The sequence below is a fragment of the Papaver somniferum genome, chromosome 1 (assembly GCF_003573695.1).
Source record: "Papaver somniferum cultivar HN1 chromosome 1, ASM357369v1, whole genome shotgun sequence".
Classification (NCBI taxonomy): Eukaryota; Viridiplantae; Streptophyta; class Magnoliopsida; order Ranunculales; family Papaveraceae; genus Papaver; species Papaver somniferum.
In genome coordinates this window covers 231,394,860-231,539,038 of record NC_039358.1, presented here as the reverse complement: position 1 = coordinate 231,539,038, position 144,179 = coordinate 231,394,860, and the positions used below count along the sequence as shown (strand labels likewise).

The window sequence follows — 144,179 nt, the reverse complement described above, 5'->3', positions numbered from 1 at the left end:
ACTTTTTTCTCTCCTTCCTTTCTCTTTATATAGGATGCTACCTAGTGGATGACAGCTCATATACAGCTAAGATTTCCCCTAATTTCGGATCTGACTTGCGATGATATCGCAAGCTTACAAATGTTAATTTCGCAGATCTTCTAATGTTCGCAAAGTTATTACATTTTTCTTATTTTTAAGCTAGTATCACCTATTGTATCGTTTTTCAAAGTGCTCTGCGACATATTTGTAATACGTTGTTAAGAATTTTGCGAGCGTATCGTTGTCGCGAAATTCTGATTCTACAGAAAGTACAAATATTTTTAGCAGAAAAGAGTCTCTAGGGATGGAGTTCTAGCTGATGCTATACATGCTTGCAAAGTTTGGAGTAATGGCTAGCTAAAATGTTTCGAATGAGATGCAGGGAAAAAAGAAAGGAGAACAGTCTCTGGTAATATTCCACCCCATGGAGAAAGCAATTTACCAATGATAACAGTTTGGTGATAACTGAGTTTAAATAAGCGAGTTAGTAGAGGTAGGAAGGGAGGTAATATAGTTGTTCGACAAAATTTTAGTGGAGTAATTAGATTAAATATGGTCAATATGAATATGAGTAACAAAATTTACCATCACGTATCAATAAGCTTTATCTTTTGGAAGATCAAGTAGAGTGGGAATCCGGAAAATATTTATCTTTTAAAGTTATAGCCCAAAAATAATCCAGTTGTTAGTGTAGTCGGCTTCCCAATTCGGATGTAACAACCATATTAAAAGCATGGAGATTATTGATACCTATACCCCCTCTCAAATTTGTCTTACAGATCGCCTCCAATGCTATAACTTAGTTTATATAAGTTTCTTTACTAGATAATTTCGATTTTTATTGCACCGAGAGAATCACCTTAAATTTTATCGCAGTTTTCGCAGTAGATTTTTGAAAACTAAACATTGTATTTGGGGAACATATTTGAGAAGAACAGTAATTTTGAAAGTGAAGATAAGCTATAACATAGTTTATACAAGTAAATTTTTTTTTAATAAAGTCTAGTGCAAGTAAAATTTTGATAGTGGAGTTCGGTCTCGATATCGCTATAACTAATTATTTATTTTTATCATTTCATTTTCTCTTCTTCTTTTTCTTTTTCCTGATAATTTGATCATCTTGAAATTCTTATCTAAATAAATGATTTTTCCAATAAGTACAACAAACGTTTACATGTTATTGAAGTATCAATCCTGATAATCCATGACATTCAATCATGGACCCATGACTGGACCAATATATGGTTAAAATTGTATATCATTATCTTGACAAATGGGTTATAGCTAAAACACACAAGTGGTCTGCATCCTGGAACGTACGATTTATTCAGATTGGTGGATAATACAACTTTTTAAGATTTCTTTAGTGAGCAGCGAGTCAGTGACTAGTGTGAGTTTTTCCTTGTCAAAGGTTTTAACTATGCGAGTTCAATTCTGCTCCAAGCCTTCTTAATATTGTATTCTTTTCCCTTAATTCAAGTTTTAACACTCTAGATTTTCCTGACGAGGTTTTAACGAGGCAATTAACTTAGACTCACTGGTCTTTGAAGAGCGTAGTACATGTGAAGAACTACACCAAGGTTTTTCCCCTCAGGGTTTTCCTAGCAAAGTCTTAATGAGACAACTGACTTAAATGCGGTGGTCATCGAGGAGAGAACTACATTTGAAGGATTATATGTGAAGCACTACATATGAAGCACTATTGGAGCGCACAAGGTGGAGCGTTGTAGGGCATTGGGCCCCATGTATGTGCGGCCTATATAGAAGTCTTTTAGTTTTCCCCTTATGTATTTTGGTTTTCTCTTTTCATAGTATAATATATAAAGGATACTATGTACTACTGTGAAAACCTATCAATAAAAAACTCTTCTCTTTCTCTGTCTCTGTCTCTTTACCCTTCATTACAGTTTCACTGTAACAGTAAAATAATTCTTCATTTGAATTTTGACAGCTTAACAGCTTACGCTTAGTCTGAACCCATCATAGGCTCAAAACAAAATCGACAGAATGGTTACTGCTAGATTGTAATTGCGAATACGATCCGTAATCCTGGTTTTCGAGTCTCGGCCTCTCTACTTAGTTGCAGACTTGTAAACTCAATATTTTTATAATTGGTCAAAAGGATAATTCATTGAAAATAAGGTACTTTGTGATACCTCAATCCAAGAAATATAATTGATGCAAACTTCATTACTGGACAATTTTCAACAATATAACCAAATTAACATCAACACCGCCAAAATACTAACACTTCAAAAATATTAACGCTTAAGCTATAAAGAGGCAAAAGATTCTTCAAAAAAACGAAAAAAATCTATGGACTGTCCATTAAAACCACTCAAAACAGCCTCTGGCATGTAATATTTTTATTGGGTCTTATATATAACATCCGGTTTAGGGTCCATCGTTTCTTGAAAAGATTCACCATTCTCTTTTCAGAATGTTAGGTCTACTCATCTACATAATTTCTTTCTGAAGGGTTTATCTAGATCCACCGAAGTTATGTTGGCTGGTTCAAACTACCAGGTAGCACTATGAACTAGGGCTGCACAAGACCCGCCCACGATACCCATACCCAGCCGTACCCGCTAAACCCGTGGGTTTTTAGTCCATACCCGTCCGTTGTGGGTGCGAGGTTGGTTATGAAAAAAAATACCCGCTGTCCGTGGGTGCGAGGTTGGTTTTAGCTCATACCCGCCCATACCCGCCCGAAAATTAATCCTAGCCGTCCGATCCATTATGAAACCCTAATCCTAATAAACTCTCATTCACTTTCAGACTCTGTTCGACCTCTCGGCCCTCTCCCCTTCTTCCTCCTCGGTCTTCTTCCTCACCTACGATTCGCTACGAAAACAACAGTACTAACTTGTCTTCATCAACAGTTCAACAACAACAACTACAACTTCGAATCTTCACCAGCAATCGAAAAAATCAACAGATTCAACACCTAATCTGCATATGTGAACTTCCTAGGTATGAAATTTTTTGGGGTTTTGGTTTTTCTTCACTGAGTTAATGTTCATCTGTGATTCTGTAAATTCTAATTATAATTTTGATTTGTTTCAATTTGATTTTATAATTTTGATTTGTTTTTCAATTTGATTTTATAATTTTGTTTTGATTTTATAATTTTGATTTGTTTCAATTTGATTTTTTGGAATCAGAACAAAAATCTGATCAATGATTCGAATGAATGAAACAATCAGTGTTTGTGTAGACTAATTCCTGAATAATATGTTGTTTGATTAGTCTTTCTACTTAGTGAAATTATTAGGAAGTTCAATTTGATGCTGTTACATGTAATGTTTTATTCTTGTAAGTTGTAACGAAATTGATTTCATTTGTATCTAGGTATGAAATATAATTGGTGTTCAATGTTTTTTAGTCAGGTTAATGGAAGAAGGTTCATCATATCAACCTTTGGCTTTGGCTATGGATACTTCCATCCAAATTTCAAGTGCAGCACCAGCCTCGACAACACCTCAATCTGAAACTAGTGGGACACCTCAATCTGTACCTGATGTCTCTGAAAATGAAGTTACAACCCCATGTGAAGGTAACAAGAAGTCAAAACAGTATTCTGATGTATGGGTGAAAGATTTTACTAGGTTAAATCCTCTTCAAGCAAGATGCAATCATTGTAAAAATACTTTTGATGCAAAGGTTAGGAATGGGACAACTAGTTTGAAGAATCATGCGCTAGATGTCCTAAGAATGATAGGAAGAAGGGACAACAGAGTATTGTTTTATTACCCCCAAAGCCAGGTGTTAGTGCTAAACTAGCTGCTTCCTCTTATAGTTATGATAGGTGCAGAAGGCGTTTAGTGGAGTTTATAATTAAGCTAGAGTTGCCGTTTAGAATTGTTGAAGCAGAGGGTTTAAGGTCTTTGCTTCAAGAGTTTGAGCCTAGATTTCCTGTCCCAAGTCGTATGACAATTTACAGAGACATTTTAGAAATGTATATTGATGAGAAGAAACTGTTGAAAGCATATTTCAAGGCGAACAAACAAAGAGTATCTCTAACAACAGATACATGGACATCGCCGAATAATTTCAATTATATGTGTGTAACTGTTCATTATGTAGATGATAAATGGAAGTTGCAAAAGAGAATTATCATGTTTTGCTTAGTGAAAGGTCATACAGGTAAAGCCATTGGTATCATGCTAGAAAATTGTTTGGTGGATTGGGGACTCGAAGATGTTTTTGCTGTGACTCTTGACAATGTTAATGCTAATACTGTGGCTATTGATTACTTGAAGACGAGTGTAATTGGTTGGACAGGTGCAGTTGAAAGAGCTGCGTACTTACATGTAAGAAAGTTATATTTATTATTATTACAAATGACGATTTAATTTCTGATTCAACCAATGCAATTTCTAAGTTTATCTTGTTTTTGTTCTTATCAGGTCAGATGTGCTGCACATGTCCTTGCTCTGGTTATAAGAGATGCAATACTTAAATATAACGCGTCGATTAAGAGGATCAGGTCAGTTGTGAAGTTTGTTACTTCTTCTCCTACTAGGTTGGCTACATTTAAAGAGTATTGTACAAAAGAAAGGATTGACTCCAAGAAAGGTTTGATTTTAGATGTTAAAACCCGTTGGAATAGCACATATTTGATGTTAGAGGCAGCTGAAAAGTACGAAAGAGTTTTTAATAGGTTAGCAAGGAATGACAAAGACTTCCAAAAGAAGTATATTTTCCCTGAAGATGAATCGTTTGCTTTACCTAATATTCAAGATATACTTTCTGATATTGATAATTCTGACCTTGGAGAGTTTCTTCTGACTCTTCATCTAGTTCTGAATCTGACAGTGAAAGTGTGAATGCTAATCCAAGAGGCAGGAAGCTATTACTGAAAAAGAAAAAGAAGAAAAAGCCTAAGCAGCATGCTCCTTATGCCAAAGATTGGGATTATGCCAGAGGCCTTGTGAAGTGTTTTAAGGTATTCTTTGACTGTACTGCTAAGTTTTCTGCTTCAACAAAGGTTACATCACATATATTCTTATGGCAAAGCAATCATCCATGAACAATTAATTGCTTTTAGAGATACCAGAAATCCAGATCCTTATATTTCAAGTTTGGCAACTCTTATGATTGGCAAGTACAATAAGTACTGGGATAGGTATGAAGATATGAATTCAGCATTATTTTTTGCCCGAATACTTGATCCAAGAGAGAAAGAAGGTGGGTTAGAGTTTGTGCTCAGTGTTTGTATGAGAGCGATGAATACAGGGTTGAAAGTATTATGAAAAAGGTAAAGGAAGAACTTGTGAGACTCTTTGAAGAGTATAAGTGTATGTTTTCAACAGTGGAGGAAGGGTCATCTAGTGTTGCTGCTGTGTGGATGTAACTCCTGATATTATGGTAGATGATTCGATTGAGGCTATTCTTGAGTCAAGGAAGAAAAAGCGTAGAAAAAACCCAGTTATTGATGCAAACTCAGAGTTAGATAAGTATTTGATGGATGATTGTGTTCCAATGATCCCGATTTTGATATATTGGCTTGGTGGAAAGAAAATAGCACCAAGTATAAAATACTCTCACATATGGCGAAGGATATATTAGCTATACCTGTCTCTTCAGTTGCGTCTGAATCTGCATTTAGTACATGGAAGCGTGTTCTTAGCCAATGGAGAAGCTCTTTGTATGCGAGGACAGTTGAGGCGTTACTCTGTACGCAGAGTTGGTTACAAAAGCCTGTCGATCTTGATTTTCTAATGGAGTATGTACCAGATGATTCCTCTAGCATTGAGGAAGGTAATCTTCAAAATATTCTTCTTCTTTGTTTTCTATTTTATGTATATGTCAGTAAAGAGTAAAGACCTTAAAAGAAGCTAACATAATTTTCAATTTGGTTGCAGATTTATTTAAGAAGACCGTGTCGGAAGTCCTTGATCCTTGAGGATGCTAGGATGAGAGACTTGAGTCACTTGAATATGAATCATATGATAGTCTGGAAACTTTTATTGTTTAGGTTTTAAACTTGTTTTAGCTTTCAAACCATGTTTTAGCTTAGCAATGTCATGCTTTTGGCACCATGACTGAGATCTGATTGCAACCTTCTGTTGTTTTATTTGTACTGTTTAAACTTGTTTTTGCTTAGCAATGTTATGTTTATGGTTTGTTTTTTTTAAGTTATACAAGAACTTAAGTAAGTAGTTTATTTAAATTTTAAAAAACAGATGTGTGTGAATGATTATTGAATATAAAGCGGGTTAAACCCACTTAAACCCATACCCGCCCAACCCGCAGCGGGCGGGTATTAACACCCGCCCGCTGTTTGTGGGTGCGGGGTTGGTTATAAAAAAAAAACCCGCATCCTAAGGGTGCGAGGTTGGTTTTAACTTATACCCGTCCATACCCGCCCATGTGCAGCCCTACTATGAAGTGGTCTCATGGTTTTCAAGTTTCCACCCGTAGAGGAAGACGAGGATGGCATAAAATTTTAGGTTAGTATACATAGGCCTAGATCTAGGGACCTGTGTTCTATGTAATAAAATAAAGCAAAAAACCAACAAAACCTAGGGTTAGTGTTAGGGACCATAATTATGTGCAATAGAAGAAAACATAAATAATAGAAGGTAATTAATCGGTACAAAACAAGGGGAAGGGCTACCTATAAATCCCACAGTAATCGTGCCTATAAAAAATGATTGCTGTTTGCATCTTAAGTAATTCACCTTGGAAGATGAGTTGGAGAGGAAAGCATATTTAGAAGAGAAGAGTTTCTAGATGATGTTATGCATGTTTGTAGGATTAGGAGTAATGGCTAGCCTGAATGTTTGGAATTAGATGCAGGGAAAAACGGGGAGAACGGTCCGGTAACATTCCACTATGTGGAGAAAGTAATTTACCAACGATAATTTCATTGACAACATAATTTACCAAGGATTTCCAAAGAAAATTATTATTTTAGTGAAGTTTTAAATTTATCGAATTAAAATTTAGCTTATACATATCTAATTGCGTCTAAAGAATTTTATTATTTTGGCGAAGTAATTAATTTATCGGGATTAATTTATTGAAGTTCTACTATATTTGCTACGATTAATGAACATATTTGAGAAGAACAGTACGGCTTGTGGGCTATCTGAGATAGGAGTTTTAAGTTATTTGGTTAGAATTAAATTTCAGCAGCTAGCCAAATGGGCTAGCCAAAAGTTACCCAAATGAACCGTGGCCATCGCATCGCATCACCAAACACAAACGGTTTGCACCCTAGAACGTACGCTATTCATTCGGATCGGTGAATAATACACCTTTTTAAGATTTCATTATTACTGAGCAGTGAGTCTGTGACTAGTGAGTTGTAAGAGAGCGAAAGTAAATTGGGGATTTTTTTTCAAAGTTTTACAGCAGAATGAAAAGACCTAATAATTCCAGAATAGCAGAACAAGAATCATCTGCAATGTCGATCTTTATTCCAGAAGAGATCATATTTGACATTTTAACAAGATTACCAGCAAAATCTCTCTCAAGATTCAGGTGTGTATCCAAATCTTGGAACAATCTTATTAAAAACCCTCGTTTTGTCAAACTCCAAATTAACCATTCTTTGAAATATGGTGAACCTGGTATCATATATACATATACTCGCGAGAGAAAGATCTGTTGTGTTGATTACGATTCATCATCTTCGAGATTAAGTAATTCTGTTGCTCAATTTGATTGCCCTTCAGAACTTAAAATGGGACGCATTATAGATTCTTGCAATGGGTTAGTTTGTTATCTTTCATCTCTGAGAGAAATTGTGATTTGCAATCCGTATATTAAAGATTACAGGAAGTTACCATCGCCATCCGAACCAGATGTTACGAATCCAAGATATGAATATGACAATTATACCTATTGTAAGTATGGGTTCGGCTATGATTCGAAAACAGATGATTATAAGTTTGCATGTATGTCAAAGTATCCAGGAATGTCTACTGAAATCATTGTATATTCATTGATATTCGATTCATGGAAGATATGGCAAGACATCCCTTATGAATTAGCTGATGATGATCTAGTGCTTTTTGAAGGAATTTTTTACTGGGTGGAAGATAGATCAGAATATGCCGAGACAGATGAAGACATCGGTAAAGTGATTTCCTCTTTGGATAGTGGTGTGGACTCATTCACAAGATATGCACTACCACAACACTTCAAAAAGTGTATCGGCCGGATATATGTTTGTGTTTTGGGAGGTTGTCTTCACATTATTGGTAATCATCACAGGGGGTCTTTTAGTGAGGTTTGGGTGATGAAAGATTTTGGTTGGACAAAACTGTTCACTATTGATAAAACAAGTAGTGGCCTTAGATGCTTTGCGTGTTTGAATCTGAAGCATTCCTTCAAGAATGGTGAGATTTTGGTACAGGCGAATAGCGCTTTCTCTTATTTGTATGATCTCAAACGTAAAAGGTTCGAAAAACTTGTGTTCAATGACTGTGAAGTGTTCAACTCATGCGCTTTTCTGGGGACCTTCGTTTCACCTAATAACTTGGGTACTTCTTTGGGGAATGCAGCAGGTCACAACAAGCGGCAGAAGGTAAATTTCTTTTCCAAATCCTTGTTTTTGTAACTTATTGGTAATAGTATGGATCCTCTCTAATTTGTTTAAGGTCGTTCGCATTTGGTTTTAGGAACCTCGCTCTCTATGCGACTTTTGACATACATATCTTCTATTGGGACTTGCCGTATTAGACTTTTAGTTCATCTGTCCTAGAATTTCAGCTAACTTAAATGTCATTGCAGTTAGTCCTTGAGGTTCTTTATATTGTCTGTCTGCGGTTGTTGTTTCTAGCGATTTTATTTCCATTTTCCTTAGTTTTTTTGTTAGATTCCACCACACACACACCGGCACACCCCAGAAACCAATCTCACATTATTTTAGGATTTTGGCGAAGTTGGTTTAAAATCCCCATTTGTAATGTGGTTCCTCACTGTTTACTTTTCATGTGTCTGGGTTAAAACCTTATGTTTTTGTACTTATTGCAAATGGTTCTTAATTTGGTTCCCACCCTTGGAATTTATGTTGGATTCCTTTATTTTTTCTTCTTTATTACATTATTGTTTTACAATCATCTAAGTTGTATATTGTTGGTTGGTGGAAAGATTTTATTCAGAAAGAAGAATAAAAAGAACACCTAGTATCAGGCAAAGAAAACAAACCCCATTGTATTTTTTGTCCATTACAGCTTCTTAGGTTGTACATTGTTGGTTAGAAATCAGGCATTTTTCTTTCTGTGTGCACATCAAAGTTAGTAAGAAGTTTTGAATTCACTTGCAAATGACGTTTAATTATGAGTCAGTTTGGTGCAAGTATGACTTTTCAGATTCATTACTCTTGTCTTCTATTTAATCGGCAGATACGTTACTCTTTTCTTCTATTTAATCGGTTATTTATATCTTAGTTAAATACGAAAATTAAAAACCTATTTTCTCTGTTCACTTCTCAAATCATTTGTAGCTGTTCACAAAAAACAGTATGCTTTTTATCTATTGTTTGCCTAATCTAGATTGAATTATGTTCTGTGTGCCATTGATATGTATGTGAGTTGCATTCGCGTGCACATAACTAGGACAATTTATCGTCCTGCCCAGTCTAATTCGCACGTCCTTGTGATGCTTGTGTTTCCAATTAGACCTTATCAATTTTTGTAAAATGCACTTGCTTATAAATTTTTTATGTCTCTCTGCAGGTTTCACATGTAAAGAAGATGAAAGATTAGTCTGTGTGGTTTTCATCCAATAGCAAACATGCTTGCTTGATCTTAGCTCAGTGGAAGAATGCACATGAATTCAGCGTACCTGTACAATGCAAATTTGTAAAGTAAACAAGGTTTGTTCTTATGACAAGTTAGAGAAGAAGAGTTTATATCTTTGCCTTAAATTTCAGATACGCGTTAAAGATTGTAGGAAGTCTGACTTTTTGGATGCTTGATGTGATGTAGGATGACCTTTAGGTAATCAAAGTTGTACATTTTTGTATTAAACAATTGATCACAGTTTGGTTATTTTCTGCAATGCTAGTCCTTTAGAGAGGAAGGATAAGCATTGTGACAGGAAGTTTTCTTTCCATATACTAAAGCATGAAGCGGATCTGCAAGTTATTAACAAAAGATCCTCTTAGACTGATTCTTTTTTTCTCTGTATTCATATAAGCATATTTCAGCTTTTTTCTCTGTATCCTCTTAGATTGACTCACAATCTCAGAGCTTTGAAGTCTAAATTTAGCTCTGAAGTCTAAATCTAACTGTCTGCTATCCTATTTAACTAGTCTCATTAGTTTATGCTCCCAAGTCCCAATTAATTTGCTATGGTAAGTTTCTGGATGTCAAGTCCTTTGGGAGAACGTCTGGAGACTCAGGACTGCTCCTTTTGACTACAAAATAGACTGAACTGTTCGAAAGCTGGATCTCCTTGTAAGCATCTAAGCACACGAATTCCTTTCGTGGTAAATGTTATTGCCTTATTGCAAACGGAACCACTTTGTACACGGAAATTATGCAAACTTGTTCCAAAATGCGTCGGTGAATTGATGGCCTTGACGGAATGGTTGACGGAATTAGAGGGTGCTGGGGTGTGCTCTAAATTCATAGTTTTACAGTCCCAGGCCCAATTTCCAACATTTGTTACGCCATGACTCATGAGCGCACTCAGTCCTTTGAAAGAATGATTTTTTAGGGACCATGATTTTATTAGGCCACCTACCATATAGTGATAAGGGGTGTCCTAAAATGTTGAAATGACTAACTTATCCTTAACCTAATTTAATTTAAAATCAACTTAATAACCACCTATATATAACCACCACCTCCTCCCACCACCACCGCCCACCACCACCACCACCACCTCCGATTATCACCACCACCAACCACAATTTTTTAATTATTCTCATAGAGTCTTTATGACTTGTAGAGACAAAAAAAACGAGATTCATAAAGAATCTATGTGATTTATAGAGACAAAAAATGTATAATGTCCAACATCTACCGATTATTTTATTATGCACATTACAATATTAATAAAAGTACCATGAATATGATCTAGTAAAATATTTGTTCGTTGTCTGATAAATCTCAATGTTTTCCTATGCCTAAGTTTTCTGTCATCCCATATTTTTTTTATTTGTTATATTATCTCATCACTGGTTATATATTTGTATCTTTTCGTTTTTCATCTGAGGAGATGTCCTTTGAAGTGGAAAAGAGGAAGCTCGGTCGGCATACACGAGGGGAAAGCAGAAGAGAGAGGAGATGTCCAATATATTCAAATGAGGTCGGCTGTATTACTGTGGAAGTGGCTCGTTGCTTAGTCATCAACTCAAACAAACAAAAAAAGAAAAATATTGGTCATACTCTCAAAAACAAAATTTCCCTAAATTAAGTCTCCCTAAATATCACCTCTTGAGTAGAGTTTTCTACCATGCCTATTTTCATAAAAGAGTCTCCCCAAATCTCTGAAAATTACAAATCGGTTCTCATTCGAATAATATGTTTGTTGGAGTGACTCTTACAAAATCATAATCCAATAACATGGAGTTCCAGAGAATTTAATCGATTTAAAGAAAGTATCTAACCAATAACAAGAGACATTATAAGACTCTCCAAAATTTTCTATGCACTAGTATATTTTGGAACGTTAAACATTACATTTGATATGATTGAAGAACATATTGGATAAAAACTGTACTGACTTGCAGTCTGTCTGAGATAGGAGTTTGGTCTCGAAACTAGCGGCCCGCATGAAACTAGAATTTATTTTTGATATATATATCTCTCCTCCAAAAAAAAGAAAACAAGAAATTATCATCTTGAGTTTCTTGTATGTTTGATAATTTCATCGTCTAAAAATTTAAAAATAAAAAAAATGATTTTTTTAGCAATATAATAGTGCTCATATGTTACGTACAAAAATACTAGTCTATCACTTTCAATCCAGGACCCATCCCTAAGGCTACAGAGGAATCGTACTGGAACCGGTGAACCGCACCAGAACAGGAAAAGAAGAACCGGAACCGAAACAACAAGTACGTGGAATAGAGAAAGGAACCGGTGTATGACCAGTACAGGTACTCGGTTCCTAATGATTCCCGGCCTGTACCAGACCATATATCTCTGTCATTATCAGTTGTTAGATTTTTGATTAGTTTTTAATTGTGGTCGTCCACCCTATGCATTTGAGTGATATTATCTATCGATTCATCATTTTTCTTCTTCATTTTCTTTTTCTCGGTATGCTTGGCGTCAAAGATGGGGGTGTTTACTGAAGAGGAGATGACGGCTCATTGAAGAGGAGAAATTGTTGTTGTTGAATAAAATTAGAGGTGGTGTTTGTTCTCTGTTGAAGATGGAGATTAAATGAAGATGATTATGCTGATGAAGGAAAATAGTTCAAGGATCTAAAATTGGTGAAAGTAACGGAAATTTAGGGTTTGTAAAGGAAGAAAAAAGCTGGTTGTTTATCTCAATCGATTAATGGGTTGGTGACGAATTGAAGATGAAGCTAAGAAATCAGAGAACAAGAATTGACGGTTCTGCCAAAGAGATGTTTGTTGCTTCCATTGAAGAATTGATTGCCATCGCTATTTTCTCTTCCTAAACTTCTCTTTGTTCAACAATTAAATTTCTCTTTTCACAAGGCCTGTCAATGGTAACTATCGAAACAGATACGACCTCTACCATATCTGTTACCGATAAGATTATCAGATATCCGATATCCGATAATATCCGACGGATATTCAAAAATATTTATGTTATCCGTTCCGATAATAATGTTGGTTATCCGATAATATCCGGTAATATCTGATAGTTATTCATTATAATAAAATAATTTAAGTTCTTTTTCAGTCTTTCTCTAATTTCATAAATTACAAAAAAAAATCAAAGGAACCCTGAGGAAATTCGACTAAACAAAACCAAATACCTTGATCAAATGCACAAATTTGACTTTAAAATTATTATATTAAATTAGATTTAAACAAAACTCAAATCTTCTCCATTAATATTGAAAAATTCTCCGCTTTTCTCATAACCAATAAAACCAGTTCGGTTTTTGTTCTTCAATAAAAAAAAATTCTACCACTCTTCACATACTATACCAAGCTAACAACTAAATATATTACTCAAAAAAAACATAAAAAAATTTGCATATGCATTTTTTAACGGATATCGGATATTATCCTATAGGATAATGCCTTTTCCGTATCCGTTTCGTTAAAGTAAGAATATCCGTTAAGGTATCCGTATCCGATATCCGTTATCCGAAATTTCGGATAATATCCTAACGATTCGGACGGGCTCGGACGAATATCGAATATTCGGTTATCCATTGACAGCCCTACTTTTTACATTTTCAATTCTGATAATGAAAAGGAAGCAAAACATTCATCACCACCACTAAGAGGTGTTCAATCTGTTATCAATTGTCTTTTTTGAATGAAGAAACTGTTAGAGAAGTGCTCAGTCAAACTTGCAAGCGTTGCTATCTCAAGCTTGTTTGTCAAGTTTAGTTGCCAAAACTATGAGTCTTGATTTCTAGTCTACTTATAGCTAAGTCTCGGACTAGGATAGAAAGTGTAGTTGAGCTTTAGACTCCACGGCGTTCATCACACAAAGACGAAGAACTACTCAAGGAACTGGTGGAAATTCATTGACTAAAAGGTATGTGGAGACTTGAACTTATCTATCACTCAAAAGTATATCTATTATATCTCTTATCTTGAGACAAAAGTCGTATTGTTATATAGACTTCGATTATACACATTTGCTATTTCGAGCCGAGTTTTGCTCGCTTATCTATTTCTCGAAATATGTGTTGGTAAGCTTTCTTTTTGGCCAAGTTCATCTTTACAAGTGACGAAAGTCATGTTGATTGTTTCAATCTCTTGAAAATTGCTTTGATGAAAATGGAACCTCTATATAACATCCTCTAAGAATGTTTCAACGATAGAAACGAGAGTTTAGAATATGTAACCGTCTTTGGATATAAGCATATAGTATGTTCGCACATTAGTGCATAAGTCCAAAACCGGGAACCAAATATATGCATACTTGTGTGTGTTCTAAATGGTTGATGGAGCGGGTAAGTATGCGTACCCGTACGCATACTGCCGGAAGTTCACGACCGTGAATTTCTGCTGAGTTTGGAATTCAAAACCAACTCAATCCGGTTACTTAAGTATGCGTACAGAAAGTTCACGTCCGTGAATTTCTGCTGAGTTTGAAAACCAAAAAAAACTCAAATCCAGTTACTTAAGTACGCATACCCGTACGGATACTTAAGTGTGTTACTTTCTAAAATTGGTTTGTTCATGAACTAAAACATTTATATAATAAGGAATGCAATTTGCAAACCGTGGCTATAATGTTCATGAATCGATTTGAGTGAATCAAAACCGATTTTGCTTCGATTGTGTCTTGTATACTTTATAAGATCTAAGCAATTGAACAACTCTCTAACTAGTTCTTTTGAGTCATTTGAACTAGTTATGGTGAAGATGAATATGGTTGATATGAAAGAGCTCATATGGCTAATCATTTGGTTAACTACTGTTGAACCAACCAGGTGTACACGTTTAGGTACGGTTACACAAACCTAAATAAACGTGTATTTCATTTGTGTATAACAAGATAAGATTCGATCTAACGCTTGAAAGATATTAGCTTGAATTTAATCAGGTTTTCATCTAACGGTGAATATTGAATGCTTTGTTACCAAGGTAGCACTGATTGAAATCCTGATTTGAAGACTATATAAAGGAGAACTCTAACAACTGGGAAACCTAATCCGCACAACTCCTGTGTGATACTAGTTGTATAAGCTAGAGTCGATTCTCCTTTAACCTTGGGTTTCTATCGAGACCCTGTAGGTTAACGACTTGCAGACTTCATTGGGATTGTGAAGCCAGTCCCAACTGTGTTATTTGTAGTTGCGTGATCTGATCTTGCTGTTTCTATCGTATATATTTTGTAAAATTGTCTCGAGATTAATTTCTAAGATAGGCAAGATACAAAAGTAGTCACAAACATCTTCGTCTCATTGTTTGTGATTCCGTAATATCTTGTTTCGCTAGTCGATTAATATTATTGTGAGGTGATTGATATTTCTAGGCTATTCTTCGGGAATATAAATCTAGTATATCAATTGGTTCCAATTCACCTTGATTTATCAAAAGACGAAGCAAAACTCGTAGGTATTTTCTGTGGGATATAGAATTATCTATTAATGTAGACTTTTCTGTGTGATACAAATTTGTTTATTAAAGTCTTTGACTTTGGGTCGTAGCAACTCTTAGTTATGGGTGATATTAGCTAAGGGAATCAAGTGCCTAGTATCTTACTGGGATCAGAGACGTAAAGAGCGCAACTGTACGTTGGATCAGTGTGAGATTGATTGGGGTTCAACTACAGTCCAGACCGAAGTTAGTTTGTAGTAGGCTAGTGTATGTAGCAGCTTAATACAGTGTGTTCAATCTGGACTAGGTCCCGGGGTTTTTCTGCATTGCGGTTTCCTCATTAACAAAACTTCTGGTGTCTGTGTTATTTCTTTTCCGCATTATATTTTGTTATAAAATTGAAATATCACAGGTTGTGTATTGAATCGATCAATTGGTAAATCCAACCTTTGGTTGTTGATTGAAATTGATTGATACTTGAACATTGGTCTTTGGTACCGTTCAAGTTAATTTCTCTTGTATTCAATTAGACTCGCATATTTCTATTTGCTTGAGTAAGAATTGAATTGAGAAATTGAGATATAACTCCTTGATATACTTTTCTTAAGATTGAGTCTGACTGTCTAGTTGATTCTCTTGAAAGTATATTGGAGTTAGTCCATACAGACTGCTAAGAGAAATATTGGGTGAGGTTGTTAGACCCCCACTTTTTCAATTGGTATCAGAACAGGCAAACACATTAAAGACCTTATAAGTCTGTGTTTGTAGTGACCTGATTAAGGACGAGTCTATCTCTAATAACGTACCAAGCCAGAAATTACCAGATGTTTTTCAAAGCTTTGATTCACCTGAGATAATTGTCACATCTGTGTCAATATATAAACATTCTTTTAATGTAAAAATTGTTGATAACTGGGAAACAATCCTAAAAGAACAGTTGGATGAACTTTCTGATGAAGCTGATTCAGATATTGATAAAGAGGTTGATGAGGAAGTCTCAGAGTATGCTAAGGTTTTGAATTCGTTGGAAAAGAAGAAGATGAAAACTTCTCATGTCACACCTCTTTTGACTCCTCTCTGTCGAAAAAACAAGCAGTTGAGAAGATGTTATGCAGGTGTTTTTGTTTCAAATCGTTCTAAAGAATCTATCCTCAAGGATTCTGAGGAAAACCTACGTATGAAGTCACTTGAAAGTGATTATCTTTTCAAAAGTAGTTTTCGTTGGAAGATAAACTTAAATAATATGAAGCAAGGATTAACTCTCAACAAGTTAGTTTTGATGACAGAGAAAGAGCTTTTCTCGCTCTAGAAAAACGTCTTGAGACTGATTTAGCTGCTGCTCTTGATAAAATCAAGATGTTGGAAGATGACTTGAAAAAGTTCAATACTAGTTCAAGCAAGTTAACCACTATGCTAGGAGCAAGTAAAAATCATCGTGATACACGAGGATTGAGCTATAAGGGAATAAATGCTCCAAGTATTAGCAAAGAGGTAAAATTTGTCAAGGCTAGTGATCCTTCTCAACAAAAGGTTTCCACTAATGGAAAAAGTGAAATACCTTCACCTGCAGTTAAGGTTCAAAAATCAAAGTATATCAACCTCCAAAGTCAACACACACAGATCGAGGTAAGAACATTCCTTATGTTTGCCACTATTGCGGAAATAAAGCTCACCTGGAAAGGATATGTCGTTTTAGTATAAGGAATGAGAAACTTCGTGATGTTCTCGTTTAGGCATCACAAGAACTTTTGAAACCAAGATCATATGTTAAGACTAATCCCCTTAACGCTATAGGTTGTAACTGTCAAACCTTTTGGCAAAGGAATCAGTGCTGTGATAAATCTAGATTTGCATATAAACGTCATACGAATCCTTTTCACAATCATAATGGTTATCAAAAGGATAACTTCGTAAAGACTAAGAAAAGATCCGATGCTCCCAATTGGAGAAAGACTAACTTGCAAAAGAATAGTCAATCCATTCTCTTCCGAAAAATCTTGAAGAGAATAATGGGAAGAAGGTTCCGGTTGTTCCCAAACGCACTCAGAAGTGGGTACCAAAGAAATCCAATGATGCTTTGAGCGTAAAAAGGAATGATCTTCCAAAAAATTCAATGACTATGTAGAAGGAAGTATCCATGATGTTGGAACTTAACAAATTTTTTGGAAAAATGGAATTGGATGTGAAAGGTTCTAAAAGCGATCTCTTTCATGATAGTCCAAAGGTAACTTATGGTGAAAAAGACATTGTTCACCCCAACACAACTTGATTGTGTTGTAAATGCATCCTCACCAAGAAATGCCCTGCTATGTGTACGGTGAGGGAAGCACAAGAATTGGGGCACACAGATTTATTCGGTAAGGCTGTGGAATTCAATTGGATTCTTCTAAAAAGGTATGTCTATAAACTTGAGCAAGATTTGTGTTTTTATTTTCTTAGAATACTTATAATGATCCATGTACCTTTCTTGTCGTTCATGTCTACCTAACTTGATCTGTGTTTAAGGTTCTTAAATATTTAGGTTTGAAAATAGTAGTTCAGGATGTTTGGACTTCATGGTACACATACCAAGAATGCATACCATCATTTAAAATCAAAATCCAGGGATTTTAGTATGCATACCCGTTTGCATATTGCCCCAGGTCATGAAAATTCGTTTGCAAACCAGCATGCATACTTTCCTGTAGACGTCGATTTTCGGTAAACTTGTTTTGGCCGTAAATTCTTCGTACGAACTCGGGTTGACCTCATTCTTTTTGAATTCTCTTCAAGATGGAGATGATAACCTAGAATTTGGATGAATTAAGATTGGCATTTGTCATGTCTCTTATTTTTGAGTGTTTTGCTCCGGTTCGTGGCACTTGTTCCACTTTTCTTGGAATTGGGCATTTGGATTCTTGGAGTACTACTCTTCTAAGATTATTTGTAGCTTATACAAGAATGTTGTTGGTGAATCAGAAAGAAGGAAGTTCAAGAATGGGAAGTAGTACGCTTTACTATGGGATTCTTGAATGTTCACAATCATTTTATGCGATCTATGGTGCAAGGTCGTTAATGACTTTGTATGTTCTTCTTTGTTAAGAAAATATTTTTATACGCCTTTGGTATCTATTCTTGGTAAAAATACGAGCGAAAAAGATTGATTTTATCCTCTAAGGACAAATCATCTTATATGTGCATTACGAGTTTGTATTGATGCCTAGGAAACTTTTTATGAGAATTTATTCTTGTTTTTGAGAAGGATTACTAGAGTTTGGAATAGCCATTATTGTGAGTACACATATCTATTTTCAATGTTTTCATCTTCAATGTTTTTAGATTTATTTATTTGAATTCTAAGTTATTTTGGATGTTGATTTTTGCAATTTTAATCTTTATGATTTTGTATATTGCAAATTGTTATGGGATATGTTATTTACGTCCGTGAACCTGTGACTGTCCTATACTTGTTCAGAATTTATCTATATTATGTCGGTATGAAAGTATTGATAAAAGATAGAATGAACTTTTGACTTACAAAAGTTAAAGCCTTTTATGTCATTATTTGATGAAAAAAGGATAAAACTTTTGTTTACAAGGATTATGTCTATTGTATGTCATTGTGTAAATAGTGATGGAAAATAGAATGAACCCTTGTGTATTCCGCAGTATTGGTCGATCTCCGATCCACATTTTTTGTGCATATACTGTGTTGCTCCGTAAGTTCTCTTATGTCGAGCATGACCAATTGAGTTGATCATTTTTGTGGTTGATTTAATTGAGATTTTTGGATACAAATTCATGTTTTCATGTGATTTGGTTATGTCCAAAGAAATCCTTTTTTTCTTGTAAAAGAAAGGTCGCCTTTGTTGTTCTTTCGGGAATGACATTTTATGGGGGAGAGTTCATAATTGAACTTATGCTTAATTGCCAAATCTTTGTGGGGAGTGCGGCTGTGGAATATTGCAGGAGTTATCTTGTATCTTTATAAACTCCTTGATAAATGCATTTAGTTTCGGCTATATGATTGCATCTAAAAAGTTGATATGTTCTTTCCTTTGGTTATGAAATGTCTCTATTGAAATTTCATTAAGATACCACTAGCTTTCGTACCTTTACCAATTTTATTGACAAAAAGGGGGAGAATTAATGTGTAGTTCACACTACAAATACATATGGTTTTCGGATCATTATGTAAGGGGGAGTGGTTTCCATGTGAGATGGAGTATTGACTAAGGGGAGTGATACATATCACCATAGTATCGTTGTCGAAGTTGTGATACAATTGAACTTTGATGTTGTGTAATGATACTATGACACTTTGTAACAATGATTGAGAGCTTTTGTTTTCTCATTGTTATGGCTAAGGATCTTCAACAATGATCATGCTGCATTGAATATATTTGGAATCATTGGAGTACTTGGAAGTGAAGAATATTTCGAGTAATGTTGAAGAACCAAGGAGATCATGCATGTGGAAGAAAAGCTGCAAAGTTTATTTATTTTGTATTCCATATGTATTGATAGTTTTGTCACTAAAATTGACAAAGGGGGAGATTGTTAGAGCACTACTCGGTTGAACTCGCAAGCGTTGATATCTAAAGCTTGTTTTTCAAGTTTAGTTGCCAAAACTATAAGTATTGATTTCTAGTCTACTTATAGGTAAGTCTCGAACTAGGATAGAAAGTATAGTTGATCTATACACTCCATGACGTTCATCATACAGAGACGAAGAACTGCTCAAGGAACTGGTGGAACTTCATCGAATAAAAGGTATGTGGAGACTTGAACTTATCTATCACTCAAAAGTCTATCTACTCTATCTCCTATCTTGAAACAAAAGTCGTATTGCTATATAGACTTCGATTATACACATTTGCTATTTCGAGCCGAGTTTATCTCGCTTATCTATTTGTTAAAATATGTGTTGGTAAGCTTTCGCTTTGGCCAAGTTTATCTTTACAAGTGACGAAAGTCATGTTGATTGTTTCAATCTCTTGAAAATCGCTTTGATGAAAAATGGAGTGTGAATAACCTCTATATAACATCCTCAAAGAATGTTTCAATGATTGAAATGAGATTTTAGAATATGTAACCATCTTTGGATATAAGCATATAGTGTGTTCACATATTAGTTTATAAGTCCAAAACGGGGAACCAAATGTATGCATACTTGTGTATGTACTAAATGGTTGATGGAGACCGGGTAAGTATGCTTACCCATACGCATACTGACGGAAGTTCACGAATGTGAATTTCTTCTGAGTTTGGAACTCAAAACCAACTCAATTCGGTTACCTAAGTATGCGTCCCGTACACATACTGGCGGAAAGTTCACGTCCGTGAATTTCTGCTGAGTTTGAAAACCAAAACAAACTCAAATCCGGTTACTTAAGTACGCCTACCCGTACGTATACTTTCTAAAATTGGTTTGTTCATGAACTAAAACATTTATTTAATAAGGAATGCAATTTGCAAACCGTGGCTATAATGTTCATGAATCGGTTTGAGTGAATCAAAACCGGTTTTGCTTCGATTGTGTCTTGTATACTTCTATAAGATCTAAGCAATTGAAAAACTCTTTAACTAGTTCTTTTGAGTCATTTGAACTAGTTATGGTAAAGATGACTATGTTTATATGAAAGTGCTCATATATCTAACCATTTGGTTAACTACTGTTGAACCAAGTAGGTGTACACATTTAGGTACAGTTACACAAACCTAAATGAACTTGCATTTCATTTGTGTATAACAAGCTAAGATTAAATCTAACGGTTGAAAGATATTAGCTTGAATCTATTCTGGTTTTCATCTAACGGTGAATATTGAATGCTTTGTTACCAAGGTAGCATTGATTATAAACCCTGATTTGAAGACTATATAAAGGAGAACTCTAGCAACTGGGAACCTAATCCCCAGACCTCCTGTGTGATACTAGTTGTATAAGCTAGAGTCGATTCTCCTTTAACCTTAGGTTTCTATCGAGACCCTATATGTTAACGACCTGAAGACTTCACTGGGATTGTGAAGCCAGACCCAACTATTTTCTCTGTAGTTGCATGATCTGATCTTGTTGTTTCTATCGATTTAGTACAATTGTAAAATTGGCTCGAGATTAATTTCTCCGACAGGAAAGATAGAAAAGTAGTCACAAACATCTTTGTATCATCGTTTGTGATTCCGCAATATCTTCTTTCCCTATTCGATTAAGATTATTGTGAGGTGATTGATATTTCTAGGTTGTTCTTCGGGAATATAAGTACTGTATATCAATTGGTTCATGTTTACCTTTATTTATCAAAAGATGGAACAAAACTCGTAGGTATTTCTGTGGGAGATATATTTATCTATTCATGTAGACTTTTCTGTGTGATACAGATTTGTTTATTAAAGTCTTCGACTTTGGGTAGTAACAACTCTTGGTTATCGGTGAGATCAACTAAGGGAATCAAGTGCGTAGTATCCTGCTGGGATCAGAGACGTAAGGAGCGCAACTGTACCATGAATCAGTGTGAGATTGATTGGGGTTCAACTACAGTCCAAACCAAAGTTAGTTTGTAGTAGGCTAGTATCTGTAGCGGCTTAATACAGTGTGTGTTCAATATGGACTAGATCCTTAGGTTTTTCTGCATTTGCGGTTTCCTCGTTAACAAAACTTCTAGTGTCTGTGTTATTTCTTTTCCGCATTATATTTTGTTATATAATTGAAATATCACAGGTTGTGCGTTGAATCTATTAATTGGTAAATCCAACCTTTGGTTTTTGATTGAAATTGATTGATATTTGAACATTGGTCTTTGGTACCGTTCAAGTTGATTTTCTCTTGTATTCAATTAGCCTCGCAGATTGCTATTTGCATGAGTAAGAATTGAATTGAGAAATAGAGATACAACTCCTTGATATACTTTTCATAAGATTGAGTCTGACTGTCTAGTTGGTTCTCTTGAGAGTATATTGGAGTTAGTCCATACAAATTGCTAAGCGAAATATTGGGTGAGGTTGTTAGACCCCCACTTTTTCAGAAATATAAGAACCTACCTTGGTAGCTCATCTTTATCGATTTTGTTAATTGTTTCTACGGATTATTTATTGTGGAATTGGGGTTCCGAATGCCAAAATATAAACCCTAGTTGATTTGTTTTATTGTTGGTTGGCTGATTGAAGTGTTTCATTTGTGTTTTCATGCTGAATTTGGAGCTTGTAGTTTTTGTATGCAATTAGTGGTGGATAATGGATAGTGATGATGTTAATCAATTTGTAAAAATATGGGTAAAAACCCGGTACTGGTCTTGAACCGGACTGGTCTTACAGGTATAAGTACAAGTCCAGGTCTAGGTACCGGTCTTCAAAATGAGGTACCGGTCAACTCTAGGTACAGGTACCGGGTTCATAAGGAACCCGAACCGTACCGACCTATGTGCAGCCTTACCCATCCCCGAACCAAAAATTTACCATTCATATCCGGGGTTTCAATGGTGAAATTGAATTCAGTAGCTAGCCAAACGAGAACCAGAGTTTCAATGGTTGAAATTGAATTAAGTAGCTAGCCAAAGGGCGTCTCGGCTACGATGTGGACGGGCCACATCCATTTTATATGTGGCCCCTCTTCATTTTTTGACACCTATTTAACTAAAAAGTCTTCCCCCTCAAATCCCATGGTTCACTTTTCTTTTTCTTTTCTTTTTGAATGTTCAGAATTGCTCTTTCAGGGCTTTGTTGTTTCTTTTCTTTGATGATTTTTTTTCTTGGTTTCCTTCCTTCTGCCTTCTTGGTAACATACTTGTTTTAATGAATATTGTCATTTTCTCACCAAAAACGAATACATAACTAGGAAGAAGTTCATGCAAAAATAAATTAAAAACTATGTCTCATAGAATTTCAAAAATACAAACCACGGTAAAAATAAACTTACTTCAACATAAAATTATGGAAATTTTATTTATTTTCAGGAAATTAAGAATTAAAATATACTAAAGATCCATAATTTTATTTTGATTTCAATAGTAAAATAAAATTAGTTTTACAACAATAAGACATTTATGAATATTTTTTTATTCTCAAGAATTTTATAAGGGCCAACAAATTTTGTTCAAAACTGCAAATTGTAAAGAATACATACAAGTATTATTGATCTCAAAATTCTATTAGGGTCTGCGACCCCATATGATCCGCTTTGAATTCACTCATGTTCGCGGTATTCCTCCTGCACATGAATCTCCTACCCTCAAAGTGAAAATAATTCATAGAAAGACAGATATACCAATATGAGCCAACAAACATGGTCAGTTTAGCTCAGAATTCAAAATCTTCTAGCCACATGTTATTTTAACCATATGAGTCCTAATAACTTCACTCCCTTTTCTTAGAGAAAATATAAAATCTTATAGGAAACAAAGAGATGCCAATGGAATCATGTCTGTTGCTCCTTATTGGTCACCACTCCGCGCTCCTTCAAACCACACAAGAATTTTTAAATAGTCATGGACTAGCAGGGTCAGTTGATCCTTGCCCCACACTACCAATATATGATCAACAAAACTGTTATCCAAAGTTTTTCTTATTTTATACGACACGTAATCATTTAAAGGGAGGCCACATCGTAGTCGGCTATCCAGAAGGTTGTTTAAGATACTCAAATGAGCTGTGGCCATCTTGTCAAAATCTCTCTCAAGATTTAAGGTGTGTATCCAATCAATTTTTCTTACGTATTTGATGTTTATTTTGAGTTTTATTCTTCCATCCATTGCATATTACTTAAGCAAATCAGGCTTGCCAACTAACCGGCAATATTAGCTAGCCCTATCCTAGAAGAAATTCTGGGTCCGTCCCTGCTTTATACGACATGTCATCATTTAAAGAGGGACCACGACCACATCGTAGCCGCCTATCCAGAAGGTTGTTAAAGATACTCAAATGAGTTGTGGCCACCAGACAGAGCCAAGGGTTGATTAATCCTGGTTCTAGCCCCCCTAAAATCTTGATAATCCTATAGAAACCCCTAAAATTCTTATTATATTTTGCATTTAGCCCACCTTGTGTTTAGTATTTAGTCCACTAAGTCCAATTTTTTTGTAAAATTTTAATCCAGTCCCCCTAAATCTTAAACTCTGGCTCCGCCAATGCACCGCACCACATCTCCTGATTTAATCAGATCGGTGGTTAATATAGTAGAAATTGACGTTTAGTCCCAAAGTTAGTGGGCTTTGGACAGTCTAGTCCTCTCATTTCAGGCCTGATACTGTCTAGTCCAAAATTCTCCCGGCCTGGGCAATCTAGTCCAAAACTTATACGAGTCAATCCTTTTTACACCGATCCATAAAAATATGATTTTTTATATTACCCGAAATATTCCTGAACTATATTATATTGGTTTTGGAGGAGAGAAAAATCAAATCGGAAAGAGTGAAGAGAAAGAAAGAGAGAGGGAAGAAGAGAGGCGATATCGAATTAGAGATCTAGAAACAGTTGATCAAACGAGATTTATTTTAAAACAAGCAAGAAGAAGCTATAAATCATCATCAACAATGGTTATTCTTTGAAGATTTTTTTTTTGTGATTTTTTAATTGAGATTATGAGTGACATTTTTGTTTAATTGCAGAAAGATCCTTCAGTGTCGAGGAATCAACTAGCGACGTTACTTTTATCTGTATCTCAAGGTGGTGTTCATTCTGATTCTCATACTTTTTATACGCCTTTTGATTTTGATTTTGTATTTTTTATTTTCACTTTTTAGATATGGATTTTATATAAATTGGAGGGAAATTTCGATGTGTAACCTAATTCTAATTCTTTTCGGAATTTTGTGTTCTTTTGTTATGATTTCAATCTTGTTAGTGTTTGAACCGGATTTGGGTGAAATTTTGTTTTTTGATTAGTGAACTGCTGAAAATGTGAATTTTGTTGATTGTATGTAGAAAATGAGGTTTCTCCTAGCAGTGACAAGGAAATTACGAGAAGCTCATACATGAGGTTTTTGTTCTGCACTTTATTGCTTGATTTTTTTTTCCATCTCTAATTGATTTATGGACTTATTTTCTTCCACATTATTGAAGAAGTGTATTGTCTTGGTTGAATACATTTTTAGCAAATAATATATATGCAAACATATATAGTCTCCTTCTTTTCTATACTTTCCAATACCAACCATACTAGACATGACACCGATACAAGTTTCTGGATCGATGTCACACAGTGGGAAATCCTATGATAACGAGGCTTTGAATGAAATTTAAATGCCCAAATCATATGTAACTAATGTCTCTAAACATAAGAACGATATGATTCAATAAATATAAGAACGGAAAACACGTACGTACATTGAGCCTCCTCTTTTTAACTTGTATAGAGCTGTAGGACGACCATAGTGACCATTTTCGCTTTGATCCAGTAGTTTCAGTTCAAGCCATGCCCTAACTTCTGCAGGATTTTTAACTCAACACTCACAGATACGTAGTCCTGGGATTCCATAAATTCCATAGATTTTTTATCCGAGGTTTTTTTTTTTAGGATTCTAACGCCTTGCATTAACCTTTTGAACGCCACTTGCTTCCCTATACAAGTTGGTGCATACTATTAATCCACCGTCACCATCAAAAACCCATTTTTGTTTTCGCAAGATTAATCTTGTCTCCTCTCTAGCCACGGGAAACAAGGTAAGCCATCAAAATAGACTTGCTAAGTAAGCTTGCAGTTTCTACAATATAAATGTATTTTCATGTACACCATCTATATGCAGTGTACATAGAAGTGCACTTTTGTTTCCTTATTACAAGAGGTGTATATGCTTGTACATCACTTATATGATTTCTTGTATATTCCACGTGGACTATTTTTAGTTTTACATATGAAAAACTTGGCCTTCCTCGTGATGAAATAGGTATCATAACGATCTTTATGACTTCTTGCAGATATACTACCTCATGTTATTGTATGCTTGTATTAATTAATTGGGATAAATAAGGGTATATTCATTCGTCCATTTGTCTTTGTTTTTTTTTTCTCCAGAAATGGACTTAATAGAAGTTACAGATCAGGTTCACCCCTACATTTTGAAATAGTAATAGATTTTCTTCCTCTGAGAATTTCTAGACATTGGTTAGTATTTATTATAAACCGCAAATCAGAGCATTGGCTACAAAATAGTTTTGGGGTCGATATAAATGTTGAGAAGCAAACTGTCTATATTTAGAAAAAATAACAAAAATCATATCGCTGTTAGTATCTCAAGTTCTCAACCTTTTTATTTATCCCAATTGCAGGTGTAGTGAAGGTCAAAGATGATAAAGATGAGTCCCCAACTTATGTTTCTATGCTTGCAGCCCAAGATGAATCAACACGGTGCAAGGTATTTGTTCTAGTTGTATACTTTAGTTCCATTGATGATTCCTACCTTAATATTGGTCCTAACTGATAACATGATTGTGTGCTTTAGTCTTTCTTAGTTGAATTTGATAAGTACAACCTTCATTTAATGAAAATAACATATTGATTCTTAATGTGTACATAATTGTACACATGTAGATAGCTAATGTGTATATATTTGTACACTTGTTGATTGTTATTTGTTAATATGAATGATTGGTGTTGTGCATGTTTTACAGGGGTGTACATATTGGTGCACATGTGTAAATATTATGAAAAAATACGTATCCCTTGTTTTACAATGGTGTACATATTGGTGCACCTGTGGGAAGTAACTCCCATTAAAAAATAGGTTTGTGTGGGGTTGTGAATGATTAGCTTTATGCATGTTTTGAAGCGGTGTACGTATTGGTGCACCTCTGTAATTCTCATGTAAAAGTAGGTTTGTGAGTGGTTATGAATGATCGTTTTTCTGCATATTTTGCAGGGGTGTACACATTGGTGCACCTGTATGATTCCCATGAAAAAGTGTGTCCGAGTGTGAATATGAATGATCGATTTTATGCATGTTTTGCAGGGGTGTACACATTGGTGCACCGTTGTATTTTCAATGAAAAAGAAGGATCAGTTTTAGGAATGTTTCACAGGGATGCATATATTGATGCACCAATATACTTCTCATGAAAAAGTAGGTCTGGGTGTGAGTATGATTGATCTGTTGTGCATCTTAGTAATCTCTTTTTTGGTAAAGTGCAATGAATCACTGTACTAGTATGTTTCGAAGCCATATTAAGTTTGTGTAGTAATGCCCACATGAATTGTGTCTCTGACCATAAACTGAGTAACTTTTTTTTTTGATCGTTTTCTTGCTTTGTTTTCTTATGCGAATGTTGGTGAAAGGATAATCACTTTCTTTTCAAGCCGCGATTTCTTATGTTCATTGGTTTATCCTCGATGCAGGTTATCTGCTAAACTTACCTCTGCAAATCTGAATGTGATCCAACTGGAGTTTGGCTTGATTGGTATTTGTCTCCGTCTGTGTGGATTAGGGTGCAGTTTGGCTATCATGGATTCTGGATTTTTTGGATCTTTGCAGCGTTATACATAATTGTACACACCAATGTAAATTAAAAAAATTAAAAATGAAAATTATATAGTCATATGGGTACTCTTTTTGTAGCTCTCGGAAAATACTTTCCAAATATGTAAAGTTTGTCGATTTTGGACGAGCGGTTCAAAAGATAAATTATTTTTTATATTATTCAAAATTGCTGACATCACCATGAGTCAGTGTGGACTAAATTGCAAATACTTGGACTAAATAATAATAATAAGGGTTATTAGTGTATTTCCCATATTTTTGGACTAATCTGTACCTAGTTGACTCGGACTGGACTAAACTGTATCTCTGGATTAATTTTTGGGCTAAACTGTATTTTTCCCGTTAATATATCTTTAGTGAGCAGTGACCAGTAGGGCTGTCAACGGGTCCGGGTCCTCCCGGGTAGTACATGGCCCAGAACCGGACCCGACATATTAGCGTCGGTTTCGGGTCCTAACGGTTCCGGGTCCGGTTCCATAATGTGTTGGCCCAGAACCGGACCCAGTAAAGGTCACGGGTAATCACCGGGTCCGGGTACCCATCGGGTAAAAAAACAAACTTATATGACTTCCCAATTTATGGCTCCTGAGTACTGAAAAAGGATTATTCAACACCTGAAAAGTGACCATCTTTAACATACATACAAAAGTAGAGTAAACTTGAGCTTAGAATCCTTAGATTAGGAAAATCAAAGTTACTTTCCTAGCTATAAGTAAGAATCTTCCATTATATATGATAAATATTAAATACAAAAGTTGGCAGACATGTTTTTATCCGATAACTGCTCCATCAGTAGATTCAGTACCTTCCCTAATGGCTAATATAGTCTGTCGTATTAAAACCACAAAAGTTGACAGACATATCATTCTATAAAGTGTAGAAGCCCCAAAAGATAAATGCGTTTCCTTCACAAGTACATATACAAAAAAGAAGGATGTAGTTCGCACTTCGCATGTTCTTTGGCTATGCCTATATAATATATATATACCAAAAAGAAGTTCCAACCAGTTCACTAAAGATTTCACCATCATATTTCCAATTGTTCCTGCAAGAGAAACAAAAACAGTTGATCATATTCCCAATTGACCAAAAAGGAGTAACCATATCACAATCAAAGACCTTGCCTGTGATGAAGCAAGAGTTGATTCCGTGATTGCACTCACCAAATATACAACTAGCTAGGGCCAGGACCACAAGCAAACATTAAAATTCCCAAATATACAACTAGCTAGGACAAATATTGTGTAGACAGACACAAGTCAAACTTTCTTACGAATGTATTTCCTTATACTGTACTACTACTTATCACATTTCGACAAAGTTTAAGGAAATAAAAATTTGTGCATTCCAAGGTTAGCTGGTTATTTTACCTTAAATTGATAGTCAATCAGTTAGACAATGTGTGATGTTGCATCATCATCGTCTGACTCGAGCTCCTCCATTGCCTCCAAAAGAGTCTGAAGTGAAGTACTACCTAACCCAAATCCCTCATCTAACATAATAAAATAGTTAGTTGACGTAAAAGAACCATAGTAAATGAATCACTAACTAAAATTGATATAATATCAAACATGAATTGAATATGTTACTTACTCTTCAGCGCACTTCTTATCCAATCTTGTGTGCATATCAGAGCTTCAATTGTTTCTGGAAGCATTGAAGAACGAAATTTATCTACAACTCTACCACTGGTGCTGAAAAAAGATTCAGAAGCCACCGATGACGTAGGAATTGCTAATATATCACGAGCTATCACTGCTACAATTGTATACATTGGTCCATGAAATTTCCACCACCCCAAAACATCAAAACTAGAATCATTCAGATCAATACCACTTCCTTTTCTAATAGGGTGAACATCAGCTAATAGGTATTGCTCTAGATCTGCGCGAACAACGTCATGTTGTGAACTTTCTTCCAGAAATGCCGTCAAACCTTTCCTTCTAGAAGTAAAAGAACTTTGAGAAGATGAAGTACTACCACTACTACCAACTGAATCTTCCAAATTCACTTGATTTGTCGAAATGTTTGCTGAGTATACATGAGTTTAAGAAGCATAATGTGTTGCATATTCATTATACAATCTTTTCAAGACTTCCATAACTTCTAACTTCTTCTCCTCGCTGTTACCAGGATATATTAATGGGAAATAGTAATCCAATAATTTCATTTTAAACCGAGGATCTAAAATGGAAGCTATTGCAAATGTTTTACTAGTAAGTTGCCAATATATTTCAAACTTTTTCATCATATTCACTGCCATTTTTGAGATTAATGCATCATCGGAATCACACCACTCACGAAGTTCTAAATACAAAGAACAAGCAGTATCAAAATAACGATTAACTGTCATGTATGACGTACCTGAAAAGAGAATGGTGACTTCATAAAAGACCTTCAAGCAAATTGAAAGACTACTTGCATTCTTCCAGTCTTCACTCGTTGGAGCAACATTAAGAAAATCAGGTTCAATCTTCCCGAACCGGTTAAATGCTTCCCGAAATAGAAGTGCTGTTTCAAGCATCAGATAGGTAGAATTCCACCTTGTATCAACGTCTTGAATCAACTTTTTATCAGGAGCATTGACTTGCAAGCAAACTTCTTTAAATTTTTGTTGTCTTTGTGGTGAACCTCTAATAAATTTCACTGAATTTCTAATTTTCTGTATTTCTTCTTTAATTTGCAGCATCCCATGATCAACAATAATGGCAACTACATGAGCAGAACATCAAACATGGAATAATTCCCCATCCAAAAGTAATCCATTATCTGGTTTTAGCTGAGCAAGAAGTTCACTTATCACGACTTTGTTAGTTGAAGCATTATCAAGCGTAATTGAAGCTATCTTCCTATCTATATTCCACTTGTAAAACTGCTCCATCAGTACCTTTGCAATGTTAACTCCAGTGTGTTGCACATCCACAGCGTTAAAAGATAAAATTATCTTCTGAATCTTCCATTCTTCATCAACATAGTGAGCTGTCAAAGCCATATAACCTCTATTCTGAGTGGTACAAGTCCACATATCAGTAATAAGGCTTATGCGACTCTGTACCTTACTAAAAATCTCGTACAAATGCTTCTTTTCCATTTGATAAATCTTTATACAGTCTGACTTCGTAGTGTTCCGCTTCACAAGTTTAATATTGGGTTGTAATGAAGTCAGCACCCTTCTAAAACCAATGTACTCTACAAATGAGAAAGGGAGTTCATGCAAGATAATCATTCTTGCAATACAATCACGAGTTACTTCTTGATTAAACTTAAAGTTGTAAGAAGCTACTGACCCATCTTGTGTTTCACTAGCTTTCAAGAACATTTGGTTAATTTGCTGTTGTGCTCCTTTGTACGCCATACAACTATTTAGATGTTTCCTCAAACTGCTTGTCCCATTTTTGCTCTCCGCACCAATATTCCTCTTGCAGTGCTTGCACTCTCCGTGTGTTTTCCCTTTTATAAATACCTCTTGAAATTCAGCCCAATACTTTGAGGTTCTTTTGCGTTTACGTGTAGGTGACGGAACCACATCTGTTGTTGCCGCTTCTATATGATCAGAATCAGAATCACCAGAATCACTTGACTCACTGGCTACAGTTTCTAATTCTTTCAGCTCTGCTGAGTTTACAACTTTACTCTTCTTTGCAGCCTTCGAAACGGCAGCTTTAGGAGGCGACATACACGGGGATTTCGAAACGGTAACTTTAGTCTTCTTTACAGGAACACAATGATCACCAACACTACTTCCTGTTTGACTTTTCATGTTGCCTCTGCAAGGAAAACCCAACAAACATCTGTATCAGCCTATCAGGTGTCATAAAGTATAAACGATAATAAATTAAACAAGCATATACAGTAAGAAAAAGACAAATGTTCCAAGCATATACTCATAAACAACATACGCATCAACCACACACAAGGAATTAGTAGTTTATGACTTAATTTCCAAAATGGCAGTAGAAGACTTGCTCTTGTGCATGTTTGCTGCAAGCTACTGAAAACACCCAACCTTCGAGCTATCATTGATTTCTCACAAAAACAACAATAGAGTTCACATATCATTGAGATTTGAGATTACAGGGATACCCATTCAAGCATAATAAGTTTGCCTTGTCTGTGTAAGAGAAATCATCAAGAACAAGGAAAAAAAAATTAACATATGCAATATAACAAAGCTTAAAAAATCATAACAAATTTTCAGAATCATAAAAAATTGCCCATTCACCAGTAATTCAAAATCACTAAAGTAACACCCAATACTGCAAATTAAAAAGTTCTTTCCTCTTGAGTAAGAAGAAACAAAAGGGGTAAATTCAAAACATCCATTCACCATTCACAGATTCAATAATAACATAAACAAACAAATTAAAACCTAAAATATCCAATTTCATAGACAAAATTTTACCATAATCATCATCATAATAATCCATGTTTTCAAAATCTCCAAATTCATGAAACCCTAAAACGAAAACATAACTCATAACAAAGAAACCCTAAACACAAGATAATAATAACCTGAAGAGAGGATCAATGAACCACCAATCAATCAATCAACGTTCTGCATAACATCATCAGTAGTAAACTTGGTACCCTTATCTTTATCAGCAGAAGCTCTACCTTTGGCCTTACGATCCAAGAGCGACTTCCTATCCTTATCAAGTCTGAGCTTCGTAATAACACACTTTGATAGATTAACGCCAACATTAACAGTAGATCGGAATGGGTGGTGAGCTTAGTAATAACTACTTCTGTAGGCAGAGGCAGGAGAAGAAAGTAGATCGGAATGGGTGGTGAGCTTCTCATCCTTTCCTTTATATATGACCTAATTTTCGCTGGGAATTTTATACAATTAGCCTTTATGAAATACCCGAATACCCGCGGGTACCCGACGGGTAGGATCCGGATGGACGCGTTCATAAACGGGTATATATGGGTAATTACCCGTCGGGTCCAAAGTGGTTAATGGGTCCAATTTAAGGACCCGGAACCGGACCCGAATCCATCGGTTCCGGTTCCGGACCCGGGTAATGGGTACCCATTGACAGCCCTAGTACTGACCAGTGAGTTATAAGAGAGCGAAAGTAAATTGGGGATTTTTCCAAAGTCTTACAGCAGAAAGAAAAAACCTAATTCCAGAATAGCAGAACAAGAATCATCTGCAATGTCGAGCTTTATTCCAGAAGAGATCATGTTTGACATTCTAACAAGATTACCAGCAAAATCTCTCTCAAGATTAAGGTGTGTATCCAAATCTTGGAACAATCTTATTAAAAACCCTCATTTTCTCAAACTGCAACTTAATCATTCATTGAAATACGGTGAACATGGAATCGTATATAATTGTGAATCTTGTGATGGAAAGATTTGTTGTGTTGATTACGATTCATCATCTTCAAGATTGAGTAATTCGGTTGTTCATATTGATTACCCATTGGATCATAAAACGGGAAATCGCATTATAGATTCTTGTAATGGATTAGTTTGTTATCTTTCATCTCAGAAAGAAATTATGATTTGGAATCCGTTTACAAAAGATTACAGGAAATTATCAACACCACCCAAACCAGATTTGGATCCAAGTTATGTATATGACTTCTATTCCTATTCTAAGTATGGGTTCGGTTATGATTCGAAAACAGATGATTATAAGTTTGCAAGGATGGTGAAATGTCCGGGAAGTTCTACTGAAATCAGTGTCTATTCACTGAAACTAAATTTGTGGAAGACATATCGAGACATCCCTTTTCTATTGCCTTTTAATGGTGGCCTAGTGCTTTTTCAAGGAATTTTTCATTGGGTGGGAGACAGATCAAGAAATATTGAGATATCTCGCGACTTCCCTCGGGGGTTTAAACTCCCTAAAATCATTGGCTGTTTGGATACTGGTAGCGAGACATTCAAAGAAATTCCACTACCACAACATTTTGCAGAGTTATTTGGGATATTTGTTTGTGTTTTGGGAGGTTTCCTTTACATAATTGGTTTTCGGTATGTGAACATTGGTAGCGAGGCGTGGATGATGAAAGATTATGGTGTGCACGAGTCTTGGACAAAAATGTTCAATATCCGTGAAACAAGTAGTAACCTTGTTGGAGCTGGGTGTTTGAATCTGAAGCATTACTTCAAGAGTGGTGTGATTTTGGTACAGGTGGATAACGGTCGTTGTTTATTGTGATCTCAAAAATAAAAAGCTTACGAAACTTGAGATCAGTGACCATACAATGTTCTACACATGGGCTTTTTTGGGGAGTTTAGTTTCACCTAATAATTTGGATACATGTTTGGGGATGCAGTAGGTTACAACAAGCTTAAGAAGGTAAATATCGAGTCAAATCCTTAATTTTATGATATTTATAACTTAATCATAATAGCATGTATCCTATCTAATTTGTTTTCTTCATTTTCATTTGGTTGCCAGATCCTCTCTATGCTATTTTTGACATATTTCTCCTATTGGGACTGACCGTATTAGACTTTTAGTTCATCTGTCAAAGAATTTTGGTTAACTTAAATGTTTTTGCAACGAGTTCTTGAGATTCTTTATGTTGTCTGCTTGTGGCTGTTGTTTCTAGCTATTTTATTAGCATTTTCCTTTGTTTGTTAGATCCCACCACACACTCACACATGCATAGACAACGGCACACCCCAGAAACCAATCTCACATTATTTAAGGATTTTGGAGAAGTTGGATTAAAAGCCCCATTTGAAATGCGGTTGCTCACTGTTTGCTTTTCATGTGTCTGGGTTACAACCTTATGTTTTTGTACTTACTGCAAATGGTTTTTAATTTCGTTCCCACCCTTGTAAATTATGTTTGATTCCTTTATTTTTATTCTTTTACAACCATCTAAGTTGTTGTACATTGTTGGTTGTTTTTTTTAAGAGGAAAAGATTAAGGTTTTATTCAGAACGAGAATAAAAAGAACACCAAGTATCTGGCAAAGAAAGCAAACCCCACTGTGTTTTATGTCCATTACAGCTTCCCAGGTTGTACATTGCTGGTTAGAACCAGACATATTTCTTTCTTTGTTAAACACACCACAAAAGCTAGATGGACCCAACTTACTACTAATAATGCTGTTTGTCCATACTGTTTCTGTTTTCCTTGGTCTTTTTGGGTTTCGACTCATCCCTGTGTGCACCTCAAAGTTAGTAAGAAGTTTTGAAATCACTTGCAAATGACGTATAATTATGAGTAAGTTTGGTGCAAGTATCACTTTTCAGATTCATTACTCTTTTCTTCTATTTATATCTTGACAAATACGAAAATTAAAATCTATTTTCTCTGATCACTTCTCTTAATCATATGTAACTGCTGAGAATAACAGTATGCTTTTTATATGTCTGTCGTTCGCCTAAACTAGATTGAATTGTGTTCTGTGTGCCATTAATATGTATGCCAGTTGCATTCTTGTCCACATAACTAGGATCACATTATCGTCCTGTGCAGTCTAATTAGCATGTCTTTGCGGTGCTTATGTTACTAATTAGACCTTATCATTTTTTGTAAAATGCACTTGCTTATAAAATTCTACGTCTCCCTGCAGGTTTTACATGTATAGGTATTTACACTGTAAAGCGGATGAAAGATTAGTCTGTGTAGTTTTCGTCCAATAGCAAACATGCTTGCTTGATCTTAGCTCAGTGGACGAATGCACATGAATTCAACGTACCTGTAAAGTCTCGTGTCATAACCTGTTAAGTAAACAAGGTTTGTTCTTATGACAAGTTACAGAAGAAGAGTTTATATCTTTGCCTTCAATTTCAGATACATGTTACAAATTGTGGGAAGTCTGACTTTTTGAATGCTTGAAGTAATGTAGGATGACCTTTAGGTAATGAAAGTTGCGCTCTTTTGTATAAACCATTGATCGCAGTTTGGCATTGTGACAGGAAATTTTCTTTTGCAATACTAAATCATGAATCTGATCTGCAAGTTATTAACGAAAACTTCTCTTAGATTGATTCGGGTTTTCTCTGTATTCTATGACTGCATATTTCAGTTTGTTTGCAATATGTTCCTTCCTAGTCTCAATCAATCAAACTGTCAGGAGACTCAGGACTACTCCAATGACTACAAAATAGACTGAACTGTTCCAAAGCTGGATCTCCCTCCCTGTAATGGAACTACTTCCTACACTGGGATATTATGCAAACTTCTTTCAAAATGCGTCGTTCAATTGATGGCCTTTGACGGAATTAGAGGGTTGCTGGGGTGTGCTCCAAATGCGTATTTTTAGAGGCCCAGGCCCAATTTACACTTTGTTTTTAGCAGAAACTAGTGTTTTGATAAAGAACGATTTTTTAGGGACCATGTTTTTTTTGAGGGGACGATGGTTTTATTAGGCCACCTTTCCTATAGTTATAAGGGGTGTCCTAAAGCATTGAAATGACTAACCTATCCTTAATCTAATTTAATTTAAAACCAACCCAATAACCACCTATATATATATATATATAACCACCACCTCCTCCCACCACCACCTCCCACCATCGCCGATTACCACCACCACCACCTCCCATTATCACCATCACCAACCACCGATTACCACCACCACCGCCGATTACCACCAACCACCGATTACCATCACCACCTCCGATTACCACCACCACCACCACCACTATATATATATATATATATATATATCTTAATTTAAAACATTAACAAAGATATTCTCACAAACCCATTACTTGTCATTCGTTTTTGGTTGAATAAATGCGAAGTAATCATTAAAATGAGTTGAAAATGGAAGTTGCAGAGAGGTTTAATGGAGGGTTTTTTTCAGAGAAAGGTTCGGTTATCACGAATTAATTTTTTCTTAACCGAACTCAGAGTTCGGTTGATTCGCAAAAAAATACGTTTAACCGAAATCCTTGTATTAGAACAACACAAGTCCATAAGTTCGGTTCCTTCGCAAAATAAGGATATCACCAAACTTTAGTTTACAAAAATAATGAGAAGTCCACAAGTTCGGTTCGTTCGCAAAAATGTTATGTTTTCTTTGTAACTGAACTCTACCTTTGAAACTTCGTAACCGACTCTACCTAATTCGCCAAGAAATAAATTTCGTAGTAACCGAACATTTGCCTAATTGCATATATGCATATATAAGACCAGTTCGATTGACTCGCAAAATATGTTGAAGTTTGCGAACCAACCGAACTTCTAAAACTAGTTACTTTTAACTTGCAGTTCGGTTGGGAACTTGGTTGCGTTGAAGTTTGCGAACTAACCGAACACACAAGATGTACCCAAATAAATTGTTAAGTTCAAAGTTCGGTTACCTACCATTTCATCCTAGGTAACCGAACATTACATTGTATGACCAAAACCTCCATTAACGAGCGAGTTCGGTAACCTGTTTTTTTTGGAAAATGTAACCGAGTTGTATGTTCTTGACATATGGTAACCGAACTGGCCCAAATCTACATAAAAAATTTCATTTTTTTGAAAGTTTGGAGCAATTCAACCAACATTATCTAAGTTTGAAGCATACTTGGGTACCCAAATACCCTTCCTCCGGTTGTGGTTGGTAAAATCCACCATTTTTCATGTTTTCCTTCTTCATCTTCTCTAACTTTACTCTCTCAATAATTCTACTTCTTTAAAAAAATAAACCATCTGATTTTTTAATCTCACTAATTATCTTTAACTTAATCATCTCACTAATTATTACACTAACTATTATTAACATTAACTAATCATCACCCAAATTAATTAGGAGGGTAATTTAGATATTAATATAAATATCTAGATAAGGGGTGACTATCCAACGAGCATTCCTTATATTGCATTCTTCAATCAATATGAAATCGTTTTCTTCGTCTCTTTTCCCTCCCCAGGCTGCTACATGGAGTTATCATCTGGTGGATCCAACGAATTTTTTTTTTATTTCATATGGATTTGGAAACCTCCAAGGGAATGGGTAACCTCTGTGCTAGTTGTGTTGAAACTTTAAATTGGTAAACTTGGACTTACAAGTCTTATCTTATCCCAACCCCAGATTTGGTAATGTTAGAGCATCTTAAATGGATGCCATAATAGCTAAATATAGCTTTGTTTTGGAGCACATGCCAAGTAGGTAAATTTCGCAGTTAATATGAAATTTTCAAGATTTGGTCGGGCAACTTTTACATCTGCTCCTGGTGATGGTTGCAATTTTAACTTGAGCTTGATAAAAGAGGGAGATTAAAGTGAACCCACAAACATACTAGTTGTGTAAGGCTTAGCATTTTTGCCAAAATTTAACTTCCACCATGGATGCCCAATGAGTTGCGCAAGACGACCCTTACTTAATTGCAAGTCAAATCAAGGTAGGAATAGCTGTATCGCGGACAAAGTCGCACTTATCCGGAACATTTTTTTAAAATTCTCAAAGTCTTCGCAGAACATTTCGTTCCATCAAAAAGAAGAAGCAGCACATAACGTTTAAGTAGTTTTTCTCTCTCTGAAAATCTTGTGTTTTCTTCTCTGAGTTTGATTTATGTTGGTCAGTGAAATTAATCTAATATGTGATTAACATGCTGCAAAACACAAGGACCTCGTCCTGAACACAAGGATCAGCTGCAATGTCGATCTTTATTCCAGAAGATATCATCATCAACATCCTAACAAGGTTATCAGTAAAATATCTTTCAAGATTCAGGTGTGTATGCAAATCTTGGTACAATCTTATCAAAAACCCTCATTTTGCTAATCTTCAACTTAATCATTCTATGAAATATGGTGGTGATCATGGTATCATATATTATAATTGTGAATCTTATGATGAAAAGATTTGTTTTTGTGTTGATTACGACTCATCATCTTCATCATTAAGTAATTCGGTTGTTCAAATTGATTATCCATCAGAACATGGAATGGTAGATATTATAGGTTCTTGCAATGGCTTGATTTGTTATAGATCATATGAGAAAGACCTTATCCTTTGGAATCCGTATACTAAAGACTACAAGAAAATATCACCACCACCAACAGAAGCGGATTTAATCCGAGGTTCATTTAACTTTTATTTCTATTGTAAATATGGGTTCGGTTACGATTCCAAAACAGATGATTATAAGTTTGCACGGATGGCGAAATGTCAAGGGAGTTCTATTGAAATCAGTGTCTACTCTTTAAAATTAAATTTATGGAAGACGTATCGGGACATACCATTTATATTCCCGTTTCATGATGATCTAGTGTTTTTTGAAGGAAGTTTTCACTGGGTGCAATTTCCCGCTTGGGATTCTGATCTTCCTATAATGATTGCGTCTTTCGAAATTGGTACTGAGACATTCAAAGACATTCCGCTACCACAACATTTTTCAAACAAGTTCAACAAGATATATGTTCGTCTTTTGAGAGGTTGTCTTTGTCTAATTGGTGGTCGGTACAAGATGGCATTTAGTGAGGTATGGATGATGAAAGATTATGGTGTACACGAGTCCTGGACAAAAATGTTCACTATCCCTGAACCAAGTGGCGGTGACCTTGTTAGCTTTGGGTGTTTGAATCTGAAGCATTCCTTCAGGAATAATGTGACTTTAGTACAGGTAGATAGGACTCGCTCTTACTTATATGATCTTCAACATAAGAAGTTTAGAAAACTTGAGATTAACGACCATACAGTGTTCCACACATGGGCTTTTTCGGGAAGTTTGGTTTCACCTAATAATTTGGGTACTTGGATACAGTAGGTCACGACAAGCAGCTTAATAAGGTGAATATATCTGCAGATCTTTATTTTCATAGCAAGACATGAGCGGATACACAAAGAAGGGGTACTTGGATACAGTATGTTTTCTCTAGTTTGTGCAAGTCGTTAGCATTTGGTTGCGAAAACCTTTCTATGCTAGCTACTTTTGACTTCTAGGGTATCTGTCTTCAAATTCTGGATAACTTAAATGTCTACGGCGAGTCCTTTAAAATCCTTGGATCGAGTGTTTGTGGCTGTTGTTTCTTGCTATTTTTGGTTTTATTTACCTTTATCTGATTCGCCGTTTGTAAAACAAAGATACTTATAAATTTCTTATGCCTGTCTGCAGGTTTTACAGGTATAGGTATTTACATTTTAAATGCGATGAAAGTTTAGTCTCTGTGGCTTTCACGCCTCTGTGTGGTTTTGACATTGTAATAAAAATCAAACATGCTTGCTTGACGTAGCTCAATAGGTGAATGCGCGTAAATTCAATGCACTCGTATCGTGCATATTTGTAAACTAAAGAAAGGTTTGCATGCATGTTATCTTGTTCTTATGTTGTTAAAGATCGTAAGAAGCCTTATTTTTCGAATGCTTGATGTAATAGTAGGATTACCTTTGTTTAATAAAAGGTGTGCGTCTCTTTGTTCTCATTTTTGGCTTGGCTTAACCATCGATAACAATTTGGTTAGTTTCGGCTAATGCATGTGGCGAACCCATCATAGACGCGACGAGATTGAATGCAGTAAAAGCCTGAGCCCTGGCTATGTATTCGTGAAAGTCGGGCAGATCCATAGCGGACTGTAGGCGCCATGAGCTAGCTTTCTCAGTCTCAGGACACCGAACACTTTGCGTTTTCTCACCTGTAAGCCGTAGTACACCATACACCCATGTTAAACATCGTGTATATTAAGTTTAGAGAGAGACTAATTCTAAGAAACCCTAACTGGCCAAACTCTTACATGCGATAACCTTTCAAGAACAAGGATCAGCTGCAATGATGAGGTCTTCCCCCGAAGACATCATCATTGACATCCTAACAAGATTACCAGTTAAGCCGATCTTAAGATTCAGGTGTGTATGCAAGTCTTGGTGCAATCTAATCAAAAACCCTAATTTTGTTAAACTCCAACTTAATCATTCTTTGCAATATGGAGATGATCATGGTATCGTATACGTCAATGCTGAGAAGATTTGTTGTGATGAGTACGACTTATCATCCTCAACATTAAGTAATACGGTTTTTCATATTAGTTACCAGTTGGAACATACGCTGAGACGTATATTAGGTTCTTGTAATGGCTTACTTTGTTATGAATCTAACCGAAAAGACATTATCCTTTGGAATCCTTATACTAATGACTACAAGAAAATACTGACAGAATTTGTCATGGTATATTGGATTAAGGTAAAAGGGTACAAACGAATTATACATGTGCCTGGTCTTATATACAAGAACCAGAGATAAAACATGAAGGAATTAACTTGGTGTACAAGCCAAGTAATGTACAAATATAACAGATATGCTAGAATAACAGATTGTACATCTGCATAACAGATTGTACATCTGCATAATATATCTGGATATATCTCATAATACCCCCCCTAAAACTCAACATGGGATAGAGCACATGTTGAGTTTGGAAATTAAGAGCTTAAGGCGTGCAGAAGACAACGCCTTAGTAAAAAGATCAGGAGGTTGCAGCTCAGAAGAAACAAAGGATAAGTTGATGATCCGTTTCTTGTACTGATGACGTACAAAATGACAGTCAATTTCAATGTGCTTTGTAAGTTCATGGAAAACATCATTATGAGCAATGTGAATAGCAGCCTTGTTGTCACAGTAAAATGGGGTTGGTTCTGACAGAGTAACTCCCATATCTCCTAGAAGCCATCGCAGCCAAACAATTTCTGAGGTTGAGTGTGCAAGAGCTCTATACTCTGCTTCAGCACTAGAGCGGGAAACTACGTTTTGCTTCTTGCTGCGCCACGATATTAATGAACTGCCTAAAAATATGCAATAGTCTGTAGTTGAGCGTCTGTCTGTAATATCTCCTGCCCAATCTGAATTTGAATATGCACGAAGGAAGAGAGCAGAAGTGGATGAAAACGTAACTCCTTGATACAATGTCCCTTTGGTATAACATAAGATTCTGAGTACAGCTGCATAGTGAGTGGATCGCGGAGCTTCCATGAACTAACTAACTATATGCACTGCATGACTGACGTCTGGTCGAGTAATAGTTAAGTATTTTAGACTTCCCACAAGCTGACGGTACAAGGTAGGATTAGAAATAAGTTTTCTATCAGAAGGACTAAGCTTGCTGTTCAATTCAAGAGGTGTGGCTGCAGTTTTATTATCCGTTAATCCTGCACGTTGAAGAATGTCTGATGCATATTTTACTTGAGAGATGAAACAATCATCAGATGAGTGATCAACTTCTAAACCAAGAAAGTAACGTAAGGAGCCTAGATCCTTCATTTCAAAACATGAACTAAGATGTGTTTTAAGAGTATCAATGCCTTTCATGTCATCACCTGTAATAACCATATCATCTACGTAGAGAAGTAGAATAACCATACCCCTTGTTGTTGAACGCGTAAACATGGCTGAATCATATGCACTTTGAGTGAACCCAAATCGTAGAAAAGCATTGGAAAACTTTTCAAACCAAGCACGAGGTGCTTGTTTGAGTCCATAGAGAGGTTTACGGAGCCTACATACTTGATTAGGTGAGTAAGACATTCCAGGTGGAGGTCACATATACACTTCTTCTTGAAGATCTCCATGAAGAAAGGAGTTTTTCACATCCATTTGATGTAGATTCCATTTTCGAGCAACAACAACAGCAAGAAGAGTACGAACTGTAGTCATACGGGCAACAGGGGCAAATGTTTCTTCATAGTCTATACCATACTCCTGAGTGTATCCTTGAGCAACTAGACGGGATTTGTATCTAACTATCTTGCCGTCTGAGTCAGTTTTAACTTTATATACCCATTTACTTCCAATTACAGACTTTCCTGGAGGTAGTACAACCATATCCCAAGTATGAGCTTCTTTGTGGGCAACTAATTCTTCATCCATAGAGTGTTGCCAGACTGGTAGTACAAATGCTTCCCTGTAAGAAGTTGGTGCATGCACAGATAAAATCGATGATAATGAGCAATGATAGTCTGCAAACCTGACTGGTGGTCGACGATTTCTTGTTGGTAAAGTAACTTTGTCAGATATAGGATCCCCTTCTGGAGAAGCTGCGTCAGGACTAACCCATAGAGTGCTCTTGTATTGCTTCACTAGATTCAAGAAGAGTAACATCTGTGGAGGGAAGCTGAATGGATGTTGATGGAGAATTGGACTGAGGCATATCTTCAAAAGGATCTAGATAAGAGAATTGTTCTAGGTTGGGAGATTTACTAGTGGGAAGAGACCAAAAGGGTATATTCTCCCAGAATGTAACATGTCTGGAAACATGTAATCTTTGACTCTCTGGATCATAGCACCGATAACCTTTTTGTTCTATGCCATAGCCTAGGAATACACATATAGAAGTCTTTTTGCTAAGTTTGGTTCTTTCTCTCAGTAAGAAGAACGAAGCAGGTTGACCCAAAAACACGAAGCTCAGAGTAATCTGGTTTCTTGTTGTATAACCGTTCATATGGAGACATTCCTTCTGTAACTATGGACGGAATACGGTTTATGTTGTAGACTGCAGTCAGGACTGATTCACCCCAAAAGTTAGAAGGGACTGACGCTGACAAGAGTTGTGTTCTAGCTGTCTCTATGATATGGCGGTGTTTTCTCTCTGCAACACCATTTTGCTGTGGAGTTTCAGTGCAAGATAATTGGAGAAGGGTACCTTCTGTTGCAAGGAATTCTATGAAAGGGGTTGTTATATACTCTCCCCCTTGATCAGCTCTGAATGTTTTGATGGTTTTTCCGAATTGGGTCTTGATCATTCTAGAAAAGGTTGTGTAAATTTTTAAAAAATCTGATATAGAACTGAAAATATATATCCAGGTAAAACGGGAGAAATCATCAATGAAAGTAACATAATATAGTGCTCCTCCCTTAGAGATAATAGGAGATTTTACCCATACATCTGAGTGGATGAGATCAAAAGGTTTGACAGAATGAGTTATACTATTACTGAAAGGAAGAGCAGTTTGTTTTCCTAATTTGCATGAGATGCAATAAGGTTCTTTATCAACCTGAATAATTCCTAACAATCCACTATTTATCATATGAGTGAGACGAGAGAAGGACACATGTCCTAACTTAGAATGCCATGACATAAAAGGAGACACAGACTGAGAAAAGGAATTTGCAGTTGCGGCAAGCTCACTCTTTGACAGCCTAGGAGAAATCAGTCTTTCGAGAAGATACAATCTTCCTACTCTACGGCCTATCCCACCAAGCTTCTCTGTCTTAGGATCCTGTATCACACAGCCAGAATAAAAGAAGTGAATGTTAAATCCCTGATTACATAATTGTCCAATTGATATAAGGTTCATTCTTATTTTTGGAACAAGCAACACATCAGATATATGTATCTTGTCAGAGATTTTAATCTGACCAATATGACTGGCAGCCAGTTCAGATCCATCTGCAGTTTGGATTGTAGGTATAGTAATAGGACTTTTCTGCTCAAATATGCTAGAATCAAAAGTCATATGGTTAGAGGCACCTGAGTCAAGAAACCAACCATTTGAAAAGCTACTTGTGGAAGTAGATAGTGCAGATGCTGCTGTAGAGTTATTGTTACCCATTGAGAGTGCTTGCTTGAGCATCTCTTGTATGTCAGCTAGATTGGTTGGTGTGGATGCAGCTGCATAACTGGATGGTGATGCAGCTGCATAACTGGATGGTGCAGATGTGTATCCAGTTCCATTAAACTTTCTTCGTTCTCTCATATTTCTGGAAGTAGGGGATGTACAGTTTCCTACTGTATGCCCTGGTTCCTTGCAGTAGTTGCACTGGATTGGGAAGCTTGATCCTTGCTGGATTGTTTGTGTGTTTGAGATTTGTGATCCACTTTGCACTGATGGCACGGTGCAGTTCTTGGCTAGGTGGCCTGGTTTCTTACAGTTGTAGCACTGGATTTGTGAGAAATCACGATGAGTTTTCTGAGAGTTGAGATGAGTGTTAAAGTTTTCACGTGAATTGGCTGCAAACACTGCTGGTATGTCTGGTTTGATTCTTTTCCGAGTTTCTTCAGTGATGAGTTCTGACAATGCGGATTCGACAGACGGAAGAGGTGATCGATGGAGGATTAGGATCTCACAGTCTCAAAGTCATCTCTTAATGCCATTAAGAGCTGAACTAATCGAGACTCTTCTCTATAATTTTTCCATAACTCTATATCAGTTGTCCAGTCGGTCCCATTTGTGCTAACTGGTTCCATATGATTGACATCTCAGAGTGAAAATCTGAGACAGATTGTTCCATCTGTTGTTTCATAGATCGAATATCCTGTTCTAACTTATAACGTTGAGCAAAGTTTATCTGGGTATACCTTTTTGAGAGAAACTCCCATGCATCTTTGGCAGTCTCAAAGCTTGTAAGTTGCATGCTTATAGATGTTACTACTGTGTTGCTTATCCAGGTTAATATTTTGTGATTATTGATCTCCCAGCTCTCTGCAGTTTCTTCTCCTGTATCTTTTTCTTTGTCAGTGATAACGACTCCGTTTGCAGGCTTCTTAGCTTTGGCGTCAATATTTCCACATGGCTTTTCCCTTGAGGAAACTTCTCATTAAGAAAGACCAATGATTGTAGTTTGTTTCCTCAAACTTCACAGTAATGGGTTGATAATCTTCACGTGACATGTTGGGCTGTGATGAAGAAGATATGACACTAGGGTTTTGAGTTTTATGATTCTGATACTGGTTACTGGTTATCGTTTGTTTGTTGCAGCGGAAACACGATTTGATTTAGATCTTGACTGGCTCTGATACCATGACAGAATTTGTCATGGTATATTGGATTAAGGTAAAAGGGTACAAACGAATTATATATATGCCTGGTCTTATATACAAGAACCAGAGATAAAACAGGAAGAAAATAACTTGGTGTACAAGCCAAGTAATGTACAAATACAACAGATATGCTAGAATAACAAATATGGTACATCTGCATAACAGATATGGTACATCTGCATAACAGATTATGCATCTGCATAATATATATGGATATATCTCGTAATAAATACCAACACCAACAGAAACAGAATTAACAGGAGGAGGAGGTTATGTCTCATATTGGTATGGGTTCGGTTACGACTTGAAAACAGACGATTTTAAAGTTGCACGAATGGCAAATAATGGGGGAAACTACAGTGAGATCGCTGTGTATTCATTAAAATTAAATCTGTGGAAGACATATCGGTACACTGCTTTTCTATATCTGGAGGAACGACTAGTGTTTTTTCAAGGAATTTTTCACTGGATGCAATTTTTAGAAGATGATGACCACCCTAGAATGATTGGCTCTTTTGATATTGATAGCAAAGCATTCAAATTAATGCCATTACCGCAACATATATCAAACAAGGACGATAGCGGCATATATATTCGTCTTTTGGGAGGCTGTTTGTACCTAATTGAAAGTATGGGCATGTCATGTTGTGAGGTATGGATGATGAGTGATCATGGTATACCCGAGTCCTGGACTAAAATGTTCAGTATCGATGAAATCCTTGGTGGTGGATATTTGCTTCCGCAGCAATCCTTCAAGAATGATGTGATATTTATACAGGCAAAGAACAAATCTTATTTGTATGATCTCAGATATAAAAAGATTCGAAAATCTCAGATCAGTTTCATTCCGCAACATACCTTCACATGGCCTATTTTGGGAACCTTGGTTTCACCTAATCTGTGTACTTCTTTGAGGGATGCAGTAAGTCACAAGAAGCTTAATAAGAAGGCAAAGGTAAGTAGGTATTCTGTATAGTTTGTGCATGTCATTAGTATTTGGTTTGAGTACCTCTTTATGCTTCTTTTGACTGGCATAAATATCTCTAATAGAATTTTTGTTAACTTAATGTGTCTCGCAGCGAGTCAGAAACTTTCTATTATATAAGCAGTCTATATGATGAAAATTGGACCATTGGTATCTGCTCAACTGTTTCTGGAATATTGTTTCTAATCCTAATATCCTTGCATAGATAACTCAGCCTGTCAGGAACTGGCTTAATTTCCTTTCTATATCTATTTTAACATTCGGTTACGTACACAAGTCACAAAGTTAGCAAATCCTCTCCCACTGCGGCGCACCTCAGGAACCAATGTCACATCATTAATATTTATCTTGGCTATTTTAGCATCAATATGGTCTATTAAGATCACCAACTACAGATTACATCTTAAGCTAATTCCGTTATTCTCCCAATCATATATGACCACATGTTTTATTTTGCAATATTTCTTCTTCATTACTCAAACCCAGAGCTGAGCTCCAAAGTCTTAATATGAACCTATTGAATTCCTAAAATTTTGCTTGCCTTTCTCTATATGGAAACAAATTTGGAAGGAAAGGAACGAAAGAATCTTCTGTAACAAAGAAGAATCAGTGGAGCGGGTTATCCTTCAAGTGAAAGCTTCTCTATTCAGTTGGGCAAGTGTTCATATTTCCTTTAAGTAATTCAAGTTTGCAGATTTCATCCATGATTGGCGGGCTTTTAAACGATACTAGGTGGTATCTTGTAATAGGGAAAAGCTTTCGTGTATTTTTATAGTTTCTGGCATGTTTTTGTTGCAAGTTTTAAGTGCTTTCTCAGCACTATCTTGAATGAATTTTATCTTTTCCAAGTTTTTGTTGCAAGTTTTAGCTGTGGATGGTGACTTCATTAGTATAGGCTTCCAATTAGATCTGCTTTAAACATGTGTGAACTTTGTTTACCAGGACCTCTATTTATAAGATCCTGCAGACATACTCCCATTTCTAAGGTTAATTTCTAACTAATCCATCATTGTAAGAACCAACTTTAATGAAATTGGTCTCTTTAAAATAAAAACTATAAAAGCAATGCAAAGATTGCAAACTGAAATGCAGATCCAACCAAAATCATTGTGGAAGTGGCTAAAAGTTCAAATAAGAATTGAACCTACCGGAGGAATCTAAGCAGACCTTTTAATCGGCAAAAAGTAATAATATTGCAGTCAATCTTACATATGCTGGAAATAATCTTGCAGACCTTTTAATATTTTTAAATAATTATGGACCAAATGGAAAAGGTGATTTCTAAAAGGACTAAACATACATGGAACCACCTATAAAAGGACCGATATTTTTCCCAATTACAAAACCAAAACTTAAATACCCAAAACAAAAAAACATATATATTCTCGTATAATCTTTCCAAATTCCATAAACCATAATTGTTTTTATTTATTTTTTGATCTTCACGTCCAACGATCTCCGTTCCAACAAACAAAAGGTAAATCTCCATCAACCCAAAATCGAGTTATTAATCTGAAAATCAAATTATCTTATTTACCAAAAATCAGTTTATGTAGATCCGTATCAACCAATTATGGGTTTTGTTTTTCGTTCCATGAAGAGCATGCATAGAAATCGGTTTATAGGTTAATTAGCATTGACCGACTCAGTATAAAAATCAGAATATAAAGAGACATCACTAGAATCGGTATATAAGTGCATTAGCATAATCGGATACTGGGTAGAATTTATTTTGAACTCTGTGCTCCTACCACCGGTTTTTATGTACGTGGTTAATGTATCGATTAAGGAAATTGTCTCTTCAGATTCCATATAATAATCTATTTCTATATATGTGTCATTTAAACCGATTCCTGATGTTTCAGTTTCCTATGTATTTGTGTTGTTTAGAATCGGTTTGAATTTACGGTAAAACAATTTTATGCATGCTTCAAGCTCTGTTTTGCAATTACAGGAAAACAATCGGGCTATATGACTGCACCTATAAACTGATTGTTGAAGCTTCGTTAGGAAATCGGTTTATGTGGGTATCAATATAATTTGATTCTTCATGCCTCAGAAATGTCTGGTTTCTATATCTTTTTCTAGTCAGAATCGGATTACATGTGCAAATATACAAACCGATTATTATTGGTGGGAAGTTCTTTTTTTTTTTCCAAATATAAAGACTGATTATAATGGGCATGAAAACATAATCGGTTTTTATGGATTCGATAAGACCGATTGTGCTAAATTATTTCACTTTTTTTTTTCGAAAAAACTAGCCATTGGAGTCTTTCTCTATATAAAGAGACCTCCCAGACTCAATTTACCTCAAACTTGCTCATTTTATCCGCTCATACTCCATATACTCTACAACTACTCATTTCATACGTCCACACGATTTTGTTTGAGTCCGCCGAAAATTTGGAAATCATCAAAGCAATGATATGCCGAAAGTCAAGATGTAGATCACTCCCCCATTAGGACAGAATCTGAAACCTTTTGGGAAAAGATATATCACAAGTTTAAGCAAGATTATGGCAATATGAAGATAAGAAGTCTTCAAAAAATCCATGATAGGCACCAAGCCATCAAAAATGCGATAGTTGCTCTTATAGCTATACAACAACAGATTTTGCACGTGTCCCTTCAATAATTTGTAAGTATTTTTATGCTTTATTCTATATAATCTAATTTTATCAATTCTTAATGAACAAATTAAGTTTGTGTCGTGTTTTTTTAGCATAAAGATGTGAAAGAGCGTTACGTGGAGGAAAATGGGGAAGCATTCACATTTGATGAAAGTTATCACTTCATGGTATACCAAATTCTAGAATATTCCCTGGTCTTTATGGTGGGTGAATTGGACTCAAATTCATTCGATGAAGATTGATAGTTTAAGTTGTTTATATTAGATTTTGACTATAACTCGTCCACTAGGATCTTCTAGGGGTTCAAAGGCTTGATGCACGTGTTAAATGCATCCGTGATTCCTACGAAAATGAGAATATTTAAAATGAATGAAAGTATGAATGAATTATTTTTTTTCTTACGGAAATCAAACAATCGATTTATGTATGACGCCAAAAAACCCAATCGATTTATTACAAGTATTTTTTATTTGTAAATACTTTAACGGATCCTTGATTTCGTTTGTTTTTTTTCTTACTACCCAGAATCGGTTTTCGAGTGCATAAACTTAAATCAATTCTGGATAGTGTTTCGGAAAAAAAAAGAGAATAAAACTTCAATTATTGTTTGATGTTTTGAAAATAGATTTACTTTAGTTGATCTCACATCTAACACAGTTAATTAACAACCAAAACAACTAATTAATATTAATTAACTAATCAGAGGTAAAATAGACACTATGAAAAAAGTTGGCTAAGGGGTTTCGGAAAACATTACTTCATAATGATCTTTTTGTCTTTTATAAAAGCCTCTATTTAGGAAGGTGTTTTTTTTGTAACAGAGGGAGGGAGCCTTGGACTAGTTCACAAAAGGCCTTCGGATAGGGACCGGAGCCCGCCCTTACTCGGCCTCTGAATATATCGCTAAAGTCAAGATCGAGGTAATTTTGAAAAGAACTAATTTCGGAGTTTCCCAAGTCTTCGCAGAGAACTTCTTTTTGATCAAAAAGAACCGCCACGGATCTTCTGGATAATCTTGTTTGTTTGATTTTGATTGTTTAGTTCTCCTAGTAATTGAAGGTGTTTGAGAAAGTTTCTTTAAAATTATAATCTTTGATTCATTATCAGAGATCAGAAGTATTGGTTAATTTATATTTGGAAGTTTCGTGAAGATCAGAATTGAAGGGTAAGTGTGTAGATCAGAATAAAAATCAAATCAGAAGATATGGGAACTCGGAAATTAGTTAACCGGAATAGAAATCGGGATAATACAAGATCATCATCATCGACTCCAGATTTTGTATTAACATGGGGAAAACGTAAACGAGTTCGAGCTAAAAGCACATCATCTTCACAGCCTCCACCATCAAGAGGACAGACTGAGCCAATAAAATCATCATCGTTTGTACTACAATGGGGAAGAAAAAAAAGACTTCGTTGCAGGTAAACTACCATTCTTTTGCTTTTTTAATTTATGTCTTGGAAATTTCTGAATTAAGTGAAATTCTTTGGTTTTGGTTTACAGAAAAGTGGCAACAGCAACAGAACATGTGACAGCTGCAATATTGAGCTTTATTCCAGATGACATCATCCTTGACATCCTAACAAGGTTACCAGTAAAATCACTCTTAAGATTCAGGTGTGTATGCAAGTTTTGGTATGAGTTACTCAAAACCTCGAATTTTGCTGAATTGCACCTTAATCTTTCTTTGAAATATGGATACGATGGTATCGTTTATAACCATGTTGGGAAGATTTCTTGTGTTGATTACGACTCATTAGTATCATCGACGACGTTGGCCTCAACGTTAAGCAATATGGTTGCTCATATTGATTACCCATTGGAGCATAGAATGGAACGTATTTTAGGTACTTGTAATGGCTTGGTTTGTTATCTTACGTCTCAGAAAGACATCATCATTTGGAATCCGTGTACTAAAGACTACAAGCAAATACCAACACCACCGGAAATAATCAACACAAAATCAAGAGGTATTCATGTCTTATATAAGTACGGGTTCGGTTATGATTTAAAAACAGAAGATTATAAAGTTGCCCGAATAGCAAACATCAGGGATAAGTATAGCGAAATCGCTGTTTATTCATTAAAATTAAATTTGTGGAAGATGTATGGGGACATCCCTGTTCGATCTCCATACGAAGATTTAGTGCTTTTTGAAGGAATTTTTCACTGGGTGGAATTGCCCCCCTCGGGGTCTCAACGTCCTAGAATGATTTTCTCTTTTGATACTGGTAGCCAGATACTCAATAGAATTCCACTGCCACAGCATTTCTCAGACAAGTTTAACATGATACATGTGCGTCTTTTGGGAGGTTGTCTTTACCTAATTGGTAGTCTGTATATGACATGTAGCGAGGCATGGATGATGAGGGATTATGGTGTACACGAGTCTTGGACTAAAATGTTTTCTATAGACAATACTAAGTACACTGGACTTACCCATCTGGACATAAGGCAATATTACAGGAATGGTCTGATCTTGGTACACGAAGCTCACTTCTATACTTATTTATACAATCTCAATCATGACGAAGCTATAAAACTTAAGGTCGTGGATGGTATTCCATTAGGTTTCCAATCATGGCCATTCTTGGGGAGCTTAGTTTCTCCTAATTTGGGTATTGATTCAAGCAGTAGAATACAAGAATCTTAGAAAGGGGAGGCCATACGAGGTAAACGCATGTTATTTCGAATCTTTGTATCTATCAATTTTATTAATCGCATATGCCATATAGTGATGAGCAGTCTGTTAATCCTTATTGTTTTTAGTATGAACACTGATGAATTTAAAATCACTGCATGTTTTTAGAATTATATCATACTTTTCTGGTGTTATACCACAAGGTATTGAGCATGTTTATTTAGTAGAGAACACTTGCAATTTGCATGTTAAACAGCGGACCATTGTCACAAGTTCAGCATTTTAGTTAGCAGTGTTGTTTCATAAGCCTGAATTAGTTGCAGAAATAGCTTCATCAGATGGAAACTTAAGAAACATTTATACTCGGCTAAGAAATTTATTTTTCCCTCTGTTGGATGCTCCTCATTTCAGTTATTGTTGTTCGTGAATGTGTACAAACAGATTAACTAAATTAGAATCTTTAATGGAAGTGTAGTGGTCATGCTTCTATACTGAAATTTCAGTCCATTACCTTTTATCCTCCCGTCAATATTGCACATACGCTATTGAAATGCCAAAAAGTATAACCTAGTAACTCTGTGTGCTGAGACATTTCCAATGATTCTTATTTCTTCTTATTTGTTTCATAGATTCCACTGCAGCAACCACAAAATATTTCTTATTCTTATTTACCCACAAAGATATAAACCAGTCCCACACTATTCAGATTCGTTCTTAATTTTCATGATCCATTATTAAATTCATTAAGAAGTTCAGTTGCAAGTGACATAAGTTATGAGTATTATCGCGTTGAAATGTTGTTTGTTCACATCACACATTTAAAAGTTCACAGTAATAATGTCGCTTATCTTCTTCTTTTCTTTTCGATGTCAAGGTGCCAAGGACCTTGTGGTTATATCAGTTCCATCGCTGGTTCATGTCCTGCTGTGCAATCTACTTGTGCTTTCCATGCTTGAATCTGAACTCTAGATTTACGGGTTGGATTTAGCTTTCGGGTGAAAGTGACCAGTTTTGGGTTCACCTTTTTGATCAATAGTTGACTCACAGAAGTGAATCTCACAATCCATCATTCTTCTAACTATACCGAACGGCTTTTGAACCTACTTTTCTTCCCAATGAATATTGTAAAAGCATCTCCAATTCTCTTCTTCTTTTCATGGGTCAAAGACTCAAACAAGAAGAGAAACAAAAGATGAGAGATGTTGATCTATTGTTGTCGATTTGTTGCACGTGTATTTAGCTACTAGCTAGATTTCTCCTATCTACCGAGTTCATGAATCTAAGGTTTGTAGAGATTCAAATTTTTTAGTCAAAGTTACAATACATTTAAGGTTTGACTTGAAAATAGTTGGTGTATCTCACGGATGGCTCAGCACCATCGCTTAATTGGGGCCCTGGGAAATAATTAGGGGCCCCTAGCTACAGTACAAAAAAAAAAGGTCATGGAATAGTAATTGGTGGTTATCTCTTATCCCAAATTTTTTAAAATGGCTAAAATATCCCCAAATTTATTAGTGGTGATTAAGTTAATTAAATGTTAATTAGTTTAGTTAAATTAATTTAATCAGTGTGGCTAGATCAAAACAAGATTTTGGAGATGTCGTCAAGTAATTGATACCGTCATTGACGACTCAAATCTGCAATTTTTTCAGGTTATGAAAAATCGTCATGGTAATATGATAAATCCTGACGATTCTAACAAGGGTCGTCACCCGAAAATTTTACACATAAACCACACTCAAATTCTAAATGACGACTCCTTTCATTTTTAGTTTTAGAAAGAAGGTTATTATTGGGGCGTCACATTCCACTAGAGGGACGTCATATAATAGGACAAAAATGGGTCACCCATAAATAATATCAAAAAACCTTTATCTCAAATAATTTTGTAATGACTAAACAACCGTTATTTAGTTAATTTTAATTTAATTTAATTAGATAAAAATTAAATTAATGAATTTTGTTGTATACTTGGTGAATTCTGGGGCAAAGCTTTTGTGGGAAGAAAAATTGGCTGTAAAATAAACTTCTACGGCTGGAAATAATCCAAATCTAGACGTAAAATCACTTTTACGGTTGGAAATATTCCAAACCTGGACGTAAAAATCACTTCTACGGTTGGAATTAAAAGAAAACTGGACATAAAATCAGATTCTACGGTTGGAATTAAAAGAAACCTAGACGTGAAATGAGCTTCTACGGTTGGAACTAATTCAAACCTGGACGTAAAACTACATGCAAATAAAATTCTATGGTTGGAATTAATCCAAAGCTGGACGAACTGGACGTAAAATCGGATTCTACAGTTGGAATTAAAAGAAACCTGGACGTAAAAGGAGCTTCTAATTAAAGGATAATCTAGACATTTTATATATATGTTAGGGTATCCCATAACCACTTTTTTGGACATTAAAAATCCAAATGAAGTCTTTCTATTGGAGTGTGACGCCTCGATAATAACCTTTTTAAAAAAATTGACGATTCCACATAGTAACTTTTATTTTTTGGGAAAGTTGACGACCCCTTTCATTATAAATGCACAGCCATCTCAACATCTTCTAACACAACGACTCTAGTCCGAACTATGAATGATCGTTCAAAGTTCATTCAAACTACTTAAATGGGACCCTCTCTTTTAATTCGCTCTAGCAATTCCTTATTTGCTTGTTCTCTCAAGTAGTTATAAGCCATGTATGGGTGGTGGGTGGAGGAGAGTAAGTTGACGACCCATTTCAGTTTTGGAAACTTTTTTTTAGAAATATTTCATTAGTAAGTTGACGACCCCTTTCATATTTGGGACAGAGAAGTTGTTCATTTTTAATATAGAGTCGTTAACTTTTAAAAAGTGGTCATTCGCAACGAATCGTCATATGTTTTTATATTACAGTAACGACTCTAATCTAAAATAAAAAAAATGAAAAACCAGAGTTTGGGTCGTTATCTCCTTCCTCTTATATCCTAACGATTTTTCAAAATCTCTACATTCATATGAAAAATCGTTAGGCTTTAGGATTTTCGGGTTGACGACCCTTCAATTATAACTGATTTTTTTCTTCGTGTTGTTGATGGAAGAGAAGAAAGTTGAAAGAGAGGGAGAGGGGAGAAGAAGAGACTCCGATTTTTATTGTTAGAAGATGAAAATGAAATGGAAGCTTAGGATTAGAATAAATAGAATTTTAAATTTTATTATTAATGAAGAGAAAAATAGTATTTTTATTACATTTTGGAACCACTAAAATAAATGGAGTGGGTATAAATTTGACGAGACCCCCAATTATTTTTCGGGGCCCCTAATTAAGCGTTGCTCAGCACCTTGCCTCGCTTTCCATCTAAACTGCGCAGGAAAAGCCCGAAGCCAATCCCAGGGAACAGTTAAAGAACATTATAGTTATGTCGTCCGTTCACCGGATCTTTGGTCACATTATACTGTAAAAATGAGACGCAGACAGTTGAGAAATCCTTTTAAAAATCAAAATTAACAAAAGGATGGATAATTCATCAAATGTTTCTCCACAAGGGCCTTGTTGGTGCGCCTTTAATCTTTTCAATTAAAAAAGAAAAAGAGCTCTATATATAAATCTTCTAATTCTTGTATTTTAATCTGAAATATTTCTTTGGTTATTTTTAATCTGACAGAATTCATGATCGACCGACATGCATGCTTGGATACAATGTTGTCTCCATGAGTTCAGATCATAACAGTTGAAGGATAATTTTTTAAATCAAAATTGATTTTTTTTAATAATAATTAGTGTATCTTTAATTATCAATCAGTTTTGATTCTTCTTGATTACTCTTGTATTAGTATTCTACCAAACGTATTCATGGTGATGTTGGTCGAATATTCCTGATAATGACTATGCTAATTTAATTAAAAGTAGGTCCAAAAGGAATGAATAAACAACCAACCTGCCCCAGAAATCTGACAAATTAAAATTGGTGATTAATGATGCGAAAGAAAAGTGAAATGATGTTAGATTTTACTTGTCTTTTAAGGATGCACTTTGTCATGGGTTTGCTTGCTAATGTTTTCTATTAATCTAGATTCCACAATTTCGTGTAATTCGTAAGCTCGGTTTCAAGATATCTGGTACAAGTGATCTGAGTTCAAAACTCCTTATCATCCAATTTTTTATCTATTAAAATAAAAAAACCGAAAAAAAAACATATATTTAATAAAGTACTTTGTGGAAAAACCCGAAAAACCACCTAAACATCACCTGAGCAAAATCTCACCGATTATCGAGGATATCTTTGAAAAATCGTAATGATATCGATGATGTTCAAAACTTGTTAACACCAGATTCTTTAAGTGACGGGCGTGCTGAGACAGGATTCAAACATCGTGTTAGGTCATATATATCTAAGAAATATTATTCGTTCATCACTTCTAATTTTAATTTTTTAATTTTAAAATGTTTTAAAGATAGGATATTAATTTTTTTTGGTAATATTTTTCCACCAAAATGTATTATTTTAGTAACGGATTTCTGCATCTGTCATAACGGAAATGCTTTTATTCACATGACAGTTGAGTCGAGGAATAAAAATCAAAATTAAAATACTAATAATTCAGCTAAATTAGTGGATATAATGAGCCTAAAAATTATTAATTAAATTATGTTTGCTTAATCTCAATTAGTGCTTCTTGATAACTCACTCAACGTTTGTTATTTTCTAGTATGTCTGTGTGTACCCCACCAAGCACTGTTTTTTACTCTTAGATGGTGATACTGATAATGGTCGCCACTGCCTTTTTATCATCTATAATAGGAATTTATGATTAACACATGTTTGGTTACATTTTTTATTTTCTCTTTTTCCTTATACTTTAAGCTTTTATGATGTTGATCATGGATTGATGGTGGTAGAGGAGCATCTTCATTAAAGAAGCAGAAGAAGGTGAGATTTTGTTGATTTCTACTTGTTTTTTAAGGAAAATTTTATATGGGTTTTTTTCTTTCTTTCTGTATTTGACTAGATTCTAGTTGACAATCTAAGTTCTTCTTGAATCTATGTTGGTTTGTATAAATTAAGGATTAAGGTCATTAGATTCAGTTGGATTTGCTCAATTTAAGGTTTGGATAGTTTAAGGTCTTTAGATTCAGTTAGTTCATGGTTTATTTAGGTTCTGGTAAGAAAATTGATGAAAAGTTAGGATTTTTAGGGGTAATTTTGAGCTGAAATTTGGATTATCTTTGTTAAAGATCAGAGATGAGTAAAGGGTCTTGTTTGAATTTGAGGAATTGAATCAATTGATAACATTTTTTTGGTTTCCAATTTGTAGAAGGAAGTGGGGCTTTTGATTTTGTGGGGTGAATTAGGGTGTGATCATGGAGAAGCAAAAGAGTTTTCGCCGAGGAATGGAGAAACAGAAGAGTTTCCGTGGGGTAATGGAGAAACAATCGAGTTTCCGCGGTGTAATGGAGAGACAAAAGAGCATTAGAGTAGCGTTGGAGAAGCAGTTGAGTTTTAGAGACAAGAAAAAGGTCAAGGAGTCGCCGGGGAAGAGAGGTGATACACCACTTCATTTGGCTTGTAGGGGAGGGAATTTGATTAAGGTTAAAGAGATTTTGCAAGATTGTGATAGTTTAAAAGATGTGTTGACGAAGCAGAACAGGGATGGAGAGACTGCGTTATATGCAGCGTCGGAGTATGGTAATGCTATAATTGTTAGTGAGCTTTTGAAGCATATGGATTCCGAATCTGCTTCAATCCCGGCAAAGAATGGTTATGATTCATTTCATGTTGCAGCAAAGCAAGGCCATCTAGGTAATTTATTTGATCTATTTTGTTTGTCTTCCTTAAGCATACAAATTTCAATTTCCTATAGTACCTTCAGAAATAATGTTAGAAGCATTTTTATTTAGAAATTAAAGCTATTGCTATAAATTCATCGGATGCAAGCATCCGACTTATTTCTAGTTATCCGTTTGTAGTTGAACCTTGAATGTATGGTCTGGAAAGGTATCTCATTTCCCATTGATGTTTATACCTTGACACTTCGGGGCGTCAAAGTGTCCTCTGTTATGTTTTTCTGGGTCTGTTGTGTTACCTTATTTTAATCCAGTTTATTGTTATGGTTTATCGCAGAGGTTTTGAAGGAGCTTCTGCGCTCTTTGCCTGATCTGGCGCTTACGGCAGATTCGTCGAACTCTACTGCACTGCATACAGCTGCAATGCAAGGTCATATTGATGTTGTCAATCTTCTTTTGGAGACCAATGTTGACCTAGCTAAAATTGCACGAAGCAATGGTAAGACTGTACTTCACTCTGCGGCAAGGATGGGACATTTGGAAGTGGTGAAATCCATATTACGTAAGGATCCAGGTGTTGGTTTTAGAAAAGATAACAAGGGACAAGCAGCATTGCATATGGCAGTGAAAGGGCATAATGTAGAAATTGTGCTTGAAATGGTTAAACCTGATAAATCAGTTATCAACTTGGAAGATAAGAATGGAAATACTGCATTGCATATTGCAACGAAGAAGGGCCGAACTCAAGTTAGTCTCCCTTCTTCTATTTAAACTTGTTGCTTTAAATTTGTTTCTTGTTTGTTATTTTCTTGGTCTGGTCTGGTTTGGGTTAGAGTTAGTGTTTGCCTAATTAGTGATGACTGAGGATTACGTCTTTTCCATCAAATCTAAGTATCTTCAAAAATTCTGTATCTGCTGGTAATCTTTTTGGGAACCAGATTTCAGACTAGTTGGTCAAGTACAAATTTTTTGATGGCACATAAAGTAAACTATCAGCAGTGAAGTCGTCACAATTCAATATCAGCTGCCTACTATGATAAACTGATGCTCAATTCAATTTGAAAGTAAAGTGGAGATTCAGATTTTAGAGTGGTTATCTTTATCTTCTTTTAAGATACTTCTGTTCTGTGCTGAAATGGATTCATAAATTGTAGGTGATGCGCGGTTTGTTATCAATTGAAGGCATCAACATCAACGCTATAAACAGAGCAGGTGAAACGGCACTTGACATTGCCGCAAAGTCAGAAAATCCTGAAATCGCTCTCATTTTAAAAGAAGTTGGTGCTGTCAGTGCTAAAGACTCTGCAAACCCTCCTAATCCAGCAAAGCAACTAAAGCAAACTGTTAGCGACATAAAACATGATGTTGAGTCTCAACTTCATCAGACCCATCAAACGGGAGTTAGGGTACAGAAAATTGCAAAGAGGCTCAAGAAACTGCACATCAGTGGTCTCAATAATGCCATAAACTCAGCCACTGTTGTTGCTGTTCTTATAGCAACCATTGCCTTTGCTGCCATTTTCACAGTACCTGGCCAGTATGTTGAGGTTAAATCAGATGGTTTCACACTTGGACAAGCCTATATTGCGAAGAATGCAGCGTTTATCATTTTTTTCGTGTTTGATTCTCTGGCTCTGTTCATTTCCTTGGCCGTGGTCGTGGTTCAAACATCGGTGGTTGTGATTGAGCAAAAAGCAAAGAAGCAACTCATGTTTGTAATAAACAAACTCATGTGGCTGGCTTGCCTGTTTATATCAATCTCCTTCATTTCGCTCTCTTACATCGTAGTGGGCCGCCATGCACGGTGGCTAGCCATTTATGTGACAGTGATCGGTGCCTTGATAATGCTGACTACCCTTGGTGCGATGTGTTATTGTGTTGTCATGCATAGAATGGAGGAATCAAGTATGAGGAATATAAGAAGAGCCTCTGGGAGTCATTCTCGTTCTTTCTCTGTTTCGGGAATTTCAGATACTGAGATACTGAACAACGAGTATAAGAGGATGTATGCAGTGTAACTTGACTGACGGTATCAAGTTAATCAGGGTTTCTTCCTACTTGCGCGAGCGCGAGATGCAGAGCTGAAGAATCTAATATGTATAAGATTCTATTATCTGTGATACTAAATAATGAATAATATAAGAGGATGTATGCAGTTCAAGTTGGTTGATGGTATCAAGACAGACAGGGGTTATTCCTACTATCCCGAACACGAGATGCAGAGCAGAATGCCCATAAACACCATCTGAAATAAGTGGGTGAAATAGCACTTAATTTTGTACAATTGCGCATTTGCAAGCTCTGGTTCGCAGAAAGGTACTCCGATCTTGTCTCCCTTTCATATTGTTCTATAGTGTCTAATAACCTTATTACCTTAAACCGGATTCTATGTTATGTACCAGTAGAGTCTTTGATCGCTCTCACGGTTAGAAGCATATACAGCAGCACTATGGATACTAGAAATTTCTGCAATAACTTGTATGTGTGTGTCAGGCACACAATTACTTATTGTACTCGTCAAATTTCAAATAACATATAATGTTAATATCACTTTCTTATCTGTCCTTGTCAATGATCTTCTTTTTCCTTTTCCTTATAGTTGGTTAGACTTGCGATTTTTTATTCAAAATAAGGTCAGAGTTGAAAAACCACATTGCTAGAACTATCAGTCTGAACTAGGAGTTCATCTTTTGATTCAACAACAGAAAAACAAACAATACAAGTAGTCTGAACTTAGATAGGCAAGTCGTGAGACAAATAAAAATTTATCCAAGTTTCTGCTCAATAGAAGATCAATAGAGATAATGCTAAAAACATTTATAAACAGCTAGGCGGATCAATTTCACCATGTGCAACTCCAAGTATGTTGTTACAGACAGATTCTGCAGGTTGATGCTGGTAAGTAAGTTTTATGTCTCTCAAACGAATTCCTTTGCACGGAGAGATCGGACTGCAATCGAATTTCACTGCAACTTGAGATGCAGAAGTTCCTTTAATGTCTGTATACGTTACGTGACTGATTTTTACACCAGAGTGCTGCAAGAAACCGAAAACAAATGTTACTCAGGGTCATTCTTGTTTTTAAAAGTAGTCGAGAGTAACCGTTAATTCGGATGGAGTATTATAAAGAGTACCTGGCTAGGGCAACCTTCATCCCAGGGACAGTAATTCTGATCAATAACAATCGGATTTTCAACGTTATTCATCAGAACTCGTTTGAAAAAGACGTCTCTAACAAACCCATTACTCGGCCTTCCCCATGATTTGATTCTTAAACCATTTGTTGTTCCAGTAAACACAGCATTTGTTACTGTCACATTTGAAACTCCCTCTTCTTCCAATCCTTTCCCTAAGCTCCCAATACTGTCACACAAAATTGACAAATAAACCGTGATTAGTCCAAAGAATTTCCTGCACTAGAATCTTTGAAACTATTCAAGGGATATAGAAATTTTTCTTACCTTATTCCATGTCCAGGTCCGCAAGCAATTCGATTAATCCGCAAGTTTCTAGTGCCTGGACCGACTGAAATGCAATCATCTCCAGTTTTAATAGCCGTTCTTAGAACATGAACATTCAGTGCATTTTGCACATGTATGCCATCAGTATTTGGACTATCAGATGGAGCATAAATTTTAACCCCCTCAATCTTGATATTCTCACAGGAATGAATGACAACGTGATATAACTTAGCATCAACCGACGTTAAATTTCTGATCACGACGTTTTTCGAACCGTAAACCGAAAGCGACTGCAAAAGTAAAAATAAAAATAAAAGTGAGCTCAAAAACTTCCATTAAACCTAAACAGAGAACAGAGTTTTATTTTACCGTCGCTCCAGGTGGACATTTTTGCGAATTCTCTTTACACCACCATAATTGTTTCCCCCGGCCATCAAGATATCCTCCGACAATCGCCAACCCGTTGACATCTACAAACCTTATCCAATCTTCCTGAAACCCCATTTCTAAATATTGTGGAGAAACAAGAATACTTCCATCTAAATGAACCATGATGCTTGAGCCTCTACAAGGTCCTTGAAAATCAACGGAACGAAGAAAAAACCTCTTCCGTGGTACGTAAATCGTAGTGTGAACATCTGAACACTGACATGCTTTACCCCATGCTCTCAAAAACGCCGGACTGGCATCGGTTTTTCCGTCCCCGATTGCTCCAAAATCTTCAACATTGAATTGTTTTCTGGCTTTGCGTAATGATGATGCTGACAATGATGTTGAAGAAAGGAACAAGATGAAGAAAATCAAGAGCAGATGAGAAGTAGTTCCTGCCATTAGAGTAGTGATCGTGGAAAGCAATGAAAAATATGGGAGGAGGAGCTTCTGAATGAGAAGTTATAACGGCTTCTCTTCTTCTGGTATGAATTTCCGAAAATACCCTTATATTAGTTGTAAGAATAAAGCTTATTCAAGGGTAGTGATGTCTTGTCAGACAGTCAGAGTAGTTTTCCCACGTCCCTTAATTTTCTCACATTATCAAAAAACTGTTGACTTCCCACTAGAAAAAAAACTGTCCAAAAAGTCATTAATTGAACCAGAAATTTGACCAAAACCATCACTAAGTTGACCCATCTCGAGAAAAAATTGTCCCAACACTAATAAAAGTGTTGCAAATAATAATTATTTTTATGAATGTGAACATTTTGGGATCGGGAATATTAATATTTCACTAGTTTCATGTTTAGGGAGTGCAATTTACGGCGAGGTTGAACGTTAGTTGAGAGGTTTAATGAGTGAGTTTTGAAAAAAGTATTTAAAGAAATGCTGCAAAGACAGTAGGTTCTTCCGATTAGCATTATTTTTATTGGGCAAACTCCACTCCAACAAATGTTCAACGTTCATGATTTAGATCACTAATCTAAGTTGCATTGATCATGCGTCGAAGGGAAAACCCCAAAGTTCCATTGTTTAATGATGCAAAATCTGGCCGGTGGCTACGTGGAAATCGAGTAGATGATTGGAGGACGCTTACTTTCGTTTATTACTCGGCCGAGCCTAAAATGTGAACAACTTTCTTCTCTTGGATCCCAAAGTTCATTGATGAAAAAATAGTATAATACGCCTATGGCTCCATTGCTAACACAACTTAATACTGACCCGTTTTTTCTTTTTTTGATTCTGTCTGATCATATCTTCTTTTTACAGCTAATTTGCATTGATCATGTCTAAATTATAGAAGCTACTAAATTGTCCCTAGAGTTCCATTGTTTATTGATGCACAATCTGGATAATGAAAGGTAGGAAAAAGTTAATTTTCAAACTAATCACAAATGAGAAGATGGAGAAGGCTGTGTTGTAGGTTTGGCAAAAATAAAAAAAATGGCCCATGCAGGTCTCGAACCTGCGACCTTCGCGTTATTAGCACGACGCTCTAACCAACTGAGCTAATGGGCCAACTTGACATGATTCAACATTTAACTAATTACAGTAGAAACTCTATAAATTAATGCTGTCCGGACCATTAAAATTTATTAATTAAGCTAGATATTAATTAACCGATAAATTAATAATTATTAATTTATATATTAATGGCTGCAAGAAAAGATATTCTGATTGTGTATAATTGCCCTGCTCATCCAAAAACTATTGAAGGACCGTAAAATGTTGAATTATTTTTTTGCCACCAAATACAACTTTAAAAATTCAACCTTGTGACGTAGGGATTATACGAGCTTTTAAAATGCATTATCGTCGTCAATTTTATAGAGGTCTTTTGAAAGGCTATGAATTAGGGCCGTCAAATCCATAAAAAAATAAATGTGTTAGATGCAATGAATTTTGCAATTTCAGCATGGACTATTGGTGTTCGTACAAGTACACTTGCAAACTCCTTTCGTCATTGTTGAGCTATGAGAAAACAACACCAAAAATTCTTACAATTATTAGAAAAATTAGAGATGAAATTCAATGCGATATTGATTTTAGCAAAAAACTGAAGACAATTAAACCATTTTGCAAAAAGTCTTCGTAAATCATTAATGTATTGAGTATATATAATACATTATTAATTTATATTTCATATGGGGTCTACATAGGTAATCAAAAATGTATTATCTTATAATTTTAGCGAATTATTAATTTGGCACGTTGTCCCCGATTCGGGACCGGCCAAAAATATTATTTAAGAGAGTTTATTAAATAATCGAGTATTAATTAAAAGAGTTTCGACCGTATTTTGATCGTAATTTTATAAATAATTTTGGCACCAACACACAGAAAGATTGCAACGTCAATGTCGTGTATTTTCATTTCATTTAACTTCATTGTTTGTCAATGCACAATCTACATGATATACATTCACTATTAATTCGTTTAACTCTCATCAATCCTTTTCTTTTTTATAAAAGAAACAAAAATGGAAGGTTTGGAAGTACTCAGAAAATGAGACATTGGAGAAAACTATTTAGCGAACATTTAATCTCATGTGGCCCATGGAGGTCTCAAACCAGCAACTGTTGTTTAAAAATGCTTTTTTGTATTTTCGATCATTTTAGAAATGCATTGTTTGATTTTAGGTTTAGGTAATTTGTATCATTTCTTCTTTTGACGGTTTGTATATTGATTTCCAGCTTTCGTATTTTAAAGACAATTTGTATGGGATTTCAATTTTTTTAATTGAATTTTTATCAATAGTTTTTTATTTTTTTTTTGCGGAAAACATATCTGACTGAGAAATTATAAGATTTTTATCTTCATCTAGACTAGATTTGGGGGGTTTTGGGTTTATAAAAAAAAGAAAAAGAAATTGATGGTAAAATATGAGTATTACTAGTTCAAAGTTAGGGTCACGGAGATACGGAGACGAAGACAATCATAATTCGAGACAGTTTTGGGGTTTATTAGCTCTTAAATTTGAATTTTTGGATCTATAAGAGAAACAAAATATGACTACGACTCAAATAATCATGAATCAAATCCTATGGTCCTAATATCCTTGGTGGATATTTCACCCAACCTTTATAACTTTCAAGCATGTCGTCACGATAGTTGATCGTTTTAAAAATGCTTCTTTATATTTTCGATCACTTTAGAAATGCTTCATTATATTTTCTTCGTAGGTAATTTTTTTGGACACTCTGAGACAAATTTGTATGTGATTTCAAATTTTTTAACGGATCTTCTCATCAATGAGATTCTTGCAATTCTTCTTTCTTTTGTTTTTGATAATAAGAAATAGAGGTGTAAAACGGCACAGCCCGGTATACGAAATCGCGTGCTTCACATGCCATGTGTCGTGTTGTGTTGTGCCAACGATTTTACCGTGATGTGTTTTACTAGTCAAAAGCTAGGCACGGCGCAGCACACGAATAAACGTGATGTGTTGTGTTGTGCCGTGCTGGCACACGTGCTATAAATAATTTGAAATCACTTAATGGTGTACATTAAGTTGGACATTATCACGAGAATCAAAATAGACAACATATCATTTGAAATTATTTCAAGTAAAATTAACAAGTTTATTCAATAAAAAGAAATAGCCCATCAAACATAAAATTGGATTATTGTCATGTAACTTAATTTTCTAGTCAAATATAGGTCATGACATTATAACAACAGTATTGAAATATATTTTCCAAATATTTAGGTATTATATGTGTTGTTACAAAAAAACATCAGCATAAAATGTCAAAAATTAGCTAGAATAGTGACTCTTTTGTGAAATATACACAAAATGTGATGTATTATGCCTTGTTATATGGTGTTCTAGTACATGCTATTACGTGCTTTCTTAACGTGTAGTGCTGGGCTGTGCCGCGTGCTTGTCCGTGCTGCGTGTTGTGCTACTATGCCGATTAGGCTAACCTAGCACAACCCACAAATTAACGTGCTGGACCGTGCTGGGCTAAATCACGTGCTGGGCTGGGCTGGACTCAGATTTTAGCATGTTGTGTTGGGCTGTGCTCGTGCTGGCACAACCCAATTTACACCTCTAATAAGAAATACTTGTATTAAGAGTTGGAAAACACAACAAAATTTATGTCAGCTTGTAATTGCTGATACAATAAAAAATGGTTGATGTGAAATCCAGCTTCTAGTTCTAATAGTATGAGAATGCCTAGCCATCTTATCAGGCTTATTACACTTCCTAATTAATAAACTTGCAAGTTCATATATGATGCTTGCCCAAAATAATCAATAACACTCAAAATAAGTGTTTGATGTTCTCATTTTATTTTCTGATAGTATCCATTTGCTACTACTGCTATAATTTGTGCACCCAACTCAAAGCAAACTTGCTACAAACTTGCAAGTTCAATAATGGGCCTTTTTGAGAGACATTTTGACATTGTTTTTCACACCACTACGAAGAAGATTGCAGCGCCAATGTTGTGTATCCTCATTTAGCTAACTTTTTGTACTTGGGCGGAGTTTCAACTTCAATGTTTATCAATGCACAATCTACATGATACACATTCACCATTAATTTATTAAACTCTCATCGTCCCTTTTCAATATTTATACTGGTTTCTTTCTGATTATCGCTCTAAATTTTAAAGAAACACAAATAGAAGGTTTGAAAGTACTTGTAAAACGAGATATTGGGGAAAACTATTTGACAAAAATTTTAATTCCCGTGATTCATCCATGTCTAGAACCAGGTAGCTACATACTATTGATTGGAAGCCTCGTTCGACACAATATAGTCGACCATTTTACAAGTGCTTCTTTTGGTCTCTTTAGTTTATGTAATTTTTGTCATATTGAGTTTTATTTTTTGTAATAATTTGTATTATGATTTTAAATATTTACTAAACATTTTATCTATAAAATTCATGTAAATCTTTTCGCTTAGAGCACATTTTGACTGGAAAATTATAACATTTTGATCTTCGTGGATAATAGATTTGGGGGTTTATTTTTTTTTTAAGAAAAAGATTGACGGCAAAATATGAGTATGTAGTACTCCCTCAATTTTTTAAGCCAAATTGAAACGGTAATGCTTACACTGTTATAAAAATCGATGGAGTATTACTAGTTGAAAAGTTCGGGGGGTCATGGAGATAAAAGAGAGGAAGTTAGTAATAATTTGAGAACGGACATAAAAAGAATGGGGGGTGTATGTTCAGAGTACTGCCAAAATGAAAAGGTTAATAATTTCGAGGAGATGTTCGACTGATAAATTTTTCTTTTTCGGAATTCATGATAGTTTTCTGCATTGATCATGTGAAATTGTAAGTCAAATGTATTTGCATTAGAAATGTATGGTTCTTATCTCTGGAAAAATTTATGGAGGAGAAGAAGATTCAGTAAAAAATTTACGCAGAAAAAGAGTTTTCTCAAAAAAAAAAAACCTTGTATGTTTACATGCTCAACATGTATGCGACCAGGTGCACATATGAATCGTCCTTGTTCCAATGCACCTGCAGAATTATGAAAGATTAATAGACCCATTCTTGTATGATTTTCGTTCAAAATAATCTTAAGGGTGCATCACAACATATAATGTAAGTATAAGGATTAAGAGGTATCCATGTGATCTGAAAACACTGAGGGTATACCAAAATATATTACCAACTTTTTCGTAGGCAATCTGTATGGAAAAACTCAACACAACTCCGAGAGTAAAACCTCAATCAAGGAAAGTGTCTAGAATTATATCTCTATCTCTCTTGTGATTAGAACGTTTACAAAATTGAATCCGTGAACCTAATTACAGAGTTCTTAGACGGTACAAAAGATCAATATCTAAGGATCAATCAATTCTTATCCAACAAATAAGGTCAGACCTATATACTTTGATTGATCAACGTACCTGTGATATTTCAGTTATAAAGATAAACAATATAATGCGGAAAAAAAATAACACAAACACCAGAAATTTTGTTAACGAGGAAACCGCAAATGCAAAAAAACCTCCGGACCTAGTCCAGATTGAACATCAAACTCTATTAAGCCGCTACATACACTAGCCTACTACCAATTAACTTCGGTCCGGAATGTAGTTGAGTCCTAAAAGGTATCCCATCGGTTAAGGTATAGTAGCGCTCATTACGCCTCTTGAATCTCAGCAAGACTTTGTGCAATTGATTCCCTTAGATGATGTCACACCAACTAAGAGTTGCTTCAACTCAATTGAAGATTTTAAACCAAATCTGCCTCCCATAGATTAAACCTATAATTGATTTCCTGATTTACGATAGAAACGGAAGATCAGGTCAAACGTATGATCAAGGTGATGGAAATCGATAACAACTTGACAAAGTATGTCTATCCTCAGAATCCGGACTTATGCAACCTGAAGTGCAGCCTAGATTATTATTCACCTTACAAGTATAAAACTTGCGGAATAACAAAGGTTGAGATGAAGAGAACTCTGTTATTTCTATCATCTTGTTCAATTGATAAATCAACATCAGGATACTCAAGTTATCAAGATAAAATACAACTTGACCTGGCTTCACGAATCCTAATGAAGACTTTGATATTCGTTAATCCTAAAATGGTTTCTGGAGAGGATAACTCTAGATACAACTAGGACACACCAAAACATAGTGACAGGATTCAAAGATCCCAGTTGCCAAGAGTTCCCTCTATATAGACATTAAAAGCATATGTTTCTTTAGGTTTAAGATAAGATAGCTTTGGAACCAAACAAACAATATTCACCGTTAGATGAAAAGTTGGATCTTATTCATATAAACAAGATATACATTCTGGTTAGGTAAACCCTAACCGAACCGTATACAAAAACTATGTCCAACATAGGTAGCCGAAACTATCCGGTTTGAACTTAAAAGCTTAACACTCATTTTCATGAACACAAAGAAAATGTTTCTTGAGTCACAATCATGTGATCAAATAAGTCTAGTGTATTGTAGAGATTGATCAAATGCAAATTATCTTAGAGAAATAAATTAATCGCAATTAACTCATAATCGACAAAGTTGGTAAATGCACAAAGTACAAAAACTTGAGTTCCGAAGTTGGCAGAACTTTTTCAGTTCACGTACCGGTTTGCAAACTTAGGTGCAACACTAAGTTCCAGAGTTGACAGTAATTTTTCAGTTTAAGTACCGGTTTGCAAAATTAAGACCTTCACCGGTTCCTGAGTTCACAGAACATTTTCAGTTTGCGTACCGGTTTGGGTACTAAACTGGTTCTATAACATAAAACTGTATTGGTTTGCATACTAGTTTGAATACTTTAACCCGATTCCCTTACCACAATTCAAAAATGGTTTGCATAGGAATATGCATACCTCTCCGGATCACAAAACACACATATTTTCCCATGATGTGCATACGAATATGCGTATCAAACAAATCTGAAAGTCGATATATAGATACTCTGCTAAGTGTACAAGTACATGTAATACGACTTCAGACATAAAAAAGTTTTCTCAGTTTGTACGACTAATAACACTGTCTTGTATTCCGAATATAGTAGTTATATATTTCTCTAAATCAATTCGAAATGTTCCTGAATAACATTAGTGGGACATATCATTGTTCCAGGCTATTTCCGAATGATAAACTTGAATCAATATTTGGTTCCGAACAATAAATTGTTCTTCACCGAAGTTGATCAAGTATGAAAAAATGTTCATTAAGCTTAATCATTATAGTTCGAGAAATTTGTAAACTAAATAATTAGTTCTCGATGCGAAATTCTTGTTTATGCAATCTAGTCTACTTAGTTACGCGACAAACATCTCAAGGATAAGAAAAGTGAATATAACTTGAGAAATAGGTGGTTCAGTCTTCACTTACCTTTTGTTGACGAAGTTCTCCAAAAGCTTCGGTTGATCTTCGCCTTCAAACAGTAGAACGCAAATGATGACTGGTTTGTTTCTCAACTACACTATCCTAGACCGAGGCTTAACTAACTGTAGACTAGAAATCAAGATATAGTTTTGGCAACTAAATTTGACAACAAGATTGATATAGAAACAATTGTGAGTTAAACCGAGCAATACTCTAACATGATCTGTGTAGAAGTGCTCAAACTAGTGTTATCCCACTCAGATTTTGAGGTACATTGCTAATCATGTCATACTATTGAGGTATTATATGGTGTGAAACATATTTGACTGAGAAATTATAAGATTTTGATCTTCATCAATACAAGATTTGGTGGATTTTGGTTTTTTAAAAAATAAAATAAAAATTGACGGCACAATATGAGAATCACTGGTTGAAACTTCGGGTCACGGGGGTACATAGATGAAGTTAATCATAGTAGTAGGGATAAAATCGGTGTGGACTTGAAATCCATTCTCTCTCATAAAATTGCTCTGTATACCCATTTTTTCTCTTCCTAAAACTTCTCCTCAGACCAAATCTTCAATTTTTGATTTTCAAATCCAAATATATTAAACTATCTGATTTATTCAGATTTTCTAGACGGATGTGAATGCAATAAGCAAATAATAAGACTATAGTTTAAATAAAATAATCTCTATCATTAGCGAGTTGCTGGTTTCTGTAGGTAAGACGATTAGATCATCTCACATTCGAATTTAAAAAAGCATTTCGCACCATCACATTGAAGATTGCAGCATCAAAGTCGTGTATTTTCTTCATTTTATTTTTAAATGTTTGTGCTTCCGCCAGAATCTTAACTTCATTGTTTATCAATGCCTAATCTATGCGCATTCTCCATTTATTCGTTTAATTCTCATCATCCCCTTTCCAGTATTTATATCAGTTTCTTTCAATCATCACTCTGAATTTACAAAGAAACAAAAATAGAAAGTTTGGAAGTACTCATAAAATGAGCTATCGGAGAAACTATTTGACAAAAATTTAATTTCACGCGGCCCATGCAAGTCTCAAACCAGCAACTTTTATATATTAACCGAAAGGTTGTTTGACACAATATTCAATGATTTTACATTTGCTTTCTTGTATTTTCACTTTACAGGATTTCTGCCTTTCGAGTTTTTGTGAAAATTTATATATGATATCAAATCTTTTTACTGATTTTTTTTTATATATAAATTCATGTAATACTTTTTGAGCAAACCATATTTGACAAGAAAAATTATAAGAATTTGATATTGATCAATGATAGATTTGCGGGGGTTTGGTTTAGCCAAAAAAAAATAAAAAAAATTGACGAAACAACATGAGTATAATATTACTATTTTGATGGGGAAAAGGCGTCTTTCCAATGGGAAACAGAGCTAGGAGGACACAACATTGAATTCCAGAGTGATTCAGAATCAATCCAACTGTCGGTAGTTGGAATATATGCCAAAGCTCGAGAAGATATATTCAAAAACAACTCTTTATTTGGGAATCGAAACAACAAAGTTCCTAATTTTAGAGCAATGTCTTTTAATTTAATCTAGAATACAAAACAAAGCTTGGCTAAGTTAGGCTAGATAAAGAGCGACCGAGATTTGTCTAGGAGGGATAAATCTACGGCCGTGGTTTTTTCAACTAACCATTATAAATACTTGATTAATTAGTGTCCTATTGATTGCTCATGATGAATGGTTAATTAATTTTTCATGATAAATGTTCATTTAATGAGTCTCATAAATACATATTGTTATTAATAAATAAATATATTAGAAAATATATATATATATATATATATAATAAATAAATATATTAATATATATATAATAAATAAATATATTAATATATATATATATATTGATCGGTAAATAATTTGGTGAGTTTCGAACTCAAGTAACTGGTATCATCACCCAATGACTTTACCATTGTACTACAGTGATCCCGGTTAAAAATTATATTAATAATTTTTTAATGGTGGTAGTGAAAGAAGCGGTTGGTGGTGGAAACTGTGGTGGGTATTTGTGAGTGGTGGAGGTGGTGACATTACTGACGGTGGAAAAAGAATAGTGGGTGTGGCTGGTTTTTATGTACGGTGGTGGATGTTAGTGAAAAGTAGTGGACAATAATAGTTTTGAATCCTTACAAAATGGGCAACATTTTATTGTGATAGATGTAGTTGCCTGTTTTTAGCACAACTGGAAAGAACAAAACACAAATATTTTCAGGAGGGTACTAAATCATATAAGGCAGTCTGATCATGACCGCTGGATCATCCATGGGATCCTAGCTATTTATAGTACCCGATCGAATAAATCACGGTTTTTGGTATTAAAATAAAATTGATTACATTTCCAGAATACAAAACAAAGTTTGGACAAGTTAGTCTAGATAAAGAATGATCAAATTGATACTTGCAGAACATAAATCCACTGTTATAAATGATCACGTTTAATTAAAATTTAATAATAAATGTTCAATAGATATTTCATAATAAATGTTTCTTTAATTAATCAAATGAATATATTTTTGTTGATACATAACTTAATTATTGATATCAACCATATCAGTAAGCATTAATGGTGGTTGTGATGGTGGGCAGTAGTGGGTATTGGTGAGACTGGTGGAGTGGTGGCGATAATGTGGCGGTGGAAGAAGTAGTGGTAATAGGGTGAGAAAAGGGGTCCTAAGATAGGTAAATTAAGCACTAATGGTTGTTGTGATGGTGGACGGTGGTGGTGGATCGGCGGTGGGGATAATGGTGGTGGGTATTGGTGAGACTGGAGGAGTGGTGACGATAATGTCGTGGTGGAAGGAGTAGTGGTAGTAGGGTGAGAAAAGGTGTTCTAAGATATGTAAACTATTTAGTCATCCTTGGTTAATTTTTCTTTGTGTTGTTTTAATTTGATTCTAGTTTTCCAATTACTTTTTTTTTATTTTTTAAAATTAAAACAATTTTTAAATGCCAAATTTTTCCAAAAAAAGAAGAAGTTGTGATTTTAAGATTTGCTGGGCAAGGGGGCAGGAAGAAAAATAAAACCCATAAAAAAATTGAGCAAACACAAGGCTACACGCGAATTAATTGTAATCGGTTCAGTTTCTCACATCTCTCTTTATTTCCCTTTTTTGTCACGGTTTGTGATTCTGTCATTATTTTTCCCCTACTTCATGGGATTATGCAAGGCTACGCGTGAGTTAATTGTAATCGATTCAGTTTCTCACATCTCTCTTTATTCCCCTTTTTTGTCATGATTTATGTTTTTGTCATTTCTCCCCAACTTCGTGTAATTATGCATGCTTGAGAAATAGTTCATGATAATAGGTAAAGAGACAAGAAAAGAAATGATCAAGAATTAAATATTATTATAAATTTTAGGAAAATGAAATAAACACAAATCTATGTAAATTGGGAACCCAACAACTTATATCAAAGAGAAGAATTAAATTCTAATGCTAATAGATTTTTCAAAATTAATCTAATTGATTTTAAAGTAACTTTAGGTGTTTTTAGTTTTGTTACAAGTTTTGTGAATGACCTTTGACGATATCTTTCTGAAGTAGTGAACGAAGTAATGTTGTACTGCCCATAAAATTTGCTATACCGATTAACTATGTTTGTCCCAAAGGGTTTTATGACTTACATACACAATATTAAAAGATTCGAGGATAAGGACATGTTTATTAACCAACACCTCAAAACATTTAGACCTGGATCGATCGGTTCGATTCTTCTTAGATAATTACAACATGTATGAATCGATGGATACATTTGAAACACATAACCTTACCCGTGCCGTTACGGCACGGGTTGAGACCTAGTCACTAGACAAAACAATGCTCCAACAACAAATTTAGAGCTTTTTGTAACAGATCTAAATCCAAAGCCTTTTCTAGTAGCCAGTACCGGGTCGACTAGAGAATATCTCCTTAGAGTCGAACATAGGTTTTACGCCGGCCTGCCCGAGCCTCGCACAACTTGCACTATGGCAAGCAAAAAATACTTGACGCTACCGGCGTCGCGATTGTTTTTGTCTTTGGACCAGATGGACAGTAATCACCGTGTTAATGGGATTACGAATTCTCAACCATTAATGCGGATATACTTACACCATGTCCCGGTTGCAGAAGCTACGGGGTATTTCCCCTTCACAATCCTGCCAACTGCAGCGCTACAGGGGGATTCCCCTCCTTCACAAACTGCAGGGTGGCCTTTACGTGTTCGCTGATTGAGTTGTACATAAATTTATAGGAAATAAAGGGGCAATAAAGGGACAATAAATAAGGGGGAGAGTTGTTAGTCTACATACCTGAAACCCACCTCTTCCATGCGTATTGCCTCCCTCCATGTCTGTCTGTCTAACACCTGCTCTGGTGAAAGATTTCGGTTGCTCAGGTCGTTCTTTACGAACTCGTCCCAAGTTAGCTTCGGTCGGCCTCTTAGTTGCGTCCTTCCTTCAGCGCGCCTGATGCGACCTACTCGCACTAGGGCATCAGGCAGTCTTCGCTGGAGATGCCCAAACCAGCACAGCCGATACTATGCGAGCATCTCCTTGATTGGTGCTACCTTACGTACGTACTCATTCCTGATACGGTCATGCCTCGTATGTCCGCATGCCCACCTCAGCATCCGCATCTCGGTACTCTTCAGTCTCAAAGTGTCCGGAATGTTAATCGTCCAACATTCCACACCGTACAACATGGCAGGCCTGATCGCGGATTTGTAAAACTTACCTTTAAGCTTTAGCGACACTTTATGGTCACAAAGGATGCCATACGCCATTTACCTTTTTATAACAGATCTATCACAGATAAATGGAAAAAAGAACAACTCCAAATCCTAATGAATCATCTCAATATAATAGAAGATACTATCAACGGTTCAAACTATCATCACTATTCTCATTGAGAGAAGTTTTATGCATCAAATTTTCTTATTAAAAAGAAATGGTGATAAAAGAGATGAAATTGGGGATAAAATCATAAAAAGAAAGTTTTACTACCTCCATTTTAAAATAATAGGCAGGTTGGTATAGAAATTTACACAAAAACATGCATATTATTTTGAAATGGAGGGAGTATATGTTATGTTTTGGTGGTTGAGGGTAATAAAAAATCCTCGTTTCAAAGTAATGCCAAAATGAGAATGTTAAAAATTTCGAGCAGATTTTCGACTGATGAAATTCTTTTTCCCAACATACCATAAAAAAAAAAAATTCTTTTTCCAGCATCCATGATAGTTCTGTGTATTGATCATGTGAAATGGAAAGTCAAATATATTTGCATTTACAAAAGCTAGGTTCTTATCAGGGACGGGCCTATGAGAGGGCGAAGTGGGGCTCTGGACCGTCCCTGAATCTGCCCAAAACAAAATTAGCTATGTATAATTCATGTAAAGTTTATGTTAGCCCACTGATAACCATGACAAGCCCATTTAATTTCTAACCCATGCAATGAAAGTGATAAACTTTTAGGCAAAAAACATGACATCTTCATGAACTTACCAATTTTTACCCAAGAAGAACTTCTTATTTACAACATCCATACTTCAAACATCTATAGTTTTTGAGAAATTCGCTCTCACAAATCAATTTCTCTTATTATGTCCGTTGTTTACTTTAAGTTTTATTTTTCTATGTATTGCATATTAAGCAAATCAGGCTTGCCAAGAAAATAACACACTCAAGCAAAATATAATCTAGTGCGGCCTTCGGCCGCAAAGCCGACAATATTAGCCAGCCCCACCCTGAAATTTTTTTTGGGTCCGTCCCTGGTTCTTATATCATTCTCCACCAATGAAAAAGGTTTGTATTTCGTTGTCTACAAAGGCAATTTTCATGATTTAACTCACCAATATTTCGTTTAAGCTCGTCCGTTTATAGTACTTATGTCTCTCTAATTTTATCGTGTCCACTCTTTGTGGAGAAACCAAAATGAAGTCGAAAAAAGTTAAATTTCAAACTAATCGAATGAGGAGTTTGAGAAAACTAAAACTTTTTTTGTGTTTTCCCTATAGTTTGTACATGTTGGTCAACACGAATAAAGTATAACAAATTCGGATTTCTATATATTTTTTTTTGAGTTTTTTTAACTTAAGGTAAGATGATTAGGGAATTTGTTACATTAGAACCCTCCCTATATCCATGCACCTTCACTATTACACCCACCATTTTTATTGACGAAAAAAACCAGACGCCTCTAGTCAAGAAGGTTTGTGAACTAATAACTAATGTGAGAAATTAGGATCAGTCCAGAAAGATAATCTCTGATCAAATTTATCAATCAGTACATCCCATAATTGTTTTGAGTGTGTTACCACTTTGCGTCGAAATAACATGATTGTCTTAAACATTTAACCAAACCATTCTGCTGAACTCTTAGAAGCCACTACTAGCATAGGCTCTCATGGCAATGTCAAAGGGCATACTGCATAGGGGACAAAGTTGAAATGCAAAAGAAAATCCAAATCCGCCGCATCCGACCAAATTCATTACTTATAGTATTGAGTCTAAGCATGCCCAGCTTGATTCGTCTTGAGTTTTTGCCTTTGAGTCGTGAGATTTTTTGTCTTTCAATCTTTGATCTACAGGTTCATATTCCTTTTCAAAGTTATAAATCTGCATTCATTTACAACAAAAATTTCATTCTTCCTTTGGCAAGCTATGCTAAACATTTGGTTTGCTTATATAGGGATTAATTCTGATGACATTGATCAAAAAAACTAAAAATTTGGCCCATGCAGGTCTCGAACCTGCGACCTTCGCGTTATTAGCACGACGCTCTAACCAACTGAGCTAATGGGCCTTTGTCGGTAGCATTCAACTTTAATCATATTAATTCACTGTATCAGAGCCTGTGCAGCTTAACTTCGTTTTACTCAACTTTTTGTCCTTCAGCAGTAATGTTTTACAGGGACAATAATCTACATGATATACATTCATCAATAATTTGTTTAATTCTCAACGGTTTTCCGTATTTATACCACTTTCTCTTCTTACCATTTCAAATTTATTGAGAAACAAAAATGAAAGGCTTGAATGTACAAATAAAATGAGATGCTGGAGAGAACTATCTGGCAAAATGTTGATATCCAGTGGCTCAATATAATAACAAAGGGGTTGGACACGATAGATGTTATTGTACGTTGATAAATCTTTGTATCCAGATTTTAATTTAGGTGATTTTTGTACTTAAAAGAATTCTATTGTTTGTGAGAATTTTATATGAATTCAAATCTTTTAACTGGACATTTTATTTACCAAATTCATGTAAGTTCTTTTTTTGCGAAAACATATTTAACTAAGAATAGATTTGGGAGGTTTTGGTTTAACAAACAAAAAAAGAAAAGAAACTGGCAGCAAGATGTCCTACCCATTTTGAGGGCTACCCAAAATAACTTGGGGTTACGTAATAAAACAAGGTAGGATCATTTTGAAGTAATCTTACTGGTTAGCAAGTTCGAGTCATAGAGATAAAAAGATGAGGCTCAGGGATAAAATCCTAAAAAGAAATTTTACAGATTACATTAGGTGGATGAGGATAAGAAAGACGCTTGTTTAAAATGGGGTTTAAACGGATCATTGCACATGGATAAAAAGAAAAATAGAGGTCAAGGATGAGATTTGATTCTTTACAAATATCCACCTTTGACTTTACTCAATAACCGATTTATTCCGTTAGTTAATTAGGATTTACACTTATAAATTGCCCGTTGTTTAATAGCAGGAGGATTATTTTCATATTCTTGTAATTACATCGTTAAAATGTTCATTGTAATGCCAAAATGAGAATGTTTCAAACTTTGAGTGGATTTGCGACTGATAAAAATCGTTTTTCAGCGTTCATGATATAGTTCTCTGCATTGGTCATGTGAAACTAAAAGTGAAGTGTATTTGCATTTTGAAATGTTTGGTTCTTATTTCATTCTCCACAAATGAGAAAGGTTTTTATTTCATTATCTACAAATACAATGTTCATGATTTAACACCCCAATATTTTCATTTAAGCTCGTCCTTTTATAGGATTTTATGTCTCTTTAATTGTTTCAACTCTATTGAGAAGCAACAAAAATGAAGAGTCGACAAAAGTTAAATTTCGAACTAATCTAACGAGGAGTTGGAGAAAACTGTGGTTTTTTGTGTTTTTCCCATAGTTTGCACATTTTGGTTAAAATGGACATGGAACAGGAAATTCGGATTTGTGTATGTCTTTTAAGGTTTTTTAACTCAAGGCAATATGCTTAGGGAATTTGGTACTTTAATGCATGTGGAAGCTAATCATGTACAGTACTCACTCCATCTTGAGTACATACAAAAGACTAATGGGTTAGTGGAGAAAAAAAATATCTTATGGCCTTGGAGAAAACAGCTTGGTAAATCCCAATCATTAGGAATCATGCATCCAATAAAACCCTCTTTGTATTCATACACCTTCATTATTACACCCATTCTTGAAAAGTGTCAGACGCCTCCGGTCAAGAAGGTTAGTGAACTGAACCAATGTGAGATATTAGGATCAATCCAAAAAAGATATTCTTCAATCTATCGATCTGTTCATCCCATAAATGTATTAAGAGTGTTTGGCATCCAATGGAAGTCGAAGATACGAGATGGGAAATTTATTAATAGCACATTTGAGTCGACTAGCTTGTTGATTCAATTCCGGTACATCACTAATACCGACTAACCTAGTGTTGTTAATTATTTTCATACCAGAAATAGCCTCGAAACATCTTAAAGCGGTGAAGAGATTGTGATATTGTTCATACTTTGCATCCAAATAACATGATTGGTTAAAATTAACCATTCAGCTGAACTCTAAGAAGCAACTGGCAGAGGCCCTCATAGCAACATCGAAGAGAAAAGGGAACAAAGAATCTTTTTTCCTAAATCCCGTATGACTTTTAATGTTACCATATGAGAAACTTATAGTTGAAATGCAAAAGAAAATCCCATCAATGAAACTGTCATCGCCTCTACTAAACTTATAGTATTTTGTTATTAGTCTTCGTACTCTTTCGTTTTCCTTGCTATGTATCTGGATCTTTGTAACCTCTTGTATTAAGTATTCACTATAAATACCAATCAATGAAACTGTCATGCTAAGGATTCATATATCCCTCCATCTAGTCCTTATTACGTCCTCTGCTGATAACCATGTCACTGTCATATTTATCCGTTTGCTCACGAGTGACAAATATTGCACCTGGGTAAGAGGAATGACTAAAGACCTAAGTGTGTTACTGTAACACCCGAGTTCCGGACCAGGATCAAATCCATATGCAGATCCGAACTCGAAGCGTTACGGGTCGGAAAGAGACTATAACCAATTTTTTATTTAAAATTTTATAATTCTATCACCAAGCACAATTAACATTTAAATACATAAATTGGTTATAGTCTCTTTCCGACCTGTAACACTTCGAGTTCGGATCTCCATATAGTTTTGACCCTGCTCCGGAACTCGGGGTGTTACAAGTTGGTATCAGAGCCGACGACGGTTTACCTGCCGAGGGTGGGAAGGCACGCTGGCGGGATTGGTCCAGGTGCTTCTCATGAGGGGCATAGAACGTCGGAGATCTGGGCTTGAAAGTATACTCCAGAGCCGAGGACGGCTCCAATTTAAGGTGGTGGTATTGTAATACCCCGATATTCAGCAGTGGTTGGTCGAATGAAATATAAGTAATGATTCGTCCTTTACTAACACCGAGGCCTTTTCAGCACAATTGGCTCCAGAGTTGGCCGACAACTCTGCAGTTAAGCGTGCTCGGGCGGGAGTAATCCAGGGATGGGTGACCATCCGGGAAGTTTTTGTTGGATTACCGCAGCGATGCCCGTTGAAAACCCCACACTGCCGGATAGCCGCAGTGGATAAGTGGGGACAATATCGGTGGAGATGACTCGTCATTACCAATGGTATCAGAGCCGACGACGGTTCACCTACTGAGGGTCGGAAGGTACGCTGGCGGGATTGGTCTAGGTGCTTCTCATGAGGGGCAGGGAACGTCAGAGATTTGGGCTTGAAAGTATATTCCAGAGCCGAGGACGACTCCAATTTAAGGTGGTGGTATTGTAATACCCCGATATTCGGCAGTGGTTGGTCGAATGGAATATAAGTAATGATTCTTCATTTACTAACACTGAGGTGTTTTCAGCACAATTGGCTCCATAATTGGCCGAAAACTCTGCAGTTAAGCGTGCTCGGGCGTGAGTAATCCAGGGATGGGTGACCATCCGGGAAGTTTCTATGGGATTACCGCAGCGATGCCCGTTGAAAACCCCACACTGCGGGATAGCCGCAGTGGCTAAGTGGGGACAGTATCTGTGGAGGGACGGGTCATTACAAATGGTATCAGAACCGATGACGGGTAACCTGTCGAGGGTGGGAAGGTATGCTGGACAGGGTTGGTCCAGGTGCTTCTCATGAGGGGTAGGGAATCTGGGCTTGCGAATATATATACTGAGCCTAGGACGGCTCCAATTTAAGGTAGTGGTATTGTAATACCTCGATATTCGGCAGTGGTTGGCCAAATGAAATATAAGTAATGACCCGTCCTCCACCGATACTGTATATGGTTATAGTCTTTCCGACCAGTAACGCTTAACTTTTAAATACATAAATTGGTTATAGTCTTTTTCCGACCCGTAACGCTTCGAGTTCGGATCTCCATATGGGTTTGACCCTGGTCCGGAACTCGGGGTGTCACAAGTTGGTATCAGAGCCGACGACGGTTCACCTGCCGAGGGTGGGAAGGTACGCTGGCGGGTTGGTCCAGGTGCTTCTCATGAGGGGCAGGGAATGTCGGAGATCTGGGATTGAAAGTATATATTCCGGAGCCGAGGAAGGCTCCAATTTAAGGTGGTGGTATTGTAATACTCCGATATTCGGCAGTGGTTGGTCGAATGGAATATAAGTAATAATTCGTCCTTTACTAACACCGAGGCCTTTTCAACACAATTGGCTCCAGAGTTGGCCGAAACTCTGCAGTAAAGCATGCTCGGGCGGGAGTAATCCAGGGCTGGGTGACCATCCGGGAAGTTTCTGTTGGATTACCGCAAGGATGCCCGTTGAAAACCCCACACTGTCGGATAGCCGCACTGGCTAAGTGGGGACAATATCGGTGGAGGGACGGGTCATTACAAATGGTATCAGAGCGGACGACGGTTCACCTGTCGAGGGTCGGAAGGTACGCTGGCGGGATTGGTCCAGGTGCTTCTCATGAGGGGCAGTGAGCGTCGGAGATCTGGGCTTGAAAGTATATTCCAGAGCCGAGGACGGATCCAATTTAAGGTGGTGGTATTGTATTACCTTGATATTCGGCAGTGGTTGGTCGAATGGAATATAAGTAATGACTCGTCCTTTACTAACACCGAGGCCTTTTCCGCACAATTGGCTCCAGAGTTGACCGAAAACTCTGCAGTTAAGCGTGCTCGGGCGGGAGTAATCCAGGGATGGGTGACCATTTGGGAAGTTTCTGTTGGATTACCGCAGCGATGCCCGTTGAAAATCCCACACTGTCGGATAGCCGCAGTGGCTAAGTGGGGACAATATCGGTGGAGGGACGGGTCATTACAGTTACGACATTGGTTTACATTTATTCGGGCATGGAGTTGATCTTTTTCGTGAGTGCCGGTAGTGCTCATGTTTTATCCAGGAACAACGTAGGGAGTACTGGCATTGTCAATAGTTGTTGTTCACTGCCGACATGCTGTGTTTGCCAAATTACTATGCCGGTTGTGGTCCCAGAATGTTTTTTTTTCGTAAACCTGTGTTGGTATTAAGACTGAATGTGAGTTGTCTTATATTCATTTCGTGTTTCTTTTGATATAGGGCTAGAGACAAGGAAGCTAACAAAGGAAAAACTAAAGATGCTTTTGATGAGCACGAAAGCGCGACACATTTTCACCCATAAATACATTAGCTGGGACTCATTTTATCACTAATAAAATTGTTTGTAGGTGTTTTTGTGAAATAAGCTCTTATGGAGAAAGTTGCTCGAAAAGTGGTTTTTGTACCCGGAGGACGCATGTTATTCGGACTCTCATCGCTGGTTAAGGGGCACCTCAATTACTAAGGGGTAACCCAATTACTATTCGCACCCAAAAAATTACTAAATATACCCCAAATAGATAAAGGTACGCTGGATCTGGATAAGGGGCAGTCATCTTCTTCGTTTGAATTTTGAATTTTGGCGGGAAAATGGCTGCAGAATTAGGGTTGAAGATTTGAAGGCGTTAGGAAGAGACTAAAGCGCTGAAATCAAATGGGTTTGTTCCTAGGGACTAAATAGAGGTGGTAATGTGCTTTGTTTAAGTTACATTTGGTTGAATAATCAACGATTGATGGAAATAACAAGAACAGTTTTGGCGGGAAATTATGGCAGTGAAGAACAGAATTTAGGGTTTGATTTTTGGGCATTCTAGGGAGAGATTCAATCGCTGATTTATTTGTGATAACTTTATTAGACCCAAACAGGGTTGGTAAGGTCTTTGGATTGGATTAACTTGGGTTATATCGTCGGAGAGAAGAAAACAGGGAAGGCTTAAAAACCCGAAAGTTTCTGTGAAGGATTGTGGGGAGTTCGAGAGAGACTAAATCTCGGATTTGGATTGAAACCAGTTTGTTTCTACTAAACAGGGATGGTATGGTCGATAGTTTCAATCAGTTTGGGACGGATATCGAACTTGAAGATAAAACAGGGAAAACGATGTGTCACCTGCAATATTCCCTGTATAGATTTTATGAAGATTGTGGAGAAGCTCAGTGAAGATTTAATCGCTGAAATCAGTTTAAAATATCATGTTTGACTAAAACATGACTGGTATATGAGTTGGAATCGAGAAAATTGTGATGGTTAGGTGGATTGGTGAAAACAGAGCATGAGAGTTTCATGGGGTTCTGTTAAGAAGATTACGTGGATATACCATGCTTGCACGAGTTTTACTCTACCTTGGAGTTGTATTCAGCGTGTAAGGAGTGTGCTGAGTTGTAGAAGACGTGTGAGAAGATAAGAAACAAGAAGAATGAAAATAAAATATCGTAACCATGCAGCAAAGTAAAGAAAGAATATATGGAGTTACTACAAAGATTTTCTCGACCTGTGGAGTATAAATAGAGTGGCTGGGAGCAGAGAAAGGACATCGAGAGTTTGGGGGGGACTGAGTGTAAAATAGGAGGTTGCAGAGCGAATCATCACCTGCAGGAAGAATAAGCCACGAAGAAAAAAAGACTGCAAACTACAGTCGTTATTTCTAGTGTCTTAAATTTTGTAACAGTCCATTGTAACAAGTAGCTTCAGCTTGCAACAAATATTGTAACAGTGATTTCTGTAACGCCTATACAGTGTTGTAGATTCATTATTTTATTAATAAAAACACCATTTGAGCTATAAATCATATTTTTTGAGTGTGTTTTTATCATGAGAAGCTAGACCCAAACACTGGGTCGACAGAGGAAGCCGGACTTCATACATGGGTGAAATTATTTTATTTTCTATTTGATTTTTTCACTTAATTAAAATAGAATTATGATTTGAAAAAATTAGTTATTATTTTATTAGATGGGTCATGCTTGCTTAGATGTTTGATGTCCCATGCTTACGATTTATAACTAATGTTTAGAGAATCTACCTTGGCAAGAATAAGAGTCGATGTTGTTTTATTTGTCGAGCGATAATTGTTTGAGAATGAATAATTGAACCTATTGATATGAGTTTGGCCGAATCCTAGACCCAGTAAATCTCTATTTTATTCCTTTAAAATTAATCTTAACAAGTCTTAGAGTTCGAATCCTATTTACTAAAAATACATTAACAATCAAAAATCTGAACCAGCTTTGATTAAGAGAAGAATGAAGGACGGTCTTGATACTCCTCAGTATCTGCCTCCTCGAGGGAAAGATCAAGGTCGCAAAAAGCGTTTGGGGGCTGATACAAGAGGGATAATTTGGAAGAGTGGTGGTAACCGTAGACTACTCGTAATCCGTGAACCTAGTGGAACACCTGAGGACGATGAGCATGACGAAGAGGAAACTTAGGAGGAAGATAATGAGGTTCTTCCAAGTCAATTAGCAAGCCAAAGTGAAGTTGGTGGACCAAGTCAACAACCGATACAAGGAAAAGTCAAAGGCAATTGCAAAGTAAAAGTTAAAGGTCCGCACCTTCCTCACATTGATGACATGATACCTAACCTTGATCGTGGTAGAATTTGGGGTGAAGCTCACGATCCAACACATCTATTTGCCTACAAGGACTCGTGGGATCGTACGATCTATCAAACCTATGTAAGAATTTTTTTATCTTGAGCCTTTCGCGAATATCTTCGAAGACATCGTCTGGAATCTCGGTGTCAAGGACCATCTTCATTGGTTCATCTGCTCTTTCAACACATTCCTTTCCCTTAATATAACACTCATCACACCCATCAATAGGCTTGCATTGGCCCTTGTGGTTTTCTCTTGCTTCGGCTAGTGCAACAGCTTTGTCAAACCATTGAAACTCTTCGCACTTTGGGTGATTCAAAGACCTCAGAAACATTCTTCCATTTTCAGCATCATCAGTTTTTGCAATTCAAAACTGGCGTGTCCCATCACAGTTTCTACACTTCGAATAAATAAAGGACATTCCATGGCTAGATGACAAGGTGACTTGCAAATTTGACAGCTGCAATGATGACTCTGTAAGAGAACATTATATTAGTGATTTGTCCTAGTAGAGAAGATTATAACTTTCCAATCCATCGTTAGTAATGTTGAATCTACTTAGTTTGCAGGTAGAGGTTGATAGTAGTTTTCAAATAGAGCTTGTTGATGAATCTCCCATCGCTTGTGAACCTTGAAACGTGCTTGCTTGATCTATTTTTTGAGGCTTGCGTTCTTGAGAGAAGGATAGTTGTTATTTAATATGTACTTTGTGTACATTTTTGCAAAGTAATGGGGGGGTTTTATATAGATTGAAGCTCCAACGGTCTTATTTTTTAAAAAACTAGCCGTTTTTTTTAAATTCACATGTACCGGCATTGTCGCAGAAACAAAATCACTGTCGGTAGTCTCTGCTGGCATTGTACGCTGTCGTTAAAACTACTCCGGTACCATCTGCATAGTCCACAGAATCTCTACGTAAGAAAATACGTTACCAGCATGGACGTTTAACGGTGATTCATACCGGAAGTTGGTACCGGCGTACCTCTTCATATTAACTACAATCCCGGCACAGGTGATTTCAAAAAAACTATCCGTTGAGATTTTTCTCTATATAAAGAGAGCTAATACTTGGACCAAATTACCCAAAACTCGTATGTTCTTTAGTATATCCTTCAGACTCTAAACTTATAAAACCCTAAGCCCTAAAAGATTCATCTATAGATAGTTTAGTATAAAACCTACTCCCACATACAACAAACGGCATCGTTTGACTCCGATGAAGATTTAGCAATCACCAAAGCATGGTATTCTGAAACTCTTCCTTCAACTATAGATAACAGTTCGCTTGATTCCATGTGCCTAAAGATTTTTAACAAATTTACTCACGATTATGGTAACCCGAAGAGAAAAACTGCTCAACAAATCGAGCAACGGCACGACATCATCCTAGATGCGGTGGTTGAGTATTTAAAAATGAAACACCAGATCACGCAGGCTATCCACAATACATTGTCCCCTCAACAACTCGTAAGTATCTTTATGATTAATTCGACACAATCCACTATTTTCAATTTTTATATAACAAACTAAGTTTGTGTGTTGTTTTTGTAGCATGAAGCCGTGAAAGCGCGTTACTTACAGGAAAAGGGGGAAGCATTCATGTTTGAAGAAAACGTGAACCACATCGTAACCAAAGTCACAGAGTACCACCAGCTGGGTGACTCGGAGACGGCTTCTTCTTGAAAAGATTCATAGGTTTAGTGCTTTTTGGTTAGGTTTTTAGGGTAGTTTTTGGTAAGGTTTTGTGGGTAGATCTCTATGTAAACCCTCACGAGACTATAACTCGTCCACTTGGGTCTCCAAGTGGTTTAAAGGATTGATGCATGTGCTAAGTGCATCCGTGCTTCCTGCGACAAGGACTACATTTGAAATACTCAAATGCATGTTTACATAATTCCACTCCGGTAGTATTTGCCGGCGTAGATCTTATATATATATATTCCTATACCGGGATATAATGTCAAAATTTTATGGTTTCTGTGTAAATAAACCTTATTCCGGCATTGGTTTTATAGATGACACAATGCCGGAAACCTTATTCCGGCATATCGATTATCCTTATTACCATGCCGGAAAGCTTAAAATTCAAAATTTTGCAAGTACAACTTCATTTTTGGAGTACAATAGCGGCCAAATTTGGGAATTATCCTACAAAGACACCAGTTCTCCCTACAAAACAACACACACCTTGTTCCATATACTCTCCAAAGCTCATACCATTATATACTCTTTCTAACTCTCCCAATACCTCTACACACAAAACAATGGTATCATTTGATTCAAATGAAGATTTGGCAATCACCAAAGCTTGGTACGCGGAAACTCGAGTTAGAAGGAAGTCCTCCGTAAGGGTGGATTCCATAACAAATATAGGAAAAAGTTTGGGAATCCCAATGGAAGAAGTGTTCAACAAATTCATGATAGGCACCTAGTCATCGAAAATGCGATACTTGCTTATTTAGCTATCCAAAAACAAATTTTCAATGCTCCCCACTTTAACTTTTCCATTGAAAAATTTGTAAGTATTTTTTTGGTTTATTTTACGTGGTCCATGTTGTTTGATCTTCCTACTAAACACCACTAACAAAGTAAGTTTGTGTTATGTTTTTGTAGCATGAAGTCGTAAAAGCGCACTACTTGGAGGGAAAGGAGGAAACATTCATATTCGATGCAACCTATCAATTCATGGAATCCAAAATCCCGGAGTATGCCCCGGAGATGATGGACGGTGTATCGTCCTCGGACGAAAATTGATGGCTTTAGAAGTTTTAGTGTAGGTTTTGTGGGTAGATCTCTATGTAAACCATCACTAGACTATAACTCGTCCACTAGGGTCGCCTAGGGGTTCAAAGGCTTAATGCACAAGCTAAGTGCATTCGTTGTTCCGTTGACAAGGATTACATTCGAAATAAATTATAGTTCCGGCATATTATGTTAACATATTTCTTTGGGGTATTTGTGCCAGCGTGGATTATAGTATATAACTTTATGCCAGGATAGAGTGTCAATTTTTTTTTTGTTTCTGTCTACAATAAACCTTATTCCGGCATTGAATCTTAATAAACCTCTACGCCGGTAGTAGGTGCCGGCAACATCGTTAACCATAGTTCAGTGCCGTATTTTAACATTCAATGCCCAATGGCTATTTTTTCAAAATATATACCATTAAAGGGGACTGTCGGCATGGAGTTTCGGTTACTGACAATGCCGATACAATAAAGTGGTGTTGATGGTGGATTTTCAACAAAGGACTAAACCGTAAAATCATGATACTGCATGTCGACTTCAGGCATGTGACGATTCATATTTTACGAAGCCATGATGAACATGTTCTCGAAAGGCCTCCACAGATGAGAGTTTGACACCTGGCATTTCATCATGGCCTCTATGTAGAATAACATAATTGGGCGGTTATCCGTAAGATTGAGAGCAATAATGCCTTCAGGACGTCGGTGAAACTCATTGTTCCCTGACTACATGAGAGAGACCCACCTCTACATAGAAGAACGATTGGGTAGTTCTCCGTAAGATTGAGAGCAATAACGCCTTCAGGACGCCGGTGACACTCACTTTTCCCTGACTATGTAGAGAGACCGTGCATAGATCCAGATGGTTCTCCGTAGATTGAGAGCAATAACGTCTTCAAGACTTCAGCAACACTCGTTGTCTCCTGACTATGCACCTTCAGAACGGATATGACGCTTTAACTGGCTAATATCCCTTCTGTAATAGATTAATTCTACCGTGACATTCACCACTGAATTCCTAGAAGATAATATACTTTATCTCATTACTCCGATTTCATGATCGTATCCACGGCTGATCTCATGGAATGCTAATGGATAATCTCATTACTTCGATTTCAGGATCGAATCCACGGCTGATCTCATGAAATGGTAATAATCTTATTACTCCGATTTCATGATCGAATCCACAGCTGATCTCATGGAATGGTAATATTTAATTACTCCGATTCTATGGTCGAATCCACGATCCCATGGAATGATAATATTTGACTCTGTTATTCCAAATTCATGGTCGAATCCACGGCTGATCCTATGGATTGATAATAAACAACTACTCACTTTTATTACTCAGTTTCATGAATCATTCTCCACTGAATTTCATAAATTAGTAATAAATACTCAACAATCGGGCATCTGGATCATCACTGAGTAAGCCCCACAAAAATGGTGCAAATGTACTCGACAATGATGCACGACTGAGCACCCGGATGCACAAACGAGTATTCAAAAATATGGACAGATGAGGAATCCTACGCAAAACAGGAGAAAACTATAAATAATAATAAAATAATAAGAGGCGACATGGGCCGGGCCCACCGGCTGGCTGGCCGTGCCGTAGCCGTGGCCGGGCCCATGCCTCTTCCATTATTTTTCCCTATTTTTGTTATTTTCATGAACTCATGAAAACGCCTTGATTTTAGCTACTTTCCTTGTTTGAGCAAAACTCATGGATTCTCCATAATATCACGGTTTCATGAAAAGTAATAATATAAAATTAGGGAAAGTGTTGAGGGATCGGGCAACATAGCCGGTCGGCCATGCCCTAGCCGTGGACGATACCACACCTTGCAATCCCTAGTCTTTTATAATTATTGTTTTCCTCAATTCATGAAACTTCTTGGTTTGAGCAAAAATCATGATTTCGTCATAATTTCTCAAATTTTGCTCGAATCATGAAAAACCAAAAGCCAACATGGTCACGTGACCGGCTAGTTTCTCACGGAAATATTGAATGTTAAAATATCCTTATTCAAATGTTTACAAAATATTAACCAATTGAGCACATACATGCTCATTCCTGCAAAAATCAAGAATTTTAGTCAAGAAGAAACTCTTCTGAAAATTCACAATGTTGCTCAAACGCACATCAGAAAATAATGAAACTCTCAGTACGGAAACACGGACACCATGGTAACACGTGCATTCCTGCTTGACCGACCAGGGTCATCCTTAGGGCTTGCACAAAGCCGGTCCGACACGTTTTCATAATTCTGACCTAATTTTCTCAATTGCTCATATTGGGCCCAAATTCTCTCCAACCAACCTGGGGATTGCTCAAACGACCAACAGCTGGTCCCATGACCACCAAGAACCGGTTTCGTGCCCTCTTGGTCGGTCCCCATCTTCCATTCGTAGGTATTATCACCTAATGCTAAATCCAACAATATTTCAATAAATGATGAAACCAACATTCTTTCACCAATCCTCCAACTGAGGACCCTGGTACATGCTCGCTCGAGCACTGGGAACCACATGGACGCCCATTATTTCATGTGGTCGGTCCCTTTATCACTCATGACCTATTTACAACGATTCATCAATTAACAGATAATTGATCTGAAATTAGGATTTCGAATAAATGCTCCACGAATCATCATTATGAGCAAGATTCAAACACTAATGAATTTATGTTGATTCAGCAATCAACATATGAATTAATCATATAATATTTGGTAATCTACCAATATTTTAATATTTTATTGGTTGCGTCACCAATAAATAATTCGTCGAATTGAGCAATACTTGCTCAGTTGCTCGAATATTGATCCAGCTATCAATATTTAGTAATTTATCAGTAATTTGTCGAATTGAGCAATAATTTCTCAATTGCACGTCAAATTATCAATAATCATTCATTTGTCAAATTGAACAATACTTGCTCAGTTGCTCGTCAAATTCTCAATATTCAGTAATTCGCCGAATTGAGCAATACTTGCTCAGTCGCTCAAATATTGGTCAATAGTTCATCACTGAATCTACAATATTGACATCATTTCATAGAACTACATGTTCTATCCATGAATCGCTGAGCATTCATCACTCATGCTCGATTCAACAAAACCTAGACTCACTGTCTAATCAGTCAACAACTGACTAATTAATACACGTATGTCATGCAGACTCCACGATTCGAGAGACATCAATCACGTCAAATTGGGGGATATCAATTAGGGTTTTGGTCTGGCGACCTACAACACGTGGATTCATCCACAACGAAAAATGTGAGTAAGTCGTGTTAATGGTTGAAGGAGTTAGTAAAGTAGTGGGTAAATGATCAACCAAGTCTCCGCACAATCTTGAACTGTTTTCACCACAATCTCCCACTTTCCCACTATTTCACTCAAGAAACCGTCACACTTACATGGATCAAGGTGTTCACAACTCTGACAATATAATAAGTCTCTGAATCTATGATTGAAGACAACGAATGATCACTAGCTATCATCAATTATCGAATTTCTCGAGTAACTACTCTCAAGAATTCATCAATCTATCAGAACTTATTCGAACCCATCAGTTCACCAAAAATTGCAGAAACCTTCAACAGATCCACAATCCTTGATCATCACTGATACCACACAATTCTCATCTTCCCTCCTACAGATCAACCCATCTCCCTCTCTACGATCGAATTGACTCTGGAATGGCCATTGACTTGGTTTAGGTCGGAGTCCTACAGATTGATCTCTCGAGTCTAAGCACTCACTTTGAAGTGCATCTGTGTGAGGTTCAGTAGCTTGCTCGGTCGAGGAGTCTCGATAACACACTCGACTCTTCACGTCCCCATCCACAAGTGGAAAAAGAGCCATTGGGTCCTCGTCTATTTAGAGGAATTGATACACCCATTGCACTTGATACCTAAAAAAAAGAGTTTTCTCCAACACATATCTCCAATGGAAAATCCATCATCAACTAATGATTTCATCATTGCCATGGAAAAAGAAAAACTTAAGAAGAACAAACTATCGACTCCGATAGGAAATCAATATCATCCACCACCAACTCAATTGCCATTATACAAGAAAATATTAGAAGGAAGGAAACCACCACCAAGTCAATTTCCGCAATGGAAGAAGAGATACTTAGAAGGAAAAGATAAAAAGAAGAGGCAGCAAAAGAAGCAAAATATCGCAAAGAAAAAAAGAAAATATAAGAACGTGTAAAACAAGCGAAGATAAAAGCGGATGTTGTTGAAGAAACCGAATGGATTAAAAATTTCTACATAGTATCGGATTTCCCGGAAGATCACCGCCCTTTGAATCTTTTTTTTAATCTTGTCAGTAGTGGTCCTTATATGCCCAAGTTGGAGGATGGTAAGTGCAAGAAACGCAAATAGATTACGGGGATGAGTTTGTAGCGCATCGAACAACTGCCCTCATAAAATTATGTCGCAAATACAACGAGTTTCTCGCAAGACAGAGGGAATAAGTATCAAGCTCAGGACGCATACACCAAGTGGATAAAGGAGCCTTTTAGGCATTTCAAAGCTGCTTTGTTTGTTGAATCTCGTTCCAAGAAATGATGTTAGTTGCAATTAGCTTGAGATCTTTCATTTTATGTGTAATGTTGTTTATGTGGTTAATGTTTTTAAGTTTATTTCCTTAAGATTAATATGAAAGCCAGTTTGGGTTAGTGTTTTTATAAGTTAATTTCCTTAAGATTATGTGGTTAATGTTGTTTATTTCATTAAATCTATTTACAATGCCGACATTAAAAAATAACCAAATACTATACCATTACACGTGTCGGAACTGAAATGTGATCAACATTCAATGCCGTATTATGGTTACAATTTAAACTGATTGTCAGAATGTCGGCGTTGGATTGTACCATCTTTGAATGCCAGCATTCTGACGGTTACAAACTCAAGTTATGTGGTAGTTAAAAAATCCTTAACTCCACTTATGTGACGGTTACAAACTATTTCATCCCACTTATTTGACGGTTACAAATTCCTTAATACCATTTATGCGTCGGTTACAAACTCCTTGATTCTATTTAAGTGACGGTTATAGAAAGGAAATTATTCAATCTCTAGTTGTATTCAATCTCGCTTTTTGTTTCATATTCTATACCAAAGATAATGGGTCGTCGCAAACCTCTTGGAAACCCCAAACCCAATCTTGAAGAATCTGTTGATGATGGTGGTAAACCGAAATCAAAAGTGCCTGAAGTGTCTGTTGGTGAGGCGGAAATAACTAATTTGATGCGGTAAGTGATGTCTATGTTAGTCTTTCCTTATTGAAGTATTTTATTTTTAGGGTTTATCCCATACAAGAAAACACAAAGTGAAACTTGCTTGTTTAGTCTTTCTACTACACTAAAAGAAAATTTTGAAATTGCAATATAGTCAATTGAAATTCAGTTACATGTTTGATTCGCGGTAGAAATCAATTTGAAAATCATGCCTGATTATATGTCTTGTATCCCTATTTTATTGCATGAACCTGCCGACATATAAAATTAATTGAATACTATGCCGGTTTTGTGTGCCGACTTTGTATATTTGGGAATACCATGCCGTCTTTAATTTGCCTCTTCTGTTGAAAACTCTGTACAAAATTCCCTTATTTCCATAATAGAAAATATCTATCTTACCATGCCGGCACCTCTGCCGGAAGTGTCGATATGTTAACATACCATGCCTATTGTCTTTCCCTTAAATTGTTAAATCTCTATATAAAATTCAAGAAAATCGGAATTGAGTTTTAATTATTAAGCACGCCGGCACATATTCCGGCACTGATGTTATGTTCAATATCCAAGCCGGCTTCCAGTATATAACTCAATTTACATATTGGAACATAGGTCTAGAGCAGCACAAATGAACAAAGGAAAGGGCAAAGCTGTTGAAAAACCTAAGTCTTCTTGGGATCGACGTAGTCGTTCTGATCCGGATCGTGCTAAGGTCGTTATTCGGGATCAACCTATAAGTGACACAACTAGCAGTGATGATGATAATGAGTGGGAAAAATCTCTTGAACCGGCCCGAGAAGGTGGATCATCCTCACAAGCTGGTGGCTTAGGACAACCTGATGTCGGAGTTGAAGCCCCTAAGAAAAAGGAAAAAGGACTCCCATTCCACCTTCCTACAAGATATGACATGATTCCAGACCGCTATAATGGAAGATAGTGGGGTGAACCGATAAATCATCAACTCTTATTTGACTACAAGAACTCTTGGGCTCGTTGGATCTATCAAACTAATGTAAGACGTTTGCATCTTGTTATTATATTATTTATCTGTGATCATGTGAATTTAATTTAGTTTGGTGTGTTTTTATAAGACCACAAGAAAGCCTACCGTGTTACCCGCCATCAATCAAGTGATATATGGCCTTTGGATTTAGAGTGTCCCGAAGTTCAAGCAATAGTCAGAGCATCTAAGTTGTATTCCGCAGTAGAAAATTATGTATCCACTGATCCCATCATGGTGAACTCCTTTTGGAGAGGTTTTTTGGTGAAACTGATACCATGCATTTTCATTTTGGAAAGATGACCATTATCCCTGAAGATGTCCAAAGAATGCTAGGTCTAGAGGTTCTTGGGAAAGCCGTTAAGGAAGGAGATGACTGTAAGGACCTAGGATGGGACAAGATCTATGAGCTGACTAAAACGTTGTTTGGGTGGGACAAGAAAATAACTATGGCAAATATGTACAAGACAGACCATTCCCGGAAAAACACTATCACATTCGTCAATCTCATTCAATTGTTTGGGGATACGAAGAACAAGCAAATGAACCCCGAACAAGTTCGGCAAACTGCGGCTACTTATCTGTTCCTTTGTTTTCTCCTTGCCGTTTTACATTGTGGTCTACCGGGAGGATCTCCCTTTGTTGTATCTTCACTTTCTGCTATCCATGGCCGTGTAATTAGACTTGGTTGGCTCAATAAAACTTGCCGGATAGCTGAGTTGCCACGTGAGTAAGCTTCGTAGAATTCCTTTGATTCGTTCGTATCCCATGGTGATTATCCGGGAGCTTCCGTAGGTGGAGGGGTGAAAGATAGTTGCTTCCAATACGGATCAATAACTTCAATATGTATCGCTTCTTAATACTTCACAAGCATATGACGACATGGGAGCCCTAATGAAGACATGTCGGGACAAATACACACATCACCCGGTTTGCCGTAGTTTATCTCCATTTGCATTTCTCTCATCATATGTTTTATTGCCCAATGAGAGACGTTGAACTTTATTCCTTGGAGCAACTTCCCATATTGAAGAAATTGAGTCATCCTATCGATATCACTCCTAAAGTATTACTTCATTGCCTCGGTGACCGTAACCACGTTTCCTTGGCCGGACTGGATGAGATCTTTAAATCTCCCATGAGCGGACTCCGCTACACTAGTTTCTTCATTCTTGTAGTGTCTATACCGGTTTTTCAATGCACGCATAAATTTTTCCTTGAACTTATCCAACCATTGAGTCCGACAATACCAGACGACAGTTGGATAAACTTCGTTTCAATCGGAAATAAACTTGTCCAATCTCTTTTCGTACATATCTTCGGTAAGAGACCAATAAACTTCCTCCCAATCTCTTAGAAATTCCAACCAATTTTTATGATTTTCCGAATGTTCTTTTTCCACTCGCTCTTATATCTTGCCTCTCTCATCTTCTTCTTCTTCGGGTGATAGTTTGTTCTTGCTAACATCTTCCTCTAGTTGAACAATCATTCTCTTCTTAATATCCGCCTTAGTGGGTTCAAACAAGGCATGTCAAGTTTATTTTGACGTATATGATATGTACATAGGAAATTTTGTACGTCCGGGAAAACGTCGGATATTTCAATCATTAATGTAGTTGCAGGAAATCCTACCCAACACCCCTCATATGATTTCATTATTACTCAACTCATTTTTAGGTTTGCACTCTTAATTTTATTGATCAATCTTTGAATGTTCTTACAAGAAAAGATAAAGGAATCAAGAATGACCTCTGCTCTAGACTTTCTCTCTCCTATTTACTTGTTTCTTACTCAAAAAGATCTCTCCCTTTTCTTTACAACGGAACGATTATTTATAGGGAAATACATAGTGGATGACAGCTAATCTGTCCCTTTTTTTTCGGAAATGACTTGCGATATTCTCGCAACCTTACAAATCTTAATCTCGCAAACTCTCTAATTTTCGCAGGACCATCACATCTTTCTCATGATTTTAGCTGACGTCGTTTATTATATCATTTCTGAAATTGTTCTGCGACGCTGTTGTGTTATATTGTTGATAATTTCTCTAAGATATATTGTTGCGAGATTCTGATCCTACATCTTGCCTCTTCTCATATATTTTCTGCGAACTAGATAATGATTTGAGAAATGTCGCAGCTGTTCGTCTCTTCATATTCTGCATTTATCACACGTAATCTTTCTTCCATCTGTTTCTTGACACGTCTTCTGTAACCGCTGCTTTTCAACCGCTCACGTCTTTTCGTCTTAATGGTGTTTATTTCTTCGAGTAAAAAATATCTCCTTTATATGCTCTTCTTACTCTTCTTTCCACTTTCTTTTTACTTTAGCTTCTCTTTTTATTCTCTCATCTCTGCAACTCTGTTATTCTTCTGCAAATTCTGCTACCGTAATTCTTCCCCCTCCAATCTTCTTACTTTTTATTCATTCCCGTACTCTATATTCAAATATGGATCCAAGTGGTCATAGACATGAGAAGAATTTAAAAGATGTCCAAAAAGATCTTGCTAATACAGGTTTCACACTCTCTACCATTCCTGGTGAAAATGCCAAATCAATTCTTTCTGTCAAACTTTTCTCTGATCAGTATTGTGATGATCAATCAATCATAATTTCGCTAGGTCAGATTCTCGCCAGTATCCTTATTCCTCTTTATGACCCAGATCTTCCTTTATTCTATGAAATTCTCGCAAACTCGGGATTTTCGCTAGCTATCTTCCAACTGAGTGGGGACTGCATTCGTCTGATGCTAGAGTTCGCTAACCGTGGTGCTGGTAAAGGATCTCTGTATTCCAAAGAACTTAGGGATCCTAAATTCGCAGACCTAGAGATAATTGCTGAGAAATACACGTTAGCGAGTTTCTTTGAGAACTATGAACTTATCTCCATGAAGAAAGAGAATACTCGCTGGGGTATTTGCTTAAAAAGGAAAGATAACATTGATGAAGCTAAAATTCTCATGCAAGATATTGACTGGCACTCTGGTAAAATCACAACTCCTCGCCAATCCAAAGATGATAAATGGTGTGTCTTTCCTTTAATGCTAAAAGGACCTTACTGGTAGGCTATTAAGAGTGTAAAATAAGAGCAACAGGAGAAGCCTACAGTTAACTGCAAGTGCACAGTTGTTGTTGTAGCTTGTGCAAGAACAGGTCGAATCCACAGAGACTAGGGTGTATAGTTGAAGTTTTTAAGTTAGTTATCTAAATTAACAAGGCAGTAACTAAAGCAATGAGGTAACAGTGACAGAGAACAAAGAAACAGTGAAACAAAGACAAACAAACCAAGGCTGTGAGCCAAGGGCAGTGATGGAAGCTAAGGGATAAGGTGAGAACTAAGGCTTCAATTCCACCCCTAGCTGCATATAATTCTCTAAGATGATATACTAGTCTTCTCCTATCACAGCGATGCCTTAATCTCAGCTATCATATGTCAATCCCCTAGCATTACTTGTCTTTCTAAGGTACAAGCAATCTAAGATTATACTACATTCAGTTCATATAGCCTTTTCGGAAATTAAAACATGCTTGTCGTCAAACTGTCATGGAAAAGAAGTGCTCATACAATAGGGTTATATTTATCTAGAGTTTCATCTCTGCCTTAGTAGTAGAATTAAAACATGATGAAGTTCTTAAACATGTTGTTTGCCAGACAACAATGTATAAAACTATCCTACTGATTCTAACATAAGAAAATAACATGAACATGAGCTTAATGAAAATTGTAACAATCACACAATCACATTCAAAACATGTTGGAGTTCTGAACAACAAATATTTAACAGTGCATTTGAAGTGAAAATTGTGGAACTGAAAGATTGACAAACCCTAAAACTAACAGTTCATGGAAATGTAAATTACAAAATAAAACCTAAACTATTCCTATTGATGCTCTGGCTAATCCAGGCATACCTTCTACAACACCCACACATCCCTATTTATAGTTTACATGAGTTTCCCCCAAATACCTAATTTCACAGAATTTAGGGTTTCAAAAAAGTTGAAATTAAACTTTACCTAAACACTGATAGCAATCAAATTCGTCGACCCATGCTTTTATTCGTCTTCTACTGCTCTTCCCATACTCTTGTGATGTGAGATGTAGTGTCAAATCATCCATACTCAATTCCTACTCCACTGTCTTCGACCTAATCGTTCACAGCGCTAGAGAACAACGGATTAGGTTGATAAAAGTGGAGATAGGGATGATTGTGATGATGGGTTCTCGGATTTGTTAGAGAAAGTGGTTGGGAAAGGTGGTGGTGATGATGGCGGACATGGGTTCTGCAGACGGAGAGGGGAAGAAGGTGGAGTCGATGGTTTTGGGAGAAGGGTGTGTTTGGTTCGATTAGGTGAAGGTGGGTTTGGTGTTGTAGTGTTAGGCGGGTGTAGCAAATGTTGATGAACAGCGAGGATAAGCGTTGGATTGTCACTTCTGAAATGGATCTAACGGCAAGATGGAAGCAGGCTTGGAGCGACCGTTGGATGTATGATACATCAAAACTGACGGCTTAGATTGGAGTTAGGTACTATGCTGTTTGACAGGAACTTCAGAGTTTGATGCACGATGATGAGGCGACCGTAGGATGATGTGATGGATCCAATATGACGGTTCTCATGGAAATGGGTATGGATATTGGAAATGGATTTGGGTAAGGGTTTTGGGCCAAGGGTATGCCAATCCCATATCTTCTTTAAGAATAATTCTTCCTCTTCAATCCCACTTCTAGTTTATCCGGCTCTTGCAAACATCATTCTTCGCGGCTTCCTTGCGTGATTCCTATCGGCTTCCACCACTTTTCTGCTCTTTTCGCTCTGCAATTTCATCCAAGCTTTATTTAGAACCTAAAAATACAAAATTAATTAAGAAAAGTATTTATTCTTGAAAACAATGAAAATACAGAATATGGGATAAAATGATGAATTAGAGCACAAAAGATGAGTTAAATGCCAAGAAAATATATAGAAATATGCATTTTTTAACACTCATCAAATACCCCCAAACCTGAATTTTACTTGTCCTCAAGTAAAACAAAACTAAGGAAATCCTACCTATACCACTGTCGCTGGTCTCTCGAATGCATTTAGCGTATGCACTGAGCCTTTTAAACCACTAAGTGTCCCTAGTGGACGAGTTGAAGTCTCGTGAAGGTTTGCTTAGAACGTACCTACAAAGTTCTAGGACAAAATATAAGCTCAGATTCCATGAAATGTGACATGTGCAAGACAGTAGAAGCTCACAGCAAAATGGAGATGTCAATCTACCTATCAAAGGCACAATCCTAACACTGATAACAACTAAAGACACGTGATAAGAGTGTAAAGTGTATCTACACATGTTTCTAGAATGACCTGAAGTTATGACTACTAATCACCAAGAGATAATTTTTAGGCTAAGAACCGAATTCGAAGCCAAGCTAGCTGTCCGGCTTTACAAGAATTGTGAATGTTCACCCAATGAGTTGGTGATATTTCAGTTTACCCGCGTTATACATCGATGGATGCACCCTCCTTGCTTATTACAAAACTATTTACAACAAAAAGATGACTCTTTACATGACTCTTATTTACATTGATTACTCTCTTTTATTTTTGGAACAAGAGAGAACTATTGTCTTTAACATGACAAAACATGGAATAAATAAATACTTGATATTTTTTTTTCTGATATATTTTTTTGATTTTTCTGAATTTTCCTTTTTTTTTTTTCCTTTTTTTTAAGAAATAACTTTGATCTTTACAACATAGTGACACTTTTGATACATGAACAAAAAGAAAAACATAATTACATGACTCTTAGCAAGAGGTGGCCCTTATCGAATGCATCCGGTCAAATTCTTTAGTTGCTTTTCTTAACATATCCTCCAACTTCTATCCCAGCCAACCAAAGAACAAGCTAGTCAAGTCTCATTCGGTATTCTAAAGTGATTGGCAGTCTAACTTCCTATCAAACACCTTGAAGATCGAGGCTATACATGTATTGGTAGATTGTGCGTGTGCAAGTTTCTTATCACATGTGAATTGTGCTAGAATCAGGGTGCCTAAATATCTAGACTAAGAATCCTTATGTTTACATACATGCACAAGAGTCAACATTTCAAGGTAAATGAGCTCCATTTTTATGATTTTTTTCATTTTTATATTTGTTTTTATTTTCATTCTGATTTTTTTTCAAAAAGAAGGAGTTTAGTTTTCAATTATGGCATATTATCATGGTATCTACTCTATACCCCCAAACCTAAACTAAACATTGTCCTCAATGTTTCAAAAGATGAGAAGAATTATAATACAACATACGAAGAGGATTATGCTGAGTAGAGAAAAAGGAAAGAGAATACCCGATTTGAAGGCGAAAGCAAAATTAGAACTCCGTTATTCAAGGAAAAAATCCAACATATTTCAGTTAAGAGTCACATTGGATTAGCAAAATATGTACAAAAGAAACAAAAGATTTAACTAAGAAACTATCTACTAGATTCTATACAAGAAAATTTGGTTTTTAATGGGATTGGACTTTTTGGAAAAAAATCGGTTTTGTCGGGAGACATTTGGTTTTGAAGGGAAAAAGAAAAATTTTGGTCTTTAGGGAAAAAGGGAGGGTTTGCAGTTTGTTTGAGGCCCAAAGTTCAGTTTAAAAAGTTGGCCTAGATTTTGGTTTTCAGAGTTACAATTACAGGCCCACAGTAAATTCAAACAAGCCCAAAACAGTTTTAAACAAACTCAAAAACAAATTAATCAAGCCCACAAACTGGGTTCAGGAGCCCAGTTGTGTTTGAAGGTTTGAATTCGTTCTGGCCCAGTTGGTTAAGGCCCAAAGTTCGCTGAAAAACTAAGCCCACTTGGGCTTGAAGATGTTTTGAAAATTTTAGCTTGGGTTACAACCCAGAGTTCAGAAACAGAAAATTATTGCAAGCCCACAAATTAAACACAATTACACAGCCCAGTTGGGCTTTTAGTTTAGGCTTACGATTTGATTAGGGGAGCTCAGTTGGGTTTTAAAACTTTAAAACATTTTTCAAATTTTTGGTCTGGGTCTAAGCTCACAATGTAGGGGTTTAAAGTTCAGTTGAGTCTAAGCCCACGAATGGTTGGAGCCCACAGTTTAAACAAATTTCAGTTTGAGGCCCAAAATGTAACTAAGTCAACAGTCCAATTCACAAGCCCATAATCACTTTTAGAATTCACACATCCCAAAAAGAAGTACAACTGGGTTTGAAAATGGTTGTCAACTTTTGTTTGGGTCAAGCCCACAGTTCAGGCTTATTCTTGTAGCACAGCCCAGCTGTTCTGTTTTAGTTGCACAGCCCAGTTGGGCTTGGTTCACAGCAACAACAACTTCAGCAAGAGCACCAGAGGCTCATCATCAACAACAACAAGAAGAAGAAGCAGCAGCAGTAGGAGGCAGCAAAACAGCAGCAACAACAACACAGAAAACAGCAGCAGCACCAGAGGCTGACTGTAGCAGCACCTGTTGGCTCAAAAGAGAAGATCAGTCTCTTTGAAGCAAATGGGTGAGGCCAATAAGCAATGAGGAAAAAACACAAGCAGCACAGCAAGAAAATAACAAGTAAGCTCAGGCAGCAAGTTTCAGACAATGTAATGCTATAGGTGCTAGGCCACAGGGCAATGCTGCAGATGAAGCAAGGCTGCAGAGCATCATGCTTACAGGGCATGGCAAAGCTACATGCAATGAGCAAAGCTGAAGAGCAAGGATGCAAACACATATGGAAATTCAAGATGCAGATATGGAGAAGATGCAGGCATGCAATGATATGCAAGTGACAGATGCAAGTTATGATGACAATATGCAAACTAGAGATGATGCAGGTACGAAGATATGGATGTAATGGATGCAATGCTTACAGCTAAGATGAAGATGCTAAATGATGCAGATATGGATGCAGGAGATGCAGAACTACAGTTACAGCTAAAGCTAAGTTACAGTAAGAGCTACACTAAGTTACAGATGCAGTTATACTAATATAGCTAAGTTATACTAAAACTATTACACTAATATAGTTATACTAAGTTACAAAAGCAAAACACTAAGTTACAACTACAACAGGCTAAGTTACACTAAGACAGGTACACTATTTTTTCTTTTTCTTTTTTTTTTCTTTTCAACTACACACCACCAGTCTCCGGCAACGGCGCCAAAAACTTGGTAGGCTTTTAAGAGTGTAAAATAAGAGCAAGAGGAGAAGCCTACAGTTAACTGCAAGTGCACAGTTGTTGTTGTAGCTTGTGCAAGAACAGGTCGAATCCACAGAGGCTAGGGTGTATAGTTGAAGTTTTTAAGTTAGTTATCTAAATTAACAAGGCAGTAACTAAAGCAATGAGGTAACAGTGACAGAGAACAAAGAAACAGTGAAACAAAGACAAACAAACCAAGGCTGTGAGCCAAGGGCAGTGATGGAAGCTAAGGGATAAGGTGAGAACTAAGGCTTCAATTCTACCCCTAGCTGCATATAATTCTCTAAGATGATATACTAGTTTTCTCCTATCACAGCGATGCCTTAATCTCAGCTATCATATGTCAATCCCCTAGCATTACTTGTCTTTCTAAGGTACAAGCAATCTAAGATTATACTACATTCAGTTCATATAGCCTTTTTGGAAATTAAAACATGCTTGTCATCAAACTGTCATGGAAAAGAAGTGCTCATACAATAGGGTTATATTTATCTAGAGTTTTATCTCTGCCTTAGTAGTAGAATTAAAACATGATGAAGTTCTTAAACATGTTGTTTGCCAGACAACAATGTATAAAACTATCCTACTGATTCTAACATAAGAAAATAACATGAACATGAGCTTAATGAAAATTGTAACAATCACACAATCACATTCAAAACATGTTGGAGTTCTGAACAACAAATATTTAACAGTGCATTTGAAGTGAAAATTGTGGAACTGAAAGATTGACAAACCCTAAAACTAACAGTTCATGGAAATGTAAATTACAAAATAAAACCTAAACTATTCCTATTGATGCTCTGGCTAATCCAGGCATACCTTCTACAACACCCACACATCCCTATTTATAGTTTACATGAGTTTCCCCCAAATACCTAATTTCACAGAATTTAGGGTTTCAAAAAAGTTGAAATTAAACTTTACCTAAACACTGATAGCAATAAAATTCGTCGACCCATGCTTCTTATTCTTCTTCTACTGCTCTTCCCATGCTCTTTTGATGTGAGATGTAGTGTCAAATCATCCATACTCAATTCCTACTCCACTGTCTTCGACCTAATCGTTCACAGCGCTAGAGAACAACGAATTAGGTTGATAAAAGTGGAGATAGGGATGATTGTGATGATGGGTTCTCGGATTTGTTAGAGAAAGTGGTTGGGAAAGGTGGTGGTGATGATGGCGGACATGGGTTCTGCAGACGGAGAGGGGAAGAAGGTGGAGTCGATGGTTTTGGGAGAAGGGTGTGTTTGGTTCGATTAGGTGAAGGTGGGTTTGGTGTTGTAGTGTTAGGCGGGTGTAGCAAATGTTGATGAACAGCGAGGATAAGCGTTGGATTGTCACTTCTGAAATGGATCTAACGGCAAGATGGAAGCAGGCTTGGAGCGACCGTTGGATGTATGATACATCAAAACTGACGGCTTAGATTGGAGTTAGGTACTATGATGTTTGACAGGAACTTCAGAGTTTGATGCACGATGATGAGGCGACCGTAGGATGATGTGATGGATCCAATCTGACGGTTCTCATGGAAATGGGTATGGATATTGGAAATGGATTTGGGTAAGGGTTTTGGGCCTTGGGTATGCCAAGCCCATATCTTCTTTAAGAATAATTCTTCCTCTTCAAGCCCACTTCTAGTTTATCCGGCTCTTGCAAACATCATTCTTCGCGGCTTCCTTGCGTGATTCCTATCGGCTTCCACCACTTTTCTGCTCTTTTCGCTCTGCAATTCCATCCAAGCTTTATTTAGAACCTAAAAATACAAAATTAATTAAGAAAAGTATTTATTCTTGAAAACAATGAAAATACAGAATATGGGATAAAATGAAGAATTAGAGCACAAAAGATGAGTTAAATGCCAAGAAAAATATATAGAAATATGCATTTTTAACACTCATCAAATACCCCCAAACCTGAATTTTACTTGTCCTCAAATAAAACAAAACTAAGGAAATCCTACCTATACCACTGTCGCTGGTCTCTCGAATGCATTTAGCGTATGCACTGAGCGTTTTAAACCACTAAGTGTCCCTAGTGGACGAGTTGAAGTCTCGTGAAGGTTTGCTTAGAACGTACCTACAAAGTTCTAGGACAAAATATAAGCTCAGATTCCATGAAATGTGACATGTGCAAGACAGTAGAAGCTCACAGCAAAATGGAGATGTCAATCTACCTATCAAAGGCACAATCCTAGCACTGATAACAACTAAAGACACGTGATAAGAGTGTAAAGTGTATCTACACATGTTTCTAGAATGACCTGAAGTTATGACTACTAATCACCAAGAGATAGTTTTTAGGCTAAGAACCGAATTCGAAGCCAAGCTAGCTGTCCGGCTTTACGAGAATTGTGAATGTTCACCCAATGAGTTGGTGATATTTCAGTTTACCCGCGTTATACATCGATGGCTGCACCCTCCTTGCTTATTACAAGACTATTTACAACAAAAAGATGACTCTTTACATGACTCTTATTTACATTGATTACTCTCTTTTATTTTTGGAACAAGAGAGAACTATTGTCTTTAACATGACAAAACATGGAATAAATAAATACTTGATTTTTTTTTTCTGATATTTTTTTGATTTTTCTGAATTTTCCTTTTTTTTTTTTCCTTTTTTTTAAGAAATAACTTTGATCTTTACAACATAGTGACACTTTTGATACATGAACAAAAATAAAAACATAATTACATGACTCTTAGCAAGAGGTGGCCCTTATCGAATGCATCCGGTCAAATTCTATGGTTGCTTTTCTTAACGTATCCTCCAACTTCTATCCCAGCCAACCAAAGAACAAGCTAGTCAAGTCTCATTCGGTATTCTAAAGTGATTGGCAATCTAACTTCCTATCAAACACCTTGAAGATCGAGGCTATACATGTATTGGTAGATTGTGCGTGTGCAAGTTTCTTATCACATGTGAATTGTGGTAGAATCAGGGTGCCTAAATATCTAGACTAAGAATCCTTATGTTTACATACATGCACAAGAGTCAACATTTCAAGGTAAATGAGCTCCATTTTTATGATTTTTTTCATTTTTATATTTGTTTTTATTTTCATTCTGATTTTTTTTCAAAAAGAAAGAGTTTAGTTTTCAATTATGGCATATTATCATGGTATCTACTCTATACCCCCAAACCTAAACTAAACATTGTCCTCAATGTTTCAAAAGATGAAAAGAATTATAATACAACATACGAAGAGGATTATGCTGAGTAGAGAAAAAGGAAAGAGAATACCCGATTTGAAGGCGAAAGCAAAATTAGAACTCCGTTATTCAAGGAAAAAATCCAACATATTTCAGTTAAGAGTCACATTGGATTAGCAAAATATGTACAAAAGAAACAAAAGATTTAACTAAGAAACTATCTACTAGATTCTATACAAGAAAATTTGGTTTTTAATGGGATTGGACTTTTTGGAAAAAAATCGGTTTTGTCGAGAGACATTTGGTTTTGAAGGGAAAAAGAAAAATTTTGGTCTTTAGGGAAAAAGGGAGGGTTTGCAGTTTGTTTGAGGCCCAAAGTTCAGTTTAAAAAGTTGGCCTAGATTTTGGTTTTCAGAGTTACAATTACAGGCCCACAGTAAATTCAAACAAGCCCAAAACAGTTTTAAACAAACTCAAAAACAAATTAATCAAGCCCACAAACTGGGTTCAGGAGCCCAGTTGTGTTTGAAGGTTTGAATTCGTTCTGGCCCAGTTGGTTAAGGCCCAAAGTTCGCTGAAAAACTAAGCCCACTTGGGCTTGAAGATGTTTTGAAAATTTTAGCTTGGGTTACAACCCAGAGTTCAGAAACAGAAAATTATTGCAAGCCCACAAATTAAACACAATTACACAGCCCAGTTGGGCTTTTAGTTTAGGCTTACGATTTGATTAGGGGAGCTCAGTTGGGTTTTAAAACTTTAAAACATTTTTCAAATTTTTGGTCTGGGTCTAAGCTCACAATGTAGGGGTTTAAAGTTCAGTTGAGTCTAAGCCCACGAATGGTTGGAGCCCACAGTTTAAACAAATTTCAGTTTGAGGCCCAAAATGTAACTAAGTCCACAGTCCAATTCACAAGCCCATAATCACTTTTAGAATTCACACAGCCCAAAAAGAAGTGCAACTGGGTTTGAAAATGGTTGTCAACTTTTGTTTGGGTCAAGCCCACAGTTCAGGCTTACTCTTGTAGCACAGCCCAGCTGTTCTGTTTTAGTTGCACAGCCCAGTTGGGCTTGGTTCACAGCAACAACAACTTCAGCAAGAGCACCAGAGGCTCATCATCAACAACAACAAGAAGAAGAAGCAGCAGCAGTAGGAGGCAGCAAAACAGCAGCAACAACAACACAGAAAACAGCAGCAGCACCAGAGGCTGACTGTAGCAGCACCTGTTGGCTCAAAAGAGAAGATCAGTCTCTTTGAAGCAAATGGGTGAGGCCAAGAAGCAATGAGGAAAAAGCGCAAGCAGCACAGCAAGAAAATAACAAGTAAGCTCAGGCAGCAAGTTTCAGACAAGGTAATGCTATAGGTTCTAGGCCACAGGGCAATGCTGCAGATGAAGCAAGGCTGCAGAGCATCATGCTTACAGGGCATGGCAAAGCTACATGCAATGAGCAAATCTGAAGAGCAAGGATGCAAACACAGATAGAAATTCAAGATGCAGATATGGAGAAGATGCAGGCATGCAATGATATGCAAGTGACAGATGCAAGTTATGATGACAATATGCAAACTAGAGATGATGCAGGTACGCAGATATGGATGTAATGGATGCAATGCTTACAACTAAGATGAAGATGCTAAATGATGCAGATATGGATGCAGGAGATGCAGAACTACAGTTACAGCTAAAGCTAAGTTACAGTAAGAGCTACACTAAGTTACAGATGCAGTTATACTAATATAGCTAAGTTATACTAAAACTATTACACTAATATAGTTATACTAAGTTACAACAGCAAAACACTAAGTTACAACTACAACAGGTACACTATTTTTTCTTTTTTTTTTTCTTTTCAACTACACAGCACCAGTCCCCGGCAACGGCGCCAAAAACTTGGTAGGCTTTTAAGAGTGTAAAATAAGAGCAAGAGGAGAAGCCTACAGTTAACTGCAAGTGCACAGTTGTTGTTATAGCTTGTGCAAGAACAGGTCGAATCCACAGAGACTAGGGTGTATAGTTGAAGTTTTTAAGCTAGTTATCTAAATTAACAAGGCAATAACTAAAGCAATGAGGTAACAGTGACAGAGAACAAAGAAACAGTGAAACAAAGACAAACAAACCAAGGCTATGACCCAAGGGCAGTGATGGAAGCTAAGGGATAAGGTGAGAACTAAGGCTTCAATTCCACCCCTAGCTGCATATAATTCTCTAAGATGATATACTAGTCTTCTCCTATCACAGCGATGCCTTAATCTCAGCTATCATATGTCAATCCCCTAGCATTACTTGTCTTTCTAAGGTACAAGCAATCTAAGATTATACTACATTCAGTTCATATAGCCTTTTTGGAAATTAAAACATGCTTGTCATCAAACTGTCATGGAAAAGAAGTGCTCATACAATAGGGTTATATTTATCTAGAGTTTCATCTCTGCCTTAGTAGTAGAATTAAAACATGATGAAGTTCTTAAACATGTTGTTTGCCAGACAACAATGTATAAAACTATCCTACTGATTCTAACATAAGAAAATAACATGAACATGAGCTTAATGAAAATTGTAACAATCACACAATCACATTCAAAACATGTTGGAGTTCTGAACAACAAATATTTAACAGTGCATTTGAAGTGAAAATTGTGGAACTGAAAGATTGACAAACCCTAAAACTAACAGTTCATGGAAATGTAAATTACAAAATAAAACCTAAACTATTCCTATTGATGCTCTGGCTAATCCAGGCATACCTTCTACAACACCCACACATCCCTATTTATAGTTTACATGAGTTTCCCCCAAATACCTAATTTCACAGAATTTAGGGTTTCAAAAAAGTTGAAATTAAACTTTACCTAAACACTGATAGCAATAAAATTCGTCGACCCATGCTTCTTATTCTTCTTCTACTGCTCTTCCCATGCTCTTTTGATGTGAGATGTAGTTTCAAATCATCCATACTCAATTCCTACTCCACTGTCTTCGACCTAATCGTTCACAGCGCTAGAGAACAACGGATTAGGTTGATAAAAGTGGAGATAGGGATGATTGTGATGATGGGTTCTCGGATTTGTTAGAGAAAGTGGTTGGGAAAGGTGGTGGTGATGATGGCGGACATGGGTTCTGCAGACAGAGAGGGGAAGAAGGTGGAGTCGATGGTTTTGGGAGAAGGGTGTGTTTGGTTCGATTAGGTGAAGGTGGGTTTGGTGTTGTAGTGTTAGGAGGGTGTAGCAAATGTTGATGAACAGCGAGGATAAGCGTTGGATTGTCACTTCTGAAATGGATCTAACGGTAAGATGGAAGCAGGCTTGGAGCGACCGTTGGATGTATGATACATCAAAACTGACGGCTTAGATTGGAGTTAGGTACTATGATTTTTGACAGGAACTTCAGAGTTTGATGCACGATGATGAGGCGACCGTAGGATGATGTGATGGATCCAATCTGACGGTTCTCATGGAAATGGGTATGGATATTGGAAATGGATTTGGGTAAGGGTTTTGGGCCTTGGGTATGCCAAGCCCATATCTTCTTTAAGAATAATTCTTCCTCTTCAACCCACTTCTAGTTTATCCGGCTCTTGCAAACATCATTCTTCGCGGCTTCCTTGCGTGATTCCTATCGGCTTCCACCACTTTTCTGCTCTTTTCGCTCTCCAATTCCATCCAAGCTTTATTTAGAACCTAAAAATACAAAATTAATTAAGAAAAGTATTTATTCTTGAAAACAATGAAAATACAGAATATGGGATAAAATGGAGAATTAGAGCACAAAAGATGAGTTAAATGCCAAGAAAAATATATAGAAATATGCACTTTTTAACACTCATAAAATACCCCCAAACCTGAATTTTACTTGTCCTCAAGTAAAACAAAACTAAGGAAATCCTACCTATACCACTGTCGCTGGTCTCTCGAATGCATTTAGCGTATGCACTGAGCCTTTTAAACCACTAAGTGTCCCTAGTGGACGATTATTGCTGAAATAGAAGAACCTGCTAATGTTGCGAAGACTGGTGATAAAGGTAAAGGTGCTCTTCGCAGAGAAAAATCAACTGTTCCTCCTTCAAAGAAAAGGAAAGTCCGTTCTTCTTCCCCTTTAAATATTCCTCCTCAAGAAAATTCCGAAAGTGACAAGGATGATGAGGACAATGATGATCTTGCCGCAAGTGAAGATTTTCCACCTGAATCTTCTATGGATAAGATCTCTGGCCTCTAGTCTAATTCTCTGCAAGGAATGGGAGATAGCCAATTCGCTAACACCTGCAAGTCTCTCGCTACAATTTGCGATGTCCCTTTGCTGGATGGTGATAGTTCTCTTCGTGGAGTTTCCAGATCAGTGACTCCCGACTTCTTGCATTCCCTCAATAGTTTGGTATATTTTTATCCTTTTATTTCTTCATTGTCATAACTCAAAATTTCTTTCTATATTAATATTTTTATATTTTCTCGCAGGCTGGAAAAGCTTCTTTCGTTTGCCTCGATCTAGAGAGGAGACGCGAAAATCTTGAAAAGAAGAATCTTCAATTTCGCACAAAGAATGAAGAATTGGAAGCTGAAGTTAAAGGTCTTCGCGAGAAAAATAGACAACTAGAAATTGATTCTTCTTCGTATAAGAACAAAATCTCTAGTCTTCAGCAAGCTAATAATCAGCTTTACGGTATGTTACTTTTCTCTTTTCCCTTCATTTTCATCCTGTTGTTTTTTATTTAAATGATCCTTTTTGCAGACATTTATGGTCTTTCTGATGAAGCTACCCTTCTTCGTTCATTTCCTAATGCCTTGGATAATGATACCCTTCTTGAGCGTCTTAAAATTCCTTAAATAGTTCTCAAATGATAGAATTTCATCTCTTTCTCTAAATGAGCTTAGATCTAAATTTCGCCTCTTAGAAATTGACCATAGATCTAGTTTAGGCTTAGCCAACCGATTTAAGCGTCTCCTTCTTGATTCTAAAGAGAAAACCAATGAGTTAAGAACCAAAATTAGCGGTCTCATAGATGATAAGGATCGCATCTCTGATCAAGGTGCTAAGGCTTTGGCGAAATTCCAAGAGACTCTTCTTGAAGTTCAACTTGAACGAGATGAAGCTAACCGCAAGAACATCGAACTCTGCGAAAGGGAAAATCAAATTCGTTCTCGTCTTCTTATAAGTAATGAGGATGAATTTGTTTGGGCTGCGAAAATCTTAGATGATGCTAGAAAAGATTTAGGTGTAAATGTTAGTCTCCAAGTTGAGCATACAGCCTTGATTAGAGATATGATTTCTGACAGAGAAGGTTACTAACTGCTCTTCTTTACTAATGTTTTGCTTCTTATAAATTTCATCAAGTTAATAATTGATTGTCTTTTGCTCGCAGATTTTGAAAGTAGATATCGTGAAAAGATTGAGGAATTCGAAGCTGAAAAGGAGGAACTCGCAAAGAATCTTTCTTCTCGCAATGACAAGTATTCTAGATTAAAGAATCAAATCAAGATCACTGTTGTGAATTTTAAGAATGATGCCATGAATTTTCGCAATCAAACTATCCAAATGGTTTGTGACGATCATAATATCCCTCATTCTGATTATCCTTGTCTCTTGGAAGAGATCCCACACAATACTCCCGGTCTAATTATTTCTGATAGCGAAGCTGATGATGAAGAATCTGATGGTGATGAAAGTTATAATGGTGATGAAGATTCTGACGCATACGAAGAAGGGAACAACTCTGATGAAGATAATGAAGGATCAACTAAGAAGTAGTCTTCGTTTCTTTCTTTGATTCTCTGTAATACTTGTACATTTATTCCTTCTTTCTGTATATTTGTGTTTCTTTCACTTTGACCTGCATTCATTAAAACAATTCTTCCTTGCAATACAGTTAATCAATATAATCATTAATTTTTGAATCTTTGAGTAAATCTATCATATGGAGACGAATAACATTTTCTAATTTTATACATTCCCATATTTGCCTCTTTATTTGTATCCAAATGAGAGATTTTATAAATTTTTCTTATTTTATGCCTCAATTTCGCAGTTAATTATGTATAATTTCGCTATCTTATGCGAAGTAAATTTTGATTCTTTTCAAAATCTCATTACTGTGTGGTCTTATTTTTCCTTCCTAATTAAAGGTCTTATTATGCCACCTCTTGTCATTGCGACAAAATCGCAGGACGTCCTTGCACTTTCATGCAAAAACCCATTGATCTTGCCTTAATTTTTTTTTGTATTATGGCCTCTTCAGGAATGTTGCGACAATATGACAGGTCTAAATATTCTTGCGAAAATAAAGCCCCATGACATTGCCGTCTTGCGACGAAATCGCAGGGCGTCTTCGCACTTTCATGCGAAAACCCATTGATCTCATCTTAATTTTTTTTTCTTTTGTATTATTGCCTCTTCAGGATTGTTGGACAAATATGGCAAGCCTTAATACCTTTGCGAATAAAAATCCTCGTGACATTTGCGTCTTAAGACACTTATCAGCTCCCTAATGGAGGGTGTCTCCCTTATCTCCCCCCTTGTTTCCCCTTCAAGGAGGCGTACTTCTACCGTACAAGGTTAGCCTCCCATCCAGTCTTAACAACAACCAGTTGTTTTCGCATCCTCTTATCCCTTTTACCTATAGGTCTTATGGTTATGAGACTTCACCCTAAGTGGGGTATTCTTCAGGCCGAGTGCAGTATAAGTCAAGACTTGTCAATAATGGCAAAGTACGCTTCAAACGTCCCTGGCACTCTTGACTCAACCGTGTATATCGGCGCCTTGATCAGATCTGCACTCCTTGGGAGAGTCCTTATTACCTTAGTCGCCCAACCTAAGTCATATGCTTAAGCTGAGAATCCAAGGTGCCTCTCCCGGATGGGCTTTATTGACCCCAAATCTCCATGACTCAGGTTCCGGTGGCGGTGTATCCTTTCCCTGAGCCATGCAACCGGTACCCCCTTATATGACGTACTTTAGGTCTTACATTTGCCTCTTGCGAAATTGTATTCGCGAACTAGGATGTACGCCATAAAGGTTCGCCTCTTTCTCTTTTGTCATCTTTTTCTGATTATTTTTTGTAAAATTCATTATCTCTGCGAGAGTCTCGCACATCATCATATTGTATTTGGATTTCGCAATCTCAATTTTGCCATTCAATCAAATGTATTTTTGAGAATTTTACTTATTGCGAGAGTGTCGCAACAACTTAATCATTCATACATTTCTTGTTTTTATTACCTTTGCCATCCTCTGCTTCTTTATTATTTTCCGCTACTGCTTCCTTAGTAGTGGAATGTTCATCATTTTTATTCTGAGCTAGCATTAGTTTTGCAATATCTCTTCTCCTTTTCTTTCGATTGCATCCACCATCAACCTCTCACTTCTCTGTGTATCTTTGATTTTGTGTCATCAGTTTTCCTTCTTGTTTGCTCTTCCTTCTCAAGATTCTATCTCAGTTTCGTAACACCTCTTTCCTTCAACCCAATCTCCCTTTATGATTCCTACACCACTGGGGTGAGGGAATTTGATGCACTGGTGGAAAGTTGAAGCTACACCTAGAATCCCATGTAGCCAAGGTCGACCAATTAACGCATTGTAGGGTGATTCTACATCAACGACACAGAATAAGATTTCGGAAGATATTCCCTTCAATGGAATTCTCATAGTAACCTCCCCTTTAGGCTTGTTAGCAGTACCATTAAAACCATATATCTTATATGTTGATGGTATAAGATCATCATCTATTCCTCCCATAGTTTTATAAGTATGATAAAATAAGATGTTCACATAGCTTCTAGTATCGATTAGAATTCTATTAATTGCCCATGAATCTTCAACTTCATCATCCTCATCTTCTTTCAATTTTGGATTAATTTCTAATTTTACCACCAATGGATTATCATGCACCTCTTCTCCTTCGGGAATTTCTTCTGCGGTAAAAGAACTGATCTGTTTCTTCCATTCTTCCAGTGGCGAGATTTTCGCAATATTCATAATTTCTCTTCCATCGTTATCTCTTGCGAGCACTCTACTCAAAACATTGTGATGAAAATCTTCAATTGTCTTATATGAGTGTACGATAGAGTGACATAATAGATTTTTTGCTTTTGCACCAACTTCTATGAAGAATGTTTCCTTCTTTTTCATCGTGTTCACTTTGTGATGCTCTGGTGGTGGTGGCAGTGGTTGAGATTGTGGATGCCCTACCAAAAAGTGGTTTAGTTTTCCTTGATCTATCATTCTCAAAATAATTCTTTTTACATTTCTGCAATAATTTGTTGTATGTCCATGAAAATGATGATAAGAACAAAACTCATGGCTTCTGTGGTTTGGAGGTGGTTCCGTTCCCATGTTCCATGGTGTTGGTATATTCTCCATCAAGATTATAGCTTCCAATATTTTCTCCACACTTGCATTTAGAGGTGGCATCTTGATTTCTTCCCATACTACCTTGTGACCTCCTTGTCCTCTATTATAGTTTTGTCTTTGACCTCCAGAAGTTTCTTGTGGTTGATCGAGTCTTTGAATCTTGTTATTTCCACCACGATTGTAGAAACTTCTTTATCTTTCATACTCCTCTTGATCTCGGCTTCCCATAGCCACTAGTTTCTGTTGACTGTTACCTATCACCTTCTCTTGTTGTACTTGCGAAGTATTCACTACTGTATTTATTAGCTTGGGTAATAAGCTTGCATTCGTTGTTTGTGAGTTGGTGTTCGCAACTGGATATGATTCCATTTCATTTGCCTTTCCTCTAGAGCAATATATTCTTCTTGAAGTTCTCGCAATTCGGTCATTGTGATCGTATTCTTGACTCTGAAAATTTGGACATACAATAGGTTTGTTGCAAACATAGCATTGATAAATGATAATATAAGATATCTCTTATCTACACGGCCAGCCATTTCGCTACACATAGTTCTCCATCTTTTATGTAGGATCAGAATTTTGCGACAATGATACGCTCGCGAAATTCTTAACAACGCATTACAAAAATGTCGCTGAGCACTTTGAGAAACGAGACAATAGGTGATATTATCTTAAACATAAGATGTAGTTGCAGGAAATCCCACACTACACTCTTCATATGATTTCATTATTAATCAACTCATTTTAGGTTTGTATTCCTAATTTTATTGATTAATTTTTGGATGTTCTTACAAGAAAAGATAAAGAACTCAAGAATGATCTCTGCTCTAAACTTTCTCTCTCCTATTTACTTGTTTCTTACTCAAAAAGATCTCTCCTTCTTTTTACCACTCGAACGATTATTTATAAGGGAATACAAAGTGGATAACAGCTAATCTGTCCCTTATTTTCGGGTATGGTTTGCGACATTCTCCCAACCTTACAGACATTAATTTCTCAAACTCTCTAATTTTCGCAGGATTATCATATCTTTCTCGTGATCTTAGCTGACGTCATTTATTTTATCATTTCCGAAATTGTTCTGCGAAGCTGTTGTATTGTGTCACTGATAATTTCGCTGAAACATTGTCATTGCGAGATTCTGATTCTACATCTTTCCTCTTCTCATATCTCCTCTGCAAAGTAGAGAATCATGTGAGAAATGCCGCAGCTGTTCATCTTTTCATATTCTACATTTATCACACGTACTCTCTCTTCTATTTATTTCTTGACACGTCTTATGTAACCGCTGCTTTTCAACCGCTCACGTCTTCTCGTCTTAATGGTGTTTATTTCTTCGAGTAAAAAATCTCCTTTATATACTCTTCTTACCCCCTTTTTCCACTTTTCTTTTTACTTTCTCTTCTATTTTTATTCTCTCATCTCTGCAACTCTGTTATTCTTCTGCAAATTCTGCTGCTGTAATTTTTCTTCCTTCAATCCTTTTACTTTATATACATTCCCATACTTCTATATTCAAACATGGCTCCAAGTGGTCATAGATATGAGAAGAATTTACAAGATGTGTAAAAAGATCTTGCTGATAAAGGTTTCATACTCTCCACCATTCCTGGTGAGAGTGCCAAATGAATTCTTTCTGTCAAGATTTTCCCTGATCAATATTGTGACGATCAATCAATCATAATTTCATTCGGTCAGATTCTCGCCGGTATCCCTATTCCTCTTTATAACCTAGATCTTCCTTTATTTTATGAAATTCTCGCTCATTCGGGATTTTCACGAGCCATCTTCCAACTGAGTGGGGACTGCATCCGTCTAATGCTAGAGTTTGCTAATCGTGGTGCTGGTAGAGGATCTCTGTACTCCAAAGAACTTAGGGATCCTAAATTCGCAAACCTAGAGATAGTCTCTGAGAAATATACAGTGGCGAATTTCTTTGAGAACTATGAACTTATCTCCATGAAGAAAGAAAATACTCGCTAGGGTATTCGCTTAAAAAGGAAAGATAACATTGATGAAGCCAAAATTCTTATGCAAGATATTGATTGGCATTCTGGTAAAAACACAACTCCTCGCCAATCCAAAGATGATAAATGGTGTGTTTTTCCTTTAATGCTAAAAGGCCCTACATTTCTGGGTCTAATACTCTTCCTGCGAATCTCGCTGCTTATCAACCTTGGGTTTTTTCTTGTCCTGAGAAGGAGAAAGAGGTATGTTTTTCCCCTTTAACTCATTTTATATTTCTTTATTGATTTTTTCTATTCTGTTCGCTAACTCTTGCGACATTCTGCAGATCCAAAAACTGAAAGTTAGTTATAACAGGACTGGGAAATCTAGTACTCTGTTAGCTCTCCGCTCATACACATATGAGGTAAGAAATTTTCTCTTATGATTTTAAATAGTACTGTTACTTCCATGCTTCCATTTCTTATTTTTATCTGTGTGTGAAGATTATTGCTGAAGTGGAAGAATTTGTTGATGTTGCGAAGATTGGTGATAAAGGTAAAGGTGCTCTTCGCAGGGAAAAATCAACTGGTCCACCTCCAAAGAAAAAAAGAAAGTTCGTTCTTCTTCCCCTGAAAATATCCCTCCTCATGAAAATTCTGAAAGTGATAAGGGTGATGAGGACAACGATGATATTCCTGCAAGTGAAGATTCTCCACCTGAATCTTCTATGGCTAAATTATCCGGCCTCTTTTCTGATTCTCTACAAGGAATGGGAGATAGCCAATTCACAGATACCTGCAAATCTCTTGCTACCCTTTGCGATGTTCCTTTACTGGATGGTGATAGCTCTCTTCGTGGAGTTTCTAGATCAGTGACTCCCGATTTTTTGCATTCTCTCAATAGTCTGGTATATTTTTATCCTTTTACTTCTTAAATGATATAATTCAAAATTTCTTTTTATATTAATATTTCTTATATTTTTCGCAGGATGGAAAAGCTTCTTTTGCTGTTGCCTCAGATCTAGAGAGAAGACGTGAAAATCTTGAAAAGAAGAATCTTCAATTTCGCAAAAAGAATGAAGAATTGGAAATTGAAGTTAAAGGTCTTCGCAATAAAAATAGACAATTAGAAATTGATTCTTCCTCGTATAAGAACAAAATTTCTAGTTTTTAGCAAGCTAATAATCAGCTTTACGGTATGTTACTTTTATCTTTTCTCTTTATTCATTCATCCTGTTGTTTTATCTTATTTAAACGATCCTTTTTGCAGACATTTATGGTCTTTCTGATGAAGCTACCCTTCTTCGTTCATTTCCTAATGCCTTGGATAATGATACCCTTCTTGAGCGTCTTAACAATTCCTTAAATAGCTTCTCAAATGATAGAATTTCATCTCTTTCTCTAAATGAGCTTAGATATAAATTTCGCCTCTTAGAAATTTATCATAGATCTAGTTTAGGCTTAGCCAATCGATTTAAGCATCTCCTTCTTGATTCTAAAGATAAAACCAATGAGTTAAGAACCAAAATTAGTGGTCTCATAGATGATAAGGATCGCATCTATGATCAAGGTGTCAAGGCTCTGGCGAGGTTCCAAGAGGCTCTTCTTAAAGTTCAACTTGAACGAGATGAAGCTAACCGCAAGAATATCGAACTCTGCGAAAGAGAAAATTAAATTCGTTTTCGTCTTCTTATAAGTAGTGAGGATGAATTTGTTTGGGCTGCGAAAATCTTAGATGATGCTAGAAAAGACTTAGGTTAAATGTTAGTCTTCAAGTTGAGCATACATCCTTGATTAAAGATATGATTGCTGACAGAGAAGGCTACTAACTGCTCTTCTTTACTAATTTTTTGCTTCTTATGAATTCTCATCAAGTAATAATGGATTGTCTTTTGCTTGCAGATTCTGAAAATAGATATCGTGAAAAGATTGAGGAACTCGCAAAGAATCTTTCTTCTCGCAACGACAAGTATTCTAGATTAAAGAATCAAATCAAGATCACTGTTGTGAATTTTAAGAATGATGCCATGAATTTTCGCAATCAAACTATCCAAATGGTTTGTGACGATCATAATATCCCTCATTCTGATTATCCTTGTCTCTTGGAAGAGATCCCACACAATACTCCCGGTCTAATTATTTCTGATAGCGAAGCTGATGATGAAGAATCTGATGGTGATGAAAGTTATAATGGTGATGAAGATTTTGACGCATACGAAGAAGGGAACAGCTCTGATGAAGATAATGAAGGATCAACTAAGAAGTAGTCTTCGTTTCTTTCTTTGATTCTCTGTAATACTTGTACATTTATTCCTTCTTTCTGTATATTTGTGTTTCTTTCACTTTGACCTGCATTCATTAAAACAATTCTTCCTTGCAATACAGTTAATCAATATAATCATTAATTTTTGAATCTTTGAGTAAATCTATCATATGGGAGCAAATAACATTTTCTAATTTCATACATTCCCATACTTGCCTCTGTTATTTGAATCCAAATGAGAGATTTCATAAATTTTTCTTATTGTAAAACTTCGCAATCTTATGCGAAGTGAATTTTGTTTCTTTTCAAAATCTCATTCCTGTGTGGTCTTATTTTTCCTTCCTAATTAAAGGTCTTATAATGCCACCTCTTGTCATTGCGACAAAATCGCAGGACGTCCTTGCACTTTCATGCATAAGATACCTAGAGAAGGCTTTCATACATAAAATAAACAAGTAAGGAGACAAGGGGTCACCTTGTCTCAAACCCCTAGTAGGTCTATAAGCTTTACATGGAGAACCATTAAGCAAAACAGATATACTAGTGGTACTAACACATTGGAAAATTAAGCCACACCAATCCTCGGAAAACCATACGATTTCAGCACATCCAAGAGGAAAGACCATTCAATCCTGTCAAAGGCCTTAGACATAACAAGTTTAAGATCCATGACTCCCCATTTATCCTTTTTCCTTTTCATGGTATGAACCAACTCATGAGCAATGATAATATTGTCCTGAATATGCCTTTGAGGACATAAGAAGATTAGAAAGGACTTATTATTTTACTCAAAAGCGGTTTCATTCTATTTACTATAATCTTAGAGATTATTTTGTAATTAGAGTTACACAAGGAAATTGGTCTGAAATCTGCGGTGGTGGAGGGGTTATTGTTCTTAGGGATTAACGAAAGAAAAGTATGATTCATTTCTTTTAAAAGATGTTTGGAGGTAAAGAAACTCTGGACTGTTTTCCAGACATCTGTAATAAGAAGATCCATATTTTCTTTGTAAAATCTAGGCGGAAAACATCGGGCCCTGGAGCAGTCCAGGGGGTCATTTGGTTTATGGTGTCTCTTATCTCTTGCTGGGTAATTGGTCTAAGTAAGACATTATTATCAGCTTCAGAGATACATGGACTTATACAATTAAGAAACTCATTATTCCTAAAGGGATTAGTAGTAGTTCCTATAGAGCTAAAGTGATTGACCAGAAATTCTCAAGATTAGCTCTATCATAGATCCATTGGCCATTATCCATCTTAAGAGCACTAATGTGGTTATAGTGCTTCCTTCAATTGACATAATTATGGTAATAACTAGTATTTCTGTCAAAAAAAGTGTAAAACTCTTATCTTGATTTTTGAACGTAAAATTCTTCCTAAATTTTTTGCCAATGTTGTAAATCAAGTTCAACTTGTCTGATTTTCTCTATATTCTGAGTAATATAAGGAAGACTATTCAGATTTTGAAGCTCATCATTTAGAGTTTTAACTTTTTGGTCAATATTACGAAAATGATGGATATTCCAATTCTTAAGGTCATATTTAATGAGTCTTAATCAATTTGTAAGCTGATAAGGTGGAGAACCTCTGACAAATTTAGAGTATGCATTTTTTATGACATCTCTAACAGAGGGATCCTGACCCCAGCATTTAAAGTATTAATATGGCTTACTACCCTGAGTAGACATGGAAGTAGTCTCTAGGATAATGCAAATATAGCACTGCCTATGGTATCAATACAGACAACTTTCGTAAGTCCATAATGTTGTAGCCAAAGACCATTCCCTAACGCCCTATCAATTCTAGCAAAAATAAGGTTATCTCCACTTTGCATGTTATTCCAAGTATACTGAGTGCCAATGTAACCTAAATTAGAGAGGTCGGCACTATCAATAACTTGTTAGATAATAGGAAACTCAGTAGTGGTGGGTATAAAAAGTGGACCTTTCGTGATCGTGCATAGTGATATTAAAATCTCCTATTATAACCCAAGGAAGGTTAGCTCTAGACCCGATTTCCCCAATGTAATTCCATTGTTGTACTCTCTCATTGTGGTAAACGGAACCATAAAAGAAAGTGACAAGCAATTCAGGCTTGCTGGGATCGTCTCTGATAATCACATTGATCATTTTATCAGTGTTTTGGACAATCTGACAATCAAATCCAGATTTCCAAAGTAAGGCAATGCCACCAGCAAGACCAATTGAAGGATAAACCCAACAATGAGGAAAGTTAAATCTTTTTAAATAACCACACATTTTTTCAGAGTTATTCTTAGTTTCACAAAGGAATATCATTTCAGGGTTTTGAGACCTTATCAAATTCCATAAGGAAGTTCTAGTGGACGGGTTGCCGAAGCCCTGACAATTCCACGACAAGATTCTCATACTGAGAGAGAAATCAGAGCAACTAGAACTACAGTTATATAAACCAAAGAAGACACTAGTGATGGAAAGAAAGCAAAGAGGTATAAAGTTACTAATCTGACAAGCACGAAATAAGACCCAAACAAGATAACAAACATTAACTGGGATATCTATGTAGATAGGATGACCAATAAGACTGACAAACAAAGCTGAGAATACAATAAAATCAAACAAATGGAACTCAACAGTGTAATTTAATTGATTAAATTTATCCCAAACCAAAAAACCAAAGATAATGACTCTAACAAGACAATGTACCAATAATAAAGTAAGAGCAATAATCAAACATGCACAATTGAGCACTATATTAGTGTTAGCGATGGGAAGAGACCTTAAATAGTAATTATTGATGAGTGTTTTGTGAAATACCAAACAAATTTTTGGGAAAATTAGGGTTTGCAGATAGTAAACCTATGGCAGATTGATAATAACTAAGGGTGCACACGGTACGGTTCGGCTCGGTTCCTGCCCATGCCGAGTACCTATACCTCCCTAGGCTCGGTTCCAAAATTTTGGACCGGTACCTGTACCTTGTACCTCGGTTCCGGTACCATTCGGTACACGTACGGTACCAGGTACGGTTCCGGTACCAATCGATACTTTCTGTCAGAATTCAAAGACAGATTTTCCTGTCATTTTTCCAGACAAATTGAATTCTAGGTTGAAATGTTAGAAAGAAAACACACAAAAATAGTCTCATACGACATTCATAAAGTGCAAGAACACACTTTCAGATTCAGCTACCAAAAAACATTCAGTATTAATGTGTTCTTTCGGACTTACAAATTTGAAATAGCCTGATTCAATTTCACTATAACTCAACTCATACTAGATAGAAAAAGAGTCAACCCAAACAAGAAAAATTCTGGATCTATCGATTGGATCCGCTAGCTTTCTTCGCTTACTGGTCACCCGGAAGGGTTTTGATGATATCAGAATCACCTGGAGAACAGAACGGAAAAGAAAAAGAAGTGTCGGGCAAAAGAAGAAGATTCAGTAAACATATGAAGACAAATGATATTTCCGTCTCACCTGGATCAATGATACTAAGGCATGAAACACGGTAGTATCGTCCACAAGTTGTTCCCAAGTCGACATTGTCTGAAACAAACGACAAGGATTCATCAGCATGAAAGATAACTATTAACTCCGAGACAATTACGACACCGCCAACCAAAACGTTGAAGTCAGAAAGACAAATACATGGAGACATTATCAGCTAATTCCAGATGACAAAAGAAATCGGTTAAGATGGAACATCTACTTTATCCAAACAATTCATGTCCATCAAAATGGTACAATCCAAAATACTCAACAGGAGTTAAATCAACAAGAGTTAAAGCAACAGGACTAGAAAAAGTTGTGCATGCTAGATCAATAATATGGCTGGAAACTAACAACAACCTACAATGATACACCTTGGGAATGAACGCAACATGTACATCTGATAAACAATGTATGGTTACAGGGCAAAAGATTGATTGTTGCAAAACGCAAATAAGTCGCAATACTACTGACTCACAACATGTTTCTCAAGAAAACAAAGCTTAGCTGTTTAAATGCAACAACAATCCAAAACCCTAGAATTGGTCATGCAAATCATTATGTTATAAACTTATAATCAAACTAATGAAGCTCAAATTAAATGATACAGATGACAGATCTAGATTGCATCTTACCTAATCAAATGATTAAGGAATCAGAAGATTCAGAACAAATAGATCGAGATTTCGGGTACCCAATTCACTCCTCAGTCTAAGTTTAACTGAACACACACACAAAAGGAAGATAATAATCAAAATCAAAATTAAAAAAAATAATAAAAACATCACAGATTCACAATAATAATCATAATCAAAGAAATTTTGGTTACCTGTTATAGACTTCTAGTTAACTTATTGAATTAATCAAACAAACAGTGATGGATTTGGTGTTGTTTAACGTGTGTTCTTATGAACACAGTGATGGAGGAGGAGACTCGGGACAAGAGAGCGGCGAAGAAGAAGGAGAAAAAAGAAAATGAATCACTTCTGTTTCTAACCCTAACTTCATTCCTATATATACTAGATATCTACCACCATTAGATTAGATAGAAATTAAATCTAACGATCACAAATGATCGGTACACTCGGTACAGTTCGGCAGGGGATATGGGTAGGGCCGAGTACATGTACCTCCCTAGCCTCGGTTCCTATTTTTTCGACCGGTACCTGTACCCCCTTCCTCGGTTCGGGACAAAAACAGGTACGGTTCCACCGGTTCCGGGACGGTCCGTCGGTCCGGCTCGGTTCCTGTGCACCCTTAATAATAACTAAATAAGCAAAATTAGGGTTTATAAAATTAGGGGAAATGAAATCAAAGATAAAAATACCTTTTTAGCAGCCCCATGATATTAATCAGTGTAAGATCATCTTCAACTGCAGTTTCTGCCTCAACTTCCTCCATTTCCACACCATCCATGGGTTCGATTAGATTGCCAGTAGATGACTCGGATTGATTATTGGTCATGTTTGTAGCAGCGATTTCCAGATTGGGTTGATTAGAACGAGTGATTGGAGATATGAGAAGAGCTGGAATCGATTGATTGGAGTTGATGCTGTTTTGAAATGGTTCGGCACCACCTCGATATCTTTTGCTATTCCTTTCCTCTGAGTTATCCACATTTTCACCGATATTATCCACCAATAAGGACCCATCTTGGCTGGTAACACCCGTACTGGTGATAGGGGCACCCAAGCCATTCTCCCCATTCATGTTAGCAGCACCATTGTTTCCTTCAGGGGCAGCCCCAACTACAAAATCCTCTTCTTGTTCCAGACTCCAAGCTTCATACTCTTCAGCTGACATCGAATTGTAACTAGGCTTAACCTAGTTAATGTGATTTGTTCACAGTTGTCATCAGAATGATTAATGACAAAACATTGGTCGCACACATTGTAAGGTTGTTTTTCCCAGTGATACTTAACCTACGCTTCACCTCCAGACGCTGTTCTTAGCCAAGAACCTCTCTTAAGTGGGGATGTTAGTTGCATTCTGATCCTAGCCTTAACCAATCTGTCAATCCTTGGATGTGCATTTGGGGGGTCTATTTCAATTTTTTCTCCTCCCAAATCTTGAATAATCTCATCCACCATAGACACATTTAGGTGTTCTAACTGAAGATTTGTGAACTTAACAGTCCAATTTTGATACAGGAATTTAGTATCTGCCAGCGGAATTCTAGGATTGTAGATCTCTACAGCAAGCAAGTAGCCTTTTACAGTCCATGGGGACCTTTTGATAATATCCTCCTGCTTATTGGTAGTAGTGAACTTGAAAACAAAGAGATTAGAACCCATAACTTTTGTTTCCTTGTTTTTGTATTTCTTCCAGATCGCATTAATCTCATCTAAAACTTCCCTGACTTCCAAAACCTCCTGGCAAAAGATTTTACCACGCACACTTTTTGACCATTCATCCGATGCATTGTTAATAACTTGAGCAGAGCCGAGAGTTCTTCTTTGAGGTTTGGCTACTCCAATATTTGTTTGTTGCATTTGCGAAGTAATACTAGAGACTTGGAGTTGGGGATTAGTCGCCATAATAGGGTGCTGAGAGTTGCACAGGATGAGACAATTGATTTTGGGAGAGAACATGTTTTTTTTGATGTGAAGGAAACGTAATGACAAGGTTATGTACAAAAGAGATCCCCAAATAAGAAGAGGGTTTATGACATTGATGATTTTTAGGGTGATTATTTTTCTGAACGGCAACCGACCTGTATAGGAGTTTCTTTAGGCTAAAATTACGCCAATAACTAAAGATGGTAAAATTACGCCAAGTAACGCAGAAACGGCTGTACCCGTTCGTTTCTTGGCAGTGTAAGGGACTTTTCATCTTCTGGAACTTTGGAGGAGAACCTGAATACCGGTGATTGAACTTGAATGACGGTGAGAAATTTCTATCAAGATTATGACCAAATTTAAAGGAGACAACATTAGGCAACCTGTATGGAACCATCATGGAGGTGATGGAGAGCACAACTGCTGGAGAGAACACAACTGTCGGAGGATGCACCACTGCTAATATTGATTCAAAAAACTCGGGTTGCAGATGAACCACTACTGGAATAAACACCACTGTTTAAACTTACAACTGATTAATAGACATGGATGTTGTAACAAAAGGATTAGTTATCCATAAGGCAGAAAAGAACAAAGGTAATTATAAAAGTAGGAGAAACTTAGAGATTAAACGAAAAAAAGAACAAAGATCTGGATAAAAAAGAGATTAAACTTAAGACAAAGAATGAATCAAAACGCCAACCATATACACCATATCCCTGCTTAAGTGACGAGGGTTTTACACCTAGAGTTCTCATCTTTTTTTCATATCACTATATAATTTGCATTATCATTTAGAGAAATAGTTTTTCCCTATGAATTCAATCTTTGGCATTGAACAGTATTCCATTTCATCTGTTTTGTCAGAAAAACACGTAAAAAAATTTGAAATGGCCATGCAGGTGTCTCAAACCTGCGACGTTCGCGTTATTAGCACGACGCTCTAACCAACTGAGCTAATGGGCCATCATTCTTTAAGCAGTTTACCTTCCCTATTCAAATCATTTGTACATTCTGGTATGCCGCCAACTCTTATGTTGGAGTAAAGTGTGAAATCTTAAACTAGTTTGCCAAAATTCTTCTCTTTATCACCATAAACATAAGAATTAGACGATCTATAGTACTCAAATGCACATTCCAACACATCTAAATCTTAAAAATGACTTTACTGGTAAGCAAGAGAGTTTTGATGACTATCATCTTTTGTAAGAGTATAGCTGCCATTGCAACAATTCTCTCAGGAAAATGGAAACACATTCATTACAATGAGGTGAAAACCAAATAAGTCAAAGATGACTTTAGTATGTGGTCTCTTGGCATCTAAAATCGGCCATCAGTGCAATTTTCATGGTGGGAATCATCAATATTTCGATTGATCTCAGACCTTCCAGTATTTATGTCTCATTTTATATCTTTACTTCAACTTTGCAAAGAAACAAAAGAGAATATGCAAAAACTGAGTTTTCTCTAAAGAGGAAAATAAAAACTTAATGGAAGGGGAAGTTGGAAGAAACTGTAATTTGGTGGAGATGCGTAAGGGAATGACTCTGGAAATGGACTGCATTATGTGTGGAGATGCTGTAGAAACGGCAAGTCATCTTCTTCTTCACTGTAAAGTGGCTTACAAACTGTGGTTAAACTTAATTTCTTCGGGTTGGTGTTGGATTTCTCCACAGTCTTTGTTTCATTTAGCTAATGGTTGGCATCAGATGTAAACTTAATTCCTTCAGGTTGGTGTTGGATTTCTCCAGTCTTTGTTTCATTTAGCTAATGGTTGGCATCAGATGTTCTTAAATCATAATGTGGAGTGCTGGAATATGATTCCTGCTGCTATAGTGTGGGTGATTTGGAGAGAAAGGAACGCGCGTACTTTTGAAAATAAGCACATCTTCAAAACAGATTTTGATTTAATCATCGAAGCTAAATCTCTGGTTATTGCTTGGGCTACAGTTTTTGGGCATCATATTATCTCGACAAAGGACAATTGGGATGCAATTTTTTCCTAATTCCTTTTCTTTTTCTGTTTTATTTTTCTTTCTTTGCTACTACTTGTAGCTCTTTTGTACATTCTTTCTTTCAATAAAATCTATCACTTCCAATCAAAAAAAAAAAAAAACTGTAAGTTGGTGTGCTAGAACGGCTCTTTTGGAGTTAACTCGAAATGGACTTGACGAAATTATCCTCGAGAAAGTTAACATGTCGACAACTAACTCAAATGATTTAAATCACTGTCAAGGCGAGAAATAAACTATTACTTTTTAATAATTATTAGGGGGAAAGTCGTTTTTATTAGAAGGAAAGCTAATTTTGGGGTGGATTTCATATAAATAAATAAAAAACCCTTTACCCCTATTATTTAAACTGCGTGTCAACCTATAATCGGGTTTAGTTCTCGAATAATTTCAACACCTTCCACTTCCAAAGTTAATGATCTTGTTTAATGAAACGACAATGTCACATTTGTCTATATTATTTTTCTTTTTCGTTATGGTACTTTTCTGTCTCCACTCTTGATCCTCCATTTTATCTACTTTGTCCATATATGGAGTTTCTTCATATTCTTGGTGCCTCACAGCCAAATGGACAAGGCTATATGCCACTGGTGCATGACAATGTTGCGACATGGAGTTATTGATTTTGGAGTGTTAGTGACTGTCTGCTGTTATAAGAGAATAACATCTAATTAGTGCAATGTAGGTCAGGTGGTTGATAATTCGCGACAAAAAATAAATTAGTATCAAATGCTTGTTCCCAAGCACTGAAACGAAGAAATTTTTATCTTCGTTTCCATACCCCAATTAACCGAAATGATCAAATATCACAGTTCATGATATGGAACGAATTTCAATTAAACTTGGTTTTCTCTTTGTTGCTGCTGTAATTGCTAATGTGATTTAATCTCTCTGTTAAAACTCCCTTGGGAAACTCCTTGTAAGAAATTCACTATGCCCATTATGATTGCTGACAGACAATAATATTTCTAAGCATCACAACCAGTTGATCAGTAAATGCATTTTTGTTTTTATGAGCTTGGATATATCTCACCTTCGTCATAATAATTGTAATTTTCCACGATAATGAAGTTAACTTAATTGAAATTTGATATAAAAAATCAATTAAAAAGGGTTTATAAATCCACCTCGAAACCAGCTTTCCTTTAGTAAAAATGATTTTCCCCTTATTAATTATCTACTTTTCACCTAATATTTTTCTTCTGAAATAAAATGCACCTAAAATATAAATGCACAATTGCACATTCATGTTGGGAAAAATCAAAGCACCATGGTAAAGCTTGCTTCTTTTCCGGAATATGGTAAAAGCTTGCTTCTTTCAATTTCGTAGAGTTTAGTTTCATGGATGCCTACGTCATGGCTTATTCTTTAGCTGCTTACCACTTTTCTGTTCATCGCTTACTTCTCTTTGTTCGTATATCACTCAATTTTTTAGTAAGCCTTTTCTTCCTTTGTAGTTGTTTTTTTTTTCCTAGCTCCCGAACTTAATTCAAAAATAAGAAAATAAAATGTCGGGAAAAATTACCTGCAATTTAATCAACGCGTCTTGATAATTACATGTGATGGGTTATGCCCAGGGCCGTCGCTGAGCATAGGCCAGCTAGGCGACGGCCTAGGGGCCCCATATCCTAGGGAGCCCCAAATCACAATCTTTTCTACCTATAATTAGATACCAAACCTAGTTAAAATATCAAATTTTGGGCTTATTCCGCTAGTAGTCCAATACGATTTAACGTTTCTTCCAGCAAATTAATTGTGTATTATTAAAGTTACTAATATGGTCTTTCGCTATTGTTTTTGACTATTTTATTATTTTCTCTTCTTTATTCGAAGTTTCGGGGTTTTGTCTAATAACATTCATAAGAAATCATACTTCTACAGTACGGTTTGAATCAATTTTGATTATAAGAAATGATAGTTTGTTACAAGGACCTCTCGAGTATATATACTCGGCTTTTCGACTCTCAACATCATACACACTCATGGTTTTAAAATCGTACGAGTCACTCGTTTCAAATTATTTCATTTCGCTTCAGATCGTTATTATGAAATGTATCTTCTTAAAATCGTGTAAGATACTATATTTGATATGATTTTTGACTTTGGCTGAGAGTTTTGACCAGTTAAATTGTACTAAATTCGAAAAACTTAACTAAAACTAAACTAGTGAGTTTTTCAAACTCATGTTCTGTTGCCCACACAAGCCTAGCTATAACCATTGGGCTATGTCTTGTTTTTGTGAAATCTACGAGTTTGTAATATATTTGTATATTTCTCACTATATAAGTTTCTCCATTATATATTTCATTTTATTTATTCATATCCACTCCATATTAATTTATACCGCAAATATGACAATTCAATAATCGACCATGAATCTTCGATTTACGATTCAATATACTATTCAATTCTTAAAGTATGAAAAATGATTTACGTTATATTTACGATTTCACAACCTTGCACACACTTGTACGCCTCACACAATTGAACTCAACACACATGTCTGTTATGATCTGCAAACTCTTATGACATTTTATTATGCTCCAACCTCTAATTTTTTTATTTATTTTTAAAAAAAAAGGAAGATTAAATAATGAAATCAAAATAAATATTACCATTTAACAATCATATGTAAATATTGCTAATAATGCAAATCAGGCAGCCATTGAAGTCGACATTGTTACAAAAAAGATTAAACAAACTTTTAATATGGTATATTGAGATTGTTATAATAGATACAATTAATTACAAACTCTATACGAAATTATCTCGATACTTCCACATATTATGGGCAATGTAGGAGGCATCTCTATTTTTCCCCAGGGGTAGGATCACCACTTCTTAGCTTTCAATTCGTCTATGACCATCATATTAAATGTAATAACTCGTCCTCCTCTCTTTGAAACAAGGGACGGTTCCTATTCAGTTGTATTGATAACTTCGCATGATAAAGGGAAGGAAGATCAATCTTTATATTTTTTTAAAGCATAATATTTGTGTGATAAGCCATATTCTTTATATTTTTAGTGTTATCTTCTGTAGCAAATTTTATTGTTTGAGAGTATATTATGTTTCATATGAAATCACAAGTAAAAAGTTATTTTTCTTATATAGGACCCCACTTCCATAATTTCGCCTAGGGCCCCCAAATACTTTGCTATGGACCTGGTTATGCCTAGCACCATCCGCCAACTACTATGTCAATGGAATTCAGAAAAATTCAGGCATGGGTTATACCTAACACCATCTCGTAATTTTTGGTATTTCATATGTTGTCTACAAATACAATTTCCATGATATAATTCACCAACATTCCGTTTAATCTCATCTTTTTATAGTCATTTTCATTTCTTTTTTATCATTATCATATCAATTCTGTAGAGAAACAAAATGAAGCGTAAAATAAACTTAAGTTGCTAACTAATCAAATGAGGAGTTGGAGAAAACTGTAGTTTTCGTCCATTTGGCCGGATTGGCTCCAAGGCACAGATTCTTGGTACCTCAATTTCAAAAATTGTCGTATAACTCACGGTGCTAGTGTTGATAAATTTGGTACCTTAAGCTCAAAAATTTCTATCAAATTAACTCTGATTCAAGGCTCTGAATGTTTGATAACTCTCTATCACGATCTAATGGTTACCTGTTGAGGTTTCAGGTTTGGAAGAAAAAAAATTGATGATATTGTAAAGAGAAAAAAAAATTCATCCAATTGGCTTTTATAGATTGACTTAGTTAACTACTCCTTGATTATCTTTGGTCTCCCCACTAGTCGAGAATGAATTCTTCTCTCTTTTCTGTTTGTGCTTAGTGTTTCTCCTTTGTAAGGTGTCATTAAACAGTTTAGATATGGTTGGTTGTGGTGAACTCTTCAAAAATAATTAGTAATTTAATTACTTACACTTAATCATATCATTAATAATGAAGATAAGGAAGGTGATTAAGCCACAACCAAATATTTTGATTCGGAATATGACCCATATACAGGCTTTGAGATCATTTCGCATGGCAAATCTGAATACGAAAGTTCAAAAATCCCATGCCAAAAAAAAATACACGATGAACCTATTAACGATATATTTGTCATATATTCGTACCACCAACTATGTAACAATATCTTTTGGTCTTCCTATTATGTATCACTATAACAATAAGTCTTAGTCTTCCAGATTCGTAGTTTACTTAGTTAGCTTACTTAGTCTTTGATTATCCTGATTCATTGTAAACCCTACTGTAATTGTAACTATATATAGCATTGAATGGAATAACAAATACTTCAGAGTTGTGAAAACAAATACACTATCTTCTAAATTCTTTATGGTAACATCGTGCTAGGTTAGATCTGAAACCCTACAATCATCCTAGGTTAAATCCTACACCCTACAAACATCCAATTCTCCAAAAAATGGTAGACGGTGATATCACTCCACCATCCAAAACTTCAGAAAACTCAGAGAAAGGAAAGAGAGTTGATGATGAAAACCCATATTTTCAACCAGATAGTCCTTACTACGTACATCCAGCCGACAATCCCACCACTGTTCTTTATCAACCAGTTCTTTAAGGTGAAAACTATGACACTTGGGTACGAGGGATGCACAAATATTTGAGTTCTAAAGCCAAGACAGGATATATAGATGGTACGATCAACAAACCAACGAAATCAGCAGATATCCCTTATTGGCAGCGCTATGATGATCTTGTTGGCAGCTGGGTCTGCAACTCTTGTGAACCAGAGATTGGTCGCATCATCATGTCTTTCGATACTGCACATGAGATGTGTACTCTTTGGGATCAGTTGGACTCTTTCCGTCCTCCCACACAATGCATCTGTCACGCAGGTAAGGATCATATTGAACAAAACGATCAATATCGTGCAATGGATTTTTTGCAGGGTCTCCAAACTCGTTTTTCAAGCTTGAGAAGTCAGCTCCTTGTCACTGAGCCATTTCCTTCTACTGCGAAGTTTTACTGAATATTGCTAGAGCTCTCCGTTTTCAATCAAATCTCCTATTACGTTTTTGGGGTGAGTATGTCTTAACTGCAGCATATTTGATAAACAAAATGCCTACTCCTATTTTGTCTCATAAAACTCATCATGTGATGCTACTATCCACAGTGACGAACTATTCTAATTTGAGAGTTTTTGGTTGTCTATGTTTTGGTCGAAACACACGTCCATCTCACAAATTTGATATGCGTGCTAAACCTGGCGTTTTTGTTGGGTATCCTTATGGTCATAAAGGTTACAAGGTTTATGATCTTGAAACAAAACTCATATATACTTCTAGGGATGATGTTTTCTATGAAACAATGTTTCCTTTTTCTAATGAGAATCATTCTTCCACTCTGCCATCTCCTAAGTCTATTCCATCATCTGAATATGCTTATTATGATTCAATTTTAACTCCTTATCAAACTGATAATTATGCACAGTCACCTGCTTGCCGTATGTCTACACCATGTGACACTGCACCACAAGATAGCTCTAGTCCTGAGCATATTAATGTGACACTGCAACAACACACATCTTGTTCTACGGCACCAACTGCAAGCTCTAGTCCCGCTAATCTTTCACCTATTCCTCAATCCACATCTAGCCCTGCTACATCTGCGAACTCTACACAGCATCCTATAGCCGATACTATGGCTTCATCTACTGAGTCTGATCCATCTCGATCTCCCACAGTTTCATCTCATAAAATTGTTTCCGATTCATCTCCTTCTCCTGAGACAGTTTTGGCTCCATCCGTGCAAAACTCATGACCCACTCGAACTAGAAATCAACCATCATATCTGAAAGATTATCAATGTCCTTTGACAAATTTACACCAGCTCATAAAGCTTTTTTAGCTGCAATTGTTCTTTCTGAAGAACCAAAATCTTACTCTCAAGCTAAACTATGTCCCAAATGGAGAGCAGCTATGGCCAAAGAAATCCTCGCTCTTGAAGCCAATAGTACTTGGATTTTGGTTGATTTACCACCAGGAAAGACAACTATAGGTTGTAAGTGGGTTTTTAAAATCAAATTCAATGTAGATGGAACTGTAGAGAGATACAAAGCTCTTCTTGTTGCTAAGGGTTATACTCAGCAAGAAGGAATTGATTTTTATGATACTTTTGCACATGTTGCGAAATTAGTCACCATGCGATTATTGTTATCTGTTGCAGCTATCAAAGGTTGGGCCTTACATCAACTTGATGTCAATAACGCATTCCTTCAGGGTGATCTTGAAGAATAAATCTACATGAATCTTCCTCCTGGTCTAGGACAAAAAGGTGATCCTAAAGTTCTTAAGCTTAACAAATCTTTATATGGCCTTAAGCAAGCCTCAAGACAATGGTTTGCAAAGCTTTCTTCTGTCTTATTATCTGAGGGTTTTCATAAATCTCTATGTGATAATTCTCTCTTCACATATCATCAAGGAAATATTTCAATTTTTGTTCTTGTATATGTGGATGATATCATCATAACTGGTACTGATAATGATTTCATTACTTCTCTTAAATCACGACTTGCATCCCATTTCTCCATCAAGGACTTGGGTAAATTGAAATATTTTTTAGGCATAGAAGTTTCTAGATCTCCAAAGGGGATTTTTCTATGTCAATGGAAGTATACATTGGATATCCTAAAAGACTCTGGTCTCACAGGTGCGCGAGTTTCATCATTTACTATGGATGCACATTTGAAATTACGTGCTGAAGATGGCAAAGCTTTGCCGATCCTTCTATTTACCGTCGATTAATTGGACGTCTACTGTACCTTAAAGTAACACGACCAAATATCATATATGTTGTGAATTATCTGAGTCAATTTATGCAACATCCTCATACAGCACACCTTGATGCTACTCATCATGTGCTAAGATACTTAAAGGGCACAATTGTCCATGGCATATTCTTGTATTCTTCTAGTCCTCTGCTTCTCAGAGATACATTGACTCTGATTGGGCAGGGTGTCCTATGACTCGACGTTCCACTACTGGTTATTTCGTTACAATAGGTGATAGTCCTATTTCATGGAAATCCAAGAAGCATCCAACAGTTGCTCGGTCATCAGCTGAAGCCGAGTATCGTGCTCTTGTGAATTTAACAACTGAACTACAATGGATAAAATATCTTTTCAGGGACTTGCACATTCCATGTACACTCCCTATTATTGTCTCTTGTGACAGTCAGGCGACAATTCATATTGCTCAAAATCCTGTCTTTCATGAAAGAACTAAACACATTGAAATAAACTACTATTTTGTCCGTGAGAAATTGCTCAGTGGTTTGATTCTGCCCAAACATCTTCCATCAGCAGATCAGCTTGCCAACATATTCATCAAGCCATTAGGAGTGCGTCAATTCCAGCATCTGGTTGACAAGTTGGGCATTCGTTCTATCTCTCCTGCTCCAACTTTAGGGGGTATTAACGATATATGTGTCATATATTCGTACCACCAACTATGTAACAATATCTTCTAGTCTTCCTATTCTGTAGCAATGCAACGATAAGTCTTAGTCTTCCAGATTTGTAGTTTATTTAATTTTCTTACTTAGTCTTTGATTATCCCGATTCATTGTAAATCCTACTGTAATTGTAACTATATATAGCATTGAATTGAATAACAAATACTTCACAGTTGTGAAAACAAATACACTGTCTTTTAAATTCTTTAGAACCCATTATAGGATCTAAAACCTGAAACACAACACAACACGCATGGCATGGTACACAGTAAGAGTCCCATTATTCTATTCAACTATTCAACTCCTGAACTACAACTAAAACAAAGATAAAAAATAGTTGAGAGATGATATGCTGAGCTCTCTCATCTTCTAGGGTCAGACCCTAAAAATTTAACAGTACCAAAACAGTTTTCCTTCCTGGAGCTATAAAAGAGGACTCAAAACCTACGAATACTCTAAATAACAGTAGAAAACAATGGCATCGTCAGTCACCTGATCACCAATCTGAGCATAAACATGAATTACGGTAAATCATGACTGAGGTTCATCTTCGGAGAAACCCAGTTCTTTGTATTTAAGAACTAATATTTAGTTGTTTAATTCAGCACATTTCCCCATTTAAACGATTTTAACAGTTTGCAAAGCTATTGACATGCCAATGCAATGAACACGACTACTTGTTGGGCCATGGATTATCTCCAACTATTTTAACTCAATCTCATATGGGTAATAACTATACATATGGGCATAAGAGTAGCGCGACGCACCCCCATAAGTGTAATGTACGTGCAAATATGAGCTTCATATTAGGAACTGTGAGAATCGTCAAAGGATGAATAGAAGACACAAAAGACTTTCCTACGGTCTCCTCCATGTTAAAGTTGAACCTGATCTTCGCCCATTCATTCTCATTCTCATTCTCATGTTATACACCGCCCAAAATAATGGTTCGCATAAAACAAATGTAACATGTCGACACAAAAGCTATAGTCAGATAAACAAAAAGCATCCGGAACAACTATATCTCTCCACGGATCATCATTTTCTTCTAGCCCATCTCCAACAGTGAGAATCTTGATCCTTCGTAAATATGTAGAGGATTCATATCGATTGCTTTTGTAAGATCCACAAAACACCACCTTGTGTTTTTCTATTAACGGGTCATAGCACAAACTAAAGCAATGTCTTTCATCGGGTGTAATATGACTAATTGGTACGGGTATAATGGTTGAACAACAAGTGATCGGGTTATAAACATAGTATATGTAAGAATGAACATGGTCATAACCATGGTCCTTGTAATCACAACGTAAAAGCAACACACCATTTAAAGAGTGCAGAATATCGACTTTGGTCTTGAACAATGAATTGGATGAGTTAAATGGCATGATTTTCCTTTTTTTTTTTCATTGAGATTTATAAACACGAGGCTGGATATATATTCATGTCTTACCTTAGTCTCGTTTGGCGTAAGGTAAGACCACCTACTCAGCACTAAATGCAACGGACTGCGGACAGATGATAGAATGTATATGGCGTTCGTTGAGTCGATCAGCAAAGAGGTGATCACGCAGCAGAGGTGGTATCCGTACCTTATGGCACACTGCCTGCAGAGAAGCTATACGCAGGAGAAATGCGGAAAAGTGCACGTGTAGATACTAAAAACCACCCTCGACGCGTAGCGCAATTCAAGGGAAAAAGTAACTTAGCAAATATAGGGTTGTGTACATAGTATCTTAGCTTAGTTTCCTTAATTTGTAAGTAAAAGATATATGTGTAAAATGACTTCTACTCTCTAATACATAAGAAAAAAGTAAAACAGAGAGAGGATCAAATTTTATTTTCTCCAACTTCATCCTCTTCCTCAAAACTAGATCTGGACCTCCAAGAACTCATTAATGGAGTTCCATGTAACCTAAGAATAATGTAGTGAAATTCGTGGAGGTAGATCGATTCAAAGATCGAACCACGTAAAAATCATGAGTCTTATTTAAATTTCTAGCACACTTAATACTAATATTCCCTTTGATTGTGAATAAATATTTAGATCTACGATTTGGTTTACAAAAGAAGGTTTGGGTGTAGCTATGGATTTTCCGCAGTTACATTTTGGCGCTAGAAACAGGGACGAGTAAAGGATTTATCCACCTGCAACTTGTTGACTCAAAGAAAATCTGGAGATTCTCATGAAGTTTTGTCAAGCAAGATCCAACGAAGTTTATAGGATCAGAATCTCGCAGCAATAATGCCTCAGTGAAATTATCAACAACACAACACAACAGTGTCGCAGAACAATTTCAGAAATGACATAATAAACGACGTCAGCTAAAATCATGAGAAAAATGTGATTGTCCTGCGAAAATAAGAGAGTTTGCGAGATTAAAATTTGTAAGGTTGCGAGAATGTCGCAAGCCATATCCGAAAATAAAGGACAAATTAGCTATCATTCATTATGTAATTCCCTATAAATAGTCGTTCAGTTGTAAAGGACAGGAGGGAGACCTTTTCTGATTGAGAAGCAAGTAAATAGGAGAGAGAAAATCTAGATCAGTGGTTATTTTTGATTCCTTTATCTTTTCTTGTAAGATTGTTCAAAGATTCATCAATAAAATTAAGATTGTTAATCTAAAATGAGTTGAATGTTAATGGAATCTTGTGAGGGGTGTAGTGTAGGATTTCCTGCAACTACAAAGTTAGCTACTGCTAGTCATTAGTTCAAACAACAAACAACATTAGCAGCTGAAGATATCAAAGAATAGGGGAAGATTTGTATTCAGAGAAAACGTCAACAACCATGATGAAATCAAACAAATCTAAACCAACAATTAGTCTCAAAATGACAAATCTCTTCTCTGTTTATTTAACTTTCTGTTCAACTATCCGGATCTAAAAATTGTTCACTAACTTGATTGGTTGTTTGCTGTATGATTAGATTTAGAAATTGAGACAAAATGGAAGCGGCGAAGTGGTAATGCAAGTTTCATGTGCATGAATTGATGTAGACGAAGGAGGGGCTCGGTTGTATACAAGCTTCGTTAGCCGGTAATGACAAATCCTTGATAGTTCACGAAGTGATCAATGGTGCGAGATAGAGGAGCAATGATATCTTCGTCAGCACACATGGAAGCTAAAGCCGTTCGTAACGCGTAAGTGGGATTTTATGAAGAATTATCTTCAGTTGTCCAGGACATATACGAAAGGATCGAACCACGGAGGGAATAAAAGATGAGGCATCAAGACAGAGGTGAAGAATGAGAAACACAAGTTTTAGGAAGACGAAACAGACTTCAACTCGACGAAGAAGTCCAGGCAAACCAAGAAACCCAGTGAATAAGAGATGCTATGAAGCTTATTTCGTCAGTGCAACACCGTAAGCCGCCAGCGTGGTTCAACCCAGACTCGATGAATCAGTCTGGACGAGGTATCACCTTTAGTACACTTCGCCTGATCAATCAGAATGCATATCTCATCAACTATCAACCTCGGTACATCTACCAATTCAACGAAATATTATCATCTGCGAACAACCGATATAAAGCGAAGTTCAGTTAACTTCAGCAGATCACCTCGTCAGTCAACCAATTCCAGAGAAACGAGAAACGAAACCAAAAGGGAAATCTTCTTACCCTCTCTTCGTAGATTACTAAAATTATAATTGAAGAGGATATGGACGTTACCTATAGCTTGTTGATATCTAGTCCTTATAATTATTTAATCACTTGAATTATGAGACGCAGGTACGTCATCTTAGCTTGGAGATTCTATTGAGTATCGAGTAATGACAGGACTACGAAACAATCAACATCCAAATAATCCCTTCGTGGAGAAGGGCATCAAAGGATGGAATAAGGCAGCACTAATAATGAGGAATTTTAGACGGCGAACAAAACAACCAAAGGATCCAGGAGCAAAGGAAAAGAAAGAAGAAGTTTACTTTGATAGAGGTTCTAACGAACAACCCCATCCAACAGCTCACTTCGTCATCTACCATCCACCTGCGAGATTCAACTGTCACTTCGTCCACCACCAACCAGCAAACTACTTCATAGGAGGCATCTCGTGAAAGGGAGGATAATAAAAGAAGAGATAACTAACTCTGTGAAGTATCACTTCGTCGACAGCTACTCCGGCTGTTATATGCAACCAGTTCGTACCCAAATCGTCAACTAACTACTTCGCCAGGTCTATAAAGTATCATTCCTGGTGAAATGACTTCGCAGACTAGGGAGCACGGAGAAGAAATATCCAGCGAAATAACAATTATAGGAAGAATCCATGCAACTTCGCCGACAGACTCAATGACAACTTCCTACCTCGTCATCTAGACGAAACCAGTTTATGCGAGGGAAAAGATATAGTACTTGACGAAGATAGTCCAACCGTGAAGATAGTCCAACCCATGAGGAAAAGGAATCAGTACTTCGTCAACCATCTCCAATTCAGTTCGTCAGACTCATCTCGTCAATCCACTTCGCAACTAAACACACCACCCACTGCCAACAATACGACCAAAAGGGGAAGCATTATTATCTCTCATTTGTTACTCAAATAAGTATCTTATTGCATTCTTGCTAAGCATACCATTAAACCATTATTTATCATCTTAACGAAATTAGTAGGATCTTGTATGACATGTACTCATTTGAGTAGTAAGTCACGGGTACACAATCAATGTCGAAACAACGGATTCAGGCTGCCGGTGAAGAACTGAACTTCAGAGAGGAAAATATAAAGTGAAGGAAGGAATGCTTCGTCAGGAGTAATAAAGCAAAAGCGGACTTCATCAACTACATAATGTAAAGAAAAGCTAAAACATGAACCAGCAATTCAACTCCAGCCATCAACGCGAATAGGATCAAATAAGAACTATAATACTTTGACGAAGAACCGAGCACAAGCAGCACCAGTTATTAAGCCGAGATGAGAGGAGAAAGCATTGCCAGCTAGTAGAAACAAAAGAAAGTCCAGAAGATTGAAGAGTCCAAGTGCAAGAGACGACGGTGAGGACATACAACATCCAGCCTACAGCAGCATCGAGGAACTATGGAGGACACACAAATATAAACGAGTTAAGAACTTGGACCCGTTGGTCAACTCAAGTCCAAATCTCTTCGAATCCAGCAACTCCAAATTGCCAGGAGAAAGACAAACAAAAGGGAAGTATCCTCTCCACTTATCTCTAATTTTAATGGTCTCCAAGCCTGAATTAAGCATTGACAGAGTTGGTTATTACAAATTGAAACAGTGATGCTATGCAATTATTTACGGTCTACTGATCAGTTTCAGTTAGTAAGCTGTGTAACAGGCTACATCGTGAAAGGGAATAATTGAAAATTTACTTCGTCAATTACTCCAGTGAAGATTGCCAGCAATTCGAACAAACCAACTGATGGGGAACCTGAGCTATGAGTGAGAGAAAGACAGAAACAACAAAGGGGATGCAGTCAATTCATAATCGACACCAAGGCAACACAAAATATTCTTCTTCTTCTCTTTCACAACAACCCGATGGAACCAGTGATGAAGAGATGAAAGCAATAAGAAGCCATGAGCACGACCATAGCATGAAGAAGGAGAAAACGAAGTTATGAACCATCAGCAATAAATTCCCCCAACGTAAAGTAATGACAAGAGCCAGCAAGTCACGGACGAGCAAAGTTCCAACAACATCCACTTGACAACATTAGTTCGCAACAACAACATGAAGATATTAGCTACAGACTCGTAAATAAACAGCAAGCTAAGAGCATAATGGAACCAGCGTGGACAAAGCGGAGATCAGCAAATAACCAAAACAAGAAAAATTAAAGCATACCATCTCGATGGGTACAATGACAAAAACTTCGCAACAACTCAACGACAATGGATTCACCTTTCAAACAAACATCAACCGGCCATCACAACGAGTGAAGTATCATTAAGTTATAAAGTATTCATATATATTTCATAGCATCATACATTACATGAATGAGTAATACTCCTCACAAAGAAGAAAAGAACAAAAGTAAGACCTCAGATTAGGAGGCGAAAGAGATTCACGAAATGGTTTCTAGGGAAACTTAAAACCTTCGCCTAGGAAGGATGGGAATCCACGGCATGCACCCTAGTTCGTACGAAAGTGCAAGAGACAAAGCCTAACGCATGTAGTGAACAACTCCCAGACAGAAAGTTAGGGGCAAGGATAAGACCTATCCGCCGAGGGTCCCTTTTATAAGACCAAGGCGCCGGTTGATGTGGAGTAAGACCAAGGCGCCGACATATTCAGTTGAGGTGCGAGTTCCTGGGGCGTCTGGAGCGTTCCCGGCCATGACTGTATGGAAAGTCTTGGCTACAAAGCATTCGGACCCAAAGAAACCCCACCTAGGGTGTGACTTCGTAACCAATAGCCATATCGGCGAAAGGGATAAGAAGTCACGAAAACAACTGATGTCGTAATAACCGGATGGGAAGATCTCAACATGCATGTTAGGGGTAACTTCCTTGAAGGGGCACTCAAGGGGAATATAAAGGGACGTCACCCTCCAGAATAGGGAGCTGGTGACCCAATAGTCGGCAACACTACAGGGCTTTTATTCATGGGAATAACTAAGCATGTGGTATTGTCGCAAAGTAAGACCTCAATAGAGAATGTTAAGACGAGGTTGATGGATTGTTATTCGCAATAATAATGAGCGCCTGAGACTTCGTCGAATTAAGACCCTTAATGAGAGGGTGGGGAGAGGTAAGAACCTTACTTAGGAGGCATGATAAGACCCCTTAAGGCCACATATGAGTAGAATACTGGAGCAAAAAACCTTACCCATAAAAATTTTCAACACCCCAGAGTAGGAACAAGAGGAAAAAAGAAAGAAAGAAAGAAAGCAAAAGCAAAAAAAGATACTCCTGAAGAGGAGGCATAGCCATAATACTCGAAGATTCTCCTGAAGATGAGGCATAGCCATAATACTCCAAGATTATCTTGGAGAGGAGGCATGGCCATAATACTTCACATGAAGACAAGGACAAGAGATCAAGTTATTACTTCACATACTTCATATTTCGCATGCTTCATACATCGTGTGTACTTCAGAAATATGTTGGCCTGAAGAAAACAATAAAGAGGCAATCTAGCATGTTGTTATAACTTGAGTAAATATCTATATTGATATGATTATACTATTGCTATGCTATACATGCTAACAATGTAGGAATAAGCTCTGAGGCAATAAAGCGAGGCAATACACGAGCTAAAGTTGAACGGAGACAAAAGCGAAATTGATGAGGCAAAGAAAGTGAGCATGCAAGGAGCCATGAACGAGCGAAGATGAATGGATAAGCGAAGAACCAAGACCATGCGAGGAGGAAACAAAATAACACGAAGAGAGATCAACGCCTTCAAGACTTAATGAGTTAAGTAACACACACATCTTCTATACATTTCATTTTATCAACTATAGGTAAGCATATTATTTATGTTCATTCACCGTATAAGCATTGCATAAGCATTCTCGTCACATTCATTCATTGCATATATTCATCTCGCACACTGCATACTTCGTCTACTTCAAGGAATGATTCTTCTTACTTCGCGTATATAATTCGCAAAAAAGACAAGGGCAAGTGGTCAAGAATGGTTACTTCGTATAATTCGGAGTTCTTGTTATTTATACTTCGTGAAGATAATTAATGAGAGATACTTCATATACTTCGTAAGGATACTTCGCATACTTCATACTTCGTAAGATATTTCGCGTACTTCATACTTCGTACTTCATATACTTCGTAAGGATACTTCGCGTACTTCATACTTCGTGCTTCTTATACTTCATACTTCGTACATTTCAAGGAATAATGTATACTTCACACAGCAAGACTTCAGAAATTCGCAAAAGAATAAGAGGCAAGTATATACTTTTCAAGTTAATATTTTTCCGCTCGTTCCTTCGTCAACAAAGATCAACAACTACTTCTACACCACACGTCTCGCTCCAACAACTTCACCAAAAAGGATTTTTCCTTAAGGATCGCTCTTCAAGCAATACTCAAGGAAAAAAGGGCAAAATGTAGATACTAAAAACCACACTCGACGCGTGGCGCAATTCAAGGGCAAGAGTAACTTAGCAAATATAGGGTTGTGTATGTATCTTAGCTTAGTTTCCTTAATTTGTAAGTAAAGGATATATGTGTAAAATGACTTCTACTCTCTAGTACATAAGAAAAAAGTAAAAGAGAGAGAGAGGATTCGATTTTATTTTCTCCAACTTCATCCTCTTCCCCAAAACTAGATCTAGAGCTCCAAGAACTCATTAATGGAGTTCCATGTAACCCAAGAATAATATAGTGACATTTGTGGAGGTAGATCGATTCAAAGATCGAACCACGTAAAAATCACGAGTCTTATTTAAATTTCTAGCATACTTAATACTAATAATTCCTTTGATTGTGAATAAATATTTAGATCTACCATTTGGTTTACAAAAGAAGATTTAGGTGTAGCTATGGATTTTTCGTAGTTACAACGCGATAACTAAGGAAAAGGCAGACCTGCACAATTTTATAAATAGTACCATTCATAGGACAAGGTGGATGATTTTCAGGAGAGAGCATAAGGAAAAAGCGAACCTCGTTACTGTAATCATATTGCTTTCCTCTCATTCATAGTCGAATTGACTAAAGAGATCTATTGTAACATATTCAAGATATAATCTATACCCCGTGGAATTGGCTTAACCGTCCCATGTAACTACTTGTACGTTCTTGCACTTACTTTCAACACTTTGCTTGTCATACCGCAGTGCATACTAACTATCATAACTATTAAGCATTACTGACGTCTATTATAGCAATTAGATCTACTCAGTGATTTTTAGAGGTAAAAGAATAAAAGGGCGAGTATTTATAGAACCCGACTTGACTGGAAGGTCCAGGGGAAGCCCGTTCTTTGCCCAATTTTGAGAGCTCTGGAGTCAAGTTTCTTGTGCAATACTCCGTGCGGTCTGTTAGTATCAAAACAATTGAAGCAAGTGTCGTCCTTAGAATGATTAAGGTGCAATTCGATAAAATTAAGCTTTTGAATAACTCATACCTCTTGTATACATGTGCGTCTGAATCTTAACAAAAGCTTTCACTGGTAAGCAGTATAAAGTCTGATGATTGCAATCTTTTCTAAGAGGATGGTGGTCATTGCAGCAATTTATTTGTAAAATTATACTACTTCCTTGTTTGGAAAAAAAATACTTCCATATTTTTCATTTTAGCCTAAAAGTAGGCGGAATTTAAAAAGGAAGGGTATCTTTTTTCTTGAAACGGAGAAAGTAACATACATCTATCTTGTACCAGTCGGTGAGGGGTGTGAAAATGGAGAAGAAACATGAAGAGTCTCCGCCGAAGAGTCAAACTCTTCCGACTAAGATCATACAAAATTCACGGCCGAGAATGAAAGTTTTGTTTTTTAAACGGAAGTACACCGGAAAGGTTTACAAAAATATGAAAATTGCGCGTGGTCTTGGAGTCTAGAAACATTGGGTTTTTGACTCATCGACCATCAGTGCAACTATCATGGTACAATTCATCAATTTCATTTGATCGCTACCTTTTCTACAATTTATATCTCAATTCTCTCTTTCTTTAGCTCAATTTTTCTAAGAAAGAAACACAAGTAAACATTTTTGTTGGAAAGAGAAAGAAAAATATAATGTTAATATAATGAGAAGTTGGAGAAAACCATAAAGTTTCCAATTTTTGCTTGTCCTTGGCTTTTATGGACGACTTTGAGAAAGAGTGAGTTACTATTCTGTTCACTCCCTAATCTCTGTATTATTCATCTTCTCTACAAGAGAGGGCAAAGCAGACACCAATAAGAGAGGGGTGCTAACGGGTATAATCGGGTGATGAAGTATGCTATCCGAAACTGGTTATGTTGTTTGGGTCCAATTCCTAAATTAATGGATTTGGAATCAAACCCGTTAAAAATACTAAATGCTCGTGTTATCCGGATGTATCTTTTGCTAATCTTTTTTCAGATGCTAATCAATTTTTATACAAAAGTTAATGTTAATTCTATGTAAATGTTTTAATTAAGATTAAACCGAAGAAAATAAATGAAAAATGAAAAAATTCTAAGCAAAAATATACACAATTTTTGTATTTTAGGTAAAATTAATTATAAAGACAAAATTCGGACATCCACGTATCCGATACTAGTAGATATCCTTGTCTAATACACGCCATCACCTGGTAGCTTATTGGTTCCTAACAATTCTGCTGTCGGGCATCGATATTTTTGACGAGTTCAATTTTAAGAATGGAACCGGACAAGATTCATCCGGATCCGGTTCATTTCTCAGTAATCGGGTACCTGGAACCAATAATCTCGAGATAACATAGAACGGTCCATGATCTTGAGATAATATTGACAAGGAACCTTTTGTTTTTATTTTTTTTGTATACTTGAATAAAAGAACTTAATCAATGATTTGTTAAGACAAAATTTTCTTACACATTTTTGTCACCTCAAGAAAATAAGAGAGATTTATTCTTAAACGACTCCTACTTCGCCGCTTTCTTGTTAGTAAAATCACCAACCTTTTCATTTATTTGTACTCACATAAGCCTTAATCCTACTCACACAACCCTTATGGTATTTGTACTGATGTACAGTTCGAAATCGAATATGGGGGTGATGAGCGAGAGAGGGAGAGTGAAGTTGAAGTAGCAGGAGCAATTAGATTTTCTAAAAATCAAGAAACCCCAAAATTTTTGTGGAATTTCCTAAGCCAAAACCAACCCTTGATTAATGGCGCTTTTCCACCGTACATGTGATTGACAGAAGCACATGGCAATGTTAGTAAATAAATCTAAGTCTAACATAATGTTGGTCATTTTTTGTATTTATCCAGATTTTATAACTGCCAAAATGGTCAATTATAGTCGTGGAATCCAAACTCTAATATGAAACTTTCTATGACCCAAATGCAACACTGGTCACAAAATTGAGACTCAAAATCAAGTATTTCTTTAAATTTTCATTTCTAACATCATCATATCAGATGTTTTACTGATAAAAAAAAACATTTTAGATTTTTGTTTTCCTACACCATACGCCATGCGCCACCGACATGGGTGCAAATGGAGTGTGAGATAAAACAGTGTATTACATGCCAATGTCAAATTTGCATTGATCATGTCAAAGTAATGGAATATGCATTTATAGATTTCATTGGTCATCAATGTATCTTTTGTGTTCTTATTAAATTGCTTTTCTTGAGGTGAATTTATTGATAATTTCGTTGTTAGATTTTTATTTAGGAGACATTCATTATTGTATGTTATTTTTATAGGCGTTCATGATAAGTGATGATAACCATCACTATGCAATAGAACCTGAATAGTATTTGCAACGATGCATCTTGAAATGTTGGGTTTAATATATACCGTAAGGTCTGTACTCTGTAATAGCTGATTCTGTTTCTTGATTAATCGATACAATTTGATCTATTCATTCACCCGTATTTCATTTGGACCTCATTTGATCTGATCAATTTGAATATATATATATCTAGTTTTTCTACTTCGAGAAGCAGTGGAGGATGATAAAGATAGGTTGAAAATTTGAAGACTAACCAAGAAAAGATGTTAACTTAAAAATGGGAAGCTGGAGAAAACTGGAATCTCAAGATTTAAATGTCTTCAACTACGTCCAGTCGACCATTTAATTTTAAGTTTTACTAGCACAAATCAACCCATCGATAATTGATATGTTCAAAAGGAAAGGAAGAACAGCAAAGATGATTAACGTGGGTTTTAATTACCAAGGTAAAATAAGTTACAAATGTTTAACTTTTAATATTTGGGTTATATCTAGTTTAACATGAATTGTATTTAGTCAGAGCACCTAACCAAAGTGGATGCGGCATTTAAATTTTCAAAGTTAAACTGCCACATATCAGTTGGACATTCAATACTGTATGTGGTGGTGGTTTGTATTCTATGGTTACGTGTTACAAATGCAAAACAAACTCAAATTATCTCACCGAGCAATCTCTAATTAAGTCGCAAACTGTCACAAAGAGCCTCTACTCTAACACGAAATTCCGAAGAGCTGAACGGTCTCGTGGCAAATAAAAATAATTGAAGCAGTTGTTTTCCTTTTGAATGAGTTAAGATGCAATTCAAAAAAAAAAATACATGTTTTTAATAACATGTGTGTCGATGAATGTATGTGACAGTAAGGTGTCATGAGAGTGTAAGTGAATTTGTTATAAATGAGTGCCAAGTGCATGCACGTGCGAGACTAATGTCGAGAACAAAGAGAATCGAGTATATATACTCAGCAGTGTCCTGTACTCAGACTTATCTTCTTCTATTAATAAAAGTGATTGTAAATTGTCTACAATGTAGATTCATCTTGAAATTTAGTAGTTTTTGAATAACCCATGCGTCCTTCATCACCTCTGAATCTTAAAAATTTAGTAATTTTCTAGCATATATATCTCAATCCTCTCTTTCTTTACTTCAATTTAGTAATTTAATGAGAAGTCGGAC

At 36.4% G+C, this 144,179-nt stretch overlaps 8 protein-coding genes, 1 long non-coding RNA gene and 2 other non-coding genes across 14 annotated transcripts; 7 read left to right on the top strand and 4 right to left on the bottom strand.

Moving 5' to 3' along the window:
* The first annotated feature begins 7,349 nt into the window (after positions 1–7,349).
* Positions 7,350–10,107, top strand: LOC113338473 (F-box/kelch-repeat protein At3g23880-like). The gene is made up of 2 exons (XM_026583891.1): positions 7,350–8,560; positions 9,714–10,107. Exons 1-2 carry the CDS (start codon positions 7,388–7,390, stop codon positions 9,741–9,743), a joined length of 1,203 nt encoding a protein of 400 aa, XP_026439676.1. The 5' UTR covers positions 7,350–7,387; the 3' UTR covers positions 9,744–10,107.
* Positions 10,108–32,747: 22,640 nt separating this feature from the next.
* Positions 32,748–35,570, top strand: LOC113338467 (F-box/kelch-repeat protein At3g06240-like). The gene is made up of 2 exons (XM_026583886.1): positions 32,748–33,946; positions 35,178–35,570. Exon 1 carries the CDS (start codon positions 32,792–32,794, stop codon positions 33,803–33,805), a length of 1,014 nt encoding a protein of 337 aa, XP_026439671.1. The 5' UTR covers positions 32,748–32,791; the 3' UTR covers positions 33,806–33,946; positions 35,178–35,570.
* A 2,508-nt stretch (positions 35,571–38,078) lies between these two features.
* LOC113338457 (F-box protein CPR1-like) lies at positions 38,079–39,913 on the top strand. Of its 2 annotated transcripts, none has more exons than XR_003354783.1 (2): positions 38,079–38,276; positions 39,661–39,913. XR_003354783.1 is itself a non-coding variant. In XM_026583878.1 (2 exons), the coding sequence occupies exon 1, from the start codon at positions 38,200–38,202 to the stop codon at positions 39,310–39,312; it is 1,113 nt and encodes a 370-aa protein (XP_026439663.1). In that variant the 5' UTR covers positions 38,079–38,199; the 3' UTR covers positions 39,313–39,335; positions 39,661–39,913. The 2 variants fall into 2 exon arrangements, 1 of the variants encoding a protein (XP_026439663.1); XM_026583878.1 differs by having other exon boundaries at positions 38,079–39,335.
* A 5,713-nt stretch (positions 39,914–45,626) lies between these two features.
* LOC113272089 (F-box protein CPR1-like) lies at positions 45,627–49,152 on the top strand. The gene is made up of 2 exons (XM_026521996.1): positions 45,627–46,247; positions 49,003–49,152. The coding sequence occupies exons 1-2, from the start codon at positions 45,627–45,629 to the stop codon at positions 49,150–49,152; spliced, it is 771 nt and encodes a 256-aa protein (XP_026377781.1).
* Positions 49,153–49,862: 710 nt separating this feature from the next.
* Positions 49,863–52,897, top strand: LOC113318816 (F-box/kelch-repeat protein At3g23880-like). Of its 3 annotated transcripts, none has more exons than XM_026567083.1 (3): positions 49,863–50,332; positions 50,415–50,528; positions 52,427–52,897. In XM_026567083.1, the coding sequence occupies exons 1-3, from the start codon at positions 50,115–50,117 to the stop codon at positions 52,506–52,508; spliced, it is 414 nt and encodes a 137-aa protein (XP_026422868.1). In that variant the 5' UTR covers positions 49,863–50,114; the 3' UTR covers positions 52,509–52,897. The 3 variants fall into 3 exon arrangements, with proteins under 3 accessions (XP_026422868.1, XP_026422858.1, XP_026422862.1); XM_026567073.1 differs by having other exon boundaries at positions 50,415–51,583; XM_026567077.1 differs by lacking the exon at positions 52,427–52,897 and adding an exon at positions 52,182–52,243 and having other exon boundaries at positions 50,415–51,583.
* Positions 52,898–56,274: 3,377 nt separating this feature from the next.
* LOC113318811 (ankyrin repeat-containing protein At5g02620-like) lies at positions 56,275–59,868 on the top strand. Its single transcript, XM_026567067.1, has 4 exons — positions 56,275–56,454; positions 56,840–57,324; positions 57,646–58,055; positions 58,463–59,868. The coding sequence occupies exons 2-4, from the start codon at positions 56,886–56,888 to the stop codon at positions 59,324–59,326; spliced, it is 1,713 nt and encodes a 570-aa protein (XP_026422852.1). The 5' UTR covers positions 56,275–56,454; positions 56,840–56,885; the 3' UTR covers positions 59,327–59,868.
* Positions 59,869–59,930: 62 nt separating this feature from the next.
* LOC113338451 (polygalacturonase-like) lies at positions 59,931–61,618 on the bottom strand. Its single transcript, XM_026583874.1, has 4 exons — positions 61,139–61,618; positions 60,770–61,059; positions 60,443–60,671; positions 59,931–60,344 (listed from the first exon to the last, which is right to left on the bottom strand). The coding sequence occupies exons 1-4, from the start codon at positions 61,598–61,600 to the stop codon at positions 60,126–60,128; spliced, it is 1,200 nt and encodes a 399-aa protein (XP_026439659.1). The 5' UTR covers positions 61,601–61,618; the 3' UTR covers positions 59,931–60,125.
* Positions 61,619–62,645: 1,027 nt separating this feature from the next.
* Positions 62,646–62,719, bottom strand: TRNAI-AAU. Its single transcript has one exon. It is a non-coding gene; the product is annotated as a tRNA-Ile (tRNA).
* A 13,077-nt stretch (positions 62,720–75,796) lies between these two features.
* TRNAI-AAU lies at positions 75,797–75,870 on the bottom strand. The gene has a single exon. It is a non-coding gene; the product is annotated as a tRNA-Ile (tRNA).
* Positions 75,871–119,323: 43,453 nt separating this feature from the next.
* On the bottom strand, positions 119,324–119,689 carry LOC113338447. The gene is made up of 2 exons (XR_003354782.1): positions 119,621–119,689; positions 119,324–119,530 (listed from the first exon to the last, which is right to left on the bottom strand). It is a non-coding gene; the product is annotated as an uncharacterized LOC113338447 (long non-coding RNA).
* Positions 119,690–129,395: 9,706 nt separating this feature from the next.
* LOC113272083 (putative protein TPRXL) lies at positions 129,396–129,965 on the top strand. Its single transcript, XM_026521990.1, has one exon. The coding sequence runs from the start codon at positions 129,396–129,398 to the stop codon at positions 129,963–129,965; it is 570 nt and encodes a 189-aa protein (XP_026377775.1).
* The last annotated feature ends 14,214 nt before the right edge of the window (positions 129,966–144,179 follow it).

Excerpts from the sequence above, each read along its gene's own strand:
- LOC113338473 (XM_026583891.1), top strand. The coding sequence starts at position 7,388 with ATGAAAAGACCTAATAATTCCAGAATAGCAGAACAAGAATCATCTGCA. Across the intron at positions 8,561-9,713 it reads GTCACAACAAGCGGCAGAAG|GTTTCACATGTAAAGAAGAT; the intron begins GTAAATTTCTTT and ends GTCTCTCTGCAG.
- LOC113338467 (XM_026583886.1), top strand. The coding sequence starts at position 32,792 with ATGTCGAGCTTTATTCCAGAAGAGATCATGTTTGACATTCTAACAAGA.
- LOC113338457 (XM_026583878.1), top strand. The coding sequence starts at position 38,200 with ATGTCGATCTTTATTCCAGAAGATATCATCATCAACATCCTAACAAGG.
- LOC113272089 (XM_026521996.1), top strand. The coding sequence starts at position 45,627 with ATGGCAAATAATGGGGGAAACTACAGTGAGATCGCTGTGTATTCATTA. Across the intron at positions 46,248-49,002 it reads AGCTTAATAAGAAGGCAAAG|CATAAAGATGTGAAAGAGCG; the intron begins GTAAGTAGGTAT and ends GTGTTTTTTTAG.
- LOC113318816 (XM_026567073.1), top strand. The coding sequence starts at position 50,115 with ATGGGAACTCGGAAATTAGTTAACCGGAATAGAAATCGGGATAATACA. Across the intron at positions 50,333-50,414 it reads AAAAAAAGACTTCGTTGCAG|AAAAGTGGCAACAGCAACAG; the intron begins GTAAACTACCAT and ends TTTGGTTTACAG.
- LOC113318811 (XM_026567067.1), top strand. The coding sequence starts at position 56,886 with ATGGAGAAGCAAAAGAGTTTTCGCCGAGGAATGGAGAAACAGAAGAGT. Across the intron at positions 57,325-57,645 it reads AGCAAAGCAAGGCCATCTAG|AGGTTTTGAAGGAGCTTCTG; the intron begins GTAATTTATTTG and ends GGTTTATCGCAG. Across the intron at positions 58,056-58,462 it reads CGAAGAAGGGCCGAACTCAA|GTGATGCGCGGTTTGTTATC; the intron begins GTTAGTCTCCCT and ends CATAAATTGTAG.
- LOC113338451 (XM_026583874.1), bottom strand. The coding sequence starts at position 61,600 with ATGGCAGGAACTACTTCTCATCTGCTCTTGATTTTCTTCATCTTGTTC. Across the intron at positions 61,060-61,138 it reads AATGTCCACCTGGAGCGACG|TCGCTTTCGGTTTACGGTTC; the intron begins GTAAAATAAAAC and ends TTACTTTTGCAG. Across the intron at positions 60,672-60,769 it reads GGACCTGGACATGGAATAAG|TATTGGGAGCTTAGGGAAAG; the intron begins GTAAGAAAAATT and ends TTTGTGTGACAG.
- LOC113272083 (XM_026521990.1), top strand. The coding sequence starts at position 129,396 with ATGCGTGCTAAACCTGGCGTTTTTGTTGGGTATCCTTATGGTCATAAA.